Source organism: Amphibalanus amphitrite, unplaced genomic scaffold (assembly GCF_019059575.1).
Source record: "Amphibalanus amphitrite isolate SeventyFive unplaced genomic scaffold, NRLGWU_Aamphi_draft 000123F_arrow, whole genome shotgun sequence".
Lineage (NCBI taxonomy): Eukaryota > Metazoa > Arthropoda > Thecostraca > Balanomorpha > Balanidae > Amphibalanus > Amphibalanus amphitrite.
This window is the reverse complement of record NW_024881618.1, coordinates 910,891-1,040,220: the sequence shown is the minus strand read 5'-3', so window position 1 is coordinate 1,040,220 and position 129,330 is coordinate 910,891. Positions and strand designations below refer to the sequence as shown.

General features: G+C 48.9%; 3 protein-coding genes across 8 annotated transcripts; 1 reads left to right on the top strand and 2 right to left on the bottom strand.

Annotated features, from left to right (window-relative positions):
- Nucleotides 1–9,521: 9,521 nt before the first annotated feature.
- On the bottom strand, nucleotides 9,522–12,529 carry LOC122381623. Its single transcript, XM_043366020.1, has 2 exons — nucleotides 11,078–12,529; nucleotides 9,522–10,441 (listed from the first exon to the last, which is right to left on the bottom strand). Exon 2 carries the CDS (start codon nucleotides 10,320–10,322, stop codon nucleotides 9,522–9,524), a length of 801 nt encoding a protein of 266 aa, XP_043221955.1. The 5' UTR covers nucleotides 10,323–10,441; nucleotides 11,078–12,529.
- A 6,810-nt stretch (nucleotides 12,530–19,339) lies between these two features.
- Nucleotides 19,340–33,813, bottom strand: LOC122381621 (protein argonaute-2-like). Of its 6 annotated transcripts, none has more exons than XR_006256560.1 (15): nucleotides 33,641–33,779; nucleotides 31,263–31,430; nucleotides 30,525–30,675; nucleotides 29,718–30,154; nucleotides 29,237–29,459; nucleotides 28,601–28,748; nucleotides 28,014–28,262; nucleotides 26,659–26,853; nucleotides 26,203–26,326; nucleotides 25,765–25,931; nucleotides 25,187–25,339; nucleotides 24,411–24,773; nucleotides 23,835–24,034; nucleotides 19,628–21,522; nucleotides 19,340–19,575 (listed from the first exon to the last, which is right to left on the bottom strand). XR_006256560.1 is itself a non-coding variant. In XM_043366017.1 (14 exons), exons 1-14 carry the CDS (start codon nucleotides 33,657–33,659, stop codon nucleotides 21,387–21,389), a joined length of 2,718 nt encoding a protein of 905 aa, XP_043221952.1. In that variant the 5' UTR covers nucleotides 33,660–33,813; the 3' UTR covers nucleotides 19,340–21,386. The 6 variants fall into 6 exon arrangements, 4 of the variants coding, with proteins under 4 accessions (XP_043221952.1, XP_043221950.1, XP_043221949.1 ...); XR_006256561.1 differs by having other exon boundaries at nucleotides 31,278–31,430; XM_043366017.1 differs by having other exon boundaries at nucleotides 19,340–21,522; nucleotides 31,278–31,430; nucleotides 33,641–33,813.
- Nucleotides 33,814–41,066: 7,253 nt separating this feature from the next.
- On the top strand, nucleotides 41,067–84,812 carry LOC122381635 (sine oculis-binding protein homolog A-like). The gene is made up of 6 exons (XM_043366033.1): nucleotides 41,067–41,491; nucleotides 75,327–75,525; nucleotides 82,497–82,611; nucleotides 83,149–83,253; nucleotides 83,957–84,471; nucleotides 84,676–84,812. Exons 1-6 carry the CDS (start codon nucleotides 41,441–41,443, stop codon nucleotides 84,810–84,812), a joined length of 1,122 nt encoding a protein of 373 aa, XP_043221968.1. The 5' UTR covers nucleotides 41,067–41,440.
- Nucleotides 84,813–129,330: the final 44,518 nt, after the last annotated feature.

Sequence of the window (129,330 nt, the reverse complement as noted above, 5' to 3'; positions counted from 1 at the left end):
CCGTGCGTAAGGAGGCGTGAAAAACACTCTTCTCATCTCGATCGATCTAATACGAAAGGACCATGTCATGGCGTGAGAAAGGTTTCTCAAAATAAATGACACTATGAGTGAATAAATAATCCGCGCCCTCTTGGCTATTGGCGGACCCTACCACCTGATCTGGTGGCAGCGTTTCGCCTTCCACCTGAGATCTCGGAAAGTTACCGACCGATTTTGAAAATTCAAACAGCGTTCGATAGCCCCACCAGGGAACTACCTTGTTAACAGGTTTCGTTGACCTAGGCAACCCATGACGTCACAAGTCAGGTCAAAGGTCGCATTTTTCACCGATTTAGTCTAAGGATGCGTTACAGTCAGTTAACCCTAACACATCAAATAAATTATAAAAGGCATGTTCGAAAAACATCGATAGAGCGTTGGTTGTCTAATGCATATATGTTGCCTAAAGAGGCCACTGATGCCAGGTCAGGTCACAGAGGTCAGGTCACTATGTAAGGGTCACAATAGGGGAGAGCGGGGAGAGTTGTATCATGTCCAAGTTGTATCAGGGCCAAACTTATCCAATGGATAGCGCTCGCGACACGACCAGCCGACGAGGTTTTCCGGGCGCCATCTTTCCCTGTTCTGTCTTGTGGCTGAGTGGAAGCGTCTCGAGGTGAGAGCCGATTTCATGTTTTTTTAATATCATTCTAAAAAAATAAGTTGCAAGAAAATGTGGGTTTTGGGCATTTAGATGTGCACGAATTTGAAAGATCTCCGTAGCGGTGGTGAGGGTAGGTTCTAAGGCTGCGCGAGTGAAAACGGATTTCTCCAGCTGTCCGCTGTTTTTTTAGCACGAGGATGTTTTTTCCAAGATGGCGGCTAGGTACATGTTGTATCAGAGCCGGGTGGGGTATGTTGTAACATGTATGTGTGTACATATGTATGGATGGGTATGTTGCTTTTGATCGCGAAAGCTAAGCCCTGGCTCGCGTTTGTAGGTAGCTAGTCAATGCTCGTTCCATTTCGGCACAATGTGTTGGCTTCTTCGCTCGGGCCACTTTTGCGTCTAGTCTGTTGATGTTTCGTTCGGATTGCATTGACCTAAGTTTGGTCTAATAAAGTGAAGCCTTTGAGCATACCTATACATTGTATTAACCCCATTTAATGTTGTTATTATGTTCAAAACCAAAAGCAAGCACACTCCCTGAAACGTGAAATAGTGATACAAATTACCCCACCATGTGATACAACTCACCCAGGCCATGGGGCAAGTTGTATCAAAAACATTGTTCTATTTGGCAGACCGTAGAAGAAAAACTGGTAGAGGTAGCGGAAAAGTTACTTTGCACAAAAAAGCAGAAGAATCAAGGAAGGGGATAGTATGGAAATAATGAGTTTATCACGGATACTTACGAGGTTATGGGTCTCGGAGTAAAAACTGATACAACCCACCCCACTCTCCCCTATGAACCCCACTAATACTATGCTAGGGTCGTGTGATACATGTTTTATGGCCAATTTTACATTTAAAATTCAATGGTGTGGGCTAGACGGACATTGGGGAGAGGTTAGATTACATTCTGGTGGAGGTCAGTTCAAGGTCAGGTCAAAGAAGGTTAAATTTCAAAGTTGACACTTTGCATAAAAGGGGTATCTATTCGATGCAGCTCATCACAGGGAATCCAATGGTGGTCTTTGGCTTGCTCTGTGTGTTCTGTGACGGCTAAAAATTGAATTTGAAAATTTTACGTAATAAATTTAGAGTAGTTTTTTGCTACAACTTTGCTAAAAATGGAGCTATTGATCTAAAAAGTTTGGGATATCTAGAGCAGATAGTTCTATAAAATATATTCCAGTTTTAATTTTGAAAGTTGTTGGCATTTTCGGGGTGTTGATGTTTCTATAGTTTTGATGGTCAAAAACTTCTATAACTTCTATAGAAACTTCTATAGTTTTGATGGTCAAAATCAATTTTTGATTAGAAATAGGAGTTAGCAGTTTGGTAGCGCTGTTTATTTTACATCTTTTTTATCTCGAATATTTTTCGTCATTTTCAAAACTGTAAGCGTGACAGCTGTTCCTGCTAAACCTTTTATTGGGTCGAAAATGACAGAACATGACATCACTCTGACGTCATTTGTGACTAGCCTTTCATTCATAAGAGCTCTGGAAAAATTTGGTCACAAGGTGTAAAAATGATGCCCGGAGGGGTCTTGAAAGTTTGGTGGCGACATTCGCTATAGGTACCTTAGGAGATATCGACTGAAAAGGAGAGAGGGGGCCGTTTCGCGCCGCCCTTACCCCCCTCCCCTCCCTCAACGGGGCTCAAGGCTTTCAGTTGCTGCTCTCACAGAACTCTTGGTTATATTACAACGTAGTGGAATTGCAAGTGGCAGTATAAGCTTCCTGCCAGCGCCGGACCAGAGTTTAAACATGCAGGCTGAATTTCAGCATTTATCTTTTAAATTTTTAAACCGTTGAGCTTCTTAGAAGTTGTATGTGCTGTTCAGCTCCTTTTTTGTCCATCACAGCGGGCTTGTATGTCATTTGTCAACCAAAATATCGAATTAAAAACTTTTTATTTGGTCTGGTTTCCTCGCCAACTTCTTAACTGAATCGTTTAGTAGCTTTTGATTGGGCACTGCCCACGTTGTCTGTCTAGCTTTTCGTGTCATAGTCACTGTCTATGACACGAGAAGAGGCTGCTGACATCGTTTGTCGCGGTTGGATAATATCAATCCACGTCCCAGTGTGGCTGCTCGATCGCACTTTCCCTGGTCCACCTCTCCCACCAGGCTAGACTTTGCCCGGCACAGCCGTCGCCTCAGTGCCTCGGGCGGTGACCCGTTCAAAGGGGCTCACAATACGTATGGTGCCGTGGCTCTCAAACCAATACAGAACAGTGAAACGCAAAGGCTCACTTTCCATATAAGGCGAACGGCTGATTCTAGCGCCGGGGCTTCATTCATGCTAAGGCGCCCAATCACAGCGCCGCATTTCAGTTAGTGTCGGGCGCAAAAGCTACTATGCTCCGCCCCTCCATCACGTGACCCTGCCCTCACGTGGCCTCAGTCACGTGGTGTTTCCACTTCTTGGCGCATGGCGGCGCTAGTCTCGCAGGGGCGGTGGTAGCTTGCTCCCCCGCCGTCCGGGGGTGATGGGTAGCAACTGCTGGTGACTGTACCAGTCGCTTTTTGTGGCCACTATCGGAATTTTGTTTATTCGCCGCGCCGCGCCACTTTCGTAGTTAGGCACTTCTGCTTAGCTGGCTTTCTGCTGTTTTTAATATATTGTTTTAATAAAGGATGGTCATCAATATCAATTTTGTTTTTTCATAAATAATTTTTCAGATTTAAATTCAACATAATTGTTTTATAAATTCTCGTAAAAAATAAGTGTTGACATGAAATTGTAATTTGTAGGACGCTTGATAAATTACGGTAACTACGCAAATGTGCTTAGTTACGGAGGTGTAAACAATTCCAGTTGTGGCTTTGTGAAACCGCTTCATTTGCGCTCCGTAGTTTGAAAGGGTGTGAATTACGGAAAGGTGTAAGTTACGGCAGAGTTTTATGAAACGAGGCCCAGGATTGGTTTTTACTTTTTATGGTCGTCAACGTTGATTTCAAGTGTCGTCATTTTAGCCAAATATTCGTGCTGATTGGTGGTATTGTGCCAACTGACAAAATTGCGAACAGAGTGATATTTCACTTAAGAAATGTATTTGATATTATGATTATGGTGATTGAATGCTACATAGGATGGAGGCTTAGGTTATGTTAATTTATTTCTGAAGCTTGCTGTTTTGTGTCAAACTTTTCATCTATGCTTATCTCTTTGATAAGCACAGCCCACAGGTATGAAATATTTAGTGAGAAACCCCAAAAGTACAGTGGCGGATCAGGATTCAGGGGGGGGGGCAAAATGAGCATTTGCCCCTCCCAAACGGCATAATTTTAATATTACGCCTATGGACGAGGCATGGAAAGAATCGATAAATTATTATGGTTTGCCCCCCCCCCCAAACTCTGAGCTGGATTCGCCACTGCAAAAGTATGATGAATGTTATGATTTTTTTTTGCTTCACACTTTCATGTTAGGGGAAGGTGGGGTAAGACGGCCCAGCGGGGCAAGACGGACCACCAGCCCTCCCGGCTGAACCGCTGCTAGTATCTACTGCTTTATGCACTCACTATGTTTGTTTTCCTTCGTAACAATGGCCACCTTGAGCTCATGCTGCTAGGATGCATAGCTTTTGAGTTATTGAGAAAAATGTTGCTTTTCGTCAAACCGATCTAATATAAGAGGTCTACGGGTGATTCAACTACGGCGCCTTTCTTGCATGATTAGTTTCTATTTTGCACTTAACTGTGAAGAACCAAGTTATAAACTTAGTTATAGTCACACTTGAAAGGCAAGGTTTTGCAATGTTGGGCTATTTGACATATGCGTCATGATAATGACAGAATTTAGATTTGGGGCAAGACGGACCACTGTGGTCCATCTTACCCTGTGGTGGTCCATTGTACCCTGCATATGGAAAGTTCTTTTCCAAAACATTGACACAAGTTTAAGTAAGGTATTTTTTCAGGAAGGAGTCTTTGTTGCATGTGAGCCATGCATGCAAGTGCTCAGTTAGCATGCATTCATGCCAAACGACAATCAACACACATGTTCCCAGCTTTTAGCTGCACTTCCATCACACATGAGTAAAGAATAAAGGCTCGTTTTGTTATTTTACCATTCTGGTTACTTTTTCTTACAAGAGTACAGAGCAGAAGTGCAACACACATGAACGGATAGCAGGCACTGCTGGGTGGTCCGTCTTACCCCACGTTTTTTCTTGTCTGAGTTTTTGACATGTCCCTCTTTGAGAGCATCCACCAACTAGATGTCTTTAATTTGAAATTTCGTCTTTACACATATCAACAGAGGAAGGATTGAGCATTCCGAAGACTATAAATAATATGAATTACGAGAGCAGTGTAGCAAGATATGCGGCCTCAAACCTTAGCTGGTCCGTCTTACCCCACCTTCCCCTACATGTTAAGATTTTTTGGAACACTTTCAATATGATTCACTTAGTATGCTTAAGAAGTGTGAAGTGATTGACTTTCATATCATGCTCTGCTCACTGTCTCAGCGGAATAATATGTTCTTAACAGAGCACTTTCAATGTTTTTAGCATCTGGAATTCAAAAAGATGTCCTAATTTATTGATATCTTCACTTTCTTGACATATCTCAATTATCTGCTTCTGAAGGGATACATATTTTGTTCATTTTCATGTGTTTCAGGCTAATTCTTAATTTTCCAATGTTGGGGTTGTAGTTTTGCCATTGGGGTTGTACTTTTAAAAATTGGGGTTGTAGCTACACCCCCCACAGTATATAAAGTTCCGCATGTGCAAGGTAGTTCCCTGATAGGGCTATCCAACACCGTTTGCCGCTTGTCGCTACGTTGCGTGGTTCTCGAGATCTTAGGGGGGGGGCCAAAATGGCCCCCCAACGGGGCGCGTTGCTCGGCAGAGCCCAACGGCAGAGCGGGTTAACGACCAATTAACATTTTAATGGGAAACGGCGGGTTCTTTCGATTTAGCTGAAAATCGGTATACAGGGCCTCCTTGATGCGCTGATTCCGAAAATGTACCTCTTTGGGGCAGTATTTTGCACCGTTAACGAGTTAACGGCTAATTAACATTTTAACCGGAAACGGCGGGGTCTTTCGATTTAGCTGAAAATTGGTATACAGGGCCCGTTTGATGCGCTGATTCCGAAAATGTACTTCTTTGAGGTAGTATTTTGCACCGTTAACGAGTTAACGACCAATTAACATTTTAACGGGAAACGGCGGCGTCTTTCGATTTGGCTGAAAATCGGTATACAGGGCCTCCTCGATGCGCTGATTCCGAAAATGTACCTCTTTGTGGTGGTATTTTGCACCGTTAACGAGTTAACGACCAATTAACATTTTAATGGGAAACGGCGTGGTCTTTCGATTTAGCTGAAAATCGGTATACAGGGCCTCCTCGATGCGCTGATTCCGAAAATGTGCCTCTTTGGGGTGATATTTTGCACCGTTAACGAGTAAACGGCCAATCAACATTTTAACGGGAAACGACGGGGTCTTTCGATTTGGCTGAAAATCGGTGTACAGGGCCTCCTCGATGCGCTTATTCCGAAAATGTGCCTCTTTGGGGTGGTATTTTGCACCGTTAACGAATTAACGGCCAACTAACATTTTAACGGTAAACGGCGGGGTCTTTCGATTTAGCTGAAAATCGGTGTACGTTCAGTGTCTCAGGGGCAGACAAACAAGCCGCTATGTGTTCCTAGCCATCGTGGCTGTGAAGAGTATGCGTTTTGTTTACGATTCGCCAAACAATGCATAATACATTTGCTCGTTGAAAAAAAGAAGATCATCTAGTTAATTGAAGTATTCGGTGATATGAAAAGGCTGTGGCATTTATTATTTAGTTTCCTCAGGTTGAGATAATTTAGATCCAGTGTTATGTTCCTTTGCGGCATTGTGTTCGGTATGTTGTCCTCGTTTGCAAAATATCTCATGTCTGATCAGTCACTATTCCGGTTTATACTACCCGTTTCCGTAATAGACGTGTTCCAGACGACAGTGGCATTAAAGGGACCCTCCCACCTTCAAAAAAGTTAATGAATTGGCATGAAAGTGATGTCGCTCGGTTCAGAAAGAGCAAAAATGAATATCTACCAAATTTCAATGAAAAATATTCACCGGTTTTCAAGATATTAGACTTTTACTTTTGTTTACTTTTTGGGATATCCGCTGTTCCTAGCGACTTTATTTGAAAGTGCGGCATTTGTTGCGCGCAAAGCAGCATATACCACCGCGTGCTGCCAAACGTTTTAGTAAAAGATTTAAAAATCGTTAGATCTCCGCTGGCGTCACTAATTCTAAGGGGGCATACCAATGCATTAGCCCCTTAGAATCCGAAAACTGCAAGTTTGAAATTCCATATCTCCGAATTAAAGCATTTTTCGATGTTGTGAATGCCCAAACCGGTATTTTCAGGCCATGGCCACCAATTTGGCTATCTCAACTCAAAACTAATGTTAAGGTGGGAGGGTCCCTTTAATATACAAAGATGGACTCGTTTTAAGTTTTTTAGTCTAAAAATAACGTATTCCTGTTTAGGTCTTCGTTGTCAATTGTTACGAGTGGATTAAATTGTTACTCGTAGGGAAAGAGCCCTGCTCCAATACTGAGTAATGTTTGTGTCAAATGTGGAAAGAAACAAGTATTCATAGGGACTGTGATTTTGGGCGTTTACCTACCGTTTCCGAATCGCTACGACCAGTACCTAGCGGCGGAACACCCTCAATTAAGGGGGGCACTGTCGACTTTTGATCCCATTCTTTCCATGCAACGCCCATAGGGCTAATGTTAAAATGCCAAAATCAAAGGGGGCACGGTTCCCCGGTGCCCTCCCCGTTCCGCCGCCTATGGCCACGACCATGGTGGCGACTGGCGATACCCGAGTACCTACAACCAGGCACATAGCCAATGGAGGGACGACAGGGTCAGCCGTCTCTCCCTGGAGATGGACCACTTTAATTTTTTTTTTTTTTGTAACTGAAAATGTGGGCCCCTCCCGAAAAATAGTGGGCCGAATCCGGGGACTTTTCGGGTTTTGGTGGGGGTATACCCTGGGCTCCGGCAAACTACAACCCCAATGAAAAACAAAAAGTTCCACCTCTGCATTGCTCTGGTCCAAAAATAAGGCATCATCGATGGTGAGATAAAGCCGCAGAGTCTGGTGCAGGTTGCAGCGTGAAATATTTCGGGAGATGTCTGCAGATGAAGACCTAGCAATTAGCCGGCGAATTCCACAAGACAGGCTCTGAGGGGATCAACAGCGACGGCGGAGATTGGGGAGAACGAGTTTTCTGTGTTGACGGTCGGACTTGTCAGCGCGCTGCGCCGGCCGCCATTGTCACCCGGGCGACATTCCTGTTTGGTAATTGGAGCCGGGGTTCGGTGGCCACCCTACCGCCTCCTCCGCCACCCCCCCCCCCCCCCCCCGGGAAACCTGATCTCGCCGCCCCTTCTCGGCCACAATGGGACCTGTCACTCGGCTCAGAGGCGCTCGCCCGCGGCGAGCCGGGAAACGGTGCGTGTGTGGCCCGCCAGAACTCAATTCCCGTCACGTCCCAAACACTGGCGGAACCATACCGGCCTCTGGGGGATATTAGTCTCCTTCACCACCGCCAGTGTTGGCCGTGGTTCAACATGGACGACATTGGTAAACGCTGGTGAGCACGAAGCCAGTTCTCTGACCGGGCAGAGGTTCGAGACGATCGGGCAGCCTAGCCGGGTCTCCCGTCACTGCATCCCAGCTCCTTCACAGCCACTTCGGACGGGGTCCAACCAGGTATGGGTTTGCGGACGCTGAATTCAGCCCCTCCGCAGGGCTGAATCCACCCAGACCCAGGGATGGATCCATCCCAGCGAGATCTGCGATCTCCATATCTTCACAGCCGCTCCGGGCTGGATCCACCCAGGTGGTGGTTCGCGGACACTGGGTCCAGCTTCTCCTCAGGGCTGGATCTGCCCTGGCGGTCACGGCGTCTGGACTCCTCCACACTCCACAGTCACTCGGAGCTGGGTCCGCCCCGCCGGCGGCATCCCGTGCAGCGCCGCTCAGATTTGTATGCGGGGAACCGGTACCGGACTGGCCAGCCGGCCTGACGAGCGGCGGGCGGGCGGCGCCGACCGGCTGGACGGTTCCGGCCCGCCAGTCCCCGCCCTCCAACACGCCCCACCAGCGCCCGACATCAATAACGTCCGTCTGCGGCTGGTCCGGGCCGGTCGGGGCGGGCCGGCGGCGCCATTAGCGGGCCGTGTCGGCCGGTATCAGTGTCAGTGTCAGTGTCAGACGGCCCCGTGACGGACCGCACCGCCGGCCCCGATCGCGCACCTGATACAGCCGCTCACGCAGCCCTCGGACCGGGGCACGGCAGTTTGCCGGACACGGCCCGGCCCGGGCGGCATGCTCGCCGGTCCGGGCCGGCCGCCGCGCCGTAAAAGTGCGCCGGTTCAGGGAAAACGGGTCCGCCCGGGCGCGGCGGGCGCGGTTCAGCCCTCGATCAGCGGTGGCCGGTCAGCGATCGGGTCCTGGCATGGCGCCGCCACCTGTCCCTGTGTTGGAGCGGACCGGAGGTGCGGCTCACGGCTGGCTGAGCCCCACTGTCCGGCAATTGATCGCATTGTGTCGAGTCCACCGCGCACCGGACTCCGGCCACCGCGCTCGGCGGGCCGCCAGTGACTGGCCACTTTGAAATTTGAACGTAATGTTGTCGAACAGCGTTTGAATTTGCATGAGGCCTCCAACGCGCCGCTGACTGCGCGCGGCCATCGCAAGGCCATCGGCAAATGGGCCTCGGAACAGACCAGCAACGCTTGTTCATGCTTCACGAACGCTCTAGTCATCGCATAACGCAACACACTCGCATACACTCGGCGCAGGAGCGCAGCTGAACGTACGGATACCATGCGGAGGGGACTCACCTGTCATCGTTTCCCGGCGGCTTGGAGAGCTTGATGCACAGCACAAACTGAATGGCGCACACGAGCAGACAGCAGAGGTTGAGGCAGACGCTGAGCGCCGACAGCGCCACCGTCACCTCGTACAGTTTGATGTACTGCTGGGCGTCGACGGCGCGCCGGTAGCCGCTGATCAGGTGCGAAAACTCGTCCACGTCTAGCGGCGTCACCTTCAGCAGGAAGATGGACGCCAGGATGGCCAGCAGCAGCGACGACAGGCACAGCAGGCCCAGGCAGCACAGCATGCGCTTCACGCGCGCGTCGCGCGGCAGCGGCGGCACCAGCCGCTCACAGAACGAGTCTGTCCGTTTGGATGGGCCCAGCCCGGCGACTGCGGCGGCGGCGGCGGCGGCGGCCGGGGTCGGCGGCGGCAGCGTCACGTCGCCGCGACCCGTCACGTCCAGCCGGGTGGCCGCCGAGGCGTTGAGCGCGGTCAGCGCCGAGATGTCGACGCTGGGCTGCGACTGGTCACGCGACTGGTCCAGGCCCGTGGTGCGCGTGGTGGCCGTCTGCCCGGGACTCACGCTGCCACTCGTCTGAGAGTGCTTGCTCACGGTGCTGTAGGCACTGACATTGAAGCCGTGCGCGCCGCCGTTGGAGCGCAGCGTGGCGTTGTGCACGTGCGGGTAGTTGGACCTGTTGGGCAGCGTGCCGTTGAGGCGCGGCGCCGGCTGCGGGCCGCCGTTGGCGTGGCGCACGTCGCCGTTGGCCGGGCGCCGCTCCATGGTGCCGCCGCTGGTGGCGGCGATGTGTTTGAGCATGGCTGCCGGGTCAGAGGCGGAGCGGCGCACGGCGGCCGGACCGCAGCGGCGGCGAGCTGCGCGCGCCTGGTGTCGCCCCGACGGCCGGCGGCGGCCCTCTCGGCATTCCTGCAGCGCGCCTGCAACGGAGACCGAACGTGAGCGGCATCGGCGAGAGACGGAGACCGGCTGAGGAGACACAGCGCCAGGCGGAGAATGGGCTCCCGGCAGACCGCGGAACACACTGGACACGCTCGGCTAGACAGAAGGGTTAGACAGCAGCGGTTCCGCAAAAACACACCTCTCAGCCAGGGGATTCGTCCGATGAAGTGGCCTCCCCTGCTCGCCGGCTCCCCGGCCGCCGAGATACGTCCTAATCCCCGTATCCCACTCAAACCTACCCCCGCCGGTACCCACCAGAGTCAGACCTACCTCCCCCCCTCGGGAACCGTTCCTCACTGGCTGATCGTCATCGCGGCGGTAATCGGTCGCGCGGCGAGCAGCGGTTTTTGTCGCAGTGCGCGAACAAAGACCGCGAGCGGGTCTCCACCGGCCCTGGAGCCGTCAGCGGCGGCCTCCGCTCCCAGCGGGCCCCATCAACCGACAACTGCCCCCGACCAATTCAAACCCAGCCGAAATTTCTCACGACACCCATAAAAAACGGCCCCGGTCAGCCGAGTCAAGGTCGGGCCGGCGCACGGCGGTTCGGGTTCGCCACGAGCACGACCGGCCGCGGCGTACCCGAGCGTGCTCTGGACGTTCCCGCGGGGACGTACCTGCGTAGGCTCCGCCCCGGGCGGGGCTGTGCGCGTGTTCCTCCCGTCGGCGCACGCTCCACTGGCTCCCCTCGCTCTCGCAGCGCCCCGCTCCTCTCGGCGCCGGCGCCACCGGACAACTGCCGGCCGGCGCCGCCAACGGCCGCCGCTTCGCGCCAAAACAGCGCCGGCGCCGCGCCGCCAGCGACGCTGCCGTGACGTCAGGGCCCGCCGGCCGGCACCTGTCCGGGCTGCCGACTGGGCTGAGGGGGCTGTTACGAGGGGATGGGGGGGGGGGCTGTACCGGGGCTGAGGGATGATCTGGGGGCGGGGTGGGACGATCGCCAGGGCGCGGGGTGGGAGCCGATCTCAGACGACGCGTTATGGTCAGGTTTCGTCATAGATTGATGAGACGACAGCAGCAGACACTCCCACCGTACATGGGAGTTTTCCCAGTGTCATTTGTAGAGCACATTGAGGGCATCCCGTGACGCCTCGTTCAAACACCATCAAACTTCGCCCAACGACCAGCTGTGGCTAAATAACGACTCTCGAGACTGTCCTCCCCATGCCTATCTCACTATTGTGAATCCTCGATGAATCCACGGTTTTCCTGGCTTTAAACACGCACTCCATCTAAAAAATAAATAAAAAGTTAAGACAACACGGGTAAGTTACAACTCAAACCTAAAATCTAAACTAGCCCCATCCACAAACCACAGAGCACGCGGTGCGCACAGTTCCAGTCACATTCCCTGTATTCCGGAAGTCGGAACTGGTAGCCGGCCTACCGTGACCTCCCCACTCACCCGTGGCGGCCTCCGCTCAGATCCTCCCTGTTCCTCTCCCGGCGGAGTGACAACTGACAGCCCCTCCCCGCTGCACCGGTCCGGTGTCATATCCCCGCCCCGGGGAGAGGAGGGGAGGGAAGACGCGGGGCGCTGCCGCCTCCTCTCGCCGTCTCCCACATCCGGTGTGGGCGCCGTGGGAACTCGGGCGTTATAATGCACCAGACTGGAGACCGCCCAACCCGGAGTCTGGGCAGGCCTACGGCACTCCGTTGCTGCTGGCGATTGGCTGAGCTGACAGGCCCGGTGACTGTTTGACACAGGACTCGCCGGCAGATGCCACAGAAGCCTGCCGCTGCCCGTTGACCAGGCTGGAAAGAAGAATAATGAAAGTAAGACGGTATATGACGGCGGCTGCTCGGAAAGAACGTTGCATGCAGTCCCGATATCACCCTGGTGTGGGTCTAGCTCGCATAGTGCAATGCGAGGGACATCCCTGCCGCTTCACTAGTATGCACTTACGCCTAGCAACAGACTCACGACGTATCTCCGGCTGGAGGCCGGACGGCGGCACGGCGCGATCGCTCAGACAGTCCGACAGCCGGACAGACGGACTCCCCGTCCGACTCAACTCCACCGCTCCCGTCCGCCGACCGGCGCCGGGCGCAGCATCTGAATTCAGCCCGACACCTGCCGGATGCACTCAGCAGTGACGTCAGGGCGCGGCTGCAGCTCGCGACTGGTGACGTCACGCCGAGGTCTTCCCGTGACCCGTGACCTGGCCCGGGGAGTGGCCCCCACTTCACCTCCACCGGGCGTGGCGGCTCGGCAGAGCGCTGATCGACTGATGAAGACGCAGCGAGCCGCGGTGCCTTTGTGCCTGGACAAAAGGGAAATTTAACACTCGGTTATGGCGCTGCTGAAAACCACAGAAACCACTCAGAAAAGCGATCAATCTTGTTTGTGGTTGTTTTCCTGGCAGGCTGCCTCATCGGTATTCATAGAGTATCGGCTAAAGCGCTACTGGAAGGTAAGTGATGGCAGAGGGTACTGCTGAGACGCCACACTTCACAAACAGGACGACAAACAGGCCTTAGGGCTTTGTTACGACCGCACGATTTTAGGTCAGCACGGCTCAATCCACACAGAACTTTCAACACCTCTGCAGCTTTTTGTGCGTGGCCGTAAACCGTTTGGTTTCACGACGGCCAAATAAACAGCCCTTCTCTCGGTCCTGCAGTCGGGCGGTGATCCATCCGCGGCCGTCTGGTGGGCGCGGAGTCGGCGCTCCGCTGCAGACGGCCCGGCACAATGCCGAGACGGCGGAGTGGCGTGTCAGTGACCCGGCTCGGAGCCGGCTGTCGACGGCAACACGGCGTGCACCGGCTGCCACTCTGCCTCCGTGGCATCTACACGGCGTGCACCGGCCGCCGGTCTGCCTAAACTGCAGCTGCACAGCGCGACTGGCGAGCTGGCGGCACCCACCGTCCATCGTATCGGTCTGTCCGGCGACATCCAACGTCCATCGTATCGGTCTGTCCGGCGACATCCAACGTCCATCGTATCGGTCTGTCCGGCGGCACCCGGCGTCCATCATATCGGTCTGTCCGGCGGCATCCAGCGTCCACTGTACGATCTGTGGCTCACACCGTCACCGTTCAGTCTCCGTCTCCGTCAATATTGGGTATAAGATACATCTCGGAAAGCGGTACGTGCAGCGGCATTGTGTTCGGCCAGAGCTGTGGTGCGATTTTGGCAGCCGCACACAACATGCCTGATGTGAGGCCGTAGCCGCCAGGCGCCAGGGCCACATCACGCCACCCTTCGAGTGACTTCCAGTATCGGCGCAGCGCTGACGCAAGAGTTTGTCGCTGGAACAATAGACAGGGGTATATGATTTATTAGCTGCACACTGCTTTGAAAGGCATCCTTAGGCATCCTGTGATTTAGAGGGTCGAAAGTGCCACAACACGGACATCAGTGAGCGATTTATTCCTACCTGCCTATCGTATTTACCATTTGTGTTTTCCAGCATACCTACAACTCACAGGATGAAATTTAAATAGATAAATCAATGAAACAAATCAGGAAAGCTTAGCATGGTAATTAGTATGTATTTACGTCATGGGGCACATCCACATAGTTCAGTGGCTATTCCGCACCCTGCAGTCGCAAAGATAAAGAAAACGGTCATTTAGGTCAACATGCACACACGCACACGCACTAACCCACACACGCCTGCTCTGTAAAGTACACTTAGCCGACGCCGCCCCGCTGCTTCATAAGCAGGTGTTGCCTGAGTTCTTTCTTAAAGCCTCCAGTAAAGTTTCGCAACTCACGTGGCAAAGCATTATAGGCGGTAACGATCGAGTGCTTAAAACGACGCCTGCCTGACTCCGATCGACTCGCCGGCATGACTAAATGGTCGGCGTTCCGTGTGGTACGATGGTGAACATCACCACGAGTGACTAGGTCGCCGGCGATCGACTCGGGCTCCGATGTCATTAACATGCGCTTCAGTAGGATAAGACCGCGGTATAGATACAGGTGCTCTGCAGTAAGCCAGTCAAGACGGTCCAAAACGTCGCTGATGTGATCGTACCTCCTTCGACCGGATAAGACACGGGCGGCAAAGTTCAACACCTTCTGAATGCGCCTCATCTGGGTCTTGTTACACACGCCGTATACGACCAAGCAGTATAAAATGCGCGAAATGACAAGTCCCTGAATGAGCGTCAACAGGGTTGACTGAGGCAGACTGTGCCTGCTGTGGTTCAATCCGCACAGGATGCCAGTGCATTTTTGCACAACGCTGTCTACATGCGGGGTAAAAGTCATATGCTGGTCGAAAGTGACACCCAGGTTTAGGACGGCGGCGGAAGCGGCGACCTCGGCATCCATTAACTTGATGTTTACTGTGGGGAGACGTTGAATGTTTTGTCGCGAGCCAAGAATGATGAACTGGGTCTTTCGTGCGTTAATTTTGATGCCGTTTTTGCCGAACCATCGAGAAAGAAGGGCCAGGTTGTGCTCCATGTGCTGCACCAGGGAGCCGATGTCGCCGATCCCACCGCTGACTGCCACCTGGGTGTCGTCAGCGTATTGCACGACGTGAGCGCCCTCCGTGTACAAAGGTAAATCGTTGGCATAAATCGAAAATAAAAGCGGTCCGAGCGCTGAGCCCTGATACGTGCCGATCGGGTTAGGAAGCGCCTCTGAAGTCACAATCCGCCCTGAGGCGGCATCCTGAAGCTGCACCCGCTGGTAGTGACCGTCAAGATAGCTGCTAAACCAGCGGGTGTCGACGCCATATAGTTGAAGTTTGTGCAGCAGTGGGTCATGTGGAATCACATCAAAACATTTGGAACAGTCGAGAAGACATAAAAGCGTGATTTGACTGCGGTCCATAGCCGTAAACACGTGATCAGTGACGGATAAAAGCGCCGTGTCGGTCGAGTGGTTATATCTAAAACCGTGCTGAGATGACGAGAAGAGGTGATGAGCGGCGAAGTAGTAAAAGAGCTGCTCGTATACAACGCGTTCGACGATTTTCGCTATGGTGGGTAAAATAGAAATGGGCCGATAGTTCGCGACCTCGGTAGACTTGGACGATTTCTGAATTGGATGAACAAGCGCCACCTTCCATGAGTCCGGGACACGTTGCGACACAAGACTGCTGTTTACAATGCAAGTGATGACATGACAGATTGAAGGCAGACAGATCTTAATGAAGCGGATACACAGTCCATCGGCGCCACACGCGGCAGAGTTACTCATTCGGGAAAGCACACGACACAGGTCATCTGGTGAGATGGGCGCCACCTGGAACCGGCCGGTGGTCACCCGAGGTAGGCGGACCGGCAGCTCCGGTCCGGACGTGTCCACCTGACGGGCCGTGTCGGGGCCTACAGACACAAAGTACCGGTTCAGCGCGTCTACGTCTGCGCTGGGAGCAGACCGGGTCGGCCTGCTCGAACCGATGATAGGCCGCGCCACGCGCCACATACCGCTCGGTCCCACCTCCCGCAGCCGCCGGTCCAGCTCCTCACGGCTGTCGCGCCGGATCGCCGACCGAACCTGGCGGTTGAGGGTCTTGTAAGTGTCACGGTCTTGAACTCGAAGCGCTGCGCGTCGTCTCGACATTAAATCCTTAGTGTCGCTCGTTATAAATGGCGCCGTCGGATTGAAAACCTTACGCCGCTTGAGAGGCGCCACAGTGTCCAGTATGGGCCGCGTCGTCGCCAAAAAATAGTCCCACTGCACACTAGTAGCGAAAAACAGTCCAACAGAACTATGGCACTTATTCGACACGCCTGCAATGCGTTGTGACTTGTGAATAGCTGAATGGACAATGGATATTCGCCTTTTGAACCTCACACAAACCGTACATAGACATCTTCCCGTGTCACCCGTCGCTATCCCGGGCACACCGCACGCTCCCCACACACGCGGTGGCCTATTTCTCGCCCGGTGGGGTCGGACCGGGCGGGCACAAATTCCCGCTGTGTGATGAGTCGCACCGCGCCGGTCACGGCTGGTCGGCCCGATCTGAGGACGGTTCCGGGAGAGTCCGCCGCGTCACCTCATGTCCGCGTGCCAATCTCCTGACGGCAGGGACCCACCTCACACCTCGGACAACTGTTCCCCGAATACGCGGCCCTCGTGACTCAAACCGGACCCGGCCGAAATTGGCGATCAAGGTCTCATGTGGATACGAGCCAAACTTCTACTACACCAGCCACGAGCAGAGAAGCTCCGTTAACAAAACAAGGAAGCAGTAATATAACCCTCGCCGGCCGAGGGGGGGGGGCGGGTGCCGCCCCCCCCCCATAGGGTTTTTTCGCGATAGCTCCGAACACGCTGGCGATAGAGAGCTGAAACTTGCCATACCTGACCTTTGATCCAAGCCGGATCTTTTGACACCAACCGCATTTTTGCGTCAGGTCAGGTCACTGACCTATGACGTCATAAGTGAACCTCTGCACGGTCTTCAGATGTCGCAACTTCGCAACGCCCTCACTGCCAGAGGAGATGTCACAGGGAAATGAAACTTGCAGGATCTAGTATCCATTATGAGTCCCACAACTTGTATATCTCGGATTTTTCCTAAAGGTCATATGAGGTCAGGTCATTTTCGTGACCTCACCATTATAAGTCAATGGGGAAATATTCAAACTGCTATTCTGGCACCGGGAACGATCTCCAACTATCTCAAGCACACAGAATCGTGATTTGATGCACTCCTTGCAAGGTTAGATGCGTCACTTTTGCAATGTTGACCTTGCGTGACGTCATTTATGACGTCATCAAGGTCACATTAGTTTTTCGTCAATAACTCTTGATCAAATTGAGCTAGCGAGTCGGGAAAGGCACCAATGGACTCAGGAAGGCCTGCCGAATCGAATGATATGCGACATGACCTCTTTCGATCAACTTCGTGACCTGGGGGTGCTGACCTGACCTTGACCTGAGGTCAACACCCCAAGTTGACCTGACCCGGACAAAAAGTATATCATTCGACGCGCCTGAGCGAGGCGAACACGATGCTGCCAAAATCGGCGCTCTGCGGCCGTTTTTTGCGAAGTTATTCACCAAAAACTGAACCGTACCCTGGGGCACTTGACCTGACCTCAGAGGTCACCGGTTGACCTAGGACCTTAAAATCGGGTACCAATCTCTGCGTCTCGTAACGGCGCACACGCTCGTTTTTTCCGCGACGCGCTAGCTCCACCAGGGGCGAAACGGCGAGGGGGGGGTCGTACCCGCCCCCCCCCCCCCCTCGGCCGGCGCGTATGTAGAAAACCAATAGGTCCGGCGAGGGATAACACGCGATTACGCCTAATTACCGCATTTAGACTGGCATCCCACTGCCGTGCCAAGAACAAAGGACGACAAAAACAATAGAAACAAAACAAGCAAGTAACAGTTTGAGGCGTCATCACGAGGAGCACATTGTAGCTGCTCAGATAAGACCTCGTATTCTGTGCAGACGAGCGAGCGAAGAGCCGGACTTCCCACGGGTGCGGCCTTCTCACAATGAGGACAAACCGCCGCGCTGGTAGGCTCAGTGGGCCGTGACCAATGACCATGGCCGAGACTGCCGATCGATCTGAGAGTGTTTAGCGCAGCACCAGCGGCAGGTTTCGTGCGGCAGTGGTGGTACGGTTAGCTGGCAGCTGCTGCTGAGTGGACTCCCTGGTCACAGGAAGACAGTGTGCACTGGATAGCGGATAACAGCGGGGCACCCTATAGGGAGGCAGGTTAGAGAAGGGTGACAATGGGGAAATGCTGAACAGGGCAGCCTAAATAATGAGCATGGTAGCCTCCAGTCAATGCCTTCGCCGCTAACGACCATTTCCACCATGACCGGCCCTAAAATTCAACCCGTCCCACCCGCCTAACCAGCCCAGCCCTCTCCTCACCCGACACTGGCAGACGGGTGCGTCGCCGGCACAGCGGCCGCATCCTCCCGGTGCCGGCGGCTATAACCGCCTCCCGCGCCGACAACGGCCGCTCCCGTAACGGCCGACCCTCCCCTCCCTCCCCCCCATCGGCCACCCGCTGTCGGTACCGACGGCAGAGAAACGACGGCGGGCCGGAGCGCCACGTGGTCCGACCGACCCTCCCCGTCGACCGACGATCTTCCCTCAGATACCGACAGTCCGTCCCCCTCCCCGGATACTGAATGTGGAAGAGGCAACACCCAAGGCCACTGTCGGACCGACCTGCGCGGGTCTCGGAACTGACCGGCCCTACCTGCCAGCTCCCGGTGAATGGGATACGGAGGCACCTGTCCCGCGCTACCGGCCGGTCCGGACCCCGCAAGGCGACAGCCCGCCGCCATGGATTGGCCCGCAATACCACCGGTGGACGAGTCGACTCGTATCATGCCTCTCTGCAGCTCATCAATACAATGCCAGGACACAGCCAATTTCATGTGTCGCTATCTCTTTTCGATGGCGCGGCCCACCAGATTATCAGAGCGGAGTGTGGTGCTGCCGCCCGTCAGCTGGCGCCACAGTGACACCGGAGGACAGACAGAGTCATTTTGTCATCCGGCCGACAGGGGCAGATGACGGTCGGGGGCCGACACTTCCGGTGGGCCTCGGCCTCCGCCGGCGGCTCGTGGGGCACGGCGACAGTGGCGACATGACAGGAGCCTGACAAGAAGGCGCTGAAGGGTCAGGGAATGAGTAACGAACCTCTTCATGCCTTCAATCCCTCCGGCGATCCCAACATATAGATATTATTCATCCCTGGCCTGGCCCAGTCTTTACTTGTGCAGTGTTTAGTGTTCATCTTACCCATCCCAGCATTGATATTATATGCATCTTCCACTATATGAATTTCTCTCCCCGTCTCCCCAATACCCTGCCAGGTCCCATTTCCATTCCAGAGCAGTGACTGGCGGCACCATTCACATTATGTCATCAGTCATTCCCTCCAAGCTCCCCTGATTACTGCACCACTCGACACCTTACTCCATACACACCTAGAGTGACTGCAGTCGGTTTATTGAGCTCCTACAATGCCGTTATTGTTCTAGGTGCGGCGCGCACCCGGCAGGACGCGCACGCGCTGCCCGGCCGGCGGCGGCTCCCCGCTGGGATATGTGAGCGCGCGCGCGTGTCGGCCGACACCGGAGACGGGCCGGTGCGGCGGCTCGGCGGCCGTTCGGCGATATGTGGGGGCGGCTGGAGGCCGCGGGCCGCGCCGACCGGGCACGGACGGCCGGCGCCGGCGCCGACACTGGACATGGCCGGCGCCGGCCGTCGTCACACACCCGCACACAGACACACAGATTACAGGCAGACGGCGGCCGACCGACCGACACACTCACAGGCACACGGAGAGACAGACGCGCCCGGCGCGGCGGCTGGATGGCGGGCGGGCTGAGCTACCAGAGTTAACAACTGCCGGCCGGTCGCCGACAGACTGCAGACGGACCCGGCTCGCAGCGCTACGACGGAACGCGGCCGGGCGGCACCGGACCGGCCGCAAACACAACAGAACACCTACCCGGCTGGCAGCGGCGGCGGCGCGCGCCACACGCCCGTAAACTCGACATTTGACCCGAGCTGCCCGACTGGGCGGCGGCCGGCCGCGGCCGCGGGGGGTCTGTCACCGGCCGCCCCGCAGGCCCCGACAGCGGCGCATCAGAGCGGCTACACAATACCACACACGAACAGATAGCACACACACGCGCGCGAGCGCTTCGTAGTAAAACACGCCCTAGATCTCGTAAAGAATGTTCCGTTGTGCAGACGGATCGAACGGCGATACTGTGGCGGTACAGCCCAAAACTACCGTATCAAAACGCTCTCTGAATATGCCGTCTTTGGTTTGCCATGGTTCTCGGGACCGTCAGGGCAGGAATGGAGGACGCCGGGCGGCCGGCCGACTCGCACGTGTCCCAGCGGACGGCACCGCTGCCGTGCAGTAACAGACTGGACTGGTGAGCGCGCGGCGCAGACACCCCAGCCCGCCAGCCGGCTCTCGGGTAAGACACAGGGGGACGATTGCATGGCAGTGGGCCGCCACAGGCCGCCCGGCCAGCGAGCTTATTAAAGCGGTTCGGTGAGCGGCCCAACGGCGGGCGGCGCTGCTACCGTGGGCAGCAGACTGCCTACAATATACAAACCAAACGGAAGGTACGCTACACGTAACCTCGGCAAATCAGTTCGCACTCTATGCTGCATACAAACACTACAAAAAGCACAGAAACTCGTCTGGAACACACTGCCTATGCTCAGCGCCTAGACAACCAAAAGAGATACGTCAGATAATTGTGATGGTTGGTGGACGAGCCGCGGCAGCCGGGGCCGGCAGGCAGGAAGGGTGGCACAGCGCGGGCACTTAGACCGGCGCGCGGCCAGCGGAGGCCGGCGGCGCGCGCGGGGCAGTCGACACTCCTCGATATACACTCACTGTAGACAGCCCACTCGGCAGTGCGGTTCGGTAGATGGTCGGCGGCCCGGCCCGGCCCGGCGGCCGCTGCCCGCCGCGGACACCTCAGCCGCGCACGTGATTGTGAGCACACACCATGGCACCTCGGCTCCAGCTTCGTTACAAAAGGCGCCCACCCAGTCACGGACAGACGGAGAGAGGCACACGCCAGGACGTCGGCTACTCGTATATCTTGTGACGGCACGGCGGCACCTGGCCGCCAATGGAAGATACGTGCGGCGCCCGCTCACACTCGCAGGGCGGGGTCGCCATCGGACGGCGGCGGGGCGCGCGCGCCGGCCGCTAGGAGCGCCCGCGGCTAGCACACAGATGACTAGAAGCGCGCAGCGGGCTAACAGTGGCACCTGGGCACCAGAGACACGAGCGAGCGGCCGGGCAGAGAGGCGGCTAGCTAGGCAAGCGGGTATGGCCGGCGGCGGCAGTGGCTTGATTAGCGGTCAGTCGGTGATTAGCGGTGCCGGCCGGAGCCGGGCAGCAGCACCCTGTGTGACGCGGCGGGCCGCAGCCCCCTCCCTCTCTATGTACAAATTGTCTCCTATTGTGCAGCGGCGGCTCTGGCGGCTGTGGCGGCGCGCTCAGGCGAAGTACATGACCTGGTTGGTGTCCTGGTGGACGGTGACGGCGCGCGCCATCGCAGACGGCGTGCGGTCGTCGGAGTTGCCGGACAGGTGAGAGCCCTCGCCAGAGCACGACGAGTGGTACGTCGGGTCGCTGAAAACGGAGCGGGGGACGGTCAGCGGCGCTTCCCGGGCGACCGGCGCGACGGCAAGTGAATGGAGCCACCGGGTCCGGACATCGTCCCCGGAAATGAGCGCCATGTGAAGCAGGAAAACAACACACCGCTGTACCGGAAGACAGCAAAAATACACCTACCGCAAACCGTTAACACGACACATTTTAAATGTCAGGCTTGCAATCCCCTAACAGCCAGGGCCGACAGCACAGCGGAACATCACAGCACCTGTGCCGCCACTTTAAAACCGACCGGTGAGGTAACACTGTACACAGGAGGACACGGGCCTTTTCCCTACAAAGACAAATGCAGTAACTGCACGCCAGCCGGCCGCCCGGCGGGGCCAGTTTATTAGACAGGTAAACAGCTGGTTACCGGGTCAGCAGCAGCTAAAAACCGTCAGCCGACAGCTGTACGATTCCCGGCTACACGGCGGGGGCCCGGTGGAAGTGCAGGTTCCCGCGGCAGTGTTCCGGCGACGTCTAGAGCCGGCCGGCGAGCGGTGCGCCGACAGGCGAGGTTGGTCCGGACCTCAGAGAGATAGTGTGGCCCGCACTGTTCCAGCCACGCCACAGACACGGCGGGCAGGGGTATGGCGGGCGGCCCATCCCCACCCAGAGAAGGGACTGGACACTGCTAGGGCCCAACAGTCCCGCCCAGCCAACTTCCCGGAGTCTGGGCTGCGGGCCCCAGGCAGTCTTATTTCCTTAACTTCCGCTAATAATATTTGATGACTCAGGTCGCTCCCTCAAATCATCACGCCCAATAACTCTGCACTGCCTACATAATTTCAATCCCCAAAACTAAGGCGTAAACGAGACAGCGTATAAGATCTCGGACACATCAACCAATAGGAGAGGAGAGGATACCAGCGTTTAGGAATCCAGGCCGTAGAAGACTGGGCAAAGAGCAGAGATAGAGCGATACATAAAACTCGACAACTAGGTCCTTCCAATGCACAAACACTCATAAAAATTAATGAGCTCCGTGGTTCAGCTTAAGATAATTCAGAGAAATGAAGCCAGTATAGCGTTGATGTATGACAGCGGGTCGTACAGCCCGTTGTGCAACAAACATTACGGCTTTACAAACGACATGCCGGTTCATTCTAACCGTATGGTAGAGTTCTGGAACGAACGCAATATCCACCAGGCTACACGGAGGACAATGTCCCTGTGTTTTCATGTCCTTGCTCGTTCTCCTGAGCATAGATTGGAACCACTCGGCTAAGCCAGATATCTGCATCGGTATCGAATCGCAACGCCACGAGGACGATCAGGCGCCAAAACCGTGCCACGATTGATAGATACCTACTTATCGGGCCGATACTAAGCTAAGCTCAACTCGACCAAATACATAAAATTCGGGTCATTTACGTTTCAAGGAAAAATGAAAAGCGTTTCTGAAAATTATTAACAGATCAGGGTGATTAGACGAGTTGCCGTATAAATAAATGTCAGATTAAGTTTGTCACAGGACTGCGCATTTAATGCACTGTCATTTTTCGAATAACCCTACATTGGTCTTGCCCTTTCGGAAATGGAGTATGAAGTGCTAAGAGCGTGATCGAGTTCAAACACTGCTACACACATCAGCAAGTCCTGCTCGTCACACCTGCCCGCTCTGTGGGCCACCAGCCACCACAGCCAAAAATACGTCCTCCAACACAACTGTACCATACTTTACACCTAGCACATATTACGTCTGTGAAGAACTGCTATATCCCCAAAAACCTTGTTATGTAAATCATCTCCCTCACTCCCTCCTCTACCCTCACGCTGCCCCAATCGGCTGAACTCTCGACTGTCGTGCTCCTTCTCGACCAGGTGGTAGCGCGCCCCCCCCTCTCCCCCTATATACCAGTCTCTACACTGACCTGTCGTGCTCCTTCTCGACCAGGTGGTAGCGGACCCCCCCCCCCCCCTCCCATATTCCAGTCCACTGACCTGTCGTGCCCCTTCCCGACCAGGTGGTAGCGGCCCCCCCTCTATACCAGTCTCTACACTGACCTGTCGTGCTCCTTCTCGACCCGGTGGTAGCGCCCCCCCCCCCCCCCTCTATACCAGTCTCCACTGACCTGTCGTGTTCCTTCTCGACCAGGTGGTAGCGGACCCCCACTCCCACCCCTCCCTCTATACACCTATCTCTACTGACCTGTCGTGCTCCTTCCCGACCAGGTGGTAGCGGACCCCCCCCCCCCTCTATACCAGTCTCTCCACTGACCTGTCGTGCTCCTTCTCGACCAGGTGGTAGCGCGCCCCCCCCCCTATCTACCCCAGCCTCTACTGACCTGTCGTGCTCCTTCTCGACCAGGTGGTAGCGCGCCCGGAAGGCCACCAGGTGGGCGTAGTAGGCCGGCGCCGGGATGCTGACCGAGCGCGTGCAGCGCACATACGTGTGGCACAGCTGGTAGGTGAGCTGCTGCAGCTCGTCGCTGTCGAACCGGTTGTCGTCCCACAGCACGTGGTAGTGGCTCGGACGAGACGTGCCCTGAGAAGGGGAGAGTGGGGGTCAAATGCTGAGCAGTAACCGATGCAACAGTGCACGGAGAATATGAAAGGCGATTCACTGGCGCAGCCAACAAAACTCATACGAATAAAAATGTATCGTGCAATTACTGAAACTTCAATAAATTCAAAAGAACATAACTCAAGGCACAAAATATAAATTATATGACGGGAAACATACCATTAGAAAATATGAACAGAAATCTCGCCGGTTCCTATGAGAGTTTGCATTGTCGCAATCCGTCATTTCTAAAAAAAAAAAAACACATTCATCCTTCCCAATCAGCCTTTCAAAGTTCTAGCTGTTAGCTGAATACCCATACAGTATTCCTGCAAGTCAGTTACGACCGGCCACGCACCTGGATGCCCTGGTGGGAGCAGAGATAGAAGTCGAACTCTGTCGGGTGGGTGATCTGCGAGTCGACCGTGGTGCCGGCCGGGATGTTGCCGCTCTTGCCGCTCTGCTCCTTCTTGTCGGAGCAGAAGAGGCGAGTGTGGTGGCGCTTCTGCACCACGATGAACGTGATGCCCGGCATGTAGTCCACCTCGAGTTTGACGCAGGCCTCGCGGATGGCCGCCAGCTCGTGCTGCAGCACCGGCTGGAACTGGCCCTCGGACACGCCGTCCCTGTACATGATGATCCGCATCGGCTTGAAGTGGGTCGACTTGTAGAACTGGATGAGCAGCTCGCGCACCATGTAGCTCAGCTCCTGGATAATCTCCTGTGGGGACAGAACGGGACGGTCGCGTCAGTGGTAACCCAGGCAGGCGGCAGCGCTGCCACAGGTTTTAAAGCGGGAGGGGAGGGTCGTGTCATAGGTCCAGGTATACAGCACCGCCGTTGACGTAACGGAGGGTAACACACAGCAGAAAGTTTTGGCATCGAGTCACCTCCCCCCCCCCCCCCCCGCCCCCATCCAATGAAGATGACTTGCCTGTACCACTGGGCCACCTTGCGAATGGCGCGTCTGTACCACTGACTGACCTCTCCATACCACTGGACCACCCTGACTAGCCCATCTGTACTGCTGCCACTGACCTGTCTGTGCTGCTGGACGCGGACGGTGGCCGCGTACCGGGACGGGTGGCCGTCCATGGAGCCCACTGTCATTGCCCTGTCTGTACCCCGACTAACCTGTCGGTGCTGCTGGACGCGGACGGTGGCCGCGTACCGCGACGGGTGGCCGTCCATGGAGCCCACCACAGCCGCGATCGACGGCTTCTTGTTGTCGCCGGCCGGCGGGTGCGTCACGTCAGCGCCCAGGAAGATCACCGGCTCGTTAAACACCTGTGAGACGAGGGACGGTGGAGGGTCAGGGCACGTCGGGACACCTAGCGCAGAATTCACGTACACAACGCGACACCTTTACCCTACAAAATCAAGTTCACTGGCTGCTCTTGTCTAGTGAAGACTGAACAGCCTTGTATGATTACTCGTAACGAAGACATGATGACTCGTTAAGAAATGTCGCCATTAAAATGATTCTCGCAAATATCTATCAAAGATCATAAAGAGCTGTGAGGAATAAGCGAATTTGGCATTACAACGGACGTCATTCAGCAAAACAAGAATATATCTTCCCAAACAAATCCTGTAAATCTCTCCCGAGCCGAGCCAAATGTTTCCATACGTCGCTTCGATTTACAATGCCAGAGAAAGTTTCAGCCTTCAGGCGGCACCGCTGCCAGACTGCCCCGGGCCCGACCACCTACCTTAGGCCGGATGCTGGGCACCAGGATGCTGTTGACGCCGCCCAGCTTGACGTTGATCTTGAGGCAGAGGTTGGAGAGTGTCTGCGGCGACGTCTTGTTGACGTTCTTGGCCTGCACACACTGCGTGGCGATGCCGAGCACCGTGTCTCCCACCCGCTTCACCTCAGCTGTGGCAGAGGCGAGGACAGTGACCGGTCAGGGTAAGGCAGAGACGTCACGAGCCACAACCGTAAAACCCGCCACGAAAAGTCCGTGAAAACTGGGATGACACCGAATTGGAATCAATGCGCACTAGGCGGTGACCCCGCAGTCCACACTAGTGTGGGCCCCTGGTGAGTATACAGGCTAACCCCACCGACCGAGTGAGTCGCCGCGCCCCCTGCCGAGCCCAGACCGGCCCCGGCTCCGGCTCTGGTCCGGTGTGGGCCCGCGACGTACCGTAGACGGGCGTCTTGCCGGGCAGCACCACCACCACCAGCTGCAGGCCCTGGAAGTTGGTCTTGAGGTAGCTGAACATGGGCTGAACCTGGTCGGGGCCAGTGGCGTACTTGCAGAAACACGGCTGGAAACGAGAGGCGGGCCGACGTCAGGATACGATCGCAGTCGCAACTCCCAGCAGCACAGGAGCGGCCTGACTAGGCAGAACTTAAGAGAGGACGCGCTATCTTCAAACATCATTCTTTTATTGTCAATGAATGTGACTTGCCCTTAATCACCCCCTTTCAAAGCCCCAATCCCCCTATTACATGATGGGCATGTCGGGCTGTCGGTGGCCCCTTTCCCTCTTTTTTCCCCTTCCTTCTTCCCTGCCCCCTTACCCTGTCCAATGATTACAGGGCCGGCATCGGTGGGCCCTTTCCCTTCCTCTCCCCTCCGCTCCTCCCTCTCCCTCACCTGTCCGATGATGGGCATGCCGGCGTCAGTGGAGATCTTCTGCAGCTGCTGGGTGAAGTTCCGCAGCGCGTCCTCACGCACCGTGCGCTGCGGCGCGAAACAGGCGATGGCCCACACGCGGATCTCGACGCCGCTGTAGAACTGTTTGCCGCGCATGTCCCAGACGCCGGCGTTCGGCACCGCCTGCTGCTTGGTCTGTGAAGAGGAGAGACAGTCAGTGTCACTCGTTGTCAGCACACTTAGCAAGTCAGCACACTATATACCCATAGGGATGAGTACAACTAAATGGCACAATGAATAATGGGTTACGAACCAGTATAACGCCTTTTGGGGCGACTAACGGAGCGAGCGAGAGGGTGAGCCTTGCACGTGCGAAATTTCGAAGGGGTACCTCCAGCTGACTTGTGCACGGCACCCTACTAACCGGTCTCTAGCGATGTGCCAAATTTGAGCACAATCGGCCCAGCCGTTCTCGAGATCTGGAAGCGGCACCCTGCACGTGCGCACGTGCAAAATGGGTCCCAACTGACTTTTGCACTGCACCCTACTAACCGGTCCCTAACCATGTACCAAATTTGAGCGCCATCGGTCCAGCCGTTCTCGAGATCTGAAATCGACTCCTGCACGTGCGCACGTGCAGCAGCACCCCAACTCTGGCACATGGACATGCATTGCCTAGTGGGTGCCTAGCTACATGCCAACTTTCAGCGCAATCGGCCAAGTAGTTACCGAGATATTGCAACAATTACAAAAGTGACACCTCTTCGTTTTGCACGTGGCACGTGCATAAGGGGTCACCCACATGCATCGGGAATAGTCCAATACTTGGTAGAAGGAATGAAGCTACCCTACAAAAATTACCGCGTGTAAATCGGTCAAGTGGTTGCTGAGATATAAGCCTCGCAAAAGCGTGACCACGGCCGGCCGGCCGGCCGGCCGCTCATACTCAGAAATTTCCGTTAATCTAAGGAAAGACTACGCTCGCTTCGCTCGCTCCGTAATCATCCGCCCGACTGACCAGCCATCTGTCCACACGGTGTACACAGCAAAACCGACTGATCCTCTGTCCCAACTCCCGCAGCTGATGCTATGTATCTCCAACTCACCCGTCCGCCGTACTGGAGTCTCGGCGGCGTCACCCAGCGGTACCCGTCCCCTAATACCCTGCACCCGTCCCGAACTCACCCGTCCGCCGTACTGGAGTCTCGGCGGCGGCAGCACCCGGCCAATACTCCGCACCCGTCCCCTGATACCCTGTACCCGTACTAAACTCACCCGTCCGCCATACTGGAGTCTCGGCGGCGTCAACCGGCCGGTACCCGTCCCCTGTTACCCTGTACCCGTCCCTGACTCACCCGTCCGCCGTACTGAAGTCTCGGCGGCGGCAGCACCCGGCCGCGCACGTCCATCATCTTCTGCTCGATGTTGAGCCCAAACTCCTGGACGTACGGGTCCGTGTTGAAGTCGGCCCACACCTTCCTGATGAGCGTGTTGATCTCGCGCTCGCGGTCGGGCGCCGAGCGCGCCGTCGCCTTGATCATGGTCGAGGTCTGCATGTCGGTCAGCTTCTTGATGCAGCGCTGGCCGGCCACGATGGTGCACACCTGCAGGGAGACGGGTCCGGGACGACGGGCGTCAGCAACAGCTGCTGAATTTATCGAAGGACCAGGGATGACCGACAGGCACAGTCCCACGGCACAAGACACGGGTATTCAGGCCGTCAAGTAGCGAAACAGTTCAGCTAGGGAAGAAAGCTGGTCGATATCCGGTTAACAAGTTTTAATCGATGCTAAGAAGAAGACATTCACACCAAATAGGCAGAGAGTGATCGTGGTCGCTCGTGATACCTTAAGCAGCATACTCGCATGAAAGGCGACTAATGATAGCTGCCCAGATAGCTTCGTTCCTTCCGCAGCCTTACAGCCCCTGCATCTGAGCTCACCTCCAGCGGCAGGTAGGTGTGTTTGTGCTCCTGGCCGACCTGCAGACAGGGCAGGTGCGGGAAGCGCAGCTTCATCCGGTACTTGTCCAGGAAGTACTTGGCCACCGTACACTCCACCGTCTGACCGTTATCCAGCTGCAGTGGGAACCTGCCACAACCGGCGACACACGCATTAGATGGGTCCATGCGCACACCCACAACAGGCACCAGCAGTACGCCAAGCGGAGATGCGATACGGAAGTTTCAAAGAAGGACAGGTGTTTCAAACCATCTAGGATTTCGTGCTCCAACGCAATTAGGATTTGTCTCAACAGGCGGCAATGTCCTCATCGTCAAAGCGTCAAAGCTTATACTAAGCAAGGCCAAATCAAAGTCCACGTTGTTTAATAATTCAGTAAGCACTCGTCTATGTATATTCACGCATCTATGTTTACCAAAGGCTACATCTGACTAGCTTATAAGCCCAATCCTTTTACGCCTCCAAACCAGGATGCACGCCCACAACAAATTGCATAATCTAGGAAAATTACAGAACTACGCATTACCACTCCCAGATCGTGACTCCAATTATGTCTTCCCACGCAGTACCCAGCCCAGAATCCGCCCACGTCACACCCAGGGGCCGGATTCACTCACGACTGCATCTGCGCCGGCCGCCGGGTGACGTTGCACACGCGGTACTTGCGCCGCATCGAGCCGCAGTGCGTGATCTCGATCTTGAGGCCCTTGATCTCCTTGGTGAACTTGACCCGCTGGGAGTCGGTGAGCGGCTTCCGCTGTTCGCTGACTTCACGGATGTCGAGAACCTCGCACATGAACTCAATGACCGCCTGAGACTTGTAGAAGGCAGTGGCGGACACTGCGGGGGGACGGCAGGATGTCAGTCTGCGGGCGTAAGGGACACAGAGCGGCCGACCGCCATACGGACATACACGGAAAACCAGCAGATTAATGTCGGCACTAAAGGATAGTTGCATACCAGGATTCTACACGTAGGTTGTCTGATCAAAGTGAATGTAAAAATAGGACCATAATAATGCGTGACACTCCTACACAAAAGTCAACCAAACAATTGACACAAGCGAGTCAGGCATCCCCTGACAGAAAAATATCTTACCATCGATGTTGAGCATCATTTTCCACTGGCTGGGCCGGACCGACTGATGGAAGCCGAACCACACCTCGCGGCCGCCGCCCAGCGGGTGGTAGTAGCCCTCGGGCGCCGAGAAGAACGACCGGCCCACGGGCGTGTACTTCATGGACGGCAGGTGACGCATTACCACGTCCAGCGCCTGCACGGCGTCAAACGGGATGGCGCGCTGCCGTCCCTCCAGCGCCTCCTCCAACTGGTAGAGCGACACCTGCGCCGTCCACCGGATCGACACGTGGAACACGCGGTCCTTGCCCTCGCCCGGCAGCGTCACCTCCAGATCCATCTTCTCCTTACCGAAGGGCAGCGGGTCTCGCGTGTACATGTTACTCCGGCCGTCGAACACAGGCTTCATCGTGCTGAAGATCTTGGCGTAGGCCTTCACCATGGTCTCGATGATCTCCCTGTGGGAAAGTGGGAGAAACAGTGGGTCGGTGAGGGGCATTCTCACATTGGTGGTGATCAGCTGCTAAATAATATGTGTCGTCAGAGGGCAGGATACAATCGCACGAGACATCAAATACCGCATTGTATGGTTTTAAAGAGAAAGGCTTCACTGAAACAAGATTGGGTTTTCATATCGCTATAAGTGTATATATAAAATTCCACAACACACTTGAAGCGAACTGCTATCCAAAGTTCACGCTTAACGAAAACAGCACACGCCTCGCGAAAACAGGCTGTGATCCGGGGTGGCTGTTTATCGGCCACTGTTCAGCGGTGTTTATCGACTGTCACCGGGCCGAGAGGACACTGCGCCGAGCCGGTACGTACCTGTTCACCTTCCGGGGACACTTATCCGGTTGGATGCTGACGTCGTAGTGCTGCACGTAGCCGCGCGGCATCGTGATCTGGAAGTGGTTGGCGCGCAGCTGGATGCCGCGGCCCTCGCGGCCCAGGTTTGGCCGGCGAGGCGCCGCGAATACTGCCGAACACAGAATGGGTCAGGGTGACTACTACCACTAGACAGAGGCGGGTTACACAAAACACTGTCAGCACAGGACGAATACTGCCAGACTGAGGACAAATCAGCGCCGATAGTGCCAGACTGAGGACGGGTCAGGGTGAATACTGCCGGACAGCGTGAGTGAGGGAGAAAATTACTGGGCACAGAATAGGCCAGGATGATTACTGCCGGGATGAGGATGGGTCAGTGTTGTGCAGGGCATACGAAGGCGAATGGGCGAATCATATTGCCAGACAGAGGACAGGCCAAGATGAATACTTCCAACTGAGAACGGATAAGCACAGCCAATGGCCATGAAGCTGGTGGGTCGAAGTTACTGTGTAGGTGCAGTAGCAGATGAAATCAGTGAGAACAAGCCGAGGCACAAACACAACCAGATTAGCATGGCATTGTTTTCCTAATGAAAGAGCAAATACACTTTCATTGATAGCATGACCATAGCATAATGTGAGGTCATGTAGAAGTCAGTCTGTAAGCTCACGGGGCCGTCAGGTGGCCATACGGCACTGACTGTGAGGCCAGGGGGCCGCCGTTTGTGAACTCACGGCGCGGCCACTCACTGGGCATATCGGAGGCGAGCGCGGGCGCGGCGGCGGCGGCGGCAGCCACCACGGCGCCGGAGGCGGGCTGCAGCAGCGAGACGGGCGTGATGCCGGCCGGCGGCGCCACGGCCACCGGCAGGGCGGGCGGCGGCGCGGCGCCCGGCGGTCCCGCTGCCGGACACACAGGGGGGCACACCGTCAGACGGGACGGGACACCGGTCACCGAGTGTCGGACGGGACGGGATGGACGGTCACCGAGTGTCAGACGGGACGGCACGGCGGTCACCGAGTGTCGGACGGGACGGCACAGCGGTCACTGGACGTCAGACGAGACTATACAACAGTTAGTGGATATCAGGCAGGACCACGTAGCAGCGAATTAGTGTCAATGAGATAACATATCAGTTCCTGGGGGATTAGGCTTGCAGCTCAAAACCACTCCTTCAGATTCTGTTTGGTTATGACTTGTGATGCAATCAAAAGTAAAAAGGAGAATCCATATCATGATTATATTTAGGCATATGTTGTTTGGGACATAATCTATCATTCATTTGTTTTTTGTTTGATATGTAAGGAATTTTTACAAATTCACATTGTGATACAAATACAAATCTTGGTACCTAGAGTTGATGCCCCAATGTGTAAATAAAACATAAAGGAAGAGGAACACATCAAGAGCACCATTTTAAGTTTTAACCAAGGAAATCAATGACTCAGGCTGCTCGTTCTTTTGATGCCACATCCAAATATCCTACAACTTGCCAAGAAAGGTGGTGCATACTGCAAACAACTTATAAGATCAAGCGTTTCTGCATGTTGAATGTGCATCTCTTCTACATTCATCAAAATGTGTAAAAGTGTACTGGGTTAATTTATGTACCTACACCATTTTACATTTATTTACATCATTTTTTCAGCAGTTCGGACAACTGCTGAATTCAACTGACCATAACATGCAAAAGGACATGTTTTCAAAATCATAGAGCCTATTAGTGAAAATGTTAGATGATGTCATGCTAAGCCACCCCATTAGCTTAACCTTCCATATCATTCAAGCTGTGTTTTTAGATAATCAATAAATTTTTCATGGGGTTTCAATTAAAAAGATTAGTTTTTTAACCATCTCTCCCTCCTAGCAGCCAGGAAAGTGGCATGTGTGCCAATTTCAGGCATGTTTTGATGTGTGCCTGATGCTGTTCACTGTCCAGTGCAGCAAAAATGGCCTCTAACCTGCTTTCAATCATTTTTTCTTGGTAGCTAATACCACCTGTTTCTGGAAAATGGTTAAACACTGCAAAGAATTACCTTGAAAGCAGTTGTGAGAGGAAAGGTGGAAGTTTTTGCTGAGCTGGGAGTGCCCGAGCTCTCTCAATTCCACAGCCGCTTGGCTTTGAAGCCCACAACAGATGGCAGAGGTCAAGGTCACCTCACCACTAGGGCTGCAGCGAATTTGTTATGCCTGGGCACCTTGACCCTCAGCTCAGCACCAAGTTCCACCCATGGTTGACAGACATCCTTTTTGGTGTTGACACTGTTTTATTGGTAAGTATTTTATGAAGTTCTGTCAGCATCTCAGCTTATCTTAACTTTAACCTGTTTCAAAGGAATCTAAAAGGTGGTCCTTTGAGATTAATTAAACTAAAACTCTTCAATGATATTACATGCCTTTTATAACTTTAAAGTGAGATTTCATTTTTTATTAAATTTAGCTCAAATGTTTGAATGGACGGATTGACGCCCGGAGCCCACGCTAAGTAGAGCTTGTTGCGTAGACCCCGACCCCTACCATCTGATCGCGCAATTCCTGGTAACGGGAGAATTTAGATGCCAAAGTTTAACGTGCCCTTCAAAGCCGGACACAGCCTGTCCCACTCAACTGACTTCAATTGGCTGCAGCTGCTCCCACCAACCGCAGACCATCCCCGTCAGGAGACTCAAATATTGAGCGCCTGAGTGACTCGAACCTGGGCTCTCACTACCGGGAGTCCAGGGCTGTACCAACTGAGCTGCAGCCTACAGGACAGGCAAATTTATACCTGCAAGCTCTAAAACATGTCTCAATTCAATAAAAATTTCATTTACAGGGTAGTCTACAGTGAAAAGTTAGCATCTATACAAAATATGATAAGAGTAGCAACAAATGAGGAAATAATGTCATGACCTACTTTCTAACAACCTGACAACGCTAAATAACAAATAATAAGCACAATTTGTAATATGATATAAATGATAAAAACATGACAAATATATCTGGGAATATGCTTAGAAGCGACTGTTAGCTTGTATAATAATGTTAAATTGATTGTAATTCATGATTCAAGAACAATGAAAAACGAAGATCAAGATACAAGACAAAGAACAAAGGTCGAAGTACAACTTACGCTGTCCTACTGGGTACATGATTTTCTTCCAGTCAATGGAACATTCAGCACCAATATAAAGCGTCAATCAAGCTAGTATTCGGACCGTACAAGAAAAAATAAATAAATGTACAGCAGTCCACCCCTCCGCGCCCCACACACGCTCCTCGCGTGCCACCACACAGGCGGATTTCATTCAAGGTAACGAGAATGAGTAAACATGAATGCATTACAGATAGAATAATATTATGACATCACTAGAACTAAGAACTTCGTTGAAAAATAACCCACCCAAAGTCATTCGAAGAATTCAGTTATAAGTAATATAAAAGTAACAAAATTTAGATGCTTCCTTGCAATTTAGATAAGAATAGCTATATAAATTCACCCGATAAAAACAATAAACATTGAAAACAGCGGAGAAACAGCGGAGAAATTGTACTTTTGACGTCATTTGGTTGAATCACAAGCAAAGCTAGGACCACTTGGTAGACCGCGCCATAATCGGCGAATGTATTGTGCGTTCGCCGAAAATGTCTCCGCGCGCCTTCGTTTTGAGGGCTTGAGACGTGGGTCGAGGCAAGGGTCGAGGGTTCGAATCTCAGCATCCCCGGATTTATTCCAGATACCTGCCGTAGTTCTGAGGCCAGTTTCACCAATAAAAAACAGACGGCTGCGATTATTTTTTGACAAAACGATAGCCTCAAAATGTCATTTGCTGCTGAAAATACTAATCGCTGACTTGAAAATGTAATAACTTAGCTCTCAAGACAGTCAAGTGCTATATTATTTGGTCAGCAATTACTTTTCCACCTGTAAATAGGATTTATAGACTATCGTTTTGTCAAAAAATAATCGCAGCCGTCTGTTTTTTATTGGTGAAACTGGCCTCTGTACCAGTGACGTACCCAAGGGGGGGGGGGGGGCCACGGGGGCCAAGGCCCCCCCTGAGCGCCGAAGGCACTCAGGGGGCCCCTCAGGCCCCAGGATATTTTTTAAACACTGGATAAAACGTCTTTTACTCGGAAGAAAAATTGATATTAAAGTTTCATTTATGTGCCCTGCGTACCCGAGGGGCCCCTGCAGTCATCCAAGGGCCCCCAGTTTCCTGGGCCCCTGGTCGCCTAGGGGGCCTCTGGTAGCCGGGGGCCTGGTCTCATGGGGGTCCCTGATAGCCTGTGGCCCCTAGTCGCCTAGGGGGCCCTGGTCGCATAGGGGGCCTCTGGTCGTCGACTGGGGGCATCTAGTTGCCTAGGGGGCCCTGATAGCCGGGGGCCTGGTCGTAAGGGCCCCTGATAGTCTGTGGCCCCTAGTCGCCTAGGGGGCCCTAGTCGCATGGGGGGCCTCTGGTTGCATGATATTGAGGCCCCTGATCGCCTGGGGGTACCTAGTCGCCCAGGGGGCCCCTGGCAGCCGGGGGCCTGGTCGCATGGGGCCCCTGGTTGCCTGGGGCCCCCGGTCGCCCCTAGTCGCCTGGGGGACCCTGGTCGCCTTGGGCCCCTGGTAGCCTGGGATCCCCTGGTCGCCTGGGGGCCCCTGATCGCCTGAGGGCCGCTGGTCACCTAGAGGGCCCCTGGTCGCCTGGGGGGCCCTGGTAGCCGGGGGCCTGGTCGCATGGGGCCCCCTGGTCGCATGGGGGCCCCCTGATTGCCTGGGGCCCCCTGATCGCTTTGGGGACCTGATCGCATTGGCCCTTGGTCGCCTGGAGGGCCCTGGTCGCCTGGGGCAGTGGGGCCCCTAGTCATCTGGAGGACCTGGTCGCCTGGGAACCCCTGGTCGACTGGGGGCCCCTGGTCGTCTGAAAGTACGCTTATCACCTGATTGATCCCAAATCATCTAAGTGGCTACTGGCTACTGGATATAAGTAGTGACTGGAGTAGGCACTCATCTGAAGGAGCCAATATCTTTCACAGTGCCGGAGATATCACAGAAAAACAAAAAGGCTAAACTGAATACCCCCAACCTTGGCCCCAAAGGCGTCATTGGCTAACACAGGGATGTGGGTCGATTTGCAATCGCATTTCCTCCTAAGTCCTATTCCTCCAATTAACCCTCGCCGGACCTATTGGTTTTCTGTATACGCGCCGGCCGAGGGGGGGGGGCGGGTACGACCCCCCCTCGCCGTTTCGCCCCTGGTGGAGCTAGCGCGTCGCGGAAAAAACGAGCGTGTGCGCCGTTACGAGACGCAGAGATTGGTACCCGATTTTAAGGTCCTAGGTCAACCGGTGACCTCTGAGGTCAGGTCAAGTGCCCCAGGGTACGGTTCAGTTTTTGGTGAATAACTTCGCAAAAAACGGCCGCAGAGCCGCGATTTTGGCAGCATCGTGTTCGCCTCGCTCAGGCGCGTCGAATGATATACTTTTTGTCCGGGTCAGGTCAACTTTGGGTGTTGACCTCAGGTCAAGGTCAGGTCAGCACCCCCAGGTCACGAAGTTGGTCGAAAGAGGTCATATCGCATATCATTCGATTTGGCAGGTCTTCCTGAGTCCATTGGTGGCTTTCTCGACTCGCTAGCTCAATTTGATCAAGAGTTATTGACGAAAAACTAATATGACCTTGATGACGTCATAAATGACGTCACGCAAGGTTAACATTGCAAAAGTGACGCATCTAACCTTGCAAGGAGTGCATCAAATCACGATTCTGTGTGCTTGAGATAGTTGGAGATCGTTCCCGGCGCCAGAATAGCAGTTTTCATTTTTCCCCATTGACTTATAATGGTGAGGTCACGAAAATGACCTGACCTCATATGACCTTTAGGAAAAATCCGAGATATACAAGTTGTGAGACTCATAATGGATACTAGATCCTGCAAGTTTCATTTCCCTGTGACATCTCCTCTGGCAGTGAGGGCGTTGCGAAGTTGCGACATCTGAAGACCGTGCAGAGGTTCACTTATGACGTCATAGGTCAGTGACCTGACCTGACCCAAAAATGCGGTTGGTGTCAAAAGATGCGGCTTGGATCAAAGGTCAGGTATGCCAAGTTTCAGCTCTCTATCGCCAGCGTGTTCGGAGCTATCGCGAAAAAACCCTATGGGGGGGGGGGGGCGGCACCCGCCCCCCCCCCTCGGCCGGCGAGGGTTAATACAGTGTCCCAGAATTACCCAAGCATTTATTTTCTGGCTAAAAGTACAATTGCGCTCGTTTCCTAGTGAAACATATAATAACCGCGTTTACATAGGGCTACTAGGGTAACTGTGGGGAAAACGCACCCCTGGGTTAAACGCCTCCCCTAAAAAAATCGTATTTCTTATCGACGGATAGGTGTTTTATCCTGTCTTTCAGAACAGTCAGCTGCTTGTTTACGTAGGTCTCTATTTCCGGTTCTGAGTCTTGAGGAGCAGCGTGGGTAGGTGCTGATGTTGGTTTTGGATGTTGTTTTTGTTGTTTTTGCAGAAGATTCCTAATATTTTGATGCCCTCTCTATATCACAAACCTTGCTATTGTGCACATCACTCAAAACTGCGTTTTATTGTCATTCTGTTGAATATATTATGCTGCGGCGTTAGTGGCGCGTTTTTTGTCAATATTTTGTTGACCGGAAATGGAGTGGATGGGGCAAGACGCCTACTCGATGCATGGGGCAAGACGCCCCCAGTTTTCTGAAAGGGGGGCGTTTTGCACGGTGGTGAGAGTGCAGGGTAGCGCCCTGTAGGTCGGGGCCGAAAAGGCCTCTCCCTGTCCTTTTTTGCTGATATATCCTAAACGACTGCAGATATCGTCACCAAACTTTCAGGACTCCTCCGGGCATTCATTTTACACATTGCAACAAAATTTTATTCCAAAGGCTATGATAGGTTGACCACAAATGACGTCAGAACGACGTCAAGTTCTGCCATGTTCATCATTTTCTGTTGATAGATGGGGTGGGGGCGCTTTGCACATGGGTGTGGGCGTATTACCCAGGGTATGGGGCAAAACGCCCTTTTGCAAGGGTATGCGAAAACCTTTTTGGGGGGTTAAATACCACACGCAGGTGTCTTTTCTTGGTCTCAAAACGTAGTAAAAAGAATGAGCTACATGATGGTGCCCAAAGGTTTAAGTAATCTGTGTTGGGTTGAGTGTCAGAAGGGTTCGCGCTTAAGGGGGGCGTTTTTGACCTATTCACCCTATGCATTTCAGACCCCATGAGACCCTACTTTTCGGCGATAATTTCTTCAATTTTTGTCCAATTAGCTTGAAATTTTGGCAAACGATATTTCAGCTCAAGCGCCAATTTTTGTCAATATGGTCTCTTAACAAAATATCAAAATTTAGAGCACTTGTCGTTGGCTCGTAATGTTAATCAGTTTTTGCACCCGGATAGAGGCTCGCTCGCTACCGCACCGGATTGGATAGGAGCGCTGGCCAATCACGTTGCGCCGGGCCCAACTAAACTCCGCCCACTGGCCGTGACCGGGATGGGTCTATGCCGCTTCAGTCGGTGTCAGCACCGCGGAGAGGTCGGAGCGGGACCACATACTGGAGACAAGTGGAAGCTGGCAAAGTTGTTTCGGGACGAAAGCCAAAAAAAATTATCTGTTTGAGGGCATTTGGTATCCTCTTCACCTTATTTTGGTATTTAAACATCGAACCAGCTCAGAATATTCAGAATGATCAAAATCAAGGTAGGATCTATTGGAACGGAACAGGCCCTATGAAGGGAAGAGGGATAGACTCTTGGACTCTGAACATTTATTTAAGCCGGAGTTGCACCTATCTCATCGTCAGGTTGGGTCAGGTCACTACCCGATTACCTATAAGATCATGTGTAAGCCTGTGCTTAACCCAAAAATATTGATATATTTGGCAGTGCCAACAAATGTTTCTTAGGAAGGCGCATAAAGCAACAAAGTAGGCTGAAGAGTTCGGGCACGGCCGAAGCCGATTGCCTGGGGCATCGCTCCAGCGAAACGACCGTATTCGTGATTCGTGAAGCGGTGCGGGGCGCCGGGTGGGGCAGAAGTGTAATGTGTCGTATGGTAGAAATGGCCTTTATCGCGGTATCATGTGTGTGTTATATTGTTAAGACGTGCACAAAAAGAAATAGCAATGTGGCAGGCGGACATTGGGCACTACACGAGAACGATCATCAATAAACTCGTATCTTTTTTGTAAAACTTAAGTAACAGTAGGTATGTCCTCAATGGTGAGGAAACTATCTCTAGGCTTTTACTTTTCATGTTTGCATTTCAACACACAAGCTCTGGGGGCAAAGTTAGTCTGGCGACCTCCTCAACCTAAGTCGATGATCAAATGGATTAGTCCTGATTCTGAAGGTGTTCAATGCTTAGTTACACCGGGATGATATAAATCGATCACGCCGGCATACATTCGTAATCAAATTTCATATATCAAACACATAAATTGCATCATGTTAATGGTGATTCTGTTTTGCAATTTTGACGTAGTCTGACGCGATAGGTACATAATCTTACGCAATCATTTGAAATCAACAGCGTCTTTTATGCGCGTTTTTCACAAGCCCCGAATCTTGTGTGGAAATATAATTTTTTTGTGACTGAACAAGGTGTACGTACATTTGTGATAGATACAATTAGTCGAGGGCTTCAGCTGGTGCGTTACTTATGCGCGCTATTTAGCTCATTCGATGAAATTACGGCTGCAACGCCAACTGCACGGCAGCTACGGTCCATGCGAGCCGCCCCGGTGCGACAGCTACTGCCCCGCCCGCTCCACGCAGTCGACTGACCGGCCAAGGTCACTACCCCGTCCGCCGGGAGGGCGGAGCTTAATGGTCACGTGTTTGTGACGTCACACCTACGCACGGATAGCCTCTACTCCACTGACGGATTTACGGAGCCGATTTTAACATTACGAGGCAACGACAAGTACCCTAAAATTTGATATTTTGTTAAGAGACCATATTGGCGAAAATTGGCGCTTGAGCTGAAATGTGCATTGTGAAAATTTGAAGCAAATTGAACAAATATTGAACAAATTATCGCCAAAAATTAGGGTCTCATGGGGTCTGAAATGCATAGTAGTTGCCAGATAGTGGAATTCCGATAACGAGACATTTATTCCCCACTGTTATATTATATACCTACATATCCGGAATTGGAGGATGTTCCTGCGGTCCTCAATTAACCTGCGGCTAATTGAGGCGCTCGCTCATAAAATGCCGTGCGTTTCATGCACACTCCTCAAGCAAAAATATTTTTACTTTCCAATTTTCCACATTTTCTCCAGGCTTAGACCGTTACAGAGATCGTTTTAATTGACTTTGATGAAGTTGAACGCGAGAAATCACAACCAAATGCTACATTAGGTTGTAAAGAACTGAATTGCGTTTTCCCACACACGTGGCGTTTTCTCACCTAAGTCTGCAGGAGAGACCGGACCCACTATGTATGCCCCCCCCCCCCCCCACCATCGAAAGGTTCTTCATGACTCCCGGGGGCCCCCGGGGAACCTGGGGGGCCCTATACACTGTGGGGGGCCCCTTCGAAAGCAGGTGGCCCCCTCCTGGGCGAAATCCTGGGTACGTGCCTGCTCTGTACCTATAATCTATATACACTCAATATACCCTGCCTATATACGGTGCCGTGCCTGATGTAACTCGTGAATAGTGCATCATTGAAAACCTTATGGAGGGCACAGTTCCAAGAACATGAACGTATTCCTTCAGACAAGGCTGCTCTTATCGTTCTTTCCTTTGGCAGTCCAAGTGCACGACAAGAAAAAAGTTCCCTACCGGCTACCAACAATTGTTTTTGTTGTCCCTTTTTCACCCTCTCCCAATGTAACTTGCCTACAACATTATCTCGTGACTCGCTGTTGTCGATGTTTAGACCGCATAACCGTTACGCCCTGACGTCCAACCGTAATATTATCTCGAAAATCCGCCAGTCCCCGGCTGGATTGGGCTTTTAACTGGGTAACGACTTCATTTGAGCTCATTTCCACGAGTACCAGGAGACGTAGGAAGTCGTGTCTCGATTATGTCATTGTCAGATACGCAGGTGGATTTTTATCTTTCTACTCCCGTGCTGCCTTTTAACGAGGGTTATGCCTATCGGAGGTGCATGCTAACAGCTCGGGTGATCCCGCAGTGACCGACGTTTGGTGACCGGTGACCGCCATCTGGTGACGGTGAACCGCCATCTGGTGACCGTGGACCGTCGTCTCCGGGTGACCACTGACCAGTGACCACCGTCTCTGGGTAACCGCTGACCGCCGTCTGGTGACCGTGGACCGTCGTCTGGTGACCGTGAACCGCCGTCTGGTGACCGGTGACCGCCGTCTCCGAGTGACAAGTGACCATGGACTGGTGATTGCAGACTCCTGGCGAATAGTGACCAGTGACCGTCGTCTCCGGGTTACCAGTGACCGCCATCTGGTGACAGCGGACCACCGTTTGGTGACCGCTGACCGCCGTTTGGTGACCGCTGACCGCCGGCTGGTGACCGTGGACCGGTGACCGCGGACCGCCATCTCTGTCTCTGAGTGACCTTGCAGTGCGGACGGCTGTCGCCGGGCCCAGATTGGCACCGGTCGGGCAGCGAATGTCGGGGTCGACGCGCCCCAGTCCGCCCCGTCTGTGTTATGTCTGCCGGCGCCGCGGCGGCGCACCGGCGCGTCTGCTGAGCGGCCGGCTCGGGTGCCGCCGCGCTCGGCTTCCGCCGCCGGCTCCGACGGGAGGTGCGTGCCGTCTCCGGTTTCTTCCGTCGGCGGCGGCGTTCCTGAATCATGCGCTATAAGCGTCCCAGTCGGCGCGTGCGCGCTAGGGCCGGCCGCGCCGTCGGCGGCGCCGGAGGAGGCTGCGACGGACGGTCGCTGCCGACGGTGTCGCCTCTGTGCTGTCCGATTGGCCATCATGAGCGACGCAGGAGCGGTGCGCGCGGGATCGCCGGACCAGAACATGCAGGTGAGGCTGAGTACCTGAGGATGGCCGGACGGGCTCCCTGTCCTGTGCAGGGAGGCGGTGAGCGCACTGGGGGAGAGCGCCGCGGGAGCGAGCGTCCGACGCCGCGGTTCGGGCGGTGCTCACGTGTGCGAGGAGCTCGTGCGCTCTGTGCCTTGAGCTCGCCCATAGCGCCTGCAGTCTGCCGCTGCCGGTGCCCCTGGTCCGGTAGACCACAGGCCTCCCTCCATGTCACACCTCCCCAGGGGCGCGTCGCGCCGACCTCTGGGTGTCGGTCGGCCGTGGCGCAGGCGGCTGTCTGTTTGGCCGGTGAGCGCCCGGGTCTATTTGGGCCGCCGGTTCCCCGAACGGGCGCCGGGAGCGGCCGCGACGAGGACGTTGACCCGCGATGTTTTGACTGCATCCCCGGCAAACATTTGCAGCCGCGCGTTCCGATGGACGACGGATGGCTTCGGTCTGTCAAAATACTGAGCCGGGTAGTGCGGTGGCACTCCCGTCCCGTGTTCAGCGCATGTGGGCCCTTCACCAGGTGCCTTGCAAAAGCCTTTGTCCCTGGTGCTGACCGGAGCTAACTTTCTTTGTCTATGAGTTGTGACCTTGTGTTACCTTGCTGCCCTTGAACCCTTCAGGTCAGGACTAGGGCGACCAGGGCAGTTTCATGTCCTATGTTGTTGTTTTTTTGCTGAAGTTATTAAACAGAGGACCTCGACTTTTCGGTCTTTGACATGGCCTCAGAGTCCACCACAGGTTGACCTGAAACCCCAGAGTTTTGTATCAATCGTTCTGTCCTGCATGTCTGCAGTTGCAACGACGCACAGGCTCTTTTCTGTAACGAAGCTTAAGCTCAAGCTATATAAACCCTCGAGCTCAACAAGGGACGAAACGGTGATAGATGGTACACCGCAACGGCGATAGAGAAGCCTCTGGATTATGGCAGAATTGAAATTTATGCGAATTTGCATATGAATACTTATGCCAGTACATTTACCCAGCACGAACATAACTCGGTACGTGCTGAGGTTAGTCGAGACTATTTAAAGCCAACATTCAGTAAGCGAATTTAACCCGCGCCCCAGTGGGGTCTGCGTATAACACGCCCTACTGGGGGGGGGGGGGGGGCTATTCATAGCCCTCCCTCCTAACTCCGAAATTACTGGGCCGATCGTCAAAATTCAAACGGCGTCTGATAGCCCCGGAAAAACTGTCGAGCGAAACCTAATTTCATTGACCTCGAGGTCACCGATGACGTCACAGGTCAGGTTAAAGTAAAAATTATTAGCATTTTGGCTTCTTCACGTTTTGGGCTCTGGCCGCCGTCTTACAAGTCAGATCAGGCTCATTTTTGGTTCGCACACTCGTGAACAGATGCTCTAGATACTCTGAGGGTACCAAACTTGTACTTTGATTTTCAGGTCAAGGTCAGGTCATCACAGGTCACGAAAATATTATATCATCCGTCGGTCACGTGACACATGTTTTATGGTCCATTTAGGCCAAAAATTTCGAATTTGATGTCGTCTGTGTCATTCGAGGTCATTTTGAGTCAAATTTAGCTTAGGTCAGGTCACTTTCAGGTCAAAAAGTTCAAATTTTGAAGTTAAAATTGTTCAACAAAGGTGTCTATTGGATGCAGTTTGAGCTCAGGAACACGATGGTGCTATTTAGTTTGGCGTACGATGTCAAATTCGTGCTGAAAACAGAAAAATTGATTTGAAAAATTAATAATTGTTAATTTTTTGCAATAATGCGTATAACTTGGCCATTTTTGAAGATATTTAGCTAAAACTTGCTAGAGTTAGTCATAATATTGTGTTCTATCACATATATTCCGGTTTTTTTCGAAAAGTCAAAATTTTTTTGAAAATGTAAAATTATAAATTTAGAATTTTATTATATAAAATTTTCGAAATTTTCAAAATTTCGAAAATCCGAGATAGCAGTTTGATAGCGCAGTCTATTCTGAGTCCTCTCATGCAAAGGAATTGGATCTAGCTTAAAAACTGAGCTCTTGGGAGCGATTGCCGTGGTTCAATGTTTTGCGTCGAAATCGGCCGAACATGACGTCACTCTGACGTCATTTCCGGCCGACCTATGGTAGGTACTAAGTTCAAAGTTTGACACAAGGTGTCAAATTGATGCAGCCGAAGGTACTGAAAGTTTGGCGTCGATACGTCAAGCGGTTTGGAAGTTATTGCAGAAAAACGGGAGGGAGGGGGCTATAAATAGCCCCCCCAGTGCAGTGGGGCGCGGGTTAACCTTCCAGGCGGTGGGGGGCATTTTTTGCCCCCCCCCCCCTTTAGTTTTTTCAATATATCTCGAGAACCGCTGCGCCGATCGTCACCAAACTTTCAGTACCCTCCCGGGAGCAGCTAGCGCACATGGTGACCAAAAATTTTTCCAAAGGCTATGATAGGTTGGCCGCTAATGACGTCAGAGTGACGTCATTTTTGCCATTTTCGACCCAAAAAAAGGTTTCGCGGGAAGAGCTGTCAGGCCTACAGCTTTAGAGATACAGAAAAATAATTTAGACATAAAAGGTGTGGAATCAAGAGGGCTACAAAACTGCTGTTTCTGTTTTTCGAATTTTTTGGATTTTGACCCCCAAAAATCAAAAAATAGATTTTTTGAAAATAATAGCCAAAAAATCCAAAAAGTTTTTTGAATTTCGAAAAAACCGGAATATATGTGATAGTCCCTACCGCCTTCTTCTACATACCAAATTTGAGATCGATACCTCTTTTTTGGCCAAGTTAGAGCGAAAAAAGTGTTCAAAATTGATGACGTCAAATTTTCAAACTCAATTTTTAGCAATTCTAGACCTCGTAGCGCAAAACAAAGACCACCATTAGACTCCCCGTGACGAGCTGCATCGAATCGATACCCATTTTATGCAAAAATATCAACTTTGAAATTTGACCTTTTTTGACCTGACCTTGACCTGACCTCCACCAGAAAGTGACCTTAACCGTACCTGATGGTCTTATAACCAACACCATTGAGTTGGAAATTGGCCATAAAACATGCATCGCATAACCTTAGTAAAGTTGGGCTCATGTGGTGACCCTTGGTGACCTTTGGTGACCTGACCTGTGACCTGACCTGGTATGACCAGTGACCTCTAATAGCAACATATGTACTAGACAACTGACGCCTTATCGCTGATTTTCGACAAAAAGCGTTTTACTCGGTGTTATAGCGCTTTCCCTAGAAGCCCCGTGAACGGTGAAACATTTTATCTTTGACCTGACCTGTGACGTCATCGGTGACCCCGAGGTCAATGAAATTTGGTTTCCTTGGACAAATTTGACAGGGCTATCGAACGCCGTTTGAATTTTCCGGATCCGTCCAGTAGTTTCGGAGATACGGGGGGGGGCAAAAAAGTGCCCCCCCCCCCACCGCGCGGAAGGTGGCTGGTAGGCCCACCGCCTGCCGGGTTAAAGTGCATAATTCGAGGCGGCTTGACACAAACATAATGTCATGGAAGTTTTCGCTTGATCACTCCGACGAAGTATTATATGCATTACATTACCATGTATTTGAAACCACAATTCGGCATGTGAGGTAATGTCCGGACCTTTGAGGTTACTCGTTAATAACTTAGACGTTGACATTGGGTTCCAGTTGCTATATCTACGATGTTACGGGCTGATTATCAAAGACTGTTTGCCTTGTTACGATGGAACTGTCAGATTTCTGTCGTTCCATGAGACCCGGTCTGGCTTGGACTCGGGTCCAGTCTAGCTCCACTGACTGCTAACACGGGTTCGTAGGGCTGGTGTCTGGCACATGTCCGGCTCAGGACGATAAGTGTGGAAGCGAGCGCCGGTTTATATATAGACATTTGCAGCGAGGTGAGAGGCGCGGCGCTGTAACTGAAGCTGTCGGCGGGTCACCCGACCCGGCCGCGGGCTGTCCTCGCGGGCCGTGACGGCCGCGTCTGTGGGTCGCCTGTGTGCCGCCGGGCCGGGAGGTGCCCTGCCAGCCGTCTCGGGAGCTGCCGGGCCGGGCTGGCTCCCATCTGTCGGCCGATGAGTCGCCGGCCGGCTCGTCGGTGTCGGGTTCTCCGTACGGACGGCGTGTGACGGCACCGCCGAGAGACGCGAAACTGTAGCCGGCGGACGGCGGGCGTGGATCAGCGGGGCCCGGCCGCCGCGCCGCCGCCGGACTGCAGTGTCTGCCGAGCCTCCCGTGGGAGAGGGCCGCGCGGGGCGGCGCCGTGCGCGCCCGAGAGCCGGGACACGGGGAGGTGCCGTCCGTGCGTCCGAGGCTGTCCAGAGACTGGAGGGAGACACTGACCGGCGGCCGAGAAGGTAAGGTGGCGAGACTGTGTGGATATGGTGTGAGGACTATACCGAGGTTCGGTCGTTTCGGACAATAGGGGTATTGGCGGTATTGGTGGTTCCCTTTTACGCATGCTTAGAGCTTCAACGAGACGCGCTTCGCCAGGTTGTTATTGACGAAGGAGCTGTCGCGGATTAGGGATGTCGATATCGCCCACTGTTTTCAGCGGGCGACCTTCCCGGTCACAAAAGAACCGGTATTTGTTCGCCTCCTGTGACCTCGTCATGTCGTGTGCCATCTGGCGAGGATTTCTCTAAAACTATATCTGCCGTGTGGAACTGCATTGACGTGACGCTTCTTGGAGCACGTCTGGATGATGTTTTCATTGTACCTATCATTTTCATCCGTGTTTGTGTTTCCATTCGCCTTCTCGGACTTCCAGCCACGTACGCTTCTTATTCTCTCCTCATGTGATTGTGTTTCTTGTCAGTCGCAGTTACATCGGCTATGGATTATATGAGCTGGAGGGAAGAGAGGAAAGACCAACCGTCGCCTCACGCCTCTCGAGGCGTTGGCACCACTGCATGGGTATAGTCTTACTAGCTCTGTCTCAGCGTCCTGTGAATTGTGATCTGCCTAGTGCCTGCACGGGCCGCGATCCGACTCAGGCGTCCCGAGGACCCCGGAGGACCCCGGACCGCGCCGGGTCATCAGGTGCGCTGGCAACGCGAGCCGCCGGCCGGTGACACGGGCCGCTGAGCGCGTCCGTGTGAGCCGGCGGTGTCAGTGTCACCGGAGCCGGGTGATGTCATCGGCACGTCCCGCGCGGCCCGGCCGTCCGGGTCGGGTCACTGCCGCGGGCCGAGCGGCCTCCGTGCCCCTGACTCGGCCGTCTCAGGACGGTGGCTCTCTCCGGCTCGACCTGCCTCGGTCAGTCGGTCGTCCAGTAACTCGGGTCGGTGGCTTCCAGGTCAAGTGAACTAGCACCGGTGCATAGTGGACCCAGGCAGGGAGAGTCCTAACAAAGCTGATCCTTCTGTCCCTTCCTGAGGAGTTCCTTGTCAATTAGTGCTGCTGACAGATCAATATTTTCCGATATGCCATGGTGACTAGTTAGCAGGGCTGCGGAGTCGATGGATTTTCGGCGACTCCGACTCCGACTCCGACTCCGGCTTTCAAAAACCAGCTCCGACTCCGACTCCGACTCCGGGCAGAATTGTCGACTCCGACCGACTCCAACTCCCGACTCCGACTCCGCAGACCTAGCAGGGCTGCGGAGTCGACAGATTTTCGGTGACTCCGACTCCGACATGTCCGTGAAGTTGGCGACGTCGCCAGCGACTTTTCCAGCGACGAGCACCGATTTTAGCCAAAACCTCGTCCAAGGTCAATTGGACCATGAGGATCACGAAAATCGAACCCATTCACCCCTAAACCTTGACCTTCAAGGTCAAATTCAAGGTCAAAGGACGGGGAACTGAAAAAGTGCCACTAAATATTGTCCGATCTTCAAAATTTTGGCACCAAAATGTAGCGCGTGCAAAGTTCTAGCCGCACATCGAAAACCATTTTCATCAAGGTCAAACTTCAAGGTCAAATTCAAGGTCAAAGGACGGGGAACTGAAAAAGTGCCACTAAATATTGTCCGATCTTCAAAATTTTGGCACCAAAATGTAGCGCGTGCAAAGTTGTAGCCGCACATCGAAAACCATTTTCATCAAGGTCAAACTTCAAGGTCAAATTCAAGGTCAAAGGACGGGGAACTGAAAAAGTGCCACTAAATATTGTCCGATCTTCAAAATTTTGGCACCAAAATGTAGCGCGTGCAAAGTTCTAGCCGCACATCGAAAACCATTTTCATCAAGGTCAAACTTCAAGGTCAAATTCAAGGTCAAAGGACGGGGAACTGAAAAAGTGCCACTAAATATTGTCCGATTTTCAAAATTTTGGCACCAAAATGTAGCGGGTGCAAAGTTCTAGCCGCACATCGAAAACCATTTTCATCAAGGTCAAACTTCAAGGTCAAATTCAAGGTCAAAGGACGGGGAACTGAAAAAGTGCCACTAAATATTGTCCGATCTTCAAAATTTTGGCACCAAAATGTAGCGCGTGCAAAGTTGTAGCCGCACATCGAAAACCATTTTCATCAAGGTCAAACTTCAAGGTCAAATTCAAGGTCAAAGGACGGGGAACTAAAAAAGTGCCACTAAATATTGTCCGATCTTCAAAATTTTGGCACCAAAATGTAGCGCGTGCAAAGTTGTAGCCGCACATTGAAAACCATTTTCATCAAGGTCAAACTTCAAGGTCAAATTCAAGGTCAAAGGACGGGGAACTGAAAAAGTGCCACTAAATATTGTCCGATCTTCAAAATTTTGGCACCAAAATGTAGCGCGTGCAAAGTTCTAGCCGCACATCAAAAATCATTTTCATCAAGGTCAAACTTCAAGGTCAAATTCAAGTTCAAAGGACGGGGAACTGAAAAAGTACCACTAAATATTGTCCGATCTTCAAAATTTTGGCACCAAAATGTAGCGCGTGCAAAGTTGTAGCCGCACATTGAAAACCATTTTCGTCAAGGTCAAACTTCAAAGTCAAATTCAAGGTCAAAGGACGGGGAACTTTAAAAATGCTACGTCACCAGCGACTTTTCCAGCGACTAGCACCGATTTTAGCCAAAACCTCGTCCAAGGTCAATTGGACCATGAGGATCACGAAAATCGAACCCATTCACCCCTAAACCTTGACCTTCAAGGTCAAACTCAAGGTCAAAGGACGGGGAACTGTAAAAGTGCCACTAAATATTGTCCGATCTTCAAAATTTTGGCACCAAAATGTAGCGCGTGCAAAGTTCTAGCCGCACATCGAAAACCATTTTCATCAAGGTCAAACTTCAAGGTCAAATTCAAGGTCAAAAGACGGGGAACTGAAAAAGTGCCACTAAATATTGTCCGATCTTCAAAATTTTGGCACCAAAATGTAGCGCGTGCAAAGTTCTAGCCGCAAATCGAAAACCATTTTCATCAAGGTCAAACTTCAAGGTCAAATTCAAGGTCAAAGGACGGGGAACTGAAAAAGTGCCACTAAATATTGTCCGATCTTCAAAATTTTGGCACCAAAATGTAGCGCGTGCAAAGTTCTAGCCGCACATCGAAAACCATTTTCATCAAGGTCAAACTTCAAGGTCAAATTCAAGGTCAAAGGACGGGGAACTGAAAAAGTGCCACTAAATATTGTCCGATCTTCAAAATTTTGGCACCAAAATGTAGCGCGTGCAAAGTTCTAGCCGCACATCGAAAACCATTTTCATCAAGGTCAAACTTCAAGGTCAAATTCAAGGTCAAAGGACGGGGAACTGAAAAAGTGCCACTAAATATTGTCCGATCTTCAAAATTTTGGCACCAAAATGTAGCGCGTGCAAAGTTGTAGCCGCACATCGAAAACCATTTTCATCAAGGTCAAACTTCAAGGTCAAATTCAAGGTCAAAGGACGGGGAACTGAAAAAGTGCCACTAAATATTGTCCGATCTTCAAAATTTTGGCACCAAAATGTAGCGCGTGCAAAGTTCTAGCCGCACATCGAAAACCATTTTCATCAAGGTCAAACTTCAAGGTCAAATTCAAGGTCAAAGGACGGGGAACTGAAAAAGTGCCACTAAATATTGTCCGATCTTCAAAATTTTGGCACCAAAATGTAGCGCGTGCAAAGTTGTAGCCGCACATCGAAAACCATTTTCATCAAGGTCAAACTTCAAGGTCAAATTCAAGGTCAAAGGACGGGGAACTGAAAAAGTGCCACTAAATATTGTCCGATCTTCAAAATTTTGGCACCAAAATGTAGCGCGTGCAAAGTTCTAGCCGCACATCGAAAACCATTTTCATCAAGGTCAAACTTCAAGGTCAAATTCAAGGTCAAAGGACGGGGAACTGAAAAAGTGCCACTAAATATTGTCCGATCTTCAAAATTTTGGCACCAAAATGTAGCGCGTGCAAAGTTGTAGCCGCACATCGAAAACCATTTTCATCAAGGTCAAACTTCAAGGTCAAATTCAAGGTCAAAGGACGGGGAACTGAAAAAAGTGCCACTAAATATTGTCCGATCTTCAAAATTTTGGCATCAAAATGTAGCGCGTGCAAAGTTCTAGCCGTACATCGAAAACCATTTTCATCAAGGTCAAACTTCAAGGTCAAGTCCAAGGTCAAAGGACGGGGAACTGAAAAAGTGCCACTAAATATTGTCCGATCTTCAAAATTTTGGCACCAAAAATGTAGCGCGTGCAAAGTTGTAGCCGCACATCGAAAACCATTTTCGTCAAGGTCAAACTTCAAGGTCAAATTCAAGGTCAAAGGACGGGGAACTTTAAAAATGCTACGTCACCAGCGACTTTTCCAGCGACGAGCACCGATCTTAGCCAAAACCTTGTCCTAGGTCAATTGGACCATGAGGATCACGAAAATCGAACCCATTCACCCCTAAACCTTGACTTCAAGGTGAAATTCAAGGTCAAAGGACGGGGAACTGAAAAAGTGCCACTAAATATTGTCCGATCTTCAAAATTTTGGCACCAAAATGTAGCGCGTGCAAAGTTCTAGCCGCACATGGAAAACCATTTTCATCAAGGTCAAACTTCAAGGTCAAATTCAAGGTCAAAGGACGGGGAACTGAAAAAGTGCCACCAAATTTTGTCCGATTTTCAAAATTTTGGCACCAAAATGTAGCGCGTGCAAAGTTCTAGCCGCACATTGAAAACCATTTTCATCAAGGTCAAACTTCAAGGTCAAATTCAAGGTCAAAGGACGGGGAACTGAAAAAGTGCCACTAAATATTGTCCCATCTTCAAAATTTTGGCACCAAAATGTAGCGCGTGCAAAGTTGTAGCCGCACTTCGAAAACCATTTTCATCAAGGTCAAACTTCAAGGTCAAATTCAAGGTCAAAGGACGGGGAACTGAAAAGGTGCCACTAAATATTGTCCGATCTTCAAAATTTTGGCACCAAAATGTAGCGCGTGCAAAGTTGTAGCCGCACATCGAAAACCATTTTCATCAAGGTCAAACTTCAAGGTCAACTTCAAGGTCAAAGGACGGGGAACTGAAAAAGTGCCACTAAATATCGTCCGATCTTCAAAATTTTGGCACCAAAATGTAGCGCGTGCAAAGTTGTAGCCGCACATCGAAAACCATTTTCATCCAGGTCAAACTTCAAGGTCAAATTCAAGGTCAAAGGACGGGGAACTGAAAAAGTGCCACTAAATATTGTCCGATCTTCAAAATTTTGGCACCAAAATGTAGCGCGTGCAAAGTTCTAGCCGCACATCGAAAACCATTTTCATCAAGGTCAAACTTCAAGGTCAAATCCAAGGTCAAAGGACGGGGAACTGAAAAAGTGCCACTAAATATTGTCCGATCTTCAAAATTTTGGCACCAAAATGTAGCGCGTGCAAAGTTGTAGCCGCACATCGAAAACCATTTTCGTCAAGGTCAAACTTCAAGGTCAAATTCAAGGTCAAAGGACGGGGAACTTTAAAAATGCTACGTCACCAGCGACTTTTCCAGCGACGAGCACCGATCTTAGCCAAAACCTTGTCCAAGGTCAATTGGACCATGAGGATCACGAAAATCGAACCCATTCACCCCTAAACCTTGACCTTCAAGGTCAAATTCAAGGTCAAAGGACGGGGAACTGAAAAAGTGCCACTAAATATTGTCCGATCTTCAAAATTTTGGCACCAAAATGTAGCGCGTGCAAAGTTCTAGCCGCACATCGAAAATCATTTTCATCAAGGTCAAACTTCAAGGTCAAGTTCAAGTTCAAAGGACGGGGAACTGAAAAAGTGCCACTAAATATTGTCCGATCTTCAAAATTTTGGCACCAAAATGTAGCGCGTGCAAAGTTGTAGCCGCACATTGAAAACTATTTTCGTCAAGGTCAAACTTCAAGGTCAAATTCAAGGTCAAAGGACGGGGAACTGAAAAAGTGCCACTAAATATTGTCCGATCTTCAAAATTTTGGCACCAAAATGTAGCGCGTGCAAAGTTGTAGCCGCACATCGAAAACCATTTTCATCAAGGTCAAACTTCAAGGTCAAGTCCAAGGTCAAAGGACGGGGAACTGAAAAAGTGCCACTAAATGTTGTCCGATCTTCAAAATTTTGGCACCAAAATGTAGCGCGTGCAAAGTTGTAGCCGCACATCGAAAACCATTTTCGTCAAGGTCAAACTTCAAGGTCAAATTCAAGGTCAAAGGACGGGGAACTTTAAAAATGCTACGTCACCAGCGACTTTTCTAGCGACGAGCACCGATCTTAGCCAAAACCTTGTCCTAGGTCAATTGGACCATGAGGATCACGAAAATCGAACCCATTCACCCCTAAACCTTGACCTTCAAGGTCAAATTCAAGGTCAAAGGACGGGGAACTGAAAAAGTGCCACTAAATATTGTCCGATCTTCAAAATTTTGGCACCAAAATGTAGCGCGTGCAAAGTTCTAGCCGCACATGGAAAACCATTTTCATCAAGGTCAAACTTCAAGGTCAAATTCAAGGTCAAAGGACGGGGAACTGAAAAAGTGCCACCAAATTTTGTCCGATTTTCAAAATTTTGGCACCAAAATGTAGCGCGTGCAAAGTTCTAGCCGCACATCGAAAACCATTTTCATCAAGGTCAAACTTCAAGGTCAAATTCAAGGTCAAAGGACGGGGAACTGAAAAAGTGCCACTAAATATTGTCCCATCTTCAAAATTTTGGCACCAAAATGTAGCGCGTGCAAAGTTGTAGCCGCACATCGAAAACCATTTTCATCAAGGTCAAACTTCAAGGTCAAATTCAAGGTCAAAGGACGGGGAACTGAAAAAGTGCCACTAAATATTGTCCGATCTTCAAAATTTTGGCACCAAAATGTAGCGCGTGCAAAGTTCTAGCCGCACATCGAAAATCATTTTCATCAAGGTCAAACTTCAAGGTCAAATTCAAGGTCAAAGGACGGGGAACTGAAAAAGTGCCACTAAATATTGTCCGATCTTCAAAATTTTGGCACCAAAATGTAGCGCGTGCAAAGTTGTAGCCGCACATTGAAAACCATTTTCGTCAAGGTCAAACTTCAAGGTCAAATTCAAGGTCAAAGGACGGGGAACTTTAAAAATGCTACGTCACCAGCGACTTTTACAGCGACTAGCACTGATTTTAGCCAAAACCTCGTCCAAGGTCAATTGGACCATGAGGATCACGAAAATCGAACCCATTCACCCCTAAACCTTGACCTTCAAGGTCAAACTCAAGGTCAAAGGACGGGGAACTGTAAAAGTGCCACTAAATATTGTCCGATCTTCAAAATTTTGGCACCAAAATGTAGCGCGTGCAAAGTTCTAGCCGCACATCGAAAACCATTTTCATCAAGGTCAAACTTCAAGGTCAAATTCAAGGTCAAAGGACGGGGAACTGAAAAAGTGCCACTAAATATTGTCCGATTTTCAAAATTTTGGCACCAAAATGTAGCGCGTGCAAAGTTCTAGCCGCACATCGAAAACCATTTTCATCAAGGTCAAACTTCAAGGTCAAATTCAAGGTCAAAGGACGGGGAACTGAAAAAGTGCCACTAAATATTGTCTGATCTTCAAAATTTTGGCACCAAAATGTAGCGCGTGCAAAGTTGTAGCCGCACATCGAAAACCATTTTCATCAAGGTCAAACTTCAAGGTCAAATTCAAGGTCAAAGGACGGGGAACTGAAAAAGTGCCACTAAATATTGTCCGATCTTCAAAATTTTGGCACCAAAATGTAGCGCGTGCAAAGCTTTAGCCGCACATCGAAAACCATTTTCATCAAGGTCAAACTTCAAGGTCAAATTCAAGGTCAAAGGACGGGGAACTGAAAAAGTGCCACTAAATATTGTCCGATTTTCAAAAATTTGGCACCAAAATGTAGCGCGTGCAAAGTTGTAGCCGCACATCGAAAACCATTTTCATCAAGGTCAAACTTCAAGGTCAAATTCAAGGTCAAAGGACGGGGAACTGAAAAAGTGCCACTAAATATTGTCCGATCTTCAAAATTTTGGCACCAAAATGTAGCGCGTGCAAAGTTGTAGCCGCACATCGAAAACCATTTTCATCAAGGTCAAACTTCAAGGTCGAATTCAAGGTCAAAGGACGGGGAACTGAAAAAGTGCCACTAAATATTGTCCGATCTTCAAAATTTTGGCACCAAAATGTAGCGCGTGCAAAGTTCTAGCCGCACATCGAAAACCATTTTCATCAAGGTCAAACTTCAAGGTCAAATTCAAGGTCAAAGGACGGGGAACTGAAAAAGTGCCACTAAATATTGTCCGATCTTCAAAATTTTGGCACCAAAATGTAGCACGTGCAAAGTTGTAGCCGCACATTGAAAACCATTTTCGTCAAGGTCAAACTTCAAGGTCAAATTCAAGGTCAAAAGACGGGGAACTTTAAAAATGCTACGTCACCAGCGACTTTTCCAGCGACTAGCACCGATTTTAGCCAAAACCTCGTCCAAGGTCAATTGGACCATGACGATCACGAAAATCGAACCCATTCACCCCTAAACCTTGACCTTCAAGGTCAAACTCAAGGTCAAAGGACGGGGAACTGTAAAAGTGCCACTAAATATTGTCCGATCTTCAAAATTTTGCACCACAATGTAGTGCGTGCAAAGTTGTAGCCGCACATCGAAAACCATTTTCATCAAGGTCAAACTTCAAGGTCAAATTCAAGGTCAAAGGACGGGGAACTGAAAAAGTGCCACTAAATATTGTCCGATTTTCAAAATTTTGGCACCAAAATGTAGCGCGTGCAAAGTTCTAGCCGCACATCGAAAACCATTTTCATCAAGGTCAAACTTCAAGGTCAAATTCAAGGTCAAAGGACGGGGAACTGAAAAAGTGCCACTAAATATTGTCCGATCTTCAAAATTTTGGCACCAAAATGTAGCGCGTGCAAAGTTCTAGCCGCACATCGAAAACCATTTTCATCAAGGTCAAACTTCAAGGTCAAATTCAAGGTCAAAGGACGGGGAACTGAAAAAGTGCCACTAAATATTGTCCGATCTTCAAAATTTTGGCACCAAAATGTAGCGCGTGCAAAGTTGTAGCCGCACATCGAAAACCATTTTCATCAAGGTCAAACTTCAAGGTCAAATTCAAGGTCAAAGGACGGGGAACTGAAAAAGTGCCACTAAATATTGTCTGATCTTCAAAATTTTGGCACCAAAATGTAGCGCGTGCAAAGTTGTAGCCGCACATCGAAAACCATTTTCATCAAGGTCAAACTTCAAGGTCAAATTCAAGGTCAAAGGACGGGGAACTGAAAAAGTGCCACTAAATATTGTCCGATCTTCAAAATTTTGGCACCAAAATGTAGCGCGTGCAAAATTCTAGCCGCACATCAAAAACCATTTTCATCAAGGTCAAACTTCAAGGTCATATCCAAGGTCAAAGGACGGGGAACTGAAAAAGTGCCACTAAATATTGTCCGATCTTCAAAATTTTGGCACCAAAATGTAGCGCGTGCAAAGTTGTAGCCGCACATCGAAAACCATTTTCGTCAAGGTCAAATTTCAAGGTCAAATTCAAGGTCAAAGGACGGGGAACTTTAAAAATGCTACGTCACCAGCGACTTTTCCAGCGACGAGCACCGATCTTAGCCAAAACCTTGTCCAAGGTCAATTGGACCATGAGGATCACGAAAATCGAACCCATTCACCCCTAAACCTTGACCTTCAAGGTCAAATTCAAGGTCAAAGGACGGGGAACTGAAAAAGTGCCACTAAATATTGTCCGATCTTCAAAATTTTGGCACCAAAATGTAGCGCGTGCAAAGTTCTAGCCGCACATCGAAAACCATTTTCGTCAAGGTCAAACTTCAAGGTCAAATTCAAGGTCAAAGGACGGGGAACTTTAAAAATGCTACGTCACCAGCGACTTTTCCAGCGACGAGCTCCGATCTTAGCCAAAACCTTGCCCAATGTCAATTGGACCATGAGGATCACGAAAATCGAACCCATTCACCCCTAAACCTTGACCTTCAAGGTCAAATTCAAGGTCAAAGGACGGGGAACTGAAAAAGTGCCACTAAATATTGTCCGATCTTCAAAATTTTGGCACCAAAATGTAGCGCGTGCAAAGTTCTAGCCGCACATCGAAAACCATTTTCATCAAGGTCAAACTTCAAGGTCAAATTCAAGGTCAAAGGACGGGGAACTGAAAAAGTGCCACTAAATATTGTCCGATTTTCAAAATTTTGGCACCAAAAGGTAGCGCGTGCAAAGTTCTAGCCGCACATCGAAAACCATTTTCATCAAGGTCAAACTTCAGGGTCAAATTCAAGGTCAAAGGACGGGGAACTGAAAAAGTGCCACTAAATATTGTCCGATCTTCAAAATTTTGGCACCAAAATGTAGCGCGTGCAAAGTTCTAGCCGCACATCGAAAACCATTTTCATCAAGGTCAAACTTCAAGGTCAAATTCAAGGTCAAAGGACGGGGAACTGAAAAAGTGCCACTAAATATTGTCCGATCTTCAAAATTTTGGCACCAAAATGTAGCGCGTGCAAAGTTGTAGCCGCACATCGAAAACCATTTTCGTCAAGGTCAAACTTCAAGGTCAAATTCAAGGTCAAAGGACGGGGAACTGAAAAAGTGCCACTAAATATTGTCCGATCTTCAAAATTTTGGCACCAAAATGTAGCGCGTGCAAAGTTCTAGCCACATATCGAAAACCATTTTCATCAAGGTCAAACTTCAAGGTCAAATTCAAGGTCAAAGGACGGGGAACTGAAAAAGTGCCACTAAATATTGTCCGATCTTCAAAATTTTGGCACCAAAATGTAGCGCGTGCAAAGTTGTAGCCGCACATCGAAAACCATGTCAAGGTCAAACTTCAAGGTCAAATTCAAGGTCAAAGGACGGGGAACTTTAAAAATGCTATGTCACCAGCGACTTTTCCAGCGACGAGCACCGATTTTAGCCAAAATCTTGTCCAAGGTCAATTTGACCATGAGGATCACGAAAATCGAACCCATTCACCCCTAAACCTTGACATTTTGGTGCCAAAATTTTGAAGATCGGACAATATTTAGTGGCACTTTTTCAGTTTCCCGTCCTTTGACCTTGAATTTGACCTTGAAGGTCAAGGTTTAGGGGTGAATGGGTTCGATTTTCGTGATCCTCATGGTCCAATTGACCTTGGACGAGGTTTTGGCTAAAATCGGTGCTCGTCGCTGGAAAAGTCGCTGGTGACGTAGCATTTTTAAAGTTCCCCGTCCTTTGACCTTGAATTTGACCTTGAAGTTTGACCTTGACGAAAATGGTTTTCGATGTGCGGCTACAACTTTGCACGCGCTACATTTTGGTGCCAAAATTTTGAAGATCGGACAATATTTAGTTGCACTTTTTCAGTTCCCTGTCCTTTGACCTTGAATTTGACCTTGAAGTTTGACCTTGATGAAAATTGTCTTCGATGTGCGGCTACAACTTTGCACGCGCTACATTTTGGTGCCAAAATTTTGAAGATCGGACAATATTTAGTGGCACTTTTTCAGTTCCCCGTCCTTTGACCTTGAATTTGACCTTGAAGTTTGACCTTGATGAAAATGGTTTTCGATGTGCGGCTAGAACTTTGCACGCGCTACATTTTGGTGCCAAAATTTTGAAAATCGGACAATATTTAGTGGCACTTTTTCAGTTCCCTGTCCTTTGACCTTGAATTTGACCTTGAAGTTTGATCTTGATGAAAAGGGTTTTCGATGTGCGGCTAGAACTTTGCACGCGCTACATTTTGGTGCCAAAATTTTGAAAATCGGACAATATTTAGTGGCACTTTTTCAGTTCCCCGTCCTTTGACCTTGAATTTGACCTTGAGGGTCAAGGTTTAGGGGTGAATGGGTTCGATTTTCGTGATCCTCATGGTCCAATTGACCTTGGACGAGGTTTTGGCTAAAATCGGTGCTCGTCGCTGGAAAAGTCGCTGGTGACGTAGCATTTTTAAAGTTCCCCGTCCTTTGACCTTGAATTTGACCTTGAAGTTTGACCTTGGCGAAAATGGTTTTCGATGTGCGGCTACAACTTTGCACGCGCTACATTTTGGTGCCAAAATTTTGAAGATCGGACAATATTTAGTGGCACTTTTTCAGTTCCCCGTCTTTTGACCTTGAATTTGACCTTGAAGTTTGACCTTGATGAAAATGGTTTTCGATGTGCGGCTACAACTTTGCACGCGCTACATTTTGGTGCCAAAATTTTGAAGATCGGACAATATTTAGTGGCACTTTTTCAGTTCCCCGTCCTTTGACCTTGAATTTGACCTTGAAGTTTGACCTTGATGAAAATGGTTTTCGATGTGCGGCTATAACTTTGCACGCACTACATTTTGGTGCCAAAATTTTGAAAATCGGACAAGATTTAGTGGCACTTTTTCAGTTCCCCGTCCTTTGACCTTGAATTTGACCTTGAAGGTCAAGGTTTAGGGGTGAATGGGTTCGATTTTCGTGATCCTCATGGTCCAATTGACCTTGGACGAGGTTTTGGCTAAAATCGGTGCTCGTCGCTGGAAAAGTCGCTGGTGACGTAGCATTTTTAAAGTTCCCCGTCGTTTGACCTTGAATTTGACCTTGAAGTTTGACCTTGACGAAAATGGTTTTCAATGTGCGGCTACAACTTTGCACGCGCTACATTTTGGTGCCAAAATTTTGAAGATCGGACAATATTTAGTGGCACTTTTTCAGTTCCCCGTCCTTTGACCTTGAATTTGACCTTGAAGTTTGACCTTGATGAAAATGATTTTCGATGTGCGGCTAGAACTTTGCACGCGCTACATTTTGGTGCCAAAATTTTGAAGATCGGACAATATTTAGTGGCACTTTTTCAGTTCCCCGTCCTTTGACCTTGAATTTGACCTTGAAGTTTGAACTTGATGAAAATGGTTTTCGATGTGCGGCTAGAACTTTGCACGCGCTACATTTTGGTGCCAAAATTTTGAAAATCGGACAATATTTAGTGGCACTTTTTCAGTTCCCCGTCCTTTGACCTTGAATTTGACCTTGAAATTTGACCTTGATGAAAATGGTTTTCGATGTGCGGCTAGAACTTTGCACGCGCTACATTTTGGTGCCAAAATTTTGAAAATCGGACAATATTTAGTGGCACTTTTTCAGTTCCCCGTCCTTTGACCTTGAATTTGACCTTGAGGGTCAAGGTTTAGGGGTGAATGGGTTCGATTTTCGTGATCCTCATGGTCCAATTGACCTTGGACGAGGTTTTGGCTAAAATCGGTGCTCGTCGCTGGAAAAGTCGCTGGCGACGTCGCCAACTTCACGGACATGACTCCGACTCCGGTCCGGGTTTCTAAAATCGACTCCGACTCCGGTCACAACTGTCGACTCCGACCGACTCCGACTCCGACTCCGACTCCGCAGCCCTGCTAGTGAGGGAAGAATATTGGCTGTAGGCTACCTTCTTTGCCTGGGATAGGCATTGCCCATTGAGCAATGATCATTGAGGATACTTGCTCCTTGAATTTTACAGTTTCAACCCAATACGGATAGGTTGTCTGCTCTTGTGTGCCGAAATATCGGATGACGTTTCTGAAGCGGATATTCTTGCTGAAAGGTTTCAGGTTACTGCGGTCGAGCGGCGCTTTGTGTGGCGGCGTGAATGGTGTGAGGGACGTGGGTGGGATCCGGGGCCGCGCCGTAGCTGTCGAGGTCTCCTCTGACAGCGCGGGTGTCAAGTAGCCGACACATCGACAGAGCGCGTCATCGGACAAAGCCCTCCCAAAGGCGCATCTGGTTCCTCTCGGCTGGAAGGAAGTTCATGTTACACAGACCAATTTTTCGCCGCCAATACTCGCCGGCCGGTTGGGGGGGATGCCGCCCCCTATAGGTACTTTTTTTCGCGGTAGCTCAAAACCTGCTAGAGATAGAGAGCTGGACAGTGGCGTATCCAGGGGGGAGGCCAAGAGGCCATGGCCTCCCCCTTTGGCATCAAACATGCAAGTGGGCCCTTTGGGTCACTTGAGTGCAGTGACGTACCCAAGGGGGGCCACGGGGGCCCCGAGGGGCCCCTGGTCAGTTGAGGGGCCCCTGGTCACTGGAGGGGCCCCTGGTTATCTGAGGGGCCCTTGGCTACCTAAGGGGTCCCTGGTTATCTGACAGGCCCCTGGTTGTCTGAGGGGCAGGCGCGTAACCACGAGTCTGAAGTTACTGGGGACCACATGGAGGGCCACGAATATTTTTTTCCGGATCAGCCTTCGCCCGAGTGTGTGTGTGTGGGGGGGGGGAGGGGGAGACGTTTTTGGCCACACCTGCCAGTTATTTGTTACGCGTGTAAAGAAAACCGCGGCGCATACCGTTGCGAAACTTGGTATGGCTTATGATACCTCAATTTCGCATCGTGTTTGAAAATTTTGACCCCAAGTCACCTAAGGTCAGGTCACCAGGTCAGTAAAGTAACTATGCCTCTCAAAAACTTTGTGACTCTGTCATTCCTACAGTTTAAATCCCAGAAGTTTGAAACTCGAGCTTTTGCATGAGGATATCAGTATGAACAATTCGTATATCTCAAAGTTTTCACATCGGTGACCTAATGTCAGGTCAATTTACGACCTCTCCATTATAATTCATTGGGAGAAAATTGTACTGCTCTTCTTTTGGCCGAAAACACATTCAAACACCGTGACACAGGTAAACATGACACACTGAACTGGAAAATTGCACCTGTGACCCCTCTATGCCCCTCAGCTTATCTCAGGTCATGAAACATCTCCAACAGTTTTTTTTTTTGCCACAACTTTAGATAGAAACATGCTAGAGCGCTGCAAACGCCATGAACGTGTTCAGCTCAACATATACCAATCAAATGACTTGCAACATGACCTTTTCCGTGACCTGGACCAGGGGTCAAATTTTCAAGTTGACCTTTTCAGGTCAACTTATAGTTCATTCGATGCGTCTCGACGAGACAAACGCGATGCCGGTAAAATCAGCGTCATACAAGTTTGGGTTCCCAAAGTTTTGATACAAAAACCTTTTCCGCAAAAACGCCAGCCTGGAAGCTAAACCGTTGACCTTAGGTCATATCTGAGAACATTACTCAGAAAGGCCTTTGAAAAAGCTATCGAATGCGCTTTCCCGCAGCACTGCAGCTCTATTGGTTTCTTACTTATGAGCCGATTTGTGAAAAGTTATCAAAATTGGGAACAAGAGTTCGTGAAAATTTTACATTTGGTGACCTCCAGTGACCTTAGCGATGACCTGATCAAAAACGGCATAGGTAATTCTGAAAGACACTGTGGCGAGCTATCTGTTGCATTTTACCGCGTCTTTCTAGCTTGCTTACTTTCCGAGATAATATGGCGTGGCAAAAAGCCCCCCCCCCCCCCACCACCACCACCACCACCACCATCACGAAGTTGGCTGAGAGGCCCACCCGGGCGCTGGCTAAACAAAACATCCATAGTTTTGTCTTCCGTTGAGTCGTTGACTACATATTACTCCTCACGTCGATTTAGAGACAATATTTCGCTATTTAAGCAAATTGAGGAAGTCGTCGGTTTTACTGGGGACGGTCCCCAGTAACCCAAAAGCTACTGGGGACCGGTCCCCAGTGTCCCCAGTGGTGGTTACGCGCCTGCTGAGGGGCCCCTGGTTATCTGAGGGGGCCCTGGTTACCTGAGGGGCCCGTGGTTATCTGAAGGAGTCCTGATTACCTGAGGGGCCCCTGCGTTACCTAAGGGGCCCCTGGTTATCTGAGGGCCCCCTGATTACCTAAGGGGCCCGTAATTACCTGAGACCCCCTGGTTATCTGAGGGGCCCCTGGTTATCTAAGGGACCCCCAGCTACCTGAGGGTCTGTGATCCCTTGGGTGGCCCCTGGCCAGTGTCCTGAAGAAACCCTGGTCGCCCAAGGGGCCATGTTTACCCGGGGATTACCTGGTTATATGAAGGGCCCCTGCAGTCACATGAAGGCATTTAGGTACCCGTGGAGCTCCTGGTATAACCGGCCCCCGGTTATCAGAAGGTACCCTGGTCACCTGGTGGGCCCCTGGTCAATTGAAAGGCCCCTGGTCACCTGAGAGGCCCCAGATCACCTGAACAACCCCTGATCACTTGGATTCAACGGCATAGCCAGGGGCGAGGGGCACATGTCCGTTATAAGGTTTAGGGTCCCCTCGGGCCCGAGGGACCCTGAGGTGCCAATTGGCAGCAGAGGGTTCGCGCTGGCCACGCTTCAACTGGAAAGGACACCACAGGGCTTGTGAGAACACCCCATGGTCTCTTGTGTAGTCACACTTATCTCCAGAAGGGCCCCACGCCGGGTTCTGAGGGACCTTGCCGGCCTCTGAGGGCCGTTGCCGGCCAATCAAGGATCAGCTGTAAGGGCCCCATACCCGTTTGTTATGGCCCCACGGTCCACACCAGTTTCTGATGGCCTTCACTGCCACCTCTAAGGGTCCCACACCAGTGCCTCTTAAAACCCTCGCCCCGTTGGGGGGGGGGCCATTTTGCCCCCCCCCCCTGTGGTTTTTCCTGAATGGCAAGAAAACGGCGGCTCGCAGCGCCGCCAAATTTTCAGTACCTTCCCGGGCATCAATTTGACATCTTCACACCAAATTTCAAGTCTTAGGTCACCTTAGGTCAGGAGTTATTGAGGTCAAACTGAGAACATGTTCGAGCAAAAATGAGCAAAAAACATGCAATCTTGAAACGCTCACCAAATCTACAGTTATCAAGCAATTTCAAAGTTCTTTATATGGTCTAGTAGACAAAAAGCGGCGCTACAAAACTGCTATCTCGGATTTTCAAAATTTTTGGTTTTTGACCAAAAAAATTCAAAAAACTGATTTTTTAAGAAAAAAAACTAAAAAAAAATCCAAAAATTTTCCGAATTTCGAAAAAAAACCGGAATATATGTCATATTCCCAGCGCTCTTCTATATACATACCAAATTTCAGATCGATATCTCGTTTTTTGGCTTAGTTATAGAGAAAAAAAAACTGTTCAAAAATGATGACGTCAAATTTTTTAACTCAATTTTTAGCGATTCTAGACCACGTACGGCAAAACAAAGACCATCATTGAGCTCCCCGTGACGAGCTGCATCGATTCGATACCCATTTTATGCAAAAATATTAACTTTGAAATTTGACCTAATTTGACCTGACCTTGACCTGACCTTGACCTGACCTTGACCAAAACGTGACCTAAGCTGACCCCAAAGGCTGCCTGACCCACATAATCGCATTTGTCATGTAAAATGGACCATAAAACATGTATCACACGACACTTTCATATTGTGACCCCCCGTGACCTGACCTCTGTGACCTGACCTGGTATCAGTGACCTCAAATAGCAAAATATGTGTTTGAAGAACATTTCCCCATCGATGATTTTCAATGAAATATGCATTTTACTCGATTTTACAACGCATTTCTTGAAATGCCTGTAAACGGTGAAAATTGGACCTTTGACCTGACTTGTGACGTCATCGGTTTGACCTAGGTCAATAAAATTGGGTCACAAGGTATTTCCCCGTTGGGGCTATCTAACGCCGTTTACCGCTTGTCGCTATGTTGCGTGGTTCTCGAGATCTTGGGGGGGGGGGCCAAAATGCCCCCCCCCCAACCGGGCGCGTTGCTCGGCAGAGCCCAACGGGGCGCGGGTTAAGGGCCTACTTCGGTGGCTCTGAGGCGCCTCGCCCTAGGCCAGCGCATCTGACGACCACTTACCAGCGACTCTGAGGGCCTCCCGGCCTCTGAGGGTCCCTTGCCGGCCTATGAAAGGCCACCAGTAACTTTCAGGGTCAAACTGCGTCAAACTATCTTAAAATGTCATTTGATGGCCCTCATAGGCCAGCGTAGGGCCCTTAGAGGCCAGGGCTGAGCCCCCAGAGGCTAGCGTGGAGCCCTCAGAGGTCGCTTTGGCGGCCATAAAAAAGCTTAGACTTGAGCGTGGGACCCTTTGACGCTGGCGTAGAGCCCTAAGGAGCCAGCGCTCAGCCCTCTAAGGTCAGCGTGGGACCCTCTAAGGCCATTGTGGGGCCTTCTAAGGCCAGTGTGGGACCCTCTATGTCCAGCGTGGGGCCGTCGATGTCCAGCATTGGGTCTTTTAAGCCCAGAGACATGGGACCTTCTTAGGTCAGATTGAGGTCCATTGGCCACGGAGACCAGCTTGGGGCCCTCTGAAGACAATGTGGAGCCCTTTTAGGCAAGTGTGGGGCCCTCTGTGACCAGCGTGAACCCTCTGAAGCCAGCGTGGGGCCATCTGTCATCTGACTCCAGACTTGAGAGGCTAGTGCTTGGCCCTCAGAAGCCAGCGCGGGCCTTCATAGGCTGGCGTCGGGCCATTAGAGACCACCTCGAGGGCCTCGGCAGCCACTCTTCAGACCTTATGCATGTTTGGGCCTCCTGAGGCCCTAAGGTAGGGGTGGCCCTTAACACTATTCCTGGCGGGGGGGGGCCTCAGGAGCCCCCCCTGAGGTTTTTTGGTTATTTCTCCCAAACGCGTTGAGCTAGGAAGCTCAAATTTTGTGACTTTTCCTAAAAGGCTTCTACGCAACAGGTCTGAAAATTTTGAGTTGATCTGACCTCAGGTCAGGTCACCAGAGGCGGTTTGGTGACCCTACCTCAGAAAAGTTTGCAATCACGCCAGAGCTAGAGTTTTTGACCGATCAATTTCTTCTCTTCAGGCTTTAGTTAGGGTACCAGTATGTGCAATTTGTATATCTCGGAATTTTGATATCGGTGACCTAAGGTCAGGTCAGTTTCGCGACCTCCCCATTATAAGTCAATGGGGGAAAAATCAACTCCCTGTTTTTACCACTAAAACGGGTCGGAATGGCCCCATATACCATACATGACTTCATATACGATCAACCTTCACTACCTTGAGGTCTGTGTTGCTGTTGGGCAGCTGTGAGGTCATGTGACGTCATCAAAGGTCACCAAAGGTTTTTGGCCAATAACTCCGTACAGGAACAAGATACAGACGCTTGGATGGTCTCATTGTGTTCAGCTCGTCAAGACGCATCGAATGATATACATGATGACCTCGAGGTCACGTGACCTGAGGTCAACCTTTGACCTTGACCTTTCGAGGTCAACATATATATCATTCGATGCGGATTGACGAGAGGATCACGATGATGCCCTTAGTTTGTTCCTATCTTGACTAATTCGAAAGTTATTCGAGAAAAACTCTCCATATCTAGCGCCGCCATTTTGACTTTTTCGACCCCTGTGACGTCATCTTTGACCTGACCTGAAAATGACCTCAGTAAAAATTGTAGATCTTGGCCGTGCGTATCCGATGCCGTTTACCGCTTGTCGCTATCTTGCTTCGTTCTCGAGATCTCAGGGGGGGGCCGAATCGGCCCCCCCGCCAGTTTCTTGTCCCGGCGGAGCCCGCCAGGAATAGGGTTAAAGGCATGCGTGGGACCCTCAGGGGACATCGTGGGCTTCTAGAGACCGGCGTGGGTTCTAGAGCGGCATAGGGACATCAGAGCCTGACTCAAAGGCTCCCAAGAGCCAGCGGGGGGCCCTGTGAGGTCAGCCATAGCATGGGTCTTCTGAGGCCATTATGGGGCCCGGAGGCCAGCGTGGTTCAGTCTGTTGCCGGTGTGGGGCTTTCAGAGGCCAGAATGAGCCTTCAGAGGTCGGAGTGAGGCCAATGTGGGCGACATAGAGCCATCAGAGTCTAGATCAGAGCTCAAACCGAGTCGGGCCCTTCTAAAGTTAAGGGTACCAGCCCTCAACCAGCGCAAGACACTAAGAGACTAACATCTGCCCTTTGAAAAATGTTACAATCTTTAAAAAAAAATTGGCAAAGACATTTTGCTTTTGATGATCTTTAGTGACCCTAGCGACGACCAAAGCAAAAAAAAAAAAAACTATGTGCCTACTGCTGAAATAAATTGTACGCTACAGAGCTATCGATATTGATGCCTTTTTCACGTTTCAACATTTTTTTTAGATTGCCGAGTGTGCCTAAAAAGGCTCCCTCACATGGCAAAAGTGGCAAAGAACCGCACCTGGGCGTGAGTTAAGTACGCTATACTACTGGGGCCCCTAAGGTAAGGATGGGGCCCCTCGAGCAGGTTTGGCCTCCCCCTTTCCAAGATCCTGGATACGCCACTGGAGCTGGACGTTGGCACACTTTACCTTTGATTCAAGCCGGATCTTTTGACACCAACCTCATTTTCAGGTCAGGTCACGACCAGGTCACTGATCTATGACGCCATAAGTGAACATCTGCACTCTGCAGTACCTATGCACGGACCACGGTCCTGAAATGTCGTAACCTCGCAACGCCTGAGTGCCAGAGGAGTTTTCACAGGGCGATGAAACTTACAAGACCTTATATCCTCCAGAGGCCTCACAAGTTTTATATCTGGGATTGTTCTTGAGGGTCATCTGAGGTCAGGTCGGTCGGTCACGTGACCTCACCGTGACCAATGCAGGGGAAATATGGAAATTATTTTAACGCCGAGAATGATCTGAAACTACCTGAAGCATATTTCATCGTGATTTCACAATTTTCTTTGCTAGATCCGATGCCTCTTTTTTTGCATCGTTGACCTCGCGTGACGTTATTTATGACGTCACCAGAGTTTTTACTCAATTGCTCCCGAGCAAATGAGTTAACGAGTCGAGAAAGTCACTGGACTCGGGAAGAACTGCCGAATCTAATGATATGCGATGTCATCTCATTCTACCAACTTCGTGACCTGAGTAGCTCTGACATGACCTTGACCCGAGGCCAAAACCGTAAGTTGACCTCACCCAAATAAAAATTAGGCATATCATTCGACGCACCTGAGCTTGAGAAACACGAATGATGATGACAAAACGAATTCGCCAAACAATGGTCGTCACGAATGACGACCATTGTTTGGCGAAGTACCTATACCTACGGCTCAGTGTCTTGTACAGTGCAGTGCCGTGCGGCTCAGTGTCGTACGGCGAGTGTTGTACTATAGGTACATCTCACATCTGATAGAGGGTTTGATGGCGCCTGGATAGCTGAGTGGGGGACGGAGATATTACCAAGGAATAGGGGGCTGCGACCGATGGAGCTGAACGGTCCTCGATGAAACCGTCTGCACTGCGTCGATATTCGAGACTGGGTGGGTGGAGGGTGAGGCGTCGGATCAGATGCCCACAGATGCCTATTCGAAATGGATATGAGAAGAGCTGCAATATTTCCCCATTATTCGGATGTTTTGTCAACAGTTTCTGATATATTATTTCATATACGAGTAATGATACTCGACAAAGGAAATTTGCATTTTTCAATGACTGTTTCTTTCAAAGTGACGGGCACATGCGCGGGGTCGTCTGCTTTCCAATTTCAGCGACCATATGGGAGCTCGCCGTGTCATATGACGCCGTCGGTGTGTCGGCTGAGTGTGTCGGCTGAGGCCGGCGGTGTGTCGGGCGGAGGCTGATAGACAGTGTGTCGGCTGACGAGTGACGAGTGACAGTGTGTCGGCTGGCGCTGACGGTGTGTCGGGCGGAGATGCGCAGTGTCAGATGAGTCCGACGGTGTCAGTCAGATGAGCCTACCGGTGTCTGTCAGATGAGCCGGCCGCTGTCGGACCAGCCGACACCGGGCGGTGTCGGGTGGAGATGGCAGGGTGTCGGACAGGACTGGCAGCGGCCGCGCTCCTCCGGCCGCCGGCTGAAAAAACAAGACGTAACCGGAGCCGACACGTATTTACCGGCGAGCTCTGGTGTCGCTCCGGCGGCCGGCGGCGGCGCCGTGCTGTTGACGCCGTGACGGCCGCGCGCGCAGCGACCCGCCGCTGCGGCCTGGCGGACCGGCCCCCGGGCCCAGTCGGCCGCGTCGGGCGGACCTGCGGCGGCGGTCGGCGGCGGCCGACGGTGTCTGTCCACGGGACGAGCTGTCGGTGCACCGGGGCGCGCACAGTGCTGTCCCGGGGCGAGCCGTCACTGCTGGGAGCGCACCGTCATACTGTGACCCACTGACCCGGGTGTGACCGGTCAGGGGTCAGGGACCTGCCCCTCCATCCGCCGTCGGACAGTGACGGACCATCACATACACAGGTCGGTGTAAGTTGTAGCTGCATCGTTTGTACTGCTGCCTTCCTAAGACGCTCGTGGATATTCCGGTATTTTAACCCAGTTGCGCGATATAGGTAGGAAAACGCGGCGCATAGTGTTGCGAGACCCATTAACATGCTGTTATTTTGGGCCTGGGTCACTTCAGGTGAGCTCAGGTCAACACATGTTGCGTAGCCTCTCTTACAAAAGTGTTTGGTCTCCCTCCTACAGCTCAGTTCATTTAGTTTTAAACGTTGCAGATTACCGTCAATAACCATTGACTAGTGTTACCAATGTGTACCTATTTCCAAGCCTATACTATACCTATCTCGATTTTTCGTTACGGTCATATGAGGGCAGGTCATTTTCATGGCCTACTTAATAGCGCACGGTGGACCATGATTATCTATTAACATTGTAAAAATCAGGGATGCGGAGCCGTGGAAATTTCAGACGGCTCCGGCTCCGGCTCCGGCTCCGGAGAAAAAAATCGGCTCCGGCTCCGGCTCCGGCTCCGGGTGAAATGTCATGGCGGCTCCGGCTCCGGCTCCGGCTCCGAGTAAAATGATCCGGCTCCGGCGGCTCCGGCTCCGGCGGCTCCGGCTCCGGCTTCTACTCAGTACATCCCCTATGCGATCTATTAAATACGGGTGGAAGAAAAAAGGCGATGGGATTGGTACAAGTTGTTTCTGTATTTGTATAACAAGGCTATTTTGAATACCACATTATTTTACGCCTTGTACCTACTGTCAAACCGAACTAGGTAAATAATTGTTTCCTCTTAAGAAAAGGAGCCGGAGTCGCCCCCTTTTTTGACGGCTCCGGCTCCGGCTCCGGCTCCGGCTCCGGGCTATATTGTTTCACGACTCCGGCTCCGGCTCCGACTCCGGGCAAAATATGCCGGCTCCGGCGGCTCCGGCTCCGGCTCCGACTCCGGCTCCGCATCCCTGGTAAAAATTAATGAAGCCTCTTGCTTTGACAAAACTTGCAAACACTCCCAATTTATCCCCAGAATAGCAACATTTTTGGTTATCTGTAATGCCGATGGTGCATATTGGTCGTCAGTTTTCTGAAGGGTGACGGGATCTATGGCTAATGGATGATGAAAACTGCCAGAGCGCTAAGGACGGTATCGATGCATTGACTTTCCTGAGACGCGTCGACTTAGGCGTAACGTGACAGGCCGGGCTAATGACGCAGCCTTAACCTGTCCCAATGCTCATTTTTAGATCTTCCCAGGTCAACATAACTGGTCACATTTGTCTCCTATCGGAGATCGACGAGGGCACTGGGCAGTGGGCACCCAAATCATGGCTGTAATTTTATTTGTTAGAAAACGAGCGAGGTACGATCCCTGGACTGTCCAGTTTATAGGTACCAACTATCGACAGGTTCAAAGACAATTGTGTTCGAGACAAATGGCCGACGGCCGTTTCCTGTGAACGTAACTGAACAGAAGGAGAACATTTGATGTGCTACAGCCACGCCAATACCTAGTTGTTGAGAACGGTTTAGCAGTGCTGCCGCCTCCATATGAGTCATATGCCTTAGTGCCTATGATGTAGGCAATGGAATTTAAACGATAGTCACACTTTAGGCACGAAACCTGCTTCGCTTCTTCGGGGGATGACTGTAAATGGTAGACATTAACTTGTTTGCTTTGTCATATTGAATCCAGTATCTCTGTTTTGTTACTTGAGAATCATGCTGGTGCAGGCATGCGTGAAAAGTCGTGCCCTGATGAAAACATCGTAACTTTATTAGTTATTTATTTAACGAGCGGCTGCGCTATCTGGACGGGTCTGTTCTTTGATTCACGGCGGTGGACGTGGCACTCTGCCCCACTCGGCTCTCAGCTCGCGGTAAACACTCGGCGCGGTGGCCGCTCCTCCGAACCTGCCGAAATTCCGCCCCGGTGATTCACCGTGGCCCGCAATCCTCCAGATGAGCACATACTGTGTCACCCGCCGCTGCTCCCAGTGTTTGTTTGTTTGTTTGTTTTTTTTTTGTTGACGGCCGCCGTGAAATCCGCCTTCCGGATTCGGAACTCACGAGCGTGGAGCAGCCGGTGGGCGCAACTCTGAGGGTCCGGTTTGCAGCAGGTGCTGCATCTGGAAGGATGGCAGCAATCAATGGCCGGGACGTTGTCTCGTGATCGCTTTGTCACGTATGTTTTACGGTAATCTAAAGCTGTCCTTGTTATCGGAACCGGGATACATTTCCGTTAGCCCGCCACATACTGCAAGAGTTTTGCCGCGATTCGGAGACGATTCTTACCGCTCGTGATGATTGTCATCAGTCATTACCAGTACATCGTGACTGTGTTTGGCGTGTAAGCCGCGCGGTCACGATCACGTGAGCTGCACGCGGACCTCCGGACGGACGGAGCTACGGTACGGACTCGGGTCAGGTCCCTGCCGGTCGCTCGTCGGCGGTATGCGCGGCCGCTGCTGGCTCATTTCCTCAGCTCGGTCACAGGACACCGTCCGCGGCGGGCCTGGCGCGCGGCACCTGAGCCAGTGTTGCCAGGTCGAGTGATGCCAATACCTCCAGAAAATGTTGCAAAAACCTCTAGAAACCTCTGTTCCATTGCCGCTGATTATGAAGTATATACCTCCATACTTACCTCCGTATCACAAACCGTGGCGCTGTTTCAAAGCACGCTGCCATCCGCTGCCAGCGCGTGATGACATCATCAAGCCCACCCATTGCTCCAACACTACCAAAGGGTCTGTTTCAGTCGCACTTCCTAACATCTCTAAACTCCTCCAAGATTGCTTCCCTGTTCCAGTGTCAGCTCTAGCCCCTACAAATCAAAGGAGGGCCCTGCTCCAACCTCCTCTATCTTGCTCTTGGAGGAGTTTAGAGGTGTTAGGAAGTGCGACTGGAACCGACACAACCCAAAGTGTGACGTCAGCGCGCTGGCAGCAGCTGGCAGCGGGCTTTGAAACACCCGAGGGCTGTTCATGGGCCCTGTGTGCGGTCGGACCGCACACAGCCTCGAAGCTCCGCCCACTTCGTCCCTACGTCAGCCTTCCGTCACCGCACACAGCGATCGCTGTGGCCGGTCGGGACTGGCCACAGCGGACCGTCCACCGCACGCAGCCGTGACGTCAGAACCGCCTACCCATCCCCTACCCCCACGCCTGCTGGACGCACCGCACACACCGCACGCAGCAGTGTGCGGTGCCCGTGAGCACCCCTCCGGTTGTATCCCCAATCAAGATAATTCACTCATCCTTCGCATGCCTTCGCATTTGTCCACATAACTTGGTGGACTTGGTGCACACCGTGGGCACCAGGTTTACATAGCCTTGGTGCCCACGTTTACATAGCCTTGGTGCCCACGGTGCCCACGGTATATCGAGAACTTTTAGCTGCAGCCGGCGGCCAGAGCCTCAATAGCGAACAAGCCAAAAGTAGGTTATTCGTTTCCATCAATCTGTAAAAAAGTGCGTTTAAGCATGCAATACTTAAAAATAATAACATAAAATTAAAAGGAAATAGTTCACTTTCCTGAAATTAGTATTTTACTATGGATTTATGTTTTTTTATGCTCAAAATGATCAGAAAATAAAACAAAACGTTTTTGTAAAAAGGATTATTTTCTATATTTTAGTATAAGAAGAACTATATTCTATATAAAATAATGTTTGACGCGGAAGCTTATTACGCGTTGACCAATCATATTGCGTAGGACAAACCCATCGGCTGTAAGCAGCATTCTGATTGGCTGACGATGACGTGACTGCATTCCTCAGCAAGGCACGCATTCCTCTGCAAGGCACTCTTTTCGGAACGAAAAATGGAATATCTTCGTCTAGGGTGATCGTTGGGCCGTAAAAGCTTCTGATTTGTGCTAGTCTCAGCGCAAGCAACAAAACTGCTATTCCAGTTCCAAACCCCATGTTAAAAGTGAACTATTTCCTTTAAGTACCTAAATAGTTCTCAAGAGACCTTGATGCTAATTGTCTTTTCTCGAATTTTCAGATTACCTCTAGAAAACCCTCTAGAATCCGGCATTTTTCAAAAACCTCCAGGAGCCCCGAAACGCTCCCCTAAAACCTCTAGATCTGGAGGTTTACCTCTAGACCTGGCAACACTGACCTGAGCCGGCCCGACGAACCGGACCCCGCCCTCTCCAGTGACGGCCCGACCGGCCCGCCGCCTGGCGGTCGCCGCCGGAACCGCAGCTCGGCGAGATGCGCGCACGGCGCCGGCGGCAGCGCGCTCCCAATGGACTGTCTGTAACGCGAGCCGGGACCGCCTCCGCGGCTCCGGTGTCGCCCGAATGGCGCAACTCGACACCGCCAGCTGTTTAACTTGGGCCCCGTATAAATAGACGGCCGATACGGTTACGTTGTTTTGTAACGCATACCGCGAATCTCGCGAAACGCAAGCCGCTCGAAGCGCGGGTCGATCCTCGGTAATGTATTGCGGACTGAGTCGGCACGGCGGACTGCTGGCGGACTGCCGGCTGCCGAGCTCCGCCGCCGGCGAGGGTAGGGTGTGGTGATGGAGCCCTGACGTCAGCCGCGGAGCTTTGTCGGCGTTCAGCGTACCCCCGTGTGGTATGGCATCTGTTCTTGTTAAATGGTCAGAGACGGATCCAGTCTCCCATTGTCGCACTCACATCTGGACAGGGCCCTCCGGTGTGCTGCACCCCGCCTAAGCACGGGGCCAGTCTCCCCCCCCCCCCCCGGCACCTCCACCGAGCCGCCTCTCTCTGAACCGGGCCGTGCCTGGAGTGCGCGCTGCCGGTCCTTGGCTCGGTCGGCCTCATGGCCGCGGGCTGTACGGTGCCGCCCGGCAGTCGACTGGTGTGTTTACCCAGCCGTCCGGCCGGCACCTCTGGGCTGCTCTGTTTACGGCGGATGATTAATTACCGACTGGAAGGTGTGCCGGCACACGGTGGTTGTGTCCGACGCTAACATCACGGCCACAGCCGCGGGACGACCGCAGCCCTGGGCTGAGACATTTCATTTCCATCTCCCCCCCGCCTGTTTGGTTGGGTGTGTTGTGTGCTGTGTGTCGTGTGTTCTCAGGGGCGGATCCAGGAAAACTCCAAGGGGAGGGTCATGAATCGAAGTGGTGCCCCTACCTATACCCAAAATTAAAAACTCAACGGATTTCGTCCACTTAATTTTGGTGGTGCCCCCATTTTCAGTTTTTTTTTTTATTTTTTTTTTTAATTTTTAGTCAGTATCTTAACTCTTACCCACAACCACATTTACCAATTGTAAGCAAGTATATATGAATGTGTTATGTGTATATATGTTGTGGACGCTGAGTAGTGAGTACTTACCAGGAACGTTATCAGGTAAGCGAATCGTTGTCAGTCCGACGAACTTGACCCTGGCGTCTAAAGGGTCTGTCCTTGACCAGGGTTGGCAGGGGGTGGCAAAAACTGTTTTTTGCCAGTGGTTTTAACCGGTTTAAACCGGCTGGCAGAAACCCCGGTGGCAAAAACTGGCAAAAATTGGATAAAACTCAGGTGGGCCAAACCACAACTTTTCTAGTTAGGAATGGATCTGAAATGTACAAATGCATTTCTTGATGTTATAGAGATGCACCAAACATTCTGAAGTTTGCCTCATTACTTATCCCTGCTTAAAATGTCTATGCATGTCAGTAGGCATCCACCACAGAATGTATTTCCATGTAGGGGAGTGAGGCAAAGCTGCCACGGTAGGGTGCAGCGCGCATATCAGTGGCAGATACCCCTTCGCACTTCTGATTGTGCAGGACTCACCCTTGCACTGGCTCATTTGTCACCCCCAAAAGGCGCCTTATGGAAAGCCCATGAAAATGTTTTTGAGTTATAGAACACTTCAACGGTCAATGTCACTTCTGGTTGAAAGCATAAAGCTTTCACCGAATTCTCCTAAAAATGTTTCATCTTTAAATCCACGTCTAGGCATATCATTGTGCTGGTTTTTAGTTTTTGCCAGTTTTTGCCACTTTTTGCCGGTTAAAACCGGTTTAAACCGGCAAATGGCATAAACTAGTTTTTGCCGGCAAAAATGCCAACCCTGTCCTTGACACTTCAGGCTTGTCAGGGGCACCAAAGTCCTTCCAGGGACACCACAAACCTGTCAGGGGCACCTACGGCCTTGTAGGGGCGCCACAGGCCCGCCAGGAAGCAGGGGCACCACAGGCCTGCCAGGAAGCAGGGGCACCACAGGTCTAGCAAGTATACACGACAGGCCTGTCAGGGGCACAACGGGCCTGTTGGGCCCATGAGCACCCCTAGGGGCAGGGGCACCACAGTCCTTCCAGGGGCACCGCAGGCCTGTGAGGGGCACCAGCGGCCTAGCAGGGGCACCAGTCAACACAGGCCTGCCAGGGGGGCACCACAGACCTGCCAGGGGCACCAGAGGCCTGTCAGGAGCACCACCGACCTCGCAGGGGTAACTTGGGCCTGTCAGGGCCCAGGGGCACCACGGGCCTGTCGAGAGGCACTTCAGGCTTTTCAGGGGCACCATAGTCCTCTCCAGGCGCAGGGGTAGCAGGGGCACCAGAGGCCTGCCAGGGGCACTACAGGCCTAGCAAGGGCACCACTGTTCTATCAGGGGCACCACGAGCCTGTCATAGCCAGGCATCTCAGGCTTGTCAAGGCCCAGGGGCACCACAGGTCTGTGAGGGGCACCAGCGACCTAGCAGGGGCACCAGTCAACACAGGTCTGCCAGGGGCGCCACAGACCTGCCAGGGGCACCACAGACCTACCAGGGGAACCAGAGGCCTGCCAGGGGCACCACAGGCCTAACAAGGGCACCACGGGCCTGTTAGGGGCACCTCAGGCTTGTCAGGGCCCAGGGACACCACAGTCCTTCCAAGGGCACCGCAAGCCTGTCAGGGGCACCAGAGGCCTGCCAGGGGCACCACAGTCCTTCCAGGGGCATTACAAGCCTGTCAGGGGCACCAGAGGCCTAGCAAGGGCACCACAGGCCTGCCAGGGGCGCCTCAGGCCTGTCAGGGGCACCACGTGCCTGCCGGGGACACTTCAGGCTTGTCAGGGGCGTTACAGTCCTGTCAGGGCCCAGGGGCACCAGGCCCGTGGTGTCCCTGCTAGGCCTGTGGTGCCCCTGGCGGTCCTGTGGTGCCCCTGTCAGGACTGTGATACCCCTGATAGGCCGGTGGTGCCCCTGGCAGGTCTTTGGGCCCCCGGGCCTCAAGGGGGGGGGGGGCCATGACCCATGTGACCCCCCCCCCTTGGATCCGCCCCTGTGTGTTCTGGTGCGCATCCCTCGTGGAACCACTACCCCGACTAACGAAACCCTATTTCGTTCTGTCCCCCGCTCCGATGAGGGAGCCAGTTCTGCTACTCCCCGCCCTAATTTTGTCCCACTCCGCCACTCCTTTTTTCTGACAGAGACCCCTTCCGCTGCTGCTAAATGTTCTAACCACATTTCACTCTGCTGCTGCTCCCGCTCTAAACCGCCCCCCGTCCCGCCCCCGCTGCCTCGTTCTGACCCGCCCCGCTCCTCTGCGGCAGGAGTTTGCCGAGACGGCGATGAAGGAGATGCTCAGCTGGTACGGGTACGAGCGGCGCGACTCGCCGCCGCCGCGCCGCCACTCGCCGCCGCCGGCCGAGGGCTCGGCGGCGGGCCGCCTCAGCCGGCCGTCGTCACCGCTGACGGATGGCTCCGTGTCCCCGCGGCCCGTCTCCCCAGTCACGGCCGCGCTCGCCAACGGTGAGACACCGCCCCGCGGGGTAACCAACACCCACACGCCCGTCTGCTGCGCACGGGACACACAGGGCGCACCAGGCGTCAGACGCCACTGGGACCGACATGATCGAAACACGGCGATAGCATTGTGACCAATTGTAACCATTTCAGTTTTCACACATGACTTTGTAATTAGATATGGGCGCCTTTCTGATCTTTCCGACTCTGCAGATTATAACTCGTCCAAAAGTTCAAGTTGATGAGCGCACGTATACAGTGGCGGATCCAGGGGGGGGGGGGCAAAATGGGCATTTGCCCCCCCCAAACGTCATAATTTTAACATTACGCCTATGGACGAGGCATGGAAAGAATCGATAAATTGTTATGGTTTGCCCCCCCAAAAAACTCTGAGCTGTATCCGCCTCTGCACGTATAGTACAATCCCGACAATGGACATCGGAACTTGTTTGACGTGCATATAATTGGAAAAAGCTGCTTGAAAAAAGTCAATTTCGATGCCTAATGCTTCCCGATGTCAGGTTACCAGGAGAGGAAAGTTGTGCGCCTTAATGGCATGAGCAATATTTCATCATCTCCAATAAATAAAGCAGTTATATGAGACTGCTCACATCGAGGCCTACGACGACGCATGCCGCTTCATGATTGTTTGCTCGGATTTTATCGAGACATACATCAAAGGAAAAGTTATTTGAGATACGGTGAGCCTTCCTTCGTGCAACCTTTCTCGTGTTTCATTTTTCATCTTCCCGACTGTTGGCATTTTAATGCCCAAACGAATCATATGAGACCGTTTCCACCAAGACCTACCGCAACGTTTGTTACTTCATGGTTGTTTTCACAGAAGCAGTTATCAGGGTTTATTGCAAACTAAAAGTAATACGAGATGCATACGTCATTCCGCCTTCCAGCTCAGTTTCCAGCTGGGGGCCGGTTTGAGGCGGTCGTTAGGCGGCTCGCAATGTTACCCTTTGACCCGTGTGTCGCCGGACTTCGGTTAGTTCAATTAATTCCATTCGATAGTATAGTTCGTTTTATTCAGCCTCGGCCATGAATGTTTTCTCCTATGGCAGCAAAACGAGACATTGATGTTCAATATAACTATAGACGCTTACCATTTCGATGATCACCACTAATCTCCATGCATACTGTAGGCATGCACCTGGGTTCAGTTTCGTTATTTTTATAATAACGACAGTGGCGGCGGAATAGGGGGTGCAGGGGGTGCAGCTGCACCCCCATCGAAAAACATGGGGGTGCAAACATATCTTTTTGCACCCCCAAAATCCGTACAAGGGGCCCGTCGCACCATCCAATACATTTTCTCCCGAAAACCAGTGATCGGGAAACGAACACTGATGTGGAATCATCCGGGATGTCCAATTATAGCCAGGAGCGCCCCATGCTAGTCTTTAGGGCCCCCACACCGGCTAGAAGTGTCCCGAGCCGCGTTTAGTGCTCCATGCGGCATCTGAGGGCCCGCACGACGGCCTCAGAGGGCCCTTTTATGACGATCTCTGAGGGCTTCCACGACGACCTCTGTCCCCTGGGGCCCTACAACGGCCACTAAGGGCCCTCATGACGACCGCTGAGGGTCCCACAGATACTCTAGGGCCCCAAGGAGACTCCAGGGGCCACGCTGGCCTCTGAGGGCCCCTATGACGGCCTCTGAGGGCCCTTACGATGATCTCTGGGGCTCTCACGGCGACCTATGTCCCCTGGGGTCCTATAACGACCACTAAGGGCCTTCATGACGACCGCTGAGGGTCCCACAGGACTCCAGGGGCCCCGCTGGCCTCTGAGGGCCCTCGTGACGGCCCTAGACCCAACTCAAGTCTGAGGGCCCATTTGGCTTTAGACGGCCCAGCGACGGCCTCTGAGGGCCCCAACACAACCAGGCTGCAGGGGCTATGCTGGCATCTGAGGGCCCTGCAACGGTCTATTGAGGGCCCTAACGATGGCCTCTAGCGGTCTTACCAAGGCCTCTGAGAGCCCTGCAAAGGTATCTGAGGGCCCATGAAGACCCTCACAATGGCCAAGGACCCTCATGACGACCTCTGATGATCCTTCCGAAGGCTTCTAAGGGCCATCACAACAACTTCTGAGGACCCCAGGACGACGGTCCGTGAGGGGCTGAGGGCCCTGACGCAAACCTCTCTGGGCCCTCATGATGGTCTCTAAGATGATGATCATGATGGTCTCTAAGGGGCCATGCTGACCTCTGAGGGCCCTCTTGACGGCTTCTAGGGCCTAAAGAAGGCTTCAAGGGCCAACGCTGGCCTCTGAAGAACCCTACGACAGCGTCGGAGGGTCTCAACTCAACGCAGGCAGGTGCCAGGAGACATGCTGGCCTCTGAGGGTCCCGCAGAGTTCAGATTCAGAGGCCCCAACGACCTTTGTGGACCTTACGAAATACGAAGGTCTCCGAGAGCTCACGCAGGCTCCTGGAATTCCACACTGATTCTCAGGCCCATGTCGGCTTGTTGAGGCACTTTATCTGCTCTTGGTGCCCCGTCGCCGGCCTCTGAGAGTCTCAATGTCGGAACTTATTGGGCCATGGGTCCTACACCGGCTTTTATGGCCCCTACATCGACTCTTGGGACTCATGACCCATGAAATGTGGATCTAAGCGGCTTCTGAGAATCCCCATGCTGGTTCTGGTAGCCGCCAGCCGAATATTTGGACTCACACGCGAGCTCCTGGGACCCCTTGCATACCCCAGGGGTCTACCAGCCTCTAAGACCCCACACATACTTTTGGGCTCAAACGCTTGTCCCTGAAGGCCCCACTGAGACCCCTTTTCTCTATTCAGTCCTCCATACCGGCTCTTTAGGATAAACATCGGCTCCTGTTGCCTCCATCCCGGCTTTAGAGGGCCTCCATACAGGCATTTTTGGGGGCCGATGCCGGTTTTTTGAGAGCCCTCAAAAGACTTTCGAGCCTATACTGCCTTCTGAAACCTTTCAGCAACTGCTCATTCAGTCTGGGGAGTCATGTAAGTCTCTGGAGAAGTCTCTACGTGGTCGGTTTCCAAGGGGCTTCTAAACACGGTCTCCTTGGAACGGTCTCGTAGGGCCCTCAATGGTCCACTGCGGATCCAGAAAAGTGGCTTGAGACGCTGCGGGTGGTGGCTAGACTTAAAAGGCTAGCCGATAAAAAACTAGCTGCATTTGCTTCCTTATGCATTCATTACTTGAGATAGGTAGGTGCACTGTAATTTCAAACCTTTTACAGAATTTGTGTGTAGGGAGATAGTTTTCCAAAATCTTCGTTTTTCATAAACCAATAATAACCAGTATAACGCCTTTTGGGGCGACTAACGGAGCGAGCGAGAGGGTGGGCCTTGCACGTGCGAACTTGCGAGGGGGTACCTCCAACTGACTTGTGCACGGCACCCTACTAACCGGTCTCTAGCGATGTGCCAAATTTGGGCACGATCGGCCCAGCCGTTCTCGAGATCTGGAAGCGGCACCCTGCACGTGCGCACGTGCAAAATGGGTCCCAACTGACTTGTGCACGGCACCCTACTAACCGGTCCCTAACTGTGTACCAAATTTGAGCGCAATCGGTCGAGCCGTTCTCGAGATCTGGAATCGACCCCTGCACGTGCGCACGTGCAGCAGCACCCCAACTCCGGCACATGGATATGCAGTGCCTAGTGGGTGCCTACCTGCATGCCAACTTTCAGCGCAATCGGCCAAGTAGTTACCGAGATATTGCAACAATTACAAAAGTGACACCTCCTCGTTTTGCACGTGGCACGTGCATAAGGGGTCACCTACATGCATCGGGAATAGTCCAATACTTGGTGAAGGAATGAAGCTACCCTACAAAAATTACCGCATGTAAATCGGTCAAGTGGTTGCTGAGATATAAGCCTCGCAGAAGCGTGACCACGGCCGGCCGGCCGGCCGGCCGCTCATACTCAGAAATTTCCGTTAATCTAAGGAAAGACTACGCTCGCTTCGCTCGCTCCGTAATCACAAAAAAAAAATGAAGGGGGCCCACAACTTCCAGAGGGGCCCCTTGAGAAAACTTTGCACCCCCATCCAAAATTACCTTCCGCCGCCACTGAATAACGATTCCTATATGAATTATGAATCAACAGTCTTTGAAAAGTATTCGATGACGACAAGCTCCTTGTCCATGATTGGTTTACAATGTTGTTTGTTGAGTTCACTGTTTTCTTACAGGCTTTTGTGCTGGCGTTCTTCTCGTATTGTGGCCGATGTGAAGTGTTTGTTGTTAGAATATGACGTTTTCCATCTAGTGCAGCTGAAAATAATGGAAAGTGGATACCTACCCAGTACCCAGTGTCTTTTAGTGTCAGCTAGATTATAAACAGAGGTGTGCTAGAGATCAGAACAGACCGCTCTCGTTGTTCACGCGCACAATTTGTACGGCGACACACTCCTTAGTCCTTATACGGCAAGATATCCGTTATACAGCGAAACATTCTTGTCGGCGACACGTTCGCTATACAACACATAAGCAATATCAGTCATACCGCGACGCATTCGTTATACGATTACACATTCGTTATATAGCGACATACTCGTTACACGGCGAAACACTCAAACGGTGACACATAAGTGGGTAATGTCCGTTATACGGCAAAATATTCGTTATACGATGACACATTCTTTTTACGGCGACACATTCTTTTGACCTTTACACATTCGTTATACGGTGACACTGTTTTATTTGTTGACTTCATCTGTCATTGGGGTAACGCCCGTTGGTGATAAAAGAATAAATGAAATGAAATGAAATGAAATGACACATTCGTTATACGGCGACACATTCTTTATACAGCGAAACATTCGCGACATTCGGGGTAGGTATTTACTTTAGGGGCTATATTGTGACACGGATGTCAAGTTTGTGACACGGCGGCTCGTCTGTGACACTATGTCACATGCTGCCCGGGAGGCAATAGGTGATGTTCGTCTTTTCAGCAACGCACCCAGTCAAAACAATCCGCACTGGCAATTCAGCATCTTTTTCAGAAGGCAATGGACATCTGACGGGGCATTCCCATCGCTCATCAGTATGTGGTTTATGGACTATAAGTCAAGTTATTATGAAACCGTTTGAGTCAAGGTCAAGGGATGGAATACATCTTTGCTTTGCTAGCATGGCGGTGAAAAACGGCAAGCGAACTTAGAAATATTGGTATACTAATGTAGTATGTTAGTACTTACATACTTGGCTGTCTCGAAGTGCCTAGCTTTTTTCTGACGTGAGATTCATTTGCGAACCAGGGATCTGTCCCGTTGGTCGCTGGTCTGGGTTTGGTTGGGGGCAGCCTGCGCGGCGGGACGTTAGTTTTTTCACGGGCCTTTTCCGCCGCTTGTGGGTGCTCTGCGGTTCAGCATACATTCAGGCGCTCACCGCGGGTGCCGTGCGGTACAGCATAGTTTCAGGCGCCGACTAGTGACGCCATCTAGCGGGAGGAATGGGAGACTGCTTGTGAAACGTTGGCGCTGCCGTGTAGGAGGAAGTCTCCATTCAACTTGATGCACGTCATTGGATTTCCTTGGATTATGCGATACCCATTGCCATAAATGACGCACCACTACCGACACCATCAGTGTGCAGTGTGCAGTGTGTCAGTCAGGCATCGGTAGGATTGCGATTGCAGGATTGCAAAATCCTGATTGCATTCCTTTTTGGTGGATTGCACCTGGATTTGAAATCCATTAAAAAAAAAACAGGATTTGATTGCGGATTGGATTGCATCATGCTTCCAATTTTTGCAATCCAATCCGGATTGTGTTTGATTAGTGTTTTGAAATGGTTTGTTGCGATTGAAAATTATGAGATCGGCTTCATCGGCTTAATGTACTTTGCTATCAAGGGCTTTACCTACATCGAAAGTTGAAATAATTTAAACGCTTCGAATTTAAACGCTCAAAATAATATACGCTGATGAACTACAAAGGAAGGGCAAAATTACGTATTTGAGGGCGAGTTTTAAAAATATAAAACACTGGTTGGGTAGAGGTTTAAATGTGGGGGTGTTTGAGGCAAAAAATATTTCCCATAAAATACCTGTGCCTTAGATATGAATTACTAGCAAGTATAGGTACTAGAAATGGGTGATTTGGGGATGGAGGCACGGCCCTATGCCCCCCTCCCTGATCCCTCCCCCAGATCCACTAGTGCACATAATAATACAACAGGATTGCAAAAAAGGATTGCGGATTTGATCACAATCCAAGTGAAAAAAGGGGATTGCGGGTAGGAATGCAATCCACTTCGGCACTAGGAATGTGGATTGGGAATGCAATCCTTTCAAAAAGGATTTTACCAATGCCTGGTGTCAGTACGGCAGTACCTACCTACCTGTCTGTGCGACTCTGTCCTCCGACGAGCCCGCTGCGCCGATGGACGCCGGCTAGGGCCGCCGGCGCCGCTCGGCCTATCACGTTTCGCGCGCCCATTTGGTGCCGTGAGAGGGGGCCGGCCACCGGAGCCGGCCAGGTAGCGGCGCCGGCTCCCGTTACCCTCATTTGGAGCCGGCCCGGCCGCCGCGCCGCCGGCCTGGTCGATGGGGCTGATTATGCCGGGCAGCCCGGTCGGTCGGCGATCCGCCTGTGATCCGAGCGGCCGTCTCCAGTGTCGCTGGCGACCAGAGGCTGCCGTCGCGTGCGTCACAGTGCCGGGGGCGCCGGCTGACCCGGCGGGGGCGGCCGCAGGGCGCACCGCTACACTATCAGTGAGCGCACCCCCGCGGCCGACACGCCCCGGCACCATAGGTCTGACACGAAGGCGAGGATGGGCGTGCGGAGACGTGGTTAGGCATGCGAGTCGTTCTAGCGGATTAAATGATCGTGCATGTTCTGATGTTATGTGACATGATTCCGTGTGTTTTGGTGCACTGACATGGCACCGGCCGTGTTTTCGGTCCTGTGATTGACCCCGCGTACTCGATCCCGTGACCTGACCCGTGTCGCCCCGTTCCGTGCCGGCAGACGGTGGCTGTAAGCGGACCCCAGTGGTGTGCTCCTGGTGCAATAAACTCGGTGCTCAGCTCTACACTATGGGCTCAAAGGCCTTCTGTTCAGAGCCGTGCTTCAGCCAGTCAAGGTCAGTGGGGGTCACGGCCTCAACCTCGAGGTCAGCAGGGGTCACGTCTGAATCTTGTGGCTACTGGGCGACCTAAGGAGCTTCAAATGCCACATGTGGTGTCACGTATCCGACCTATCTTAAATTTGATCCCGCAAGCTATTCTATCAGGGGAAGATACATACATGAGCTCATTAGGTCAAGTTTCTAGATCTCAGGCGTGGTGTAGTCTGTAGCGTGAATAACTGTGTTCAAATGCCATGTAAGTAATGCGCAGTACCTTTGTTCAGCAAGTACAGCTGTCCGAGAAGAATGCAGCACGGTGGCTCATTCAGGCCTGTCGTTGAACTTGCCTGACATGTAACTCGGCCACTGTCACTCGCCTAAGACTGTCTAATTATCGATGTCTATTGTCTGGGCAGCTGGCAGGTGGCGGTGTATGAGGCGCGGCTCCCACCCAACTCGCATGCATAATATCGTCAAACCGTCACCAACGAAGCCCTGTTGGTATAGTGTTGTGGATGTCCCCTATTAACGGTTTTTGAAACTGTGTTCCAGAGTGGCCAATTTCCGGAAGACAAAGCTCTGCGATTGGTGCAAGAACATTCGAGACTCACTAAACATCGAATTTATCAACGGGGATCAGCAGCTCCAATTCTGCAGGTAAGGACCGGACATCGTGTTTGTATAAAGTGTATGTTACATCATGCGTCGCGCATATCCGAGAGGGATCGCGCTCAATGACTGATCAAATCAACTCAGTGGGAAGAGGGTGCTGCCAGCTGAAGTAATAAGCCAGAACACAATGATGCCGATGCTTCACATTCGATACTTTTTTCCTCCCAACCACCCCACAACGTACAACGGCCGTAGAGCTGTCCTTGTCGTAGGCGTGCTAGTTTGTTTCATTTTATCGAGGAAGTCAACAACCAGGGCTGCAGAGTCGATGGATTTTCGGCGACTCCGACTCCGACTCCGGGCAGAATTGTCGACTCCGACCGACTCCAACTCCCGACTCCGACTCCGCAGACCTAGCAGGGCTGCGGAGTCGACAGATTTTCGGTGACTCCGACTCCGACTCCGGCTCGGGTTTCTAAAATCGACTCCGACTCCGACTCCGGTCACAACTGTCGACTCCGACCGACTCCGACTCCGACTCCGACTCCGACTCCGCAGCCCTGTCAACAACTTCTTAAAATATTTTCTTTTCAAGCATTCATCTAAGCATTCATCAGTTATGTAGGTTCCACCCATGTGCCATATGGAGATCATCTTCTCTTGCTATTTGAAACTGATTGGTCTTCTAGCCCACATGCTCAGCATATCCATTTCGACTCGATTTTGAGTAGCACGTTACCCTTTTCAGTGAGAGCTGTCTAAACGCCTACAAGATGAACATATTCTGCAAGGAGACGGAGGCGCACATCCAGATGCTGCCCCAGCTGCGGGAGCTGGTGTCGCGCTCCTCCAAGGACCCGCTCATCACTCCCGAGATGTGGCTGCGCGACCGGCCGCCCAGTGGCGCCGCCGCGCCCGCCGCCGAGCCAGCGCCCCCGACCGGCGACGAGGGCAGCGCCGCGGCGGCGGCCAGCGACCGGCGCCGAGTGCGGCGCGCCCGGCCCGACCCGCAGCGGCCGCCGCCGCGCGGAGTGCGCGCCCGCAGTCACACCATGCCCGTGCTGGAGCTGCGCGAGCGGGCCCGCAGGAGGCCGTCGGCGCCCTCCCGGCAGCCCCCACCGCCGCCACCCCCCGCCGGCATGGCGCCGGCTGCTGCGGTCGGCCCGCCGGCGGCGGTGCCAGCGGCGGCAGCGGGCGCCCCCTGTCCGCCGGCGACCGGCCCGCCGGCGGCGCTGTGGCAGCGCTACCACTTGCTGCGGCCGGGCGCGCCGGCCGCCGCCGCGCCGCCGCCCCCTCCGCCGCTGCCGCTCGGCCTGCCGCCGGTGACGGTGATGCTGCCGGTGCCGGTGGCCGTGCCGGTGCCCGTACCGGTGCCGCTGCCCATCCCCGTGCCGGAGGACCTCTGTCGGGAGCTGCTGGCGCGCTATCAGCGCCGTGATCAGCCGGCCGCGGCGCCTCCGCCCGCAGACTGCCCCATTCTGAAGCGTGAGCTGGAGAAGGAGTCGGCCTCCGGGTCCGACACAGAGGGACTGGACCTGACCGTTCGAAAACGGAAGACAGATCACCCCAGGAAAATTAAAATGGAGGAAGATGACTTTGATTGATTGGGGTACTGAAATTTGTAGATATTGATGTGACGTGTTTCGGACTGTGTTGTGTAAAAAGTTTGTCAATAAACTATATCTTTATCGACATATCCACGAGCTGGTAGAGTAGAGAATCCAAAGTGAGCACTACAACAGCATTTAGATTTCCGACTCGGTGACTCGACAAGATTCAGTGCAGCCTTGGTGGGCTGACCAGAATATAGTAACGATTGCGCACCGTGCGGCACGCATATGAAGCTTTTCGACTGAAGGCAGACAATGTCCGTCAAGACAGCCCATATTCAGACCGGATTCAGCCCAGATTCGGGACACCTCCGATCAAGCTGAATCTCGCACACAATGAAAGTCCTCACATTCCCAATCCACAGTCCGAGTCATTCGGTGGCACTCCCAGCCGTTTGACCTACAGAGGTCAGCAAAGGTCACGTGACCCAAACTTGCACAGCAGATTGTGGCCCACCCAGTAGAGCTAGAGCGCTAAAAATGGCACCAATCGACTCGCCAGCATCTAATCTTACTTCCCCTATACCCATTTGACCTCACCAGCTCAGGCGATGACCTAAGGTCATTTGTGGGCTATGTCGAAAATACACTTGCACAGCAGTTCTCGAGTAGAGGGATTGACCGCATTCCAAATCAAAGCACATCATCGGGTATCCCATATGCCGTAGTAACTTTTCCATCAAGTCACTTCTCGATATGTGACCCCGTTTGACCTCGGCAGGGCAAAATGTCCAAATAAACGACACTCCATGGAACATCGCAGCCCGGATTCAGCCCAGATTCGGGACACCTCCGATCAAGCTGAAACTCGCACACAATGTAGGTCCTCACATGCCCAATCCACAGTCCGAGTCATTCGGTGGCACACCCAGCCGTTTGACCTACAGAGGTCAGCAAAGGTCACGTGACCCAAATTTGCACAGCAGATTGTGGCCCACCGAGTAGAGCTAGAGCGCTAAAAATGGCACCAATCGACTCGCCAGCATCTAACCTTACTTTCCCAATACCCATTTGACCTCTCCAGGTCAGGCGATGACCTAAGGTCATTTGTGGGCTATGTCGAAAATACACCTGCACAGCAGTTCTCGAGTAGAGGGATTGGCCGAATTCCAAATCAAAGCACATCATCGGGTAGCCCATAGGCCGTAGTAACTTTCCGTAAACACCGCTTCTCGATATGTGACCCCGTTTGACCTCGGCAGGGCAAAATGTCTAAATAAACGACACTCCAAACGTCGTAGCCCGAATTCAGCCCATATTCGGGACACCTCAGGCCAAGCTGAAACTCGCACACATTGCACAATGTAGGTCCTCACATGCCCAATCCAAGCCCAATCCACAGTCCGAGTTATTCGGTGGCACTCCAAGCCGCTTGACCTACAGAGGTCAGCAGAGGTCACGTGACCCAAATTTGCACAGCAGATTGTGGCCCACCCATCAGTGGCGGCGCCACGAATTTTTGCCAGTGGGGGCAAGCTTGAGGTGACCCGACTGTTGTCTGATACGCCAATCTGCAAAATCCATGAGCACCTTGCCCCTAGATGTTGCCATTCAAAATTATTATGGTTCTCATGTGACCTCGAAATTTATAGATCCGGGAACAGGGGGGCAGCGGGGGCGCTTGCCCCTCCCCCCCCAACTTGGGAACCGAGGGGGCGGCGCCCCCTCAACATTGAGGCAGCGAGAAAAGATATTTCCTCCCTTTTCCGGACTTCTTTCCTTCTCGTTTCCTGTATACATCTTAACATCAACACACGGCATGTTCCTTGCCATCTGAATGGTTTCTGCTGATACAGTATCGATTTAACAACATCTGCTGTTGTCATCCCGCTTTGATTTGGGCATGACCTTGGCCATAAGTTTGGCAGGCCAGATTTTATACTGGACCATTTTGAGTCAACTTTGAGATTAAATACATACCTAACGTACAACGGTGGTAAAATCGTTGCTATAGTTATAACCTAGTTCCGGGTGTGAGGGAGGGGCGTGGGGCAATGAGTGCACTGACGTGGCGCCCTCGGAGGACCGGTATGGGATTAAAGCTCAGCGACACCAAGGGCTTGTGTGGTGCCTTCGGTTTTCGGTAGCACCCTCAGAATCACCGGCCTAGGGCCCTCAGAGCCGCCGGTAAGGGGCCTTTAGAGGCACCGGTGTGGGGCTGTCATGCAGGTGCCGGTGTGGGCGCTCAGAGGTGCAGTATATGATTCTCTCAGAGGCGCCGATGAGGGTCCTTACAGGCGTTGATGTGGGCCCTCATAAACGCTGGTGTGGAGCCGTTACAGACGGGTGTGGGGCCTTTAGAGCTGCTGACGCGAACTCTCTACAAGCCGGCAGGGGGTATCAGTGACCAGCAAGGGGTCCTTAGGCCGGCAGAAGAAGTCCTGTGGGGTCCTTAGAGACCAGCATGGTACTGTCAGACGCCGGTGGGGCCCTCAGAGTCACCGGTGTGGGGCCCTCAAAAGTCACCAGTGGGTGGCCTTTAGATGCGCAGGTGTTGGTTGGGTCCTCAGAGCCGCCGATATAGGGCTTTAATAGGCAATGGTCATGTAGGCACTCCAGGGGCGGTCGCAGACTTGGAGTTTGGGGGGGGCCAACTTGTCAAAGGGGCCCCTGCGCTGACCCGGGGGGCCCGGTGCTAGCTTAAAGGGGCCCACGGACGTAGTGCACGGGTGCAGAAATCCAGGCCATGGCCGGTGAAGCGGGGGGGGGGGGGGTAGTGAGCGGCACCCGAGAGGAGGCTCATTGCGAAATGCGAGCTTTGGAGGGTGTACCATGTCGAAAAGGTACCGATAAGTGCATTTTGAAACATTGATATTGTCAATAATTCATGCAACTGTGATTGGACTACCGCAAAAGTAAAGGCGGCGCGGCTAACTGCCATTTTCTAAGATCATCGTGCTAAAACTTTTGACAGTTCATCGGTATCTGTTCACTGTTCAATCACATGTGTTCCGTTTCATCTTTTTTGTTTTTACTTGAGCACAAATGTAAATTTTGAAGGCCATTACAGTAGCCAATACTTCGGAAGATGGATAGTGGGCCAAATATCCTAAATTTGTCGTGCTGCATGGAAAGCAGTGTTGCTGAGAAAAGGGGGTTTTGTTCCAGATTACTGTGGATGCAGAATACATTGTTTGCACCCACTGCAGAATTATTGTTGGTGCAACTGCGCCCACTGCACCCATGGTTCCTACACTTATGGGCCCATCGATAGCGCTTCGGCGATACCTATCGCCTAGAGGCTGCAATGGGGCCCTTAGAGTACATTGTCAGACCCCCCAGAGGCCGGCGTTGGACCCAAGGGTCAGCGAAGGGCCTCAAAGGCCTCAGGTAGGGCCCCAGAGGCTGATGTGGGCCTTCAGAGGCAAGTGCGCGACGCCCAAAGGTAAGGCTTGAGCCCCCCCAGAGAACATAATAGGGCCATCAAAGGCCGGTGTGGGACCTTTAGAGGCTGGTTTGGGCCCATAGGGGCCAGTTTAGGGCCATCAGAGACCAGTACAGGGCCTGCAAAGGGCAGTTTGAGACCATCAGAGACCGAATTGGGCACTCAAAGGCTAATGTGGGTCCTTACAGGCCAGCATGGAGCCCTCAGAGGTTACCGTGGGGCTCTAAAAGACCGACATGGGCCGGCGTTGGACCCCAGAGGCCAGTAGAGGGCCGTCAAAGGCCAAGATGGGTCCTCAGAGACCGATGCGGGCCCTTAGAGGCCGGCATCGGGTCTTCAGAATCCAGTGTGGGGGCCCTCAGAGGCTAATGTGAGCCCTTACAGGCCAGCATGGGGCCCTCAAAGGTCAGAATAGGACCCTAAAAGACCGGCATGGGCCGGTGTTGGACCCCAGAGGCCAGCGGAGGGTCCTCAAAGGCCAAGATGGGCCCTCAGACGCCGATGCGGGCCCTGAGCGGCCGGCATCGGGTCTTCAGAAGCCCGTGCGGGCCCTCAGAGACTAAGGTGGGTCCTTACAGGCCAGCACGGGCCCTCAGAGGTCAGTGTGGGGCCCTAAAAGACCGGCATGGGCCGGCGTTGGACCCCAGAGGCCAACAGAAGGCCCTCAAAGTCCAAGATGGGCCCTCATAAGCCGATGCTGACCCTTAGAGGCCGGCATCGGGTCTTATGAATCCAGGGGGCCTCAAAGGCTAATGTGAGCCCTTACAGGCCAGCATGGGGCCCTCAAAGGTCAGAATGGGACCCTAAAAGACTGGCATTGGCCGGTGTTGGACCCCAGAGGCCAGCAGAGGGCCCTCAAAAGCCAAGATGGGCCCTCAGAGGATGATGCGGGCCCTTAGATGCCGGCATCGGGTCTTCAGAATACAGTGCGGGGCCCACAAAGGCTAATGTGTGTCCTTACAGACCAGCATGGGGCCCTCAGAGGTCAGTGTGGGGCCCTAAAAGACCGGCATGGGCCGGCGTTGAGCCCCAGAGGCCAGCGGAGGGCCCTCAAAGGCCAAGATGGGCCCTCAGACGCTGATGCGGGCCCTGAGCGGCCGGCATTGGGTCTTCAGAATCCAGTGCGGGGGCCCTCAGAGGCTAATGTGGGTCCTTGCAGGCCAGCATGGGGCCCTCAGAGGTCAGTGTGGGGCCCTAAAAGGCCGGCATGGGCCGGCGTTGGACACCAGAGACCAGCGGCGGAGGGCCCTCAAAGGCCAAGATGGGCCCCAGAGGCCGATGCGGGCTCTTAGAGGCCGGCATCGGGCCTTCAGAATCCAGTGCGGGGGCCCTCAGAGGCTAATGTGGGTCCTTACAGGCCAGCCAGCATGGGGCCCTCAGAGGATGTCCGTGAAGTTGGCGACGTCGCCAGCGACTTTTCCAGCGACGAGCACCGATTTTAGCCAAAACCTCGTCCAAGGTCAATTGGACCATGAGGATCACGAAAATCGAACCTACTCACCCCTAAACCTTGACCTTCAAGGTCAAATTCAAGGTCAAAGGACGGGGAACTGAAAAAGTGCCACTAAATATTGTCCGATTTTCAAAATTTTGGCACCAAAATGTAGCGCGTGCAAAGTTCTAGCCGCACATCGAAAACCATTTTCATCAAGGTCAAACTTCAAGGTCAAATTCAAGGTCAAAGGACGGGGAACTGAAAAAGTGCCACTAAATATTGTCCGATTTTCAAAATTTTGGCACCAAAATGTAGCGCGTGCAAAGTTCTAGCCGCACATCGAAAACCATTTTCATCAAGGTCAAACTTCAAGGTCAAATTCAAGGTCAAAGGACGGGGAACTGAAAAAGTGCCACTAAATATTGTCCGATTTTCAAAATTTTGGCACCAAAATGTAGCGCGTGCAAAGTTCTAGCCGCACATCGAAAACCATTTTCATCAAGGTCAAACTTCAAGGTCAAATTCAAGGTCAAAGGACGGGGAACTGAAAAAGTGCCACTAAATATTGTCCGATTTTCAAAATTTTGGCACCAAAATGTAGCGCGTGCAAAGTTCTAGCCGCACATCGAAAACCATTTTCATCAAGGTCAAACTTCAAGGTCAAATTCAAGGTCAAAGGACGGGGAACTGAAAAAGTGCCACTAAATATTGTCCGATTTTCAAAATTTTGGCACCAAAATGTAGCGCGTGCAAAGTTCTAGCCGCACATCGAAAACCATTTTCATCAAGGTCAAACGTCAAGGTCAAATTCAAGGTCAAAGGACGGGGAACCTTAAAAATGCTACGTCACCAGCGACTTTTCCAGCGACGAGCACCGATTTTAGCCAAAACCTCGTCCAGGGTCAATTGGACCATGAGGATCACGAAAATCGAACCTATTCACCCCTAAACCTTGACCTTCAAGGTCAAATTCAAGGTCAAAGGACGGGGAACTGAAAAAGTGCCACTAAATATTGTCCGATTTTCAAAATTTTGGCACCAAAATGTAGCGCGTGCAAAGTTCTAGCCGCACATCGAAAACCATTTTCATCAAGGTCAAACTTCAAGGTCAAATTCAAGGTCAAAGGACGGGGAACTGAAAAAGTGCCACTAAATATTGTCCGATTTTCAAAATTTTGGCACCAAAATGTAGCGCGTGCAAAGTTCTAGCCGCACATCGAAAACCATTTTCAACAAGGTCAAACTTCAAGGTCAAATTCAAGGTCAAAGGACGGGGAACTGAAAAAGTGCCACTAAATATTGTCCGATTTTCAAAATTTTGGCACCAAAATGTAGCGCGTGCAAAGTTCTAGCCGCACATCGAAAACCATTTTCATCAAGGTCAAACTTCAAGGTCAAATTCAAGGTCAAAGGACGGGGAACTGAAAAAGTGCCACTAAATATTGTCCGATTTTCAAAATTTTGGCACCAAAATGTAGCGCGTGCAAAGTTCTAGCCGCACATCGAAAACCATTTTCATCAAGGTCAAACTTCAAGGTCAAATTCAAGGTCAAAGGACGGGGAACTGAAAAAGTGCCACTAAATATTGTCCGATTTTCAAAATTTTGGCACCAAAATGTAGCGCGTGCAAAGTTCTAGCCGCACATCGAAAACCATTTTCATCAAGGTCAAACTTCAAGGTCAAATTCAAGGTCAAAGGACGGGGAACTGAAAAAGTGCCACTAAATATTGTCCGATTTTCAAAATTTTGGCACCAAAATGTAGCGCGTGCAAAGTTCTAGCCGCACATCGAAAACCATTTTCATCAAGGTCAAACTTCAAGGTCAAATTCAAGGTCAAAGGACGGGGAACTGAAAAAGTGCCACTAAATATTGTCCGATTTTCAAAATTTTGGCACCAAAATGTAGCGCGTGCAAAGTTCTAGCCGCACATCGAAAACCATTTTCATCAAGGTCAAACGTCAAGGTCAAATTCAAGGTCAAAGGACGGGGAACCTTAAAAATGCTACGTCACCAGCGACTTTTCCAGCGACGAGCACCGATTTTAGCCAAAACCTCGTCCAGGGTCAATTGGACCATGAGGATCACGAAAATCGAACCTATTCACCCCTAAACCTTGACCTTCAAGGTCAAATTCAAGGTCAAAGGACGGGGAACTGAAAAAGTGCCACTAAATATTGTCCGATTTTCAAAATTTTGGCACCAAAATGTAGCGCGTGCAAAGTTCTAGCCGCACATCGAAAACCATTTTCATCAAGGTCAAACTTCAAGGTCAAATTCAAGGTCAAAGGACGGGGAACTGAAAAAGTGCCACTAAATATTGTCCGATTTTCAAAATTTTGGCACCAAAATGTAGCGCGTGCAAAGTTCTAGCCGCACATCGAAAACCATTTTCAACAAGGTCAAACTTCAAGGTCAAATTCAAGGTCAAAGGACGGGGAACTGAAAAAGTGCCACTAAATATTGTCCGATTTTCAAAATTTTGGCACCAAAATGTAGCGCGTGCAAAGTTCTAGCCGCACAACGAAAACCATTTTCATCAAGGTCAAAATTCAAGGTCAAATTCAAGGTCAAAGGACGGGGAACTGAAAAAGTGCCACTAAATATTGTCCGATTTTCAAAATTTTGGCACCAAAATGTAGCGCGTGCAAAGTTCTAGCCGCACATCGAAAACCATTTTCATCAAGGTCAAACTTCAAGGTCAAATTCAAGGTCAAAGGACGGGGAACTGAAAAAGTGCCACTAAATATTGTCCGATTTTCAAAATTTTGGCACCAAAATGTAGCGCGTGCAAAGTTCTAGCCGCACATCGAAAACCATTTTCATCAAGGTCAAACTTCAAGGTCAAATTCAAGGTCAAAGGACGGGGAACTGAAAAAGTGCCACTAAATATTGTCCGATTTTCAAAATTTTGGGACCAAAATGTAGCGCGTGCAAAGTTCTAGCCGCACATCGAAAACCATTTTCATCAAGGTCAAACGTCAAGGTCAAATTCAAGGTCAAAGGACGGGGAACCTTAAAAATGCTACGTCACCAGCGACTTTTCCAGCGACGAGCACCGATTTTAGCCAAAACCTCGTCCAGGGTCAATTGGACCATGAGGATCACGAAAATCGAACCTATTCACCCCTAAACCTTGACCTTCAAGGTCAAATTCAAGGTCAAAGGACGGGGAACTGAAAAAGTGCCACTAAATATTGTCCGATTTTCAAAATTTTGGCACCAAAATGTAGCGCGTGCAAAGTTCTAGCCGCACATCGAAAACCATTTTCAACAAGGTCAAACTTCAAGGTCAAATTCAAGGTCAAAGGACGGGGAACTGAAAAAGTGCCACTAAATATTGTCCGATTTTCAAAATTTTGGCACCAAAATGTAGCGCGTGCAAAGTTCTAGCCGCACAACGAAAACCATTTTCATCAAGGTCAAACTTCAAGGTCAAATTCAAGGTCAAAGGACGGGGAACTGAAAAAGTGCCACTAAATATTGTCCGATTTTCAAAATTTTGGCACCAAAATGTAGCACGTGCAAAGTTCTAGCCGCACATCGAAAACCATTTTCATCAAGGTCAAACGTCAAGGTCAAATTCAAGGTCAAAGGACGGGGAACTGAAAAAGTGCCACTAAATATTGTCCGATTTTCAAAATTTTGGCACCAAAATGTAGCGCGTGCAAAGTTCTAGCCGCACATCGAAAACCATTTTCATCAAGGTCAAACGTCAAGGTCAAATTCAAGGTCAAAGGACGGGGAACCTTAAAAATGCTACGTCACCAGCGACTTTTCCAGCGACGAGCACCGATTTTAGCCAAAACCTCGTCCAAGGTCAATTGGACCATGAGGATCACGAAAATCGAACCTATTCACCCCTAAACCTTGACCTTCAAGGTCAAATTCAAGGTCAAAGGACGGGGAACTGAAAAAGTGCCACTAAATATTGTCCGATTTTCAAAATTTTGGCACCAAAATGTAGCGCGTGCAAAGTTCTAGCCGCACATCGAAAACCATTTTCATCAAGGTCAAACTTCAAGGTCAAATTCAAGGTCAAAGGACGGGGAACTGAAAAAGTGCCACTAAATATTGTCCGATTTTCAAAATTTTGGCACCAAAATGTAGCGCGTGCAAAGTTCTAGCCGCACATCGAAAACCATTTCCATCAAGGTCAAACTTCAAGGTCAAATTCAAGGTCAAAGGACGGGGAACTGAAAAAGTGCCACTAAATATTGTCCGATTTTCAAAATTTTGGCACCAAAATGTAGCGCGTGCAAAGTGCTAGCCGCACATCGAAAACCATTTTCATCAAGGTCAAACTTCAAGGTCAAATTCAAGGTCAAAGGACGGGGAACTGAAAAAGTGCCACTAAATATTGTCCGATTTTCAAAATTTTGGCACCAAAATGTAGCGCGTGCAAAGTTCTAGCCGCACATCGAAAACCATTTTCATCAAGGTCAAACTTCAAGGTCAAATTCAAGGTCAAAGGACGGGGAACTGAAAAAGTGCCACTAAATATTGTCCGATTTTCAAAATTTTGGCACCAAAATGTAGCGCGTGCAAAGTTCTAGCCGCACATCGAAAACCATTTTCATCAAGGTCAAACGTCAAGGTCAAATTCAAGGTCAAAGGACGGGGAACCTTAAAAATGCTACGTCACCAGCGACTTTTTCAGCGACGAGCACCGATTTTAGCCAAAACCTCGTCCAGGGTCAATTGGACCATGAGGATCACGAAAATCGAACCTATTCACCCCTAAACCTTGACCTTCAAGGTCAAATTCAAGGTCAAAGGACGGGGAACTGAAAAAGTGCCACTAAATATTGTCCGATTTTCAAAATTTTGGCACCAAAATGTAGCGCGTGCAAAGTTCTAGCCGCACATCGAAAACCATTTTCATCAAGGTCAAACTTCAAGGTCAAATTCAAGGTCAAAGGACGGGGAACTGAAAAAGTGCCACTAAATATTGTCCGATTTTCAAAATTTTGGCACCAAAATGTAGCGCGTGCAAAGTTCTAGCCGCACATCGAAAACCATTTTCAACAAGGTCAAACTTCAAGGTCAAATTCAAGGTCAAAGGACGGGGAACTGAAAAAGTGCCACTAAATATTGTCCGATTTTCAAAATTTTGGCACCAAAATGTAGCGCGTGCAAAGTTCTAGCCGCACAACGAAAACCATTTTCATCAAGGTCAAAATTCAAGGTCAAATTCAAGGTCAAAGGACGGGGAACTGAAAAAGTGCCACTAAATATTGTCCGATTTTCAAAATTTTGGCACCAAAATGTAGCGCGTGCAAAGTTCTAGCCGCACATCGAAAACCATTTTCATCAAGGTCAAACTTCAAGGTCAAATTCAAGGTCAAAGGACGGGGAACTGAAAAAGTGCCACTAAATATTGTCCGATTTTCAAAATTTTGGCACCAAAATGTAGCGCGTGCAAAGTTCTAGCCGCACATCGAAAACCATTTTCATCAAGGTCAAACTTCAAGGTCAAATTCAAGGTCAAAGGACGGGGAACTGAAAAAGTGCCACTAAATATTGTCCGATTTTCAAAATTTTGGGACCAAAATGTAGCGCGTGCAAAGTTCTAGCCGCACATCGAAAACCATTTTCATCAAGGTCAAACGTCAAGGTCAAATTCAAGGTCAAAGGACGGGGAACCTTAAAAATGCTACGTCACCAGCGACTTTTCCAGCGACGAGCACCGATTTTAGCCAAAACCTCGTCCAGGGTCAATTGGACCATGAGGATCACGAAAATCGAACCTATTCACCCCTAAACCTTGACCTTCAAGGTCAAATTCAAGGTCAAAGGACGGGGAACTGAAAAAGTGCCACTAAATATTGTCCGATTTTCAAAATTTTGGCACCAAAATGTAGCGCGTGCAAAGTTCTAGCCGCACATCGAAAACCATTTTCATCAAGGTCAAACTTCAAGGTCAAATTCAAGGTCAAAGGACGGGGAACTGAAAAAGTGCCACTAAATATTGTCCGATTTTCAAAATTTTGGCACCAAAATGTAGCGCGTGCAAAGTTCTAGCCGCACATCGAAAACCATTTTCAACAAGGTCAAACTTCAAGGTCAAATTCAAGGTCAAAGGACGGGGAACTGAAAAAGTGCCACTAAATATTGTCCGATTTTCAAAATTTTGGCACCAAAATGTAGCGCGTGCAAAGTTCTAGCCGCACAACGAAAACCATTTTCATCAAGGTCAAAATTCAAGGTCAAATTCAAGGTCAAAGGACGGGGAACTGAAAAAGTGCCACTAAATATTGTCCGATTTTCAAAATTTTGGCACCAAAATGTAGCGCGTGCAAAGTTCTAGCCGCACATCGAAAACCATTTTCATCAAGGTCAAACTTCAAGGTCAAATTCAAGGTCAAAGGACGGGGAACTGAAAAATAGCCACTAAATATTGTCCGATTTTCAAAATTTTGGCACCAAAATGTAGCGCGTGCAAAGTTCTAGCCGCACATCGAAAACCATTTTCATCAAGGTCAAACTTCAAGGTCAAATTCAAGGTCAAAGGACGGGGAACTGAAAAAGTGCCACTAAATATTGTCCGATTTTCAAAATTTTGGGACCAAAATGTAGCGCGTGCAAAGTTCTAGCCGCACATCGAAAACCATTTTCATCAAGGTCAAACGTCAAGGTCAAATTCAAGGTCAAAGGACGGGGAACCTTAAAAATGCTACGTCACCAGCGACTTTTCCAGCGACGAGCACCGATTTTAGCCAAAACCTCGTCCAAGGTCAATTGGACCATGAGGATCACGAAAATCGAACCTATTCACCCCTAAACCTTGACCTTCAAGGTCAAATTCAAGGTCAAAGGACGGGGAACTGAAAAAGTGCCACTAAATATTGTCCGATTTTCAAAATTTTGGCACCAAAATGTAGCGCGTGCAAAGTTCTAGCCGCACATCGAAAACCATTTTCATCAAGGTCAAACTTCAAGGTCAAATTCAAGGTCAAAGGACGGGGAACTGAAAAAGTGCCACTAAATATTGTCCGATTTTCAAAATTTTGGCACCAAAATGTAGCACGTGCAAAGTTCTAGCCGCACATCGAAAACCATTTTCATCAAGGTCAAACGTCAAGGTCAAATTCAAGGTCAAAGGACGGGGAACCTTAAAAATGCTACGTCACCAGCGACTTTTCCAGCGACGAGCACCGATTTTAGCCAAAACCTCGTCCAGGGTCAATTGGACCATGAGGATCACGAAAATCGAACCTATTCACCCCTAAACCTTGACCTTCAAGGTCAAATTCAAGGTCAAAGGACGGGGAACTGAAAAAGTGCCACTAAATATTGTCCGATTTTCAAAATTTTGGCACCAAAATGTAGCGCGTGCAAAGTTCTAGCCGCACATTGAAAACCATTTTCATCAAGGTCAAACTTCACGGTCAAATTCAAGGTCAAAGGACGGGGAACTGAAAAAGTGCCACTAAATATTGTCCGATTTTCACAATTTTGGCACCAAAATGTAGCGCGTGCAAAGTTCTAGCCGCACATCGAAAACCATTTTCATCAAGGTCAAACTTCAAGGTCAAATTCAAGGTCAAAGGACGGGGAACTGAAAAAGTGCCACTAAATATTGTCCGATTTTCACAATTTTGGCACCAAAATGTAGCGCGTGCAAAGTTCTAGCCGCACATCGAAAACCATTTTCTTCAAGGTCAAACTTCAAGGTCAAATTCAAGGTCAAAGGACGGGGAACCTTAAAAATGCTACGTCACCAGCGACTTTTCCAGCGACGAGCACCGATTTTAGCCAAAACCTCGTCCAAGGTCAATTGGACCATGAGGATCACGAAAATCGAAACCATTCACCCCTAAACCTTGATCTTCAAGGTCAAATTCAAGGTCAAAGGACGGGGAACTGAAAAGTGCCACTAAATATTGTCCGATTTTCAAAATTTTGGCACCAAAATGTAGCGCGTGCAAATTTCTAGCCGCACATCGAAAACCATTTTCATCAAGGTCAAACTTCAAGGTCAAATTCAAGGTCAAAGGACGGGGAACTGAAAAAGTGCCACTAAATATTGTCCGATCTTCACAATTTTGGCACCAAAATGTAGCGCGTGCAAAGTTCTAGCCGCTCATCGAAAACCATTTTCATCAAGGTCAAACTTCAAGGTCAAATTCAAGGTCAAAGGACGGGGAACTGAAAAAGTGCCATTTAATATTGTCCGATTTTTTTTTAGGTTAGGCTAGGTTAGGTTAGATTAGGTTTCCTTATCCCCGGTAGGCATAAATCAGTAGGTTAGGTTTGGTTAGGTTAGGTTAGGTTATGTTCCCTTGTCCCCGGTAGGCAAAAATCAGTAGGTTAAGTTAGGTTAGGTAAGGTTAGGTTAGGTTAGGGATAGGCAAAAATCAGTAGGTTAGGTTAGGTTAGATTAGGTTAGGTTAAGTTGGTTTTGGATGTTGCGTGCCTTGGATGTCGTGGTCGTGGACGTTGTGGTTTTGGAGGTTACGTTCTTTGGATGTTGCTTCCTTGGATGTTGCGTTTTTTTTGGATGATACGATTTTGGACGTTGCGGTTTTTGATGATTCGGTTTTGGACTTTGTGAATGCCCCCTATAAACCCGATTTTGGACGTATTTTGGACGCTGCGTACTTTGGACGCTGCGGTTTTGGATGTTGCGTACCTTGGGTGCTGCGGTTTTGGACGCACTTTTTCAGTTCCCCGTCCTTTGACCTTGAATTTGACCTTGAAGTTTGACCTTGATGAAAATGGTTTTCGATGTGCGGCTAGAACTTTGCACGCGCTACATTTTGGTCCCAAAATTTTGAAAATCGGACAATATTTAGTGGCACTTTTTCAGCTCCCCGTCCTTTGACCTTGAATTTCACCTTGAAGTTTGACCTTGATGAAAATGGTTTTCGATGTGCGACTAGAACTTTGCACGCGCTACATTTTGGTGCCAAAATTTTGAAAATCGGACAATATTTAGTGGCACTTTTTCAGTTCCCCGTCCTTTGACCTTGAATTTGACCTTGAATTTTGACCTTGATGAAAATGGTTTTCGTTGTGCGGCTAGAACTTTGCACGCGCTACATTTTGGTGGCAAAATTTTGAAAATCGGACAATATTTAGTGGCACTTTTTCAGTTCCCCGTCCTTTGACCTTGAATTTGACCTTGAAGTTTGACCTTGTTGAAAATGGTTTTCGATGTGCGGCTAGAACTTTGCACGCGCTACATTTTGGTGCCAAAATTTTGAAAATCGGACAATATTTAGTGGCACTTTTTCAGTTCCCCGTCCTTTGACCTTGAATTTGACCTTGAAGTTTGACCTTGATGAAAATGGTTTTCGATGTGCGGCTAGAACTTTGCACGCGCTACATTTTGGTGCCAAAATTTTGAAAATCGGACAATATTTAGTGGCACTTTTTCAGTTCCCCGTCCTTTGACCTTGAATTTGACCTTGAAGTTTGACCTTGATGAAAATGGTTTTCGATGTGCGGCTAGAACTTTGCACGCGCTACATTTTGGTCCCAAAATTTTGAAAATCGGACAATATTTAGTGGCACTTTTTCAGCTCCCCGTCCTTTGACCTTGAATTTCACCTTGAAGTTTGACCTTGATGAAAATGGTTTTCGATGTGCGACTAGAACTTTGCACGCGCTACATTTTGGTGCCAAAATTTTGAAAATCGGACAATATTTAGTGGCACTTTTTCAGTTCCCCGTCCTTTGACCTTGAATTTGACCTTGAATTTTGACCTTGATGAAAATGGTTTTCGTTGTGCGGCTAGAACTTTGCACGCGCTACATTTTGGTGGCAAAATTTTGAAAATCGGACAATATTTAGTGGCACTTTTTCAGTTCCCCGTCCTTTGACCTTGAATTTGACCTTGAAGTTTGACCTTGTTGAAAATGGTTTTCGATGTGCGGCTAGAACTTTGCACGCGCTACATTTTGGTGCCAAAATTTTGAAAATCGGACAATATTTAGTGGCACTTTTTCAGTTCCCCGTCCTTTGACCTTGAATTTGACCTTGAAGTTTGACCTTGATGAAAATGGTTTTCGATGTGCGGCTAGAACTTTGCACGCGCTACATTTTGGTGCCAAAATTTTGAAAATCGGACAATATTTAGTGGCACTTTTTCAGTTCCCCGTCCTTTGACCTTGAATTTGACCTTGAAGTTTGACCTTGATGAAAATGGTTTTCGATATGCGGCTAGAACTTTGCACGCGCTACATTTTGGTGCCGAAATTTTGAAAATCGGACAATATTTAGTGGCACTTTTTCAGTTCCCCGTCCTTTGACCTTGAATTTGACCTTGAAGTTTGACCTTGATGAAAATGGTTTTCGATGTGCGGCTAGAACTTTGCACGCGCTACATTTTGGTGCCAGAATTTTGAAAATCGGACAATATTTAGTGGCACTTTTTCAGTTCCCCGTCCTTTGACCTTGAATTTGACCTTGAAGGTCAAGGTTTAGGGGTGAATAGGTTCGATTTTCGTGATCCTCATGGTCCAATTGACCTTGGACGAGGTTTTGGCTAAAATCGGTGCTCGTCGCTGGAAAAGTCGCTGGTGACGTAGCATTTTTAAGGTTCCCCGTCCTTTGACCTTGAATTTGACCTTGACGTTTGACCTTGATGAAAATGGTTTTCGATGTGCGGCTAGAACTTTGCACGTGCTACATTTTGGTGCCAAAATTTTGAAAATCGGACAATATTTTGTGGCACTTTTTCAGTTCCCCGTCCTTTGACCTTGAATTTGACCTTGAAGTTTGACCTTGATGAAAATGGTTTTCGATGTGCGGCTAGAACTTTGCACGCGCTACATTTTGGTGCCAAAATTTTGAAAATCGGACAATATTTAGTGGCACTTTTTCAGTTCCCCGTCCTTTGACCTTGAATTTGACCTTGAAGTTTGACCTTGATGAAAATGGTTTTCGATGTGCGGCTAGAACTTTGCACGCGCTACATTTTGGTGCCAAAATTTTGAAAATCGGACAATATTTAGTGGCACTTTTTCAGTTCCCCGTCCTTTGACCTTGAATTTGACCTTGAAGTTTGACCTTGATGAAAATGGTTTTCGATATGCGGCTAGAACTTTGCACGCGCTACATTTTGGTCCCAAAATTTTGAAAATCGGACAATATTTAGTGGCACTTTTTCAGTTCCCCGTCCTTTGACCTTGAATTTGACCTTGAAGTTTGACCTTGATGAAAATGGTTTTCGATGTGCGGCTAGAACTTTGCACGCGCTACATTTTGGTGCCAAAATTTTGAAAATCGGACAATATTTAGTGGCACTTTTTCAGTTCCCCGTCCTTTGACCTTGAATTTGACCTTGAAGTTTGACCTTGATGAAAATGGTTTTCGATGTGCGGCTAGAACTTTGCACGCGCTACATTTTGGTGCCAAAATTTTGAAAATCGGACAATATTTAGTGGCACTTTTTCAGTTCCCCGTCCTTTGACCTTGAATTTGACCTTGAAGGTCAAGGTTTAGGGGTAAATAGGTTCGATTTTCGTGATCCTCATGGTCCAATTGACCTTGGACGAGGTTTTGGCTAAAATCGGTGCTCGTCGCTGGAAAAGTCGCTGGTGACGTAGCATTTTTAAGGTTCCCCGTCCTTTGACCTTGAATTTGACATTGACGTTTGACCTTGATGAAAATGGTTTTCGATGTGCGGCTAGAACTTTGCACGTGCTACATTTTGGTGCCAAAATTTTGAAAATCGGACAATATTTAGTGGCACTTTTTCAGTTCCCCGTCCTTTGACCTTGAATTTGACCTTGAAGTTTGACCTTGATGAAAATGGTTTTCGATGTGCGGCTAGAACTTTGCACGCGCTACATTTTGGTGCCAAAATTTTTAAAATCGGACAATATTTAGTGGCACTTTTTCAGTTCCCCGTCCTTTGACCTTGAATTTGACCTTGAAGTTTGACCTTGATGAAAATGGTTTTCGATGTGCGGCTAGAACTTTGCACGCGCTACATTTTGGTGCCGAAATTTTGAAAATCGGACAATATTTAGTGGCACTTTTTCAGTTCCCCGTCCTTTGACCTTGAATTTGACCTTGAAGTTTGACCTTGATGAAAATGGTTTTCGATGTGCGGCTAGAACTTTGCACGCGCTACATTTTGGTGCCAGAATTTTGAAAATCGGACAATATTTAGTGGCACTTTTTCAGTTCCCCGTCCTTTGACCTTGAATTTGACCTTGAAGGTCAAGGTTTAGGGGTGAATAGGTTCGATTTTCGTGATCCTCATGGTCCAATTGACCTTGGACGAGGTTTTGGCTAAAATCGGTGCTCGTCGCTGGAAAAGTCGCTGGTGACGTAGCATTTTTAAGGTTCCCCGTCCTTTGACCTTGAATTTGACCTTGACGTTTGACCTTGATGAAAATGGTTTTCGATGTGCGGCTAGAACTTTGCACGTGCTACATTTTGGTGCCAAAATTTTGAAAATCGGACAATATTTAGTGGCACTTTTTCAGTTCCCCGTCCTTTGACCTTGAATTTGACCTTGAAGTTTGACCTTGATGAAAATGGTTTTCGATGTGCGGAACTTTGCACGCGCTACATTTTGGTGCCAAAATTTTGAAAATCGGACAATATTTAGTGGCACTTTTTCAGTTCCCCGTCCTTTGACCTTGAATTTGACCTTGAAGTTTGACCTTGATGAAAATGGTTTTCGATGTGCGGCTAGAACTTTGCACGCGCTACATTTTGGTGCCAAAATTTTGAAAATCGGACAATATTTAGTGGCACTTTTTCAGTTCCCCGTCCTTTGACCTTGAATTTGACCTTGAAGGTCAAGGTTTAGGGGTGAATAGGTTCGATTTTCGTGATCCTCATGGTCCAATTGACCTTGGACGAGGTTTTGGCTAAAATCGGTGCTCGTCGCTGGAAAAGTCGCTGGTGACGTAGCATTTTTAAGGTTCCCCGTCCTTTGACCTTGAATTTGACCTTGACGTTTGACCTTGATGAAAATGGTTTTCGATGTGCGGCTAGAACTTTGCACGCGCTACATTTTGGTGCCAAAATTTTGAAAATCGGACAATATTTAGTGGCACTTTTTCAGTTCCCCGTCCTTTGACCTTGAATTTGACCTTGAAGTTTGACCTTGATGAAAATGGTTTTCGATGTGCGGCTAGAACTTTGCACGCGCTACATTTTGGTGCCAAAATTTTGAAAATCGGACAATATTTAGTGGCACTTTTTCAGTTCCCCGTCGTTTGACCTTGAATTTGACCTTGAAGGTCAAGGTTTAGGGGTAAATAGGTTCGATTTTCGTGATCCTCATGGTCCAATTGACCTTGGACGAGGTTTTGGCTAAAATCGGTGCTCGTCGCTGGAAAAGTCGCTGGTGACGTTGCATTTTTAAGGTTCCCCGTCCTTTGACCTTGAATTTGACCTTGACGTTTGACCTTGATGAAAATGGTTTTCGATGTGCGGCTAGAACTTTGCACGTGCTACATTTTGGTGCCAAAATTTTGAAAATCGGACAATATTTAGTGGCACTTTTTCAGTTCCCCGTCCTTTGACCTTGAATTTGACCTTGAAGTTTGACCTTGATGAAAATGGTTTTCGATGTGCGGCTAGAACTTTGCACGCGCTACATTTTGGTGCCAAAATTTTGAAAATCGGACAATATTTAGTGGCACTTTTTCAGTTCCCCGTCCTTTGACCTTGAATTTGACCTTGAAGGTCAAGGTTTAGGGGTGAATAGGTTCGATTTTCGTGATCCTCATGGTCCAATTGACCTTGGACGAGGTTTTGGCTAAAATCGGTGCTCGTCGCTGGAAAAGTCGCTGGTGACGTAGCATTTTTAAGGTTCCCCGTCCTTTGACCTTGAATTTGACCTTGACGTTTGACCTTGATGAAAATGGTTTTCGATGTGCGGCTAGAACTTTGCACGCGCTACATTTTGGTGCCAAAATTTTGAAAATCGGACAATATTTAGTGGCACTTTTTCAGTTCCCCGTCCTTTGACCTTGAATTTGACCTTGAAGTTTGACCTTGATGAAAATGGTTTTCGATGTGCGGCTAGAACTTTGCACGCGCTACATTTTGGTCCCAAAATTTTGAAAATCGGACAATATTTAGTGGCACTTTTTCAGTTCCCCGTCCTTTGACCTTGAATTTGACCTTGAAGTTTGACCTTGATGAAAATGGTTTTCGATATGCGGCTAGAACTTTGCACGCGCTACATTTTGGTGCCAAAATTTTGAAAATCGGACAATATTTAGTGGCACTTTTTCAGTTCCCCGTCCTTTGACCTTGAATTTGACCTTGAAGTTTGACCTTGATGAAAATGGTTTTCGATGTGCGGCTAGAACTTTGCACGCGCTACATTTTGGTGCCGAAATTTTGAAAATCGGACGATATTTAGTGGCACTTTTTCAGTTCCCCGTCCTTTGACCTTGAATTTGACCTTGAAGTTTGACCTTGATGAAAATGGTTTTCGATGTGCGGCTAGAACTTTGCACGCGCTACATTTTGGTGCCAGAATTTTGAAAATCGGACAATATTTAGTGGCACTTTTTCAGTTCCCCGTCCTTTGACCTTGAATTTGACCTTGAAGGTCAAGGTTTAGGGGTGAATAGGTTCGATTTTCGTGATCCTCATGGTCCAATTGACCTTGGACGAGGTTTTGGCTAAAATCGGTGCTCGTCGCTGGAAAAGTCGCTGGTGACGTAGCATTTTTAAGGTTCCCCGTCCTTTGACCTTGAATTTGACCTTGACGTTTGACCTTGATGAAAATGGTTTTCGATGTGCGGCTAGAACTTTGCACGTGCTACATTTTGGTGCCAAAATTTTGAAAATCGGACAATATTTAGTGGCACTTTTTCAGTTCCCCGTCCTTTGACCTTGAATTTGACCTTGAAGTTTGACCTTGATGAAAATGGTTTTCGATGTGCGGCTAGAACTTTGCACGCGCTACATTTTGGTGCCAAAATTTTGAAAATCGGACAATATTTAGTGGCACTTTTTCAGTTCCCCGTCCTTTGACCTTGAATTTGACCTTGAAGTTTGACCTTGATGAAAATGGTTTTCGATGTGCGGCTAGAACTTTGCACGCGCTACATTTTGGTGCCGAAATTTTGAAAATCGGACAATATTTAGTGGCACTTTTTCAGTTCCCCGTCCTTTGACCTTGAATTTGACCTTGAAGTTTGACCTTGATGAAAATGGTTTTCGATGTGCGGCTAGAACTTTGCACGCGCTACATTTTGGTGCCAGAATTTTGAAAATCGGACAATATTTAGTGGCACTTTTTCAGTTCCCCGTCCTTTGACCTTGAATTTGACCTTGAAGGTCAAGGTTTAGGGGTGAATAGGTTCGATTTTCGTGATCCTCATGGTCCAATTGACCTTGGACGAGGTTTTGGCTAAAATCGGTGCTCGTCGCTGGAAAAGTCGCTGGTGACGTTGCATTTTTAAGGTTCCCCGTCCTTTGACCTTGAATTTGACCTTGACGTTTGACCTTGATGAAAATGGTTTTCGATGTGCGGCTAGAACTTTGCACGTGCTACATTTTGGTGCCAAAATTTTGAAAATCGGATAATATTTAGTGGCACTTTTTCAGTTCCCCGTCCTTTGACCTTGAATTTGACCTTGAAGTTTGACCTTGATGAAAATGGTTTTCGATGTGCGGCTAGAACTTTGCACGCGCTACATTTTGGTCCCAAAATTTTGAAAATCGGACAATATTTAGTGGCACTTTTTCAGTTCCCCGTCCTTTGACCTTGAATTTGACCTTGAAGTTTGACCTTGATGAAAATGGTTTTCGATGTGCGACTAGAACTTTGCACGCGCTACATTTTGGTGCCAAAATTTTGAAAATCGGACAATATTTAGTGGCACTTTTTCAGTTCCCCGTCCTTTGACCTTGAATTTGACCTTGAATTTTGACCTTGATGAAAATGGTTTTCGTTGTGCGGCTAGAACTTTGCACGCGCTACATTTTGGTGGCAAAATTTTGAAAATCGGACAATATTTAGTGGCACTTTTTCAGTTCCCCGTCCTTTGACCTTGAATTTGACCTTGAAGTTTGACCTTGTTGAAAATGGTTTTCGATGTGCGGCTAGAACTTTGCACGCGCTACATTTTGGTGCCAAAATTTTGAAAATCGGACAATATTTAGTGGCACTTTTTCAGTTCCCCGTCCTTTGACCTTGAATTTGACCTTGAAGTTTGACCTTGATGAAAATGGTTTTCGATGTGCGGCTAGAACTTTGCACGCGCTACATTTTGGTGCCAAAATTTTGAAAATCGGACAATATTTAGTGGCACTTTTTCAGTTCCCCGTCCTTTGACCTTGAATTTGACCTTGAAGGTCAAGGTTTAGGGGTGAATAGGTTCGATTTTCGTGATCCTCATGGTCCAATTGACCCTGGACGAGGTTTTGGCTAAAATCGGTGCTCGTCGCTGGAAAAGTCGCTGGTGACGTAGCATTTTTAAGGTTCCCCGTCCTTTGACCTTGAATTTGACCTTGACGTTTGACCTTGATGAAAATGGTTTTCGATGTGCGGCTAGAACTTTGCACGTGCTACATTTTGGTGCCAAAATTTTGAAAATCGGACAATATTTAGTGGCACTTTTTCAGTTCCCCGTCCTTTGACCTTGAATTTGACCTTGAAGTTTGACCTTGATGAAAATGGTTTTCGATGTGCGGCTAGAACTTTGCACGCGCTACATTTTGGTGCCAAAATTTTGAAAATCGGACAATATTTAGTGGCACTTTTTCAGTTCCCCGTCCTTTGACCTTGAATTTGACCTTGAAGTTTGACCTTGATGAAAATGGTTTTCGATGTGCGGCTAGAACTTTGCACGCGCTACATTTTGGTGCCAAAATTTTGAAAATCGGACAATATTTAGTGGCACTTTTTCAGTTCCCCGTCCTTTGACCTTGAATTTGACCTTGAAGTTTGACCTTGATGAAAATGGTTTTCGATATGCGGCTAGAACTTTGCACGCGCTACATTTTGGTGCCAAAATTTTGAAAATCGGACAATATTTAGTGGCACTTTTTCAGTTCCCCGTCCTTTGACCTTGAATTTGACCTTGAAGTTTGACCTTGATGAAAATGGTTTTTGATATGCGGCTAGAACTTTGCACGCGCTACATTTTGGTGCCAAAATTTTAAAAATCGGACAATATTTAGTGGCACTTTTTCAGTTCCCGTCCTTTGACCTTGAATTTGACCTTGAAGTTTGACCTTGATGAAAATGGTTTTCGATGTGCGGCTAGAACTTTGCACGCGCTACATTTTGGTGCCAAAATTTTGAAAATCGGACAATATTTAGTGGCACTTTTTCAGTTCCCCGTCCTTTGACCTTGAATTTGACCTTGAAGTTTGACCTTGATGAAAATGGTTTTCGATATGCGGCTAGAACTTTGCACGCGCTACATTTTGGTCCCAAAATTTTGAAAATCGGACAATATTTAGTGGCACTTTTTCAGTTCCCCGTCCTTTGACCTTGAATTTGACCTTGAAGTTTGACCTTGATGAAAATGGTTTTCGATGTGCGGCTAGAACTTTGCACGCGCTACATTTTGGTGCCAGAATTTTGAAAATCGGACAATATTAGTGGCACTTTTTCAGTTCCCCGTCCTTTGACCTTGAATTTGACCTTGAAGTTTGACCTTGATGAAAATGGTTTCCGATTTGCGGCTAGAACTTTGCACGCGCTACATTTTGGTGCCAAAATTTTGAAAATCGGACAATATTTAGTGGCACTTTTTCAGTTCCCCGTCCTTTGACCTTGAATTTGACCTTGAAGTTTGACCTTGATGAAAATGGTTTTCGATGTGCGGCTAGAACTTTGCACGCGCTACATTTTGGTGCCAAAATTTTGAAAATCGGACAATATTTAGTGGCACTTTTTCAGTTCCCCGTCCTTTGACCTTGAATTTGACCTTGAAGTTTGACCTTGATGAAAATGGTTTTCGATGTGCGGCTAGAACTTTGCACGCGCTACATTTTGGTGCCAAAATTTTGAAAATCGGACAATATTTAGTGGCACTTTTTCAGTTCCCCGTCCTTTGACCTTGAATTTGACCTTGAAGGTCAAGGTTTAGGGGTAAATAGGTTCGATTTTCGTGATCCTCATGGTCCAATTGACCTTGGACGAGGTTTTGGCTAAAATCGGTGCTCGTCGCTGGAAAAGTCGCTGGTGACGTAGCATTTTTAAGGTTCCCCGTCCTTTGACCTTGAATTTGACATTGACGTTTGACCTTGATGAAAATGGTTTTCGATGTGCGGCTAGAACTTTGCACGTGCTACATTTTGGTGCCAAAATTTTGAAAATCGGACAATATTTAGTACACTTTTTCAGTTCCCCGTCCTTTGACCTTGAATTTGACCTTGAAGTTTGACCTTGATGAAAATGGTTTTCGATGTGCGGCTAGAACTTTGCACGCGCTACATTTTGGTGCCAAAATTTTTAAAATCGGACAATATTTAGTGGCACTTTTTCAGTTCCCCGTCCTTTGACCTTGAATTTGACCTTGAAGTTTGACCTTGATGAAAATGGTTTTCGATGTGCGGCTAGAACTTTGCACGCGCTACATTTTGGTGCCGAAATTTTGAAAATCGGACAATATTTAGTGGCACTTTTTCAGTTCCCCGTCCTTTGACCTTGAATTTGACCTTGAAGTTTGACCTTGATGAAAATGGTTTTCGATGTGCGGCTAGAACTTTGCACGCGCTACATTTTGGTGCCAGAATTTTGAAAATCGGACAATATTTAGTGGCACTTTTTCAGTTCCCCGTCCTTTGACCTTGAATTTGACCTTGAAGGTCAAGGTTTAGGGGTGAATAGGTTCGATTTTCGTGATCCTCATGGTCCAATTGACCTTGGACGAGGTTTTGGCTAAAATCGGTGCTCGTCGCTGGAAAAGTCGCTGGTGACGTAGCATTTTTAAGGTTCCCCGTCCTTTGACCTTGAATTTGACCTTGACGTTTGACCTTGATGAAAATGGTTTTCGATGTGCGGCTAGAACTTTGCACGTGCTACATTTTGGTGCCAAAATTTTGAAAATCGGACAATATTTAGTGGCACTTTTTCAGTTCCCCGTCCTTTGACCTTGAATTTGACCTTGAAGTTTGACCTTGATGAAAATGGTTTTCGATGTGCGGCTAGAACTTTGCACGCGCTACATTTTGGTGCCAAAATTTTGAAAATCGGACAATATTTAGTGGCACTTTTTCAGTTCCCCGTCCTTTGACCTTGAATTTGACCTTGAAGTTTGACCTTGATGAAAATGGTTTTCGATGTGCGGCTAGAACTTTGCACGCGCTACATTTTGGTGCCAAAATTTTGAAAATCGGACAATATTTAGTGGCACTTTTTCAGTTCCCCGTCCTTTGACCTTGAATTTGACCTTGAAGGTCAAGGTTTAGGGGTGAATAGGTTCGATTTTCGTGATCCTCATGGTCCAATTGACCTTGGACGAGGTTTTGGCTAAAATCGGTGCTCGTCGCTGGAAAAGTCGCTGGTGACGTAGCATTTTTAAGGTTCCCCGTCCTTTGACCTTGAATTTGACCTTGACGTTTGACCTTGATGAAAATGGTTTTCGATGTGCGGCTAGAACTTTGCACGCGCTACATTTTGGTGCCAAAATTTTGAAAATCGGACAATATTTAGTGGCACTTTTTCAGTTCCCCGTCCTTTGACCTTGAATTTGACCTTGAAGTTTGACCTTGATGAAAATGGTTTTCGATGTGCGGCTAGAACTTTGCACGCGCTACATTTTGGTGCCAAAATTTTGAAAATCGGACAATATTTAGTGGCACTTTTTCAGTTCCCCGTCGTTTGACCTTGAATTTGACCTTGAAGGTCAAGGTTTAGGGGTAAATAGGTTCGATTTTCGTGATCCTCATGGTCCAATTGACCTTGGACGAGGTTTTGGCTAAAATCGGTGCTCGTCGCTGGAAAAGTCGCTGGTGACGTTGCATTTTTAAGGTTCCCCGTCCTTTGACCTTGAATTTGACCTTGACGTTTGACCTTGATGAAAATGGTTTTCGATGTGCGGCTAGAACTTTGCACGTGCTACATTTTGGTGCCAAAATTTTGAAAATCGGACAATATTTAGTGGCACTTTTTCAGTTCCCCGTCCTTTGACCTTGAATTTGACCTTGAAGTTTGACCTTGATGAAAATGGTTTTCGATGTGCGGCTAGAACTTTGCACGCGCTACATTTTGGTGCCAAAATTTTGAAAATCGGACAATATTTAGTGGCACTTTTTCAGTTCCCCGTCCTTTGACCTTGAATTTGACCTTGAAGGTCAAGGTTTAGGGGTGAATAGGTTCGATTTTCGTGATCCTCATGGTCCAATTGACCTTGGACGAGGTTTTGGCTAAAATCGGTGCTCGTCGCTGGAAAAGTCGCTGGTGACGTAGCATTTTTAAGGTTCCCCGTCCTTTGACCTTGAATTTGACCTTGACGTTTGACCTTGATGAAAATGGTTTTCGATGTGCGGCTAGAACTTTGCACGCGCTACATTTTGGTGCCAAAATTTTGAAAATCGGACAATATTTAGTGGCACTTTTTCAGTTCCCCGTCCTTTGACCTTGAATTTGACCTTGAAGTTTGACCTTGATGAAAATGGTTTTCGATGTGCGGCTAGAACTTTGCACGCGCTACATTTTGGTCCCAAAATTTTGAAAATCGGACAATATTTAGTGGCACTTTTTCAGTTCCCCGTCCTTTGACCTTGAATTTGACCTTGAAGTTTGACCTTGATGAAAATGGTTTTCGATATGCGGCTAGAACTTTGCACGCGCTACATTTTGGTGCCAAAATTTTGAAAATCGGACAATATTTAGTGGCACTTTTTCAGTTCCCCGTCCTTTGACCTTGAATTTGACCTTGAAGTTTGACCTTGATGAAAATGGTTTTCGATGTGCGGCTAGAACTTTGCACGCGCTACATTTTGGTGCCGAAATTTTGAAAATCGGACGATATTTAGTGGCACTTTTTCAGTTCCCCGTCCTTTGACCTTGAATTTGACCTTGAAGTTTGACCTTGATGAAAATGGTTTTCGATGTGCGGCTAGAACTTTGCACGCGCTACATTTTGGTGCCAGAATTTTGAAAATCGGACAATATTTAGTGGCACTTTTTCAGTTCCCCGTCCTTTGACCTTGAATTGACCTTGAAGGTCAAGGTTTAGGGGTGAATAGGTTCGATTTTCGTGATCCTCATGGTCCAATTGACCTTGGACGAGGTTTTGGCTAAAATCGGTGCTCGTCGCTGGAAAAGTCGCTGGTGACGTAGCATTTTTAAGGTTCCCCGTCCTTTGACCTTGAATTTGACCTTGACGTTTGACCTTGATGAAAATGGTTTTCGATGTGCGGCTAGAACTTTGCACGTGCTACATTTTGGTGCCAAAATTTTGAAAATCGGACAATATTTAGTGGCACTTTTTCAGTTCCCCGTCCTTTGACCTTGAATTTGACCTTGAAGTTTGACCTTGATGAAAATGGTTTTCGATGTGCGGCTAGAACTTTGCACGCGCTACATTTTGGTGCCAAAATTTTGAAAATCGGACAATATTTAGTGGCACTTTTTCAGTTCCCCGTCCTTTGACCTTGAATTTGACCTTGAAGTTTGACCTTGATGAAAATGGTTTTCGATGTGCGGCTAGAACTTTGCACGCGCTACATTTTGGTGCCGAAATTTTGAAAATCGGACAATATTTAGTGGCACTTTTTCAGTTCCCCGTCCTTTGACCTTGAATTTGACCTTGAAGTTTGACCTTGATGAAATGGTTTTCGATGTGCGGCTAGAACTTGCACGCGCTACATTTTGGTGCCAGAATTTTGAAAATCGGACAATATTAGTGGCACTTTTTCAGTTCCCCGTCCTTTGACCTTGAATTTGACCTGAAGGTCAGGTTTAGGGGTGAATAGTTCGATTTCGTGATCCTCATGGTCCATGACCTTGGCGAGGTTTTGGCTAAATCGGCTCGTCGCTGGAAAAGTCGCTGGTGACGTAGCATTTTTAAGGTTCCCCGTCCTTTGACCTTGAATTGACCTTGACGTTTGACCTTGATGAAAATGGTTTTCGATGGTCGGCTAGAACTTTGCACGTGCTACATTTTGGTGCCAAAATTTTGAAAATCGATATATTTAGTGGCACTTTTTCAGTTCCCCGTCCTTTGACCTTGAATTGACCTTGAGTTTGACCTTGATGAAAATGGTTTTCGATGTGCGGCTAGAACTTTGCACGCGCTACATTTTGGTCCCAAAATTTTGAAAATCGGACATATTTAGTGGCACTTTTTCAGTTCCCCGTCCTTTGACTTGAATTGACCTTGAATTTGACTTGATGAAAATGGTTTTCGATGTGCGGCTAGAACTTGCACGCGCTACATTTGGTGCCAAAATTTTGAAATCGGACAATATTTAGTGGCACCTTTTTCAGTTCCCCGTCCTTTGACCTTGAATTTGACCTTGAATTTTGACCTTGAATGAAAATGGTTTTCGTTGTTCGGCTAGAACTTGGACGCGCTACATTTTGGTGGCAAATTTTTGAAAATCGACATATTTAGTGGCACTTTTCAGTTCCCCGTCCTTGACCTTGAATTTGACCTTGAAGTTTGACCTTGTTGAAAATGGTTTCGATGTGCGGCGAACTTTGCACGCGCTACATTTTGGTGCCAAAATTTTGAAAATCGGACAATATTTAGTGGCACTTTTTCATTCCCCGTCCTTTGACCTGAATTTGACCTTGAGTTTGACCTTGATGAAACTGGTTTTCGATGTGCGGCTAGAACTGCACGCGCTAATTTTGGTGCCAAATTTGAAATCGGACAATATTTAGTGGCACTTTTTCAGTTCCCCGTCCTTTGACCTTGATTTGACCTTAAGTCAAGGTTTAGGGGTAATAGGTTCGATTTTCGTGATCCCTCATGGTCAATTGACCCTGGACGAGTTTTGGCTAAAATCGGTGCTCGTCGCTGGAAAAGTCGCTGGTGACTTAGCATTTTTAAGGTTCCCCGTCCTTTGACCTTGAATTGACCTTGACGTTTGACCTTGATGAAAATGGTTTTCGATGTGCGGCTAGAACTTTGCACGTGCTACATTTTGGTGCCAAAATTTTGAAAATCGACAATATTTAGTGGCACTTTTTCAGTTCCCCGTCCTTTGACCTTGAATTTGACCTTGAAGTTTACCTTGATGAAAATGGTTTTCGATGTGCGGCTAGAACTTTGCACGCGCTACATTTTGTTGCCAAAATTTTGAAATCGGACAATATTTAGTGGCACTTTTTCAGTTCCCCGTCCTTTTACCTTGAATTTGACCTTGAAGTTTGACCTTGGGTGAAAATGGTTTTCGATGTGCGGCTAGAACTTGCACGCGCTAACATTTTGGTGCCAAAATTTTGAAAATCGAAATATTAGGCACTTTTTCAAGGTTCCCCGTCCTTTGACCTTGAATTTGACCTTGAAGTTTGACCTTGATGAAAATGGTTTTCGATATGCGGCTACATTGCACGCGCTACATTTTTGGTGCCAAAATTTTGAAAATCGGACAATATTTAGTGGCACTTTTTCAGTTCCCCGTCCTTTGACCTTGAATTTGACCTTGAAGTTTGACCTTGATGAAAATGGTTTTCGATGTGCGCTAGAACTTTGCACGCGCTACATTTTGGTGCCAAAATTTTGAAAATCGGACAATATTAGTAGCCTTTTTCAGTTCCCCGTCCTTTGACCTTGAATTTGACCTTGAAGTTTGACCTTGATGAAAATGGTTTTCGATGTGCGGCTAGAACTTTGCACGCGCTACATTTTGGTGCCAAAATTTTGAAAATCGGACAATATTTAGTGGCACTTTTTCAGTTCCCCGTCCTTTGACCTTGAATTTGACCTTGAAGTTTGACCTTGATGAAAATGGTTTTTGATATGCGGCTAGAACTTTGCACGCGCTACATTTTGGTGCCAAAATTTTGAAAATCGGACAATATTTAGTGGCACTTTTTCAGTTCCCGTCCTTTGACCTTGAATTTGACCTTGAAGTTTGACCTTGATGAAATGGTTTTCGATGTGCGGCTAGAACTTTGCACGCGCTACATTTTGGTGCCAAAATTTTGAAAATCGGACAATATTTAGTGGCACTTTTTCAGTTCCCCGTCCTTTGACCTTGAATTTGACCTTGAAGTTTGACCTTGATGAAAATGGTTTTCGATATGCGGCTAGAACTTTGCACGCGCTACATTTTGGTCCCAAAATTTTGAAATCGGACAATATTTAGTGGCACTTTTTCAGTTCCCCGTCCTTTGACCTTGAATTTGACCTTGAAGTTTGACCTTGATGAAAATGGTTTTCGATGTGCGGCTAGAACTTTGCACGCGCTACATTTTGGTGCCAGAATTTTGAAAATCGGACAATATTTAGTGGCACTTTTTCAGTTCCCCGTCCTTTGACCTTGAATTTGACCTTGAAGTTTGACCTTGATGAAAATGGTTTCCGATTTGCGGCTAGAACTTTGCACGCGCTACATTTTGGTGCCAAAATTTTGAAAATCGGACAATATTTAGTGGCACTTTTTCAGTTCCCCGTCCTTTGACCTTGAATTTGACCTTGAAGTTTGACCTTGATGAAAATGGTTTTCGATGTGCGGCTAGAACTTTGCACGCGCTACATTTTGGTGCCAAAATTTTGAAAATCGGACAATATTTAGTGGCACTTTTTCAGTTCCCCGTCCTTTGACCTTGAATTTGACCTTGAAGTTTGACCTTGATGTAAATGGTTTTCGATGTGCGGCTAGAACTTTGCACGCGCTACATTTTGGTGCCAAAATTTTGAAAATCGGACAATATTTAGTGGCACTTTTTCAGTTCCCCGTCCTTTGACCTTGAATTTGACCTTGAAGGTCAAGGTTTAGGGGTAAATAGGTTCGATTTTCGTGATCCTCATGGTCCAATTGACCTTGGACGAGGTTTTGGCTAAAATCGGTGCTCGTCGCTGGAAAAGTCGCTGGTGACGTAGCATTTTTAAGGTTCCCCGTCCTTTGACCTTGAATTTGACATTGACGTTTGACCTTGATGAAAATGGTTTTCGATGTGCGGCTAGAACTTTGCACGTGCTACATTTTGGTGCCAAAATTTTGAAAATCGGACAATATTTAGTGGCACTTTTTCAGTTCCCCGTCCTTTGACCTTGAATTTGACCTTGAAGTTTGACCTTGATGAAAATGGTTTTCGATGTGCGGCTAGAACTTTGCACGCGCTACATTTTGGTGCCAAAATTTTTAAAATCGGACAATATTTAGTGGCACTTTTTCAGTTCCCCGTCCTTTGACCTTGAATTTGACCTTGAAGTTTGACCTTGATGAAAATGGTTTTCGATGTGCGGCTAGAACTTTGCACGCGCTACATTTTGGTGCCGAAATTTTGAAAATCGGACAATATTTAGTGGCACTTTTTCAGTTCCCCGTCCTTTGACCTTGAATTTGACCTTGAAGTTTGACCTTGATGAAAATGGTTTTCGATGTGCGGCTAGAACTTTGCACGCGCTACATTTTGGTGCCAGAATTTTGAAAATCGGACAATATTTAGTGGCACTTTTTCAGTTCCCCGTCCTTTGACCTTGAATTTGACCTTGAAGGTCAAGGTTTAGGGGTGAATAGGTTCGATTTTCGTGATCCTCATGGTCCAATTGACCTTGGACGAGGTTTTGGCTAAAATCGGTGCTCGTCGCTGGAAAAGTCGCTGGTGACGTAGCATTTTTAAGGTTCCCCGTCCTTTGACCTTGAATTTGACCTTGACGTTTGACCTTGATGAAAATGGTTTTCGATGTGCGGCTAGAACTTTGCACGTGCTACATTTTGGTGCCAAAATTTTGAAAATCGGACAATATTTAGTGGCACTTTTTCAGTTCCCCGTCCTTTGACCTTGAATTTGACCTTGAAGTTTGACCTTGATGAAAATGGTTTTCGATGTGCGGCTAGAACTTTGCACGCGCTACATTTTGGTGCCAAAATTTTGAAAATCGGACAATATTTAGTGGCACTTTTTCAGTTCCCCGTCCTTTGACCTTGAATTTGACCTTGAAGTTTGACCTTGATGAAAATGGTTTTCGATGTGCGGCTAGAACTTTGCACGCGCTACATTTTGGTGCCAAAATTTTGAAAATCGGACAATATTTAGTGGCACTTTTTCAGTTCCCCGTCCTTTGACCTTGAATTTGACCTTGAAGGTCAAGGTTTAGGGGTGAATAGGTTCGATTTTCGTGATCCTCATGGTCCAATTGACCTTGGACGAGGTTTTGGCTAAAATCGGTGCTCGTCGCTGGAAAAGTCGCTGGTGACGTAGCATTTTTAAGGTTCCCCGTCCTTTGACCTTGAATTTGACCTTGACGTTTGACCTTGATGAAAATGGTTTTCGATGTGCGGCTAGAACTTTGCACGCGCTACATTTTGGTGCCAAAATTTTGAAAATCGGACAATATTTAGTGGCACTTTTTCAGTTCCCCGTCCTTTGACCTTGAATTTGACCTTGAAGTTTGACCTTGATGAAAATGGTTTTCGATGTGCGGCTAGAACTTTGCACGCGCTACATTTTGGTGCCAAAATTTTGAAAATCGGACAATATTTAGTGGCACTTTTTCAGTTCCCCGTCGTTTGACCTTGAATTTGACCTTGAAGGTCAAGGTTTAGGGGTAAATAGGTTCGATTTTCGTGATCCTCATGGTCCAATTGACCTTGGACGAGGTTTTGGCTAAAATCGGTGCTCGTCGCTGGAAAAGTCGCTGGTGACGTTGCATTTTTAAGGTTCCCCGTCCTTTGACCTTGAATTTGACCTTGACGTTTGACCTTGATGAAAATGGTTTTCGATGTGCGGCTAGAACTTTGCACGTGCTACATTTTGGTGCCAAAATTTTGAAAATCGGACAATATTTAGTGGCACTTTTTCAGTTCCCCGTCCTTTGACCTTGAATTTGACCTTGAAGTTTGACCTTGATGAAAATGGTTTTCGATGTGCGGCTAGAACTTTGCACGCGCTACATTTTGGTGCCAAAATTTTGAAAATCGGACAATATTTAGTGGCACTTTTTCAGTTCCCCGTCCTTTGACCTTGAATTTGACCTTGAAGGTCAAGGTTTAGGGGTGAATAGGTTCGATTTTCGTGATCCTCATGGTCCAATTGACCTTGGACGAGGTTTTGGCTAAAATCGGTGCTCGTCGCTGGAAAAGTCGCTGGTGACGTAGCATTTTTAAGGTTCCCCGTCCTTTGACCTTGAATTTGACCTTGACGTTTGACCTTGATGAAAATGGTTTTCGATGTGCGGCTAGAACTTTGCACGCGCTACATTTTGGTGCCAAAATTTTGAAAATCGGACAATATTTAGTGGCACTTTTTCAGTTCCCCGTCCTTTGACCTTGAATTTGACCTTGAAGTTTGACCTTGATGAAAATGGTTTTCGATGTGCGGCTAGAACTTTGCACGCGCTACATTTTGGTCCCAAAATTTTGAAAATCGGACAATATTTAGTGGCACTTTTTCAGTTCCCCGTCCTTTGACCTTGAATTTGACCTTGAAGTTTGACCTTGATGAAAATGGTTTTCGATATGCGGCTAGAACTTTGCACGCGCTACATTTTGGTGCCAAATTTTGAAAATCGGACAATATTTAGTGGCACTTTTTCAGTTCCCCGTCCTTTGACCTTGAATTTGACCTTGAAGTTTGACCTTGATGAAAATGGTTTTCGATGTGCGGCTAGAACTTTGCACGCGCTACATTTTGGTGCCGAAATTTTGAAAATCGGACGATATTTAGTGGCACTTTTTCAGTTCCCCGTCCTTTGACCTTGAATTTGACCTTGAAGTTTGACCTTGATGAAAATGGTTTTCGATGTGCGGCTAGAACTTTGCACGCGCTACATTTTGGTGCCAGAATTTTGAAAATCGGACAATATTTAGTGGCACTTTTTCAGTTCCCCGTCCTTTGACCTTGAATTTGACCTTGAAGGTCAAGGTTTAGGGGTGAATAGGTTCGATTTTCGTGATCCTCATGGTCCAATTGACCTTGGACGAGGTTTTGGCTAAAATCGGTGCTCGTCGCTGGAAAAGTCGCTGGTGACGTAGCATTTTTAAGGTTCCCCGTCCTTTGACCTTGAATTTGACCTTGACGTTTGACCTTGATGAAAATGGTTTTCGATGTGCGGCTAGAACTTTGCACGTGCTACATTTTGGTGCCAAAATTTTGAAAATCGGACAATATTTAGTGGCACTTTTTCAGTTCCCCGTCCTTTGACCTTGAATTTGACCTTGAAGTTTGACCTTGATGAAAATGGTTTTCGATGTGCGGCTAGAACTTTGCACGCGCTACATTTTGGTGCCAAAATTTTGAAAATCGGACAATATTTAGTGGCACTTTTTCAGTTCCCCGTCCTTTGACCTTGAATTTGACCTTGAAGTTTGACCTTGATGAAAATGGTTTTCGATGTGCGGCTAGAACTTTGCACGCGCTACATTTTGGTGCCGAAATTTTGAAAATCGGACAATATTTAGTGGCACTTTTTCAGTTCCCCGTCCTTTGACCTTGAATTTGACCTTGAAGTTTGACCTTGATGAAAATGGTTTTCGATGTGCGGCTAGAACTTTGCACGCGCTACATTTTGGTGCCAGAATTTTGAAAATCGGACAATATTTAGTGGCACTTTTTCAGTTCCCCGTCCTTTGACCTTGAATTTGACCTTGAAGGTCAAGGTTTAGGGGTGAATAGGTTCGATTTTCGTGATCCTCATGGTCCAATTGACCTTGTACGAGGTTTTGGCTAAAATCGGTGCTCGTCGCTGGAAAAGTCGCTGGTGACGTAGCATTTTTAAGGTTCCCCGTCCTTTGACCTTGAATTTGACCTTGACGTTTGACCTTGATGAAAATGGTTTTCGATGTGCGGCTAGAACTTTGCACGTGCTACATTTTGGTGCCAAAATTTTGAAAATCGGATAATATTTAGTGGCACTTTTTCAGTTCCCCGTCCTTTGACCTTGAATTTGACCTTGAAGTTTGACCTTGATGAAAATGGTTTTCGATGTGCGGCTAGAACTTTGCACGCGCTACATTTTGGTCCCAAAATTTTGAAAATCGGACAATATTTAGTGGCACTTTTTCAGTTCCCCGTCCTTTGACCTTGAATTTGACCTTGAAGTTTGACCTTGATGAAAATGGTTTTCGATGTGCGACTAGAACTTTGCACGCGCTACATTTTGGTGCCAAAATTTTGAAAATCGGACAATATTTAGTGGCACTTTTTCAGTTCCCCGTCCTTTGACCTTGAATTTGACCTTGAATTTTGACCTTGATGAAAATGGTTTTCGTTGTGCGGCTAGAACTTTGCACGCGCTACATTTTGGTGGCAAAATTTTGAAAATCGGACAATATTTAGTGGCACTTTTTCAGTTCCCCGTCCTTTGACCTTGAATTTGACCTTGAAGTTTGACCTTGTTGAAAATGGTTTTCGATGTGCGGCTAGAACTTTGCACGCGCTACATTTTGGTGCCAAAATTTTGAAAATCGGACAATATTTAGTGGCACTTTTTCAGTTCCCCGTCCTTTGACCTTGAATTTGACCTTGAAGTTTGACCTTGATGAAAATGGTTTTCGATGTGCGGCTAGAACTTTGCACGCGCTACATTTTGGTGCCAAAATTTTGAAAATCGGACAATATTTAGTGGCACTTTTTCAGTTCCCCGTCCTTTGACCTTGAATTTGACCTTAAGGTCAAGGTTTAGGGGTGAATAGGTTCGATTTTCGTGATCCTCATGGTCCAATTGACCCTGGACGAGGTTTTGGCTAAAATCGGTGCTCGTCGCTGGAAAAGTCGCTGGTGACGTAGCATTTTTAAGGTTCCCCGTCCTTTGACCTTGAATTTGACCTTGACGTTTGACCTTGATGAAAATGGTTTTCGATGTGCGGCTAGAACTTTGCACGTGCTACATTTTGGTGCCAAAATTTTGAAAATCGGACAATATTTAGTGGCACTTTTTCAGTTCCCCGTCCTTTGACCTTGAATTTGACCTTGAAGTTTGACCTTGATGAAAATGGTTTTCGATGTGCGGCTAGAACTTTGCACGCGCTACATTTTGGTGCCAAAATTTTGAAAATCGGACAATATTTAGTGGCACTTTTTCAGTTCCCCGTCCTTTGACCTTGAATTTGACCTTGAAGTTTGACCTTGATGAAAATGGTTTTCGATGTGCGGCTAGAACTTTGCACGCGCTACATTTTGGTGCCAAAATTTTGAAAATCGGACAATATTTAGTGGCACTTTTTCAGTTCCCCGTCCTTTGACCTTGAATTTGACCTTGAAGTTTGACCTTGATGAAAATGGTTTTCGATATGCGGCTAGAACTTTGCACGCGCTACATTTTGGTGCCAAAATTTTGAAAATCGGACAATATTTAGTGGCACTTTTTCAGTTCCCCGTCCTTTGACCTTGAATTTGACCTTGAAGTTTGACCTTGATGAAAATGGTTTTCGATGTGCGGCTAGAACTTTGCACGCGCTACATTTTGGTGCCAAAATTTTGAAAATCGGACAATATTTAGTAGCACTTTTTCAGTTCCCCGTCCTTTGACCTTGAATTTGACCTTGAAGTTTGACCTTGATGAAAATGGTTTTCGATGTGCGGCTAGAACTTTGCACGCGCTACATTTTGGTGCCAAAATTTTGAAAATCGGACAATATTTAGTGGCACTTTTTTAGTTCCCCGTCCTTTGACCTTGAATTTGACCTTGAAGTTTGACCTTGATGAAAATGGTTTTTGATATGCGGCTAGAACTTTGCACGCGCTACATTTTGGTGCCAAAATTTTGAAAATCGGACAATATTTAGTGGCACTTTTTCAGTTCCCGTCCTTTGACCTTGAATTTGACCTTGAAGTTTGACCTTGATGAAAATGGTTTTCGATGTGCGGCTAGAACTTTGCACGCGCTACATTTTGGTGCCAAAATTTTGAAAATCGGACAATATTTAGTGGCACTTTTTCAGTTCCCCGTCCTTTGACCTTGAATTTGACCTTGAAGTTTGACCTTGATGAAAATGGTTTTCGATATGCGGCTAGAACTTTGCACGCGCTACATTTTGGTCCCAAAATTTTGAAAATCGGACAATATTTAGTGGCACTTTTTCAGTTCCCCGTCCTTTGACCTTGAATTTGACCTTGAAGTTTGACCTTGATGAAAATGGTTTTCGATGTGCGGCTAGAACTTTGCACGCGCTACATTTTGGTGCCAGAATTTTGAAAATCGGACAATATTTAGTGGCACTTTTTCAGTTCCCCGTCCTTTGACCTTGAATTTGACCTTGAAGTTTGACCTTGATGAAAATGGTTTCCGATTTGCGGCTAGAACTTTGCACGCGCTACATTTTGGTGCCAAAATTTTGAAAATCGGACAATATTTAGTGGCACTTTTTCAGTTCCCCGTCCTTTGACCTTGAATTTGACCTTGAAGTTTGACCTTGATGAAAATGGTTTTCGATGTGCGGCTAGAACTTTGCACGCGCTACATTTTGGTGCCAAAATTTTGAAAATCGGACAATATTTAGTGGCACTTTTTCAGTTCCCCGTCCTTTGACCTTGAATTTGACCTTGAAGTTTGACCTTGATGAAAATGGTTTTCGATGTGCGGCTAGAACTTTGCACGCGCTACATTTTGGTGCCAAAATTTTGAAAATCGGACAATATTTAGTGGCACTTTTTCAGTTCCCCGTCCTTTGACCTTGAATTTGACCTTGAAGGTCAAGGTTTAGGGGTAAATAGGTTCGATTTTCGTGATCCTCATGGTCCAATTGACCTTGGACGAGGTTTTGGCTAAAATCGGTGCTCGTCGCTGGAAAAGTCGCTGGTGACGTAGCATTTTTAAGGTTCCCCGTCCTTTGACCTTGAATTTGACATTGACGTTTGACCTTGATGAAAATGGTTTTCGATGTGCGGCTAGAACTTTGCACGTGCTACATTTTGGTGCCAAAATTTTGAAAATCGGACAATATTTAGTGGCACTTTTTCAGTTCCCCGTCCTTTGACCTTGAATTTGACCTTGAAGTTTGACCTTGATGAAAATGGTTTTCGATGTGCGGCTAGAACTTTGCACGCGCTACATTTTGGTGCCAAAATTTTTAAAATCGGACAATATTTAGTGGCACTTTTTCAGTTCCCCGTCCTTTGACCTTGAATTTGACCTTGAAGTTTGACCTTGATGAAAATGGTTTTCGATGTGCGGCTAGAACTTTGCACGCGCTACATTTTGGTGCCGAAATTTTGAAAATCGGACAATATTTAGTGGCACTTTTTCAGTTCCCCGTCCTTTGACCTTGAATTTGACCTTGAAGTTTGACCTTGATGAAAATGGTTTTCGATGTGCGGCTAGAACTTTGCACGCGCTACATTTTGGTGCCAGAATTTTGAAAATCGGACAATATTTAGTGGCACTTTTTCAGTTCCCCGTCCTTTGACCTTGAATTTGACCTTGAAGGTCAAGGTTTAGGGGTGAATAGGTTCGATTTTCGTGATCCTCATGGTCCAATTGACCTTGGACGAGGTTTTGGCTAAAATCGGTGCTCGTCGCTGGAAAAGTCGCTGGTGACGTAGCATTTTTAAGGTTCCCCGTCCTTTGACCTTGAATTTGACCTTGACGTTTGACCTTGATGAAAATGGTTTTCGATGTGCGGCTAGAACTTTGCACGTGCTACATTTTGGTGCCAAAATTTTGAAAATCGGACAATATTTAGTGGCACTTTTTCAGTTCCCCGTCCTTTGACCTTGAATTTGACCTTGAAGTTTGACCTTGATGAAAATGGTTTTCGATGTGCGGCTAGAACTTTGCACGCGCTACATTTTGGTGCCAAAATTTTGAAAATCGGACAATATTTAGTGGCACTTTTTCAGTTCCCCGTCCTTTGACCTTGAATTTGACCTTGAAGTTTGACCTTGATGAAAATGGTTTCCGATGTGCGGCTAGAACTTTGCACGCGCTACATTTTGGTGCCAAAATTTTGAAAATCGGACAATATTTAGTGGCACTTTTTCAGTTCCCCGTCCTTTGACCTTGAATTTGACCTTGAAGGTCAAGGTTTAGGGGTGAATAGGTTCGATTTTCGTGATCCTCATGGTCCAATTGACCTTGGACGAGGTTTTGGCTAAAATCGGTGCTCGTCGCTGGAAAAGTCGCTGGTGACGTAGCATTTTTAAGGTTCCCCGTCCTTTGACCTTGAATTTGACCTTGACGTTTGACCTTGATGAAAATGGTTTTCGATGTGCGGCTAGAACTTTGCACGCGCTACATTTTGGTGCCAAAATTTTGAAAATCGGACAATATTTAGTGGCACTTTTTCAGTTCCCCGTCCTTTGACCTTGAATTTGACCTTGAAGTTTGACCTTGATGAAAATGGTTTTCGATGTGCGGCTAGAACTTTGCACGCGCTACATTTTGGTGCCAAAATTTTGAAAATCGGACAATATTTAGTGGCACTTTTTCAGTTCCCCGTCGTTTGACCTTGAATTTGACCTTGAAGGTCAAGGTTTAGGGGTAAATAGGTTCGATTTTCGTGATCCTCATGGTCCAATTGACCTTGGACGAGGTTTTGGCTAAAATCGGTGCTCGTCGCTGGAAAAGTCGCTGGTGACGTTGCATTTTTAAGGTTCCCCGTCCTTTGACCTTGAATTTGACCTTGACGTTTGACCTTGATGAAAATGGTTTTCGATGTGCGGCTAGAACTTTGCACGTGCTACATTTTGGTGCCAAAATTTTGAAAATCGGACAATATTTAGTGGCACTTTTTCAGTTCCCCGTCCTTTGACCTTGAATTTGACCTTGAAGTTTGACCTTGATGAAAATGGTTTTCGATGTGCGGCTAGAACTTTGCACGCGCTACATTTTGGTGCCAAAATTTTGAAAATCGGACAATATTTAGTGGCACTTTTTCAGTTCCCCGTCCTTTGACCTTGAATTTGACCTTGAAGGTCAAGGTTTAGGGGTGAATAGGTTCGATTTTCGTGATCCTCATGGTCCAATTGACCTTGGACGAGGTTTTGGCTAAAATCGGTGCTCGTCGCTGGAAAAGTCGCTGGTGACATAGCATTTTTAAGGTTCCCCGTCCTTTGACCTTGAATTTGACCTTGACGTTTGACCTTGATGAAAATGGTTTTCGATGTGCGGCTAGAACTTTGCACGCGCTACATTTTGGTGCCAAAATTTTGAAAATCGGACAATATTTAGTGGCACTTTTTCAGTTCCCCGTCCTTTGACCTTGAATTTGACCTTGAAGTTTGACCTTGATGAAAATGGTTTTCGATGTGCGGCTAGAACTTTGCACGCGCTACATTTTGGTCCCAAAATTTTGAAAATCGGACAATATTTAGTGGCACTTTTTCAGTTCCCCGTCCTTTGACCTTGAATTTGACCTTGAAGTTTGACCTTGATGAAAATGGTTTTCGATATGCGGCTAGAACTTTGCACGCGCTACATTTTGGTGCCAAAATTTTGAAAATCGGACAATATTTAGTGGCACTTTTTCAGTTCCCCGTCCTTTGACCTTGAATTTGACCTTGAAGTTTGACCTTGATGAAAATGGTTTTCGATGTGCGGCTAGAACTTTGCACGCGCTACATTTTGGTGCCGAAATTTTGAAAATCGGACGATATTTAGTGGCACTTTTTCAGTTCCCCGTCCTTTGACCTTGAATTTGACCTTGAAGTTTGACCTTGATGAAAATGGTTTTCGATGTGCGGCTAGAACTTTGCACGCGCTACATTTTGGTGCCAGAATTTTGAAAATCGGACAATATTTAGTGGCACTTTTTCAGTTCCCCGTCCTTTGACCTTGAATTTGACCTTGAAGGTCAAGGTTTAGGGGTGAATAGGTTCGATTTTCGTGATCCTCATGGTCCAATTGACCTTGGACGAGGTTTTGGCTAAAATCGGTGCTCGTCGCTGGAAAAGTCGCTGGTGACGTAGCATTTTTAAGGTTCCCCGTCCTTTGACCTTGAATTTGACCTTGACGTTTGACCTTGATGAAAATGGTTTTCGATGTGCGGCTAGAACTTTGCACGTGCTACATTTTGGTGCCAAAATTTTGAAAATCGGACAATATTTAGTGGCACTTTTTCAGTTCCCCGTCCTTTGACCTTGAATTTGACCTTGAAGTTTGACCTTGATGAAAATGGTTTTCGATGTGCGGCTAGAACTTTGCACGCGCTACATTTTGGTGCCAAAATTTTGAAAATCGGACAATATTTAGTGGCACTTTTTCAGTTCCCCGTCCTTTGACCTTGAATTTGACCTTGAAGTTTGACCTTGATGAAAATGGTTTTCGATGTGCGGCTAGAACTTTGCACGCGCTACATTTTGGTGCCGAAATTTTGAAAATCGGACAATATTTAGTGGCACTTTTTCAGTTCCCCGTCCTTTGACCTTGAATTTGACCTTGAAGTTTGACCTTGATGAAAATGGTTTTCGATGTGCGGCTAGAACTTTGCACGCGCTACATTTTGGTGCCAAAATTTTGAAAATCGGACAATATTTAGTGGCACTTTTTCAGTTCCCCGTCCTTTGACCTTGAATTTGACCTTGAAGGTCAAGGTTTAGGGGTAAATAGGTTCGATTTTCGTGATCCTCATGGTCCAATTGACCTTGGACGAGGTTTTGGCTAAAATCGGTGCTCGTCGCTGGAAAAGTCGCTGGTGACGTAGCATTTTTAAGGTTCCCCGTCCTTTGACCTTGAATTTGACATTGACGTTTGACCTTGATGAAAATGGTTTTCGATGTGCGGCTAGAACTTTGCACGTGCTACATTTTGGTGCCAAAATTTTGAAAATCGGACAATATTTAGTGGCACTTTTTCAGTTCCCCGTCCTTTGACCTTGAATTTGACCTTGAAGTTTGACCTTGATGAAAATGGTTTTCGATGTGCGGCTAGAACTTTGCACGCGCTACATTTTGGTGCCAAAATTTTTAAAATCGGACAATATTTAGTGGCACTTTTTCAGTTCCCCGTCCTTTGACCTTGAATTTGACCTTGAAGTTTGACCTTGATGAAAATGGTTTTCGATGTGCGGCTAGAACTTTGCACGCGCTACATTTTGGTGCCGAAATTTTGAAAATCGGACAATATTTAGTGGCACTTTTTCAGTTCCCCGTCCTTTGACCTTGAATTTGACCTTGAAGTTTGACCTTGATGAAAATGGTTTTCGATGTGCGGCTAGAACTTTGCACGCGCTACATTTTGGTGCCAGAATTTTGAAAATCGGACAATATTTAGTGGCACTTTTTCAGTTCCCCGTCCTTTGACCTTGAATTTGACCTTGAAGGTCAAGGTTTAGGGGTGAATAGGTTCGATTTTCGTGATCCTCATGGTCCAATTGACCTTGGACGAGGTTTTGGCTAAAATCGGTGCTCGTCGCTGGAAAAGTCGCTGGTGACGTAGCATTTTTAAGGTTCCCCGTCCTTTGACCTTGAATTTGACCTTGACGTTTGACCTTGATGAAAATGGTTTTCGATGTGCGGCTAGAACTTTGCACGTGCTACATTTTGGTGCCAAAATTTTGAAAATCGGACAATATTTAGTGGCACTTTTTCAGTTCCCCGTCCTTTGACCTTGAATTTGACCTTGAAGTTTGACCTTGATGAAAATGGTTTTCGATGTGCGGCTAGAACTTTGCACGCGCTACATTTTGGTGCCAAAATTTTGAAAATCGGACAATATTTAGTGGCACTTTTTCAGTTCCCCGTCCTTTGACCTTGAATTTGACCTTGAAGTTTGACCTTGATGAAAATGGTTTTCGATGTGCGGCTAGAACTTTGCACGCGCTACATTTTGGTGCCAAAATTTTGAAAATCGGACAATATTTAGTGGCACTTTTTCAGTTCCCCGTCCTTTGACCTTGAATTTGACCTTGAAGGTCAAGGTTTAGGGGTGAATAGGTTCGATTTTCGTGATCCTCATGGTCCAATTGACCTTGGACGAGGTTTTGGCTAAAATCGGTGCTCGTCGCTGGAAAAGTCGCTGGTGACGTAGCATTTTTAAGGTTCCCCGTCCTTTGACCTTGAATTTGACCTTGACGTTTGACCTTGATGAAAATGGTTTTCGATGTGCGGCTAGAACTTTGCACGCGCTACATTTTGGTGCCAAAATTTTGAAAATCGGACAATATTTAGTGGCACTTTTTCAGTTCCCCGTCCTTTGACCTTGAATTTGACCTTGAAGTTTGACCTTGATGAAAATGGTTTTCGATGTGCGGCTAGAACTTTGCACGCGCTACATTTTGGTGCCAAAATTTTGAAAATCGGACAATATTTAGTGGCACTTTTTCAGTTCCCCGTCGTTTGACCTTGAATTTGACCTTGAAGGTCAAGGTTTAGGGGTAAATAGGTTCGATTTTCGTGATCCTCATGGTCCAATTGACCTTGGACGAGGTTTTGGCTAAAATCGGTGCTCGTCGCTGGAAAAGTCGCTGGTGACGTTGCATTTTTAAGGTTCCCCGTCCTTTGACCTTGAATTTGACCTTGACGTTTGACCTTGATGAAAATGGTTTTCGATGTGCGGCTAGAACTTTGCACGTGCTACATTTTGGTGCCAAAATTTTGAAAATCGGACAATATTTAGTGGCACTTTTTCAGTTCCCCGTCCTTTGACCTTGAATTTGACCTTGAAGTTTGACCTTGATGAAAATGGTTTTCGATGTGCGGCTAGAACTTTGCACGCGCTACATTTTGGTGCCAAAATTTTGAAAATCGGACAATATTTAGTGGCACTTTTTCAGTTCCCCGTCCTTTGACCTTGAATTTGACCTTGAAGGTCAAGGTTTAGGGGTGAATAGGTTCGATTTTCGTGATCCTCATGGTCCAATTGACCTTGGACGAGGTTTTGGCTAAAATCGGTGCTCGTCGCTGGAAAAGTCGCTGGTGACGTAGCATTTTTAAGGTTCCCCGTCCTTTGACCTTGAATTTGACCTTGACGTTTGACCTTGATGAAAATGGTTTTCGATGTGCGGCTAGAACTTTGCACGCGCTACATTTTGGTGCCAAAATTTTGAAAATCGGACAATATTTAGTGGCACTTTTTCAGTTCCCCGTCCTTTGACCTTGAATTTGACCTTGAAGTTTGACCTTGATGAAAATGGTTTTCGATGTGCGGCTAGAACTTTGCACGCGCTACATTTTGGTCCCAAAATTTTGAAAATCGGACAATATTTAGTGGCACTTTTTCAGTTCCCCGTCCTTTGACCTTGAATTTGACCTTGAAGTTTGACCTTGATGAAAATGGTTTTCGATATGCGGCTAGAACTTTGCACGCGCTACATTTTGGTGCCAAAATTTTGAAAATCGGACAATATTTAGTGGCACTTTTTCAGTTCCCCGTCCTTTGACCTTGAATTTGACCTTGAAGTTTGACCTTGATGAAAATGGTTTTCGATGTGCGGCTAGAACTTTGCACGCGCTACATTTTGGTGCCGAAATTTTGAAAATCGGACGATATTTAGTGGCACTTTTTCAGTTCCCCGTCCTTTGACCTTGAATTTGACCTTGAAGTTTGACCTTGATGAAAATGGTTTTCGATGTGCGGCTAGAACTTTGCACGCGCTACATTTTGGTGCCAGAATTTTGAAAATCGGACAATATTTAGTGGCACTTTTTCAGTTCCCCGTCCTTTGACCTTGAATTTGACCTTGAAGGTCAAGGTTTAGGGGTGAATAGGTTCGATTTTCGTGATCCTCATGGTCCAATTGACCTTGGACGAGGTTTTGGCTAAAATCGGTGCTCGTCGCTGGAAAAGTCGCTGGTGACGTAGCATTTTTAAGGTTCCCCGTCCTTTGACCTTGAATTTGACCTTGACGTTTGACCTTGATGAAAATGGTTTTCGATGTGCGGCTAGAACTTTGCACGTGCTACATTTTGGTGCCAAAATTTTGAAAATCGGACAATATTTAGTGGCACTTTTCAGTTCCCCGTCCTTTGACCTTGAATTTGACCTTGAAGTTTGACCTTGATGAAAATGGTTTTCGATGTGCGGCTAGAACTTTGCACGCGCTACATTTTGGTGCCAAAATTTTGAAAATCGGACAATATTTAGTGGCACTTTTTCAGTTCCCCGTCCTTTGACCTTGAATTTGACCTTGAAGTTTGACCTTGATGAAAATGGTTTTCGATGTGCGGCTAGAACTTTGCACGCGCTACATTTTGGTGCCGAAATTTTGAAAATCGGACAATATTTAGTGGCACTTTTTCAGTTCCCCGTCCTTTGACCTTGAATTTGACCTTGAAGTTTGACCTTGATGAAAATGGTTTTCGATGTGCGGCTAGAACTTTGCACGCGCTACATTTTGGTGCCAGAATTTTGAAAATCGGACAATATTTAGTGGCACTTTTTCAGTTCCCCGTCCTTTGACCTTGAATTTGACCTTGAAGGTCAAGGTTTAGGGGTGAATAGGTTCGATTTTCGTGATCCTCATGGTCCAATTGACCTTGTACGAGGTTTTGGCTAAAATCGGTGCTCGTCGCTGGAAAAGTCGCTGGTGACGTAGCATTTTTAAGGTTCCCCGTCCTTTGACCTTGAATTTGACCTTGACGTTTGACCTTGATGAAAATGGTTTTCGATGTGCGGCTAGAACTTTGCACGTGCTACATTTTGGTGCCAAAATTTTGAAAATCGGATAATATTTAGTGGCACTTTTTCAGTTCCCCGTCCTTTGACCTTGAATTTGACCTTGAAGTTTGACCTTGATGAAAATGGTTT

Bases quoted from the DNA above. Each gene is read 5' to 3' on its own strand.
- LOC122381623 (XM_043366020.1), bottom strand. From the start codon at position 10,322: ATGCTCAAACACATCGCCGCCACCAGCGGCGGCACCATGGAGCGGCGC.
- LOC122381635 (XM_043366033.1), top strand. From the start codon at position 41,441: ATGAGCGACGCAGGAGCGGTGCGCGCGGGATCGCCGGACCAGAACATG. The intron at 82,612-83,148 runs GTCAGTGGGGGT...ACTGTGTTCCAG, and splicing joins CCGTGCTTCAGCCAGTCAAG to AGTGGCCAATTTCCGGAAGA. The intron at 83,254-83,956 runs GTAAGGACCGGA...TACCCTTTTCAG, and splicing joins CAGCAGCTCCAATTCTGCAG to TGAGAGCTGTCTAAACGCCT.
- LOC122381621 (XM_043366014.1), bottom strand. The intron at 28,263-28,600 runs GTGAGCTCAGAT...GTCTCCCTGCAG, and splicing joins ACACCTACCTGCCGCTGGAG to GTGTGCACCATCGTGGCCGG. The intron at 25,340-25,764 runs GTAGGTGGTCGG...CTCGTCTCACAG, and splicing joins TGCCCAGCATCCGGCCTAAG to GTGTTTAACGAGCCGGTGAT.